Source organism: Schistocerca serialis, chromosome 5, assembly GCF_023864345.2.
Source record: "Schistocerca serialis cubense isolate TAMUIC-IGC-003099 chromosome 5, iqSchSeri2.2, whole genome shotgun sequence".
Taxonomy (NCBI): Eukaryota; Metazoa; Arthropoda; class Insecta; order Orthoptera; family Acrididae; genus Schistocerca; species Schistocerca serialis.
In genome coordinates, this window is record NC_064642.1 from 303,083,191 (window position 1) to 303,227,369 (window position 144,179).

Genomic DNA, 144,179 nt, shown 5'->3' on the forward strand with positions numbered 1-144,179 from the left:
CTAAAGCGCGGTGCTACAACTCTCAAATACTATAATACGCCCGAAATTTATGAATTAAACAATGCAAGTACCCAAAAACACGCAAAGAAATTAAGAATTAAACTATATAACAAATAAGTAAGCTAGAGGTATACGATTTGCTGCTGCAGCTGCCTATCCAACGGTGGCAGGGAGCACACTGGCTGTGACCAACCGACATGTACAATACAAAACGAGCTGCCCTTCATTGAAATTTTTAAATGTCCTCTGTCAGTCCTATCTGATGCGGATCCCATACCACGCAGAATTACTCCAGAAGAAAGTGGACAAGCGTGGTGTATGCAGTCTCTTGAGTTGACCTGTCAATACATTCCCTCTTTGGTTCGTTTTCCCCATAACATTCTCTGTGTGATTGTTCCCTTTTAAGTGATTAGTAATTTTAATCCCTAAGTACTAAGCTGAATTTACATCCTAAAGATTTATCGTGTACCCGAAACTTAGCGGATTCCTTTTAGTACTCATGTGGATGGCTTCACATTTTTCATTGTTTAGAGTTCAAAAATGGTTCAAATGGCTCTGAGCACTATGGGACTTAACATCTTAGGTCATCAGTCCCCTAGAACTTAGAACTACTTAAACCTAACTAACCTAAGGACGTCACACACATCCCTGCCCGAGGCAGGATTCGAACCTGCGACCGTAGCAGTCCCGTGGTTCCGAACTATTGTTTAGAGTCAACTGGCTCTTTCGCTCCATACAGATATCTTGTCTAAATCATGTTGCAACACGTTTTGATCATCTGATGACTTTACAAGACAGTAAATAACACCATCGTCTGGAAACAATCTGAGATGGCTGCTAAGATTGTTTCCTAAGTCGTTTATGTAGTTCAGGAACGGCAGAGGGCCTACAAAACTCTTTTGGGAATCGCCAGACATTACTTCCGTTTCACTCACTTTATCTTTCACTCACTTTATCAACTGCCGTCGATACTAATTCGTTGAATTTAAAGCACATCTCGTCTACGCTTACATAGTCAGATTGGAAGGAGTGGAGAGTGTCCGTTTTGAAAGCGCCAAGCGAATTTTTATCTGTTTTTATAAATATATCTTGGGCTCATTTTTAGTGTATTTCGATAGGCACTATTTCGAGACACAGTGTGGCACTGTCCTTGCCATGGGCTGTACTGACACAGATACTACACGGTATCTCCCTCTCGGCCGGCCGGGGTGGCCGAGCGGTTCTAGGCGCTTCAGTCTGGAACCGCGCGACCACTACGGTCACAGGTTCGATTCCTACCTCGGGCATGGATGTGTGTGATGTCCTTAGGTTAGTTACGTTTAAATAGTTCTAAGTTCTAGGGGACTGATGGCCTCAGAAGTTAAGTCCCATAGTGCTCAGAGCCATTTGAACCATTTATCTCCCTCTCCAACTTGTATCTGCGCGTGCAAACTTCCAAGACGCTAAACTCGTCATGTTGTGCCTTCGAACCTCTGTCCCACCCTGCCATATTGGATAGATAATCAAAACTGGTCACTGAATAAATGTCTGAGAGTCTCCATATTTCGATCACTCATCTGAACTGAGCTACTTGTGAGCGAAACGTATTAAAAGTTCGATTGAAAAATCAGTGCTACAAACAGAGTAATACGATATATCGGTTTCGCACATCTTGCAGAATTACTTTGGTGATGCGGAATCACGGTTTCTGACTCCAGATTTTATATTCTTTATAATTTTCGAACTTCAAACGTCTGTTTCAAATGCTTATTACTTACTGCAATTTACGATTTATCTGCGTTGCCGGACGCGTTTCTTCAGTGGATTTTTTTTCTGTAATAATACTGTTCTGTTTTCACTTATACTTTTGTCTGTTTATCAGAGCCTAAAAAACCTTAAAACACAATATAATTCTAAAACGACAATTTAATATTAATGACTGAGATGATTTCACACTTTGTATGCCCAATGTTCAGCTGTCAGAACGTCACTGTCATAGTCCATATCACAGGCTTCATTCACGTTAATGCGAACCAACAAGTGTTCAGAGTTCTGCCTAGCCCCATTTTTGCAAAGTTCTTTATCACTGCTACCTTACTTCTCCAGATTAATTTTGCACATTGTCAATGCTGTTCTCAATCTTTTGAGGGTCTTCCAAGTCCCGTAATTGAGATGGCACTCTGATGGTAGCTTCTCTTCTGCTCTACATAATCCTCCTGCGGTCTTCGTTCTGCATAGGGCATTTCGACAGGCTTCTAATGAAACTGGAATTGATGCTGTTGTAAGGAGGAAGCTTTTTCTGAATCTCACTCCTGATGGGTAAACATGACCTCAAAGCAGTGGGTGCCTTTGATCTGCTTCTTGCTTCTTCTTTTCAATATCTTCTGTTACCTGTCTTCTTACATCTGGAGGTGCTAGTCACATGAGTGGAAATATCTGAGTGGAGTTGGTCTTAGACACCAGGTGACCAAGGGATCTATCTCATGAAGCGCCACAGCAACTCGAGTAGCATGCGAAGACTTGCTCAAGACTGCAGAGGCGTATTCTGCAGCAGAGAAACACATAGCGAGAATGGATGTGCGGAGGATGCTGGGCTCCACGCGCTGTTTCTCAGTCTGCGGACGGTTTTGTTCCTGCCTTATACCTTCTGTCTGCTGTCTATACAGTGTTGTTTGTAAGTCCGAGCAAGTCAAGGCACGTAGCAATTTTAACCCTAGGCATTTGTGGTGAACACAGTGATTTAAATTGCGTTCTTACCAGGTGATGCTCAACTTTACTATACAATCGAAACAGATCAGACCATACGTTACTTGGCAGGTACTCGTTTGTCCTTTTAAAATCTCTCATCTAGTCACAGGTTAGAGTGCGCACTTCTGCAACACTTTTCAGAAATAGGCACGTATTCCCGTCGAGATTGGAAGTTTGCCTGTGGATGCGTGGGCAGAGTGAAGCTCTCATGCTTTCCACAGTCGTGAGGGTGAACATAAAATTTACGCAAGGAAAGACGTTGAATTCGTCTGGACCCAGTGCAACCTACCTTGAGCCGGATAAACTTCACACGAATGTAATTAAGAGATTGATTATTATTTTTCCTTCAAAACCATGATACTTAGGAATGCAGGGGAATTAAGTAGTTTAAAACAGAGATTCTGACATAGAGATTTATTGACTCAAACATGAGCATGAAATCTGAAACCTTGCGCCACTTTAGCGCCAGCAAAATCGGCTGCTAAGTGGAAGGACCGAACCCCAAAGTGCAAAGAGTAACATTCTCACACTTCGTTCACAGTACTTTATCATAATACTCTCTCTCCGTTCGAACAGGACTTGGAAGAACCAACAGTACTGTCCGACCGTCGTGCTATCCTCAGCTTATAGGCGTCACTGGATGCGGATACAAGCGTCAGATGGGGGGGGGGGATGTGTGGTCAGCATATTGGGCTGTTTTCGTGACCAGAGCCACTACTTCGCAGCCAAGTGGCTCTTCAATTTGCCTCACAATGGCTGGGTGCATTCCGCTTGCCAATAGTGCACGGCAGACCGGACGGTCACCCGCCCAAGTGCTAGCCAAGCCTGATTGCGCTTAACTTCGGTTATCTGACGGGAACAGGCGTTACCACTGCGGCAAGGCCGTTGGCATTTTATTACAGCACCAGTATAAAATAAAAGTCGTTCATGTCAACCATTAAAGGGCATTCATTAACTTACAATAGGTTTTTTTTTCCTTTAAAGTTAATTTAAAAATATACCAAGGCAGCAATGAAACCCAATCAAAGAAAATTTAAAATTAATCAATTACTAAGAGCAAGCACTATTGGGATACAGGGAAACTGCCACCTTAGGTAGCAATAAAAATTTCTTTTGTATACAAATAAATTTAGTAAGGCAGAATCCATGGCCAGTTAAAGAAAAATTTGAAATTAGTAAATCACATAGTCACTAATGTATGAGACAGCTATACAAATTAAACAGTTATACAAATTAAATCCATCAGGGTGGTCATGTATGACCAAATTAGCAATTCAGTACTTAAACAATAGCAAATACAATTAATTACTAAACGAATGCAGGCTAACAAGAACTTAGACGAATTCAACGGCTCGGATTAATCAGGCAATCCACTGATGATAAATGAAAGGAAAGACTATAGAGATCAGTTAATTGATTACAGTTTCCCACAAAAATTTAGTTAATATATAACTATTACACAGTTCTGGATTAATAAGTTACGGGCTACAAATCCATTACGGAAGAAACACGCACTTAGAATGACACCACAACTGATGGTAGATTCAATGGATTAGGTAACACAATTTCATTGAGACTCCTCAAAGGAATTGGTCCAATCACAGACTACCGGAACATACAGGGTACCCGGAAACCCGTTCAAGAACAAACTAAGTTCTTGGATGAGAACTCGTTTGGCACTGGTGTAACACAAGGATATAGGTAAGTATTATAAAATTTTTCAACCTCATACTACAATTACCTAAATAACAAAATATTACATAGTGCAGAATGACTAATACACAACAGCTTGAGTGAACACTGCGATAAAGGAGAGAGCCAGTACTCAAGACCAAGCTGCTTAAAGGGGTTGCTTAGAATCGGAAATTCTACGGCACGTAAGTGGTTAGAATGCACGCTAAATACAGATCCAGAGGAGCAGGCTATACGATTAGCTAAATGCAAGATAAGTACCTACAGCGAATAACTCAGTTCAAACAGTTGGCAGTCAGAAGACAGCAGCTAGCGAACCAAAACATACCGAGCGACCGGGGACTGGGTGTTTGCGTTGTCATCATCATTTCATCATCGTCATTCATGAAAGTGGCTAAATTGGACTGTGTAAAGTTTGGGACTTTGTACGGGCGCTGATGACGGCGGAGTTGAGCACCCTACAAACCAAACGTCATCATCAACATCATGCCGAGCGAGATGGCGCAGCGGTTATCACACAGGACTCGTATTCGGGAGGACGGCGGTTCAAACTCACGTCCGGCCATCCTTATTTAGATTTTTCTGTGATTTCCCTAATTCGCTTGAAGCAAATGCCGGGATGGTTCCTTTGAAAGGGTATGGCCGAGTTCCTTCCACGTCCTTCCCTAATCCGATGGGACAGAAGACCTCGCTGTTTGGTCCCCTGCCCAAAACCAACCAACCAAAACAAATTTCAACTGCACTTAGTGCATTCCAACCTGTCTTCGAATAGTATTATATCCCACTTCCCACAGCCCAACACACGGCTCACAACAAATAAAATACGGTATTTGAGGTGTCAGGTCAGAGGGGTGTTCTGAACACAATTTCAACACAAAGCAGCTCAATAGGCTGTGGAGTGGAAGGGGGTAGGCTAGCAATATAACAGTGCATCACCAATGACTAGACACATTTATTGAACACCTAAGTCAGGTATTACCCAAAAAGAACAATCAGTACAAAAACAAAATAATATTCCTTTCCTTTAAGTCACTCAAACAGTTAAACAGGCAAATAGCAATCATTTAACTGAAAGCCTTTTAAGAAAGCAAGACTAGAAAATTTGAATGCGTTAAAATGATATTTAAATAGGCTCTCACCGAGCACATATTTTAAAACGAAATACTTCCTTTAAGGAACCAGCAATCAAAATTACATAATCCTCAACAACCATATTACATCCAAGACATTTAAGATTAAACAGTAATATATAACATCAGAGAGCTTGTAACACTGCGCTTTGGGGCACAATACTCATTAATGCCTGTACTATGGTAAGTTGACGGGCTTCACCTTATGAGAAAGGATTTTGGTATAGAAATTGACCGCGTGTACCTGGATGGAGGCAAATCAGACTTACACCCACTCTGTAGTAACAATGATACGTCAAGCAAGTCCGAAATGCAACTACACGTCAGGACGGACAAGAAACAATACAGAAGATGCTACCAATTTGTTAATAATACGGTCGCCAGCCTAATTAGGCATTAACTGAGTTTCTTCCCTGTACAAGTTGATGTACGTTCAAGCAAAACAACACGTAGTAACACAGCATAATATGGTAAATTTTCGAACCAGAAAATCTATTGAACTGATAATTTCACTTTCTGTACTGATAGGGATAAACCATAAATACATAACACTACACTATAATGTTTACTACAAAACTTCGTACTGTCTATTGATCTGATTAAAATCGGGCATAGGTTACCCTAGAAATAGCACTTTCGAATCACACACACAATGTCAATTTTGATAAAGGTAAAACACTGATAAATTTTGGTTTTTTATATTGACTTTAACTTTGCTGATCAAATCAGTCTAGAACGCTTCAGAATTCAAATGAATAAAAAAGAGGGGGGGGGGCCTGAAACTGTTATGATCACTGTATTAAAAATTCGATTACTGAAATCATTATGTGCTCAAGATTTCCAATATATTAGTTACTACTCTTTTCATTTTATTTCCTGCTCATTTAAATACCTTTATATCTGTCTCGAAAAAAATTAAACTTCATTATTTAATCAGCATTAAAGTTATCTTCCAACTTTGTCAGACCTTTGTTATTCGTCTATTAGTTCATTAACAAAAAAGTTCTTTAAACATCATTCTAACATAGCTAGGTCAGCAGGTAATTATTATTAACATAAACTTTAATTCTTCATTTCGGGACACTCGGATAGCACAACATTTGGAAAGGACCCTGGCTAGGTTAGTTGTGAGGATAATTAAATGATAGGACAGTTCTGGTAAAATTTAAGTTGTTATTGAACAGTATGGAACAAAAGTAACACTGGTCCACACGAATACAGTACTAAAAGTTTCAACTTGTTCGTATCGATGCGGCGGTTGGCAGGCGGCGAGATGGCGAGGCACAGAGCACGTATACAATCACAGCAATGGCTCTTGATGTATCGGCACTTTACTTCTTCATAGCGTCGCAATACTTTTCCATTTAGTGCCTATGAAATTTTACCATGCTGTATAGGCGTCGGAACGGCATATCCGAGGCCCAATGAAACTACGTCTTCCAGGAGAGCCTCCTCGATCCAGAACGTGTTGCTCAGACCAATGCCCAACTCCGACTACTACTGCTGAGCCCGTTATGCCGTACAGCGCCCGCGTGCATTTTCCCGCGCTCGCCTGCCATCCACCTTTTACCGCTCCCTTACAGACAGGGTATTCACCAGAGGTTTTGCATCCTACATATCCTAATACATTGCCTACGTATGGACCAGACGCACAATTACAACTTTAACATCTTACAACAGTCTCGACATTTGTTACGCTTCAGTTCTATTACAATATTGCTTGAAATTTGACCTAAACATTAATATTCACATCGAAAATTGTTTACAGTTTCTTTAACATAATGGCATGAAACAAAAAAGAAATGAAATCAGAACATCGATTACACTAATTTGTCGAAAATCAGAAGAAAAAATTATTTATATGTACAATAGTATAACGTCGTTGTCGTTACACATGCCCCTGTTTCCAGTAAATTTCACTAAGTGCAAATTTGATGGGAACACTAAACTTTATATTTATGCAGGGGTTCTGAATCCTTGCATTAATGTGTCATCATAAAAATTTATACCACAAACTTCCTTTCACTCACATTATATAGGTCTATACTTTTTTAATATATCGAGAACATTTACCTATCATTTACTTAAGTGCCTTTGGCACAGTCCAACCTCCTATCACAACATGATTTAAATAGCAATTTACTCTCTATTATTAAATTTCTCAAAAAAAATCAAATTTTGGAACACAAACACTTAACTACAAAAGCAAATACAAATACCTATATACACTATAAGACAATTTGTTGCTGCTTGCATTGAATGGCAGTCCATTTCCTTATTTACTAATAAACACTTAATACTATTTAGAAAAATCACTACATCTATTTGCTGCCTATTATTCATATTTGGGCAGTCCATTTCGCATCATTTTATCACATCACCTGCACCACACTTACAATTTTCCTTTGACTATTTATCTGCCCTCTTTGATTTTTGGCAGTCCTTTATATTATGACTCAAATACTGCCCACTTTGGTTTATGGCAGTTCCATCTTTTATCTGGCTTGCAGCATTTGCTTTTTCTTTTCAACCCTTTTCTCCATATATCTTTACATTTATAGTACATTTGGTAATCTGAAACTCACATAAGTACATTAGCAAACTGATATTGGTATACATATATTTACAAAGATTTGTTACATTTGGAATAAATTAGTTTCAGCATAAGATACAGCACATTTACTGCAAATTGCTCTCTGAGTGTACTCGGGTCACTCACTCCTAGGAACATACAGTTTCAGGTCCACAACGTTTCTTACACCTAAAAGTCTCTTGGATTTTGGGTAGATCAGGTAGTAAGCATTATCGTGTGGAATACTCTGTATTATATATGGTCCATTATAAATATATTTAAATTTGGAAATTTCATGGTTCATTTCACTAGATTTTTCGTTGGTTTTTAAAAGAACATAATCTCCAATTTTAAATTTTGAAACTTTCAGATTTTTATCGTGTCTTTTAGATCTAGATTCAGCTTTTTGCTTTGCCCTTTTTCTGACTAATTCTTTCTTTTGACTCAACCCCAAGCTTGTACAAGGTGGAAACTCTAGTTTTTCCTCAATTAAACCTTTATTGCTGCTGCCTAAGAAAATTTCTTCCGGTGGGAACCCAGTAGATTCATGATGTACTGTGTTCATGACATTCTCAAAGTCGAATATAAATCTGCCCCAGGCTCTACATCATGCCCCTTCCTGTTTTTTTTTCCACAACGCACCTTGGTCGACTGTGACATCATCCCAAAATACGTTCCTGACCTGTGAATCATTTATATCTGGTGGCTTTCTCGGTTTCTAGAGTTCAAAGTCTTTGCTTACTTGAACGCTTTGCAAAATAAACACTGAGTCGTCAGGTGGTTCTTTCTTTCTTCGTTCAGTCTCAACATCTGGGTTTTGTTTTGAAACTTCGTCATTAGTAGGTACAATATCGCAATTAGCTGTATTCTCATTACTTTCACTAGTACCGAAATACTCGTCATCTGAACTATCGTCAGAGTCCGACCATTCTGGATCGCTTTCAGGTTCTAACATAAAAGCTTTTCTGAGACAGGCACTAGGTTCTTCCTCTGCATCTTATGGCAAAACGGCCTCATTATCAGCTTTACTCACATCCACTGTTACTTCATATTTAGTGTAATCCTCGTGGACTTCCGTTACTCGTAGGTAATTACCTACCTCTTCCCCACAGTGCCTTTCGGTAACAGCTTGTACTGTTGGCGGATCGTTAACAGAAGTTACTTCCTCGTCAATGCTTAGGATTTCATCATCCAATTCCTTTCTATTTTTAACCTTCGTTCTATCGGCAGCATGCGTACTTTGCGCGGCGCTATTTATTCCCTCCTCTTTAAATTCGGGCCACGTCACCTTATCGACGTCCCTACTATTTCCTTTTCCACTAATTAACCTCCTTGCCTCATACTCCTTCTTAAAATCCTCCCATTCACATTGCTTGAGGCCCTTGTACAGATCGTCGATCTGCACACGCCAATCAGTTACTTCTGATAATTCATTCTCGCCATTTACTTCATTGCTAACACTGCTAACCGCACCTCTCTGTGTATCCACAGTTTCATCTATTATTTCCTTCGCCACGGAATTACCACTCGTAATGTATTCACCAGCTCTTACGGCAATGTTCGTACCAAATGCTGCCGCATTGCTAGCGGCTTCTCTCTGAACAGCTGTTCTGCTAGGCTGGGCCGTTGCCCTCTGATGCTCCACTTGCCTGTTAACAAGTATTGCTCTGCGCGGCGAAGATGACTCACCAGCGCCCGCACCTGGCGCTTGTTCCGCAACTACACGTTGCGTCGTTCCACGCCTGTCTCTAACCTGTCTCATAATTTTACTGTCAGTCCGGTAACATTTCTTAAATCGGGGCCGGTATGTACTGTCCGCTTCCGTTTGGCCCGCAACGTTCGCGGAAATCAGTTTCCCGCGTCGTTATTATTTAGCGCGGTGTACCCTCTACCGCGACCTAGATAACTCCCTCTTCCTCTGCCTCTGCCTCTTCCTCTCTGTATCACGTTGACGCGAAACCCTTCGCCGTCATTTCTCTCGTCACTATTGCGAATATTTCTGTTACCAAAATTCTGATAATTGGCACGACTTTCGCGCCAATGGTCTTCGTCTTCGACCCTCTCGAGAACCGCTTGGAAGCTACGATGATTGCTTCCCACGTATCTCTTTGAATCTTCTAGAAGCTTTTTATATAGCTCCCATATGATTTCTCAATCGGATCTTCTCCCTCTTAAATGCATCAACTTTTGGTACCAATATTCGCAGAAATCTTTCAAAGAATTCCTGCCCCTGTTATCATGAAGCTTGGCCATGATAAACTCGCGTCACAAATGATCCTGTTTTTGTTCGGACCAATATTCTTCCGTAAACTTTTGTTTAAATTCTTCGAACGTCATTTGTTCGGTATTCAAGTTAATTCCCCAGCGCTTAGCGTCACCTGCTAAGGCGCTAGTTACTACTTTTATCTTATCCCGACCAGACAAGTGTTCAGGAAACATTCTCTCGCAATTTTTGATGAAATCTAACGGATGCCATCCGTTATATTTCTTGGCGGGATCGAAGCGTTCCTCAGCTTCCAATAGCTTCGTAAGTGGTGTGCCATTATAGACAACACCAGGCCTATCTTTAATTTTACTCTCAAGATCGAAAATTTTGCCTTGAATTATCGAAGTATTTTGTTCACACTTTTGTACACATCCGGTAACTTTCTCGCCTAAATCTCTTGCAGCGTCTGAAACTGCCTTTTTCAACTGTGAGATTCCGTGTTGACATTCGTTTACGATCTCAGTTTTAAGACCGAAAACTTTTTCGTCTACTTTTGTTTCAACCAGAGGCTCTACTTTCTCTTGGATGCTGAGAATTTCAACATCAAACCTACTGTTAATGTTGTCAATTTCCCCCTGCATAGTATCCATATTTTTTATTAATTGTGTCAATTTCAAACTTCATAGTATTTACCACAGAACTTAAATTACCCACTTTTTGTTCTACCTGTTCTATTTGTTTACTAATTTTAATTCCTTGCTCTTCGACCTGTGCTTTAACCTGACCAACTTGTGTTTTAAGCTGCTCGTCAACGTCTGTTTTAAGCTGACTAACCTGATTACTGACTTGTTTGTGAAGCTGATGATTCTGTCCTGCAATTTGTTTGGTTAATTGTTCAAATAAATGGTTCATGCTTAAAATTTTCACACTGCCTTGTTCTTCGAAATCGGTAGGTTCCGATGTCAGTGGATTCGTTCACGTACCCACTATCATCTACAAAGTCATCCTCTACCTCCTGTTTTATTCCTTGCTGTGTTCGAGGCAATCTCGACATTTCAATCTGTTCGTTAACATGTTCGTGATATTGTATGTACGCCAATTGTCTTCCGCTAACGCCATCTGTTATCTGGCCGCGTAAACTCCTGCTATTGCCAGCCGCATTTTCCGTTACGCTCGGCACATCTACTGTTTCTACGTTCTCGTCCATACTGAACGCAAATTACACCACACTACCGTACTTCACGTTCACTGCTATTTACTTTACTAAATATTATTGCAATTCGTGACACTAAACATCCACTGTTCGGTATTCACATTAATTTGTGACCGACAACAACTGGATGTCCTGTAACCGGGAGCCACTTGCAATACTGCGCTTTGGGGCACGATACTCATTAAAGCCTGTACTATGGTAAGTTGACGGGCTTCACCTTAAGAGAAAGGATTTTGGTATAGAAATTGACCGCGTGTACCTGAATGGAGGCAAATCAGACTTACACCCACTCTGTAGTAACAATGATACGTCAAGCAAGTCCGAAATGCAACTACACGTCAGGACGGACAAGAAACAATACAGAAGATGCTACCAATTTGTTAATAATACGGTCGCCAGCCTAATTAGGCATTAACTGAGTTTCTTCCCTGTACAAGTTGATGTACGTTCAAGCAAAACAACACGTAGTAACACAGCATAATATGGTAAATTTTCGAACCAGAAAATCTATTGAACTGATAATTTCACTTTCTGTACTGATAGGGATAAACCATAAATACATAACACTACACTATAATGTTTACTACAAAACTTCGTACTGTCTATTGATCTGATTAAAATCGGGCATAGGTTACCCTAGAAATAGCACTTTCGAATCACACACACAATGTCAATTTTGATAAAGGTAAAACACTGATAAATTTTGGTTTTTTATATTGACTAACTTTGCTGATCAAATCAGTCTAGAACACTTCAGAATTCAAATGAATAAAAAAGAGGGGGGGGGGGACCCTGAAACTGTTATGATCACTGTATTAAAAATTCGATTACTGAAATCATTATGTGCTCAAGATTTCCAGTATATTAGTTACAACTCTTTTCATTTTATTTCCTGCTCATTTAAATACTTTTATATCTGTCTCGAAATAATTAAACTTCATTATTTAATCAATATTAAAGTTATCTTCCAACTTTGTCAGACCTTTGTTATTCGTCTATTAGTTCATTAACAAAAAAGTTCTTTAAACATCATTCTAACATAGCTAGGTCAGCAGGTAATTATTATTAACATAAACTTTAATTCTTCATTTCGGGACACTCGGATAGCACAACATTTTGGAAAGGACCCTGGCTAGGTTAGTTGTGAGGATAATTAAATGATAGGGCAGTTCTGGTAAAATTTAAGTTGTTATTGAACAGTATGGAACAAAAGTAACACTGGTCCACACGAATACAGTACTAAAAGTTTCAACCTGTTCGTATCGATGCGGCGGTCGGCAGGCGGCGAGATGGCGAGGCACAGAGTACACATACAATCACAGCAATGGCTCTTGATGTATCGGCACTTTACTTCTTCATAGCGTCGCAATACTTTTCCATTTAGTGCCTATGAAATTTTGCCATGCTGTATAGGCGTCGGAACGGCATATCCGAGGCTCAATGAAGCTACATCTTCCAGGAGAGCCTCCTCGATCCAGAACTACTACTGCTGAACCCGTTATGCCGTACAGCGCCCGCGTGCATTTTCCCGCGCTCGCCTGCCATCCACCTTTTACCGCTCCCTTACAGACAGGGTATTCACCAGAGGTTTTGCATCCTACATATCCTAATACATTGCCTACGTATGGACCAGACGCACAATTACAACTTTAACATCTTACAACAGTCTCGACATTTGTTACACTTCAATTCTATTACAATATTGCTTTAAATTTGACCTAAACATTAATATTCACATCGAAAATTGTTTACAGTTTCTTTAACATAATGGCATGAAACAAAAAAGAAATGAAATCAGAACATCGATTACACTAATTTGTCGAAAATCAGAAGAAAAAATTATTTATATGTACAATAAGATAACGTCGTTGCCGTTACAAGCTGCAGTCCCAAATTTTAAGCAGCACGTTTCAGATGGACTGCACTGCAACCGTACAATACAAGTCCCTCAGAGGATCTCCCCACACAGGAATTTACTGCCGCAATCGACAAAATATCAACATCATTCCATGTACAGACCTAAAACAAACTAAAAGCTCTCTTAAGTTTCGTACAGTTAATTACCTTTCAACATAACATACATCACAAGTCTAGCCCTAGGACGGCACCGACACCCCGCAATTTAGCACGCGAAAACCTACAGCGATGCACTCATCAGGTATCCTTACACAATCCAAGAACAGAGAGCCGTCTCCCCAATAGCGGAACATTTAACCACGCGCAGCGTACGGGTTTGCGGGATGCTGATCTCGCCCTTAAGCTCAACACCAGTTCAAATACCAGTCTGCCTACAATCTTGAACCACCATACACATTCCTTCAGTTACTGCATAGAACGCCAATGTGATAGGCAAACAGACCAGCATACGATAAAAGCTTAAGCAATTTCCTTACTAGACAACCCTTATGAATAGTAGACGTAATTATTTTTTTAAAAAAGTGAGCACACCCTCAATCAAAAGACAAACAACGCCAATCATAAGGACAGTAGCACATAAGCAAGTAGCAATGGTAACTTCTGCTTAGATTGGCTCCAAATCAGCGCGTGATTTAACACACCAGAGAACAGTCTTTACAACATAACCATCAATACAATAGCAAATTACTCACACGTGTACTCCCCCATGATTTTGATTCGCAAAGCCATAGACAAAACGTGGAGAACGTATCACTTAGACCAACATAATTGTGCTCCATCAGTTACCCCAAATAACTGACTCCCTTAGTTGCACACCAAAGTTTCAGACCTAATGAAACCACCACAGTTTTCGCCTCTAAGTTGTCACAGTACAAGTGAGACTCAATCACAAATGTAATTTTACATCAGTTCCCGTATAGTCAATACAAGCGCCTGATTTTCACCCGTTTATAACGGCGGGCAGCAACATCGTACGGGAAAGAGCGTAGACACAAGCTCTTGCCAATTCTCTTCTCCGAAAGCAGCCACCGCAACTCTCGGGAACCACTGGGACATCCAGTGCAAAAATCGTTAGTCCTTCACATGAATTACAGGAAGCCCGGTTCCCGCTGCTTGCTACGGTGCCACCCGTTCAGAGCCAACTTGTATATCTCCATGCGACAGGTCCGGTCCCACACTCGCTGCGTCAACCCGACAACCGTCTTCCTCCACGTCCCGGAGCACACCCCCACAGGACCTCGCCTCGTTACTCCTCGCGTAGGCCCCAGTGGCTGCTGCTTACTGCCCTGACCGTGGCAGGAAAGATAAACCACCAGAGTGGCACCATCGATATGAGCCGCCACGGCTCAGTGTAATCTTTCCTCGAAATCACTTGAGAATTTACTACCCAATTTTGAAACAGCAGTCTTTGGGACCGCCAAATTTTAACGTGAATACGCCGGTCCATTTAAGTAACAGACAGTACTTCACGTACAACACTGGATACTTACACAAATATTTCAGTCATTATTCACCACAACCTCGAATAAGGTTCAAATGGTTCAAATGGGACTTAACATCTGAGATCATCAGTCCCCTAGAACTTAGAACTACCTAAACTTAAATAAACCAAGGACATCACACACAGCCATGCCCGAGGCACGATTCGAACCTGCGACCGTTGCGGTCGTGCGGCTCCAGACTGAAGCGCCTAGAACCGCTCGGCCACACCGGCCGGCTCGAATAAGGCATACGTTTTGAATAATATTGTCGCTTAATCAAGCGCACTAACGCGCAAAGTCATAAAGCGTACTCGAAGGCTTCTTACGATATATGTGAATACAGGAACCTCCTTCAGAAGGCTCACAATTTTCAATTAATTTCGTAATAGCTGCCACGACAAGGTAGATTCCACATTTCTTTTTTCAGTGACAGCTGTCGCAGAACTTGCAAAACAAATCACTATTTAGATTCTCAAAACTCAAAATACACTCCTGGAAATGGAAAAAAGAACACATTGACACCGGTGTGTCAGACCCACCATACTTGCTCCGGACACTGCGAGAGGGCTGTACAAGCAATGATCACACACACGGCACAGCGGACACACCAGGAACCGCGGTGTTGGCCGTCGAATGGCGCTAGCTGCGCAGCATTTGTGCACTGCCGCCGTCAGTGTCAGCCAGTTTGCCGTGGCATACGGAGCTCCATCACAGTCTTTAACACTGGTAGCATGCCGCGACAGCGTGGACGTGAACCGTATGTGCAGTTGACGGACTTTGAGCGAGGGCGTATAGTGGGCATGCGGGAGGCCGGGTGGACGTACCGCCGAATTGCTCAACACGTGGGGCGTGAGGTCTCCACAGTACATCGATGTTGTCGCCAGTGGTCGGCGGAAGGTGCACGTGCCCGTCGACCTGGGATCGGACCGCAGCGACGCACGGATGCACGCCAAGACCGTAGGATCCTACGCAGTGCCGTAGGGGACCGCACCGTCACTTCCCAGCAAATTAGGGACACTGTTGCTCCTGGGGCATCGGCGAGGACCATTCGCAACCGTCTCCGTGAAGCTGGGCTACGGTCCCGCACACCGTTAGGCCGTCTTCCGCTCACGCCCCAACATCGTGCAGCCCGCCTCCAGTGGTGTCGCGACAGGCGTGAATGGAGGGACGAATGGAGACGTGTCGTCTTCAGCGATGAGAGTCGCTTCTGCCTTGGTGCCAATGATGGTCGTATGCGTGTTTGGCGCCGTGCAGGTGAGCGCCACAATCAGGACTGCATACGACCGAGGCACACAGGGCCAACACCCGGCATCATGGTGTGGGGAGCGATCTCCTACACTGGCCGTACACCACTGGTGATCGTCGAGGGGACACTGAATAGTGCACGGTACATCCAAACCGTCATCGAACCCATCGTTCTACCATTCCTAGACCGGCAAGGGAACTTGCTGTTCCAACAGGACAATGCACGTCCGCATGTATCCCGTGCCACCCAACGTGCTCTAGAAGGTGTAAGTCAACTACCCTGGCCACCAAGATCTCCGGATCTGTCCCCCATTGAGCATGTTTGGGACTGGATGAAGCGTCGTCTCACGCGGTCTGCACGTCCAGCACGAACGCTGGTCCAACTGAGGCGCCAGGTGGAAATGGCATGGCAAGCCGTTCCACAGGACTACATCCAGCATCTCTACGATCGTCTCCATGGGAGAATAGCAGCCTGCATTGCTGCGAAAGGTGGATATACACTGTACTAGTGCCGACATTGTGCATGCTCTGTTGCCTGTGTCTATGTGCCTGTGGTTCTGTCAGTGTGATCATGTGATGTATCTGACCCCAGGAATGTGTCAATAAAGTTTCCCCTTCCTGGGACAATGAATTCACGGTGTTCTTATTTCAATTTCCAGGAGTGTAGAATCACAAGACTGTCTTAAGCAAGGCGGCAATTAAAAAGGGTTAAATCAACTGACTTCCAGTAACGTCACACTCACTTATGATAAACAGAAGCCATTTGGAACCTTACTCTGATCGAATAATGCCAAGAGCTATACTTTCATTTTTTCACACGAAAAGAATTTGCTTACAGCTTCCTTTTTCGCCATCCAGCAATTTAGACCAGCCAAGATGCACTTAGTTCCCGAAGCTGTTCCGTCCACCAGCAGTAGTAATTGCACAATCAGCCTCTGTCCCCGTGCAAGACATATCGACGTTCCATTTCTATCCTCTCGCTGGTAGATCGTACCCGTCGCGCAGTTCCACTCTGCGGAGCCGCTGCGCCAGAAGTGTCCCACTGTCGAACTGGCAACCGCGGTTTCGCGTCCGGTATTTTAAACCCAAAAATACACGACAGATTCGCCGTCAAAGATCCTCGCGGCGGACCGAGATGATCGATAGTGGGGTGGATGGGCTGCGGCATCAGTAACTCTTGCAAATCGGCATGACTCAAAATTCAAATTTGAGAATCATAACTGCCGTGAGTTATTGACAAATTTACGGACAAAAATAGAGGCACTGGCAAAATCTAACAAGGATCCTATCTGAACATATTGATGTGAGGCACGTACATGTGACTGCGGCCGCTATAAGATGTAAATTAATTACAATCGAAGCTAACGAGTCAGTGATCGAACATTTTAACACCCTGTTCCCAATAAAGGGAAAAATGGTGCAAAGTGCATCAGTTGTCCAGATAAGAGTATTCCATTGGGGCATGAAATCATTAATGGACTCCCTGTTAGCCGAAGTAGCGCATATTACCAGAAACAGCAAATTTCAGCGTGTAGTCGACGGCTGCGATTCGTGGTCGGGTGCGCTGCGACAAGGGTGATAGCGTCCGAGATAGAGAGACCCAAATTAGGATGCGAAGCTCTTATGAAACGTCCCCTTAGAAAAATTATGAATGACTGTGCTGGTAAACTTCTACGTTATTTGATTTTCAAACAGCTGAGAAAAACAACGTACTCAAACAGTTTTCTCTTTACTTATTCTGACACACAATATTTTTAGCGCAACGCAGTCTGACTTTCAATAATCCCTACAAAAGAATGGCCCTGACTAGCAATAACCTATACCTTTCACGAATTACTTACCTCACAAAAGTCTTGGTTACTCGAACTGCTGCAATACAGCGAGCGCCAATACAGCCAGCTAAATAAAAGATTCTAACTACTGAAGGCACTAACTACTCATAGGCATAGTTAGCAAATAAAAGATTTTGATAGACAACAAACAATGTATTTACCTTAATAGTGTTCAAAAGTCATCATATATATATCTATCAGTTCATGACATCCATCTTTACAAATTTCCTTTTTCTAGCGGACACACCTCCAGATCGTCCGCTTATAGTAACCTCTCAAAATTCTGGCATCTCTCTCTCCACATCCACCACTGCTGGCGGCTCACCTCCAACTGCGAAACACTACAATAGCGAATATTCCAACAGTGCCAACCAGCCACAGACTGCACACAGCACAGTCAGTGATTTTCATGCAGAGCGCTACATGGCGTTACCAACATAAAAACCTAAACAGCCTACTTACACTCTATTTGTCCGGGTGACCGGACAAGTAAGACTGTGGCAAGCTATTCTCCAACATAGTACAGGACAGTTAGTGGCGACTCGCTCCCACGAAGCCACAGCCGCGCCAGACCTTCTGCTTCGTTACGCTTGTGGCCAGCAAACGCGGACCAACAATTTCTTTGCCAATCATGGCTATTAAACAAAAACGACAAATCTCATACTGCTAAATTACGTCTCCATAACGATCTGTGATAGCTACTCCCGCGAACACCAGTCGTCCGGCCATCCAGATTTAGGTTTGCCGGGAATTCCCTAAATCACTTCTGGCAAATGCTGGAATGGTTCCTTTGAAAGCGTGCGGCCGAGTTCCTCCTACATCCTTCCCCAATGCAATGGAACCGATGACCTCACTGTTTGATCCCCTCCCCTAAACCAGCCAACAGCGGTCGTAATCATGAGCTGAAGTAAGAATCCACCCTCCAGTCACAGCCTTCGTGAGATGCTTGTGCGGGAAGCTCTCGGGCTTGGGACAACAATGGACTACGATAATTACACAGCCTACATGAGGCACTGCAGTTGCGCGGCCCCCGTCGGACGGACGTCCGCTTCCACAAAGCACCAGCAGACAATGCCATAGGCCGTAGCGACTGTTCTCCGTCCTCTCTCTCAAAACACGCCGTGCTGGACAACAGCGTTCGTCCTCGCAAAACGGCGTCCAGAGCGTCCGTTAGGAGCCAACTGCTAACATCAGAAGGCGAGCCGCGGGCGACGATCTAGGCGGTGTCCCGTAAAATGCAAGAAGTGACATCTGCACACAGTGCAACTGTCACTCAGCAAAGGTCGAGGAATTATACAGTTATCCCCACCGTCTCAACTCCACGACTTGCCCGGCAGGTAGAAGGTGGTGGTAGTGCTGGTAGTATGTATAGGGTGGTAAATAGCGAAGTTATCAGCGCCCCTACTCAATTAAAAGAGTACGGGTATGATCACGAGTTGTTAAAACCATGCAACGAAATGTAATTAAAAAGTGAAATTCTCAGCCATCCAGCAGGTAGAAGGGCCGAGGGCCCACGCTGACGCACCCTTATATGATGTCCTGATAAACGAGGACTGGAGATGTTCGAAAAGAACTGTAATGCCAAAATCTGTCGGAAGCGATTATAGCTTTTTCCCTGTCGTCCCCCAAAAGTTTTTTTTTTTTTTTTTTTTTTTGTTTTTTTTTTTTTTTACCTGCGAGACCTTCAAGAAACACAGTGGAAACCCGAATTACAAACACTAATTTTAGAGATTCTACCCGGCAAAGCTTACATTAAAATAAATATTATCTATTCCTGTGAATTAGCATATGGTACATGTAATGTGCATAATGGCCGAAGTGGCCGAGCGGTTCTAGGCTCTTCAGTCTGGAGCCTCGCGACCGCTACAGTCGCAAGTTCGAATCCTGCCTCGGGCATGGATGTGTGTGATGTCCTTAGGTTTGTTAGGTTTAAGTAGTTCTAAGTTCTAGGGGACTGACGACCTCATAAGTTAAGTCCCATAGTGCTCAGAGCCATTTGAACCATTTTTAATGCGCATAAGATGCTTTGTCAGTCTAATGAAAATGTCATTTTGCATGTGTACTAGGTGAACCAGAACTTCACCGACAATATATCGCAGGTTGTCCAGGGATATTTTCCGCATTTTCAGACTATTTTGGTGTGATGGTGGTCTCCAGTGGGTGGTTATAGTGTACTTACATTTCGCTTGTTTTCTTGCCGCTTGTACCGGTACTGCATTGAAAATATCTGCACAATAGTGACACTGCTGGCGATATGCGCTGTTTATCTTGTTTGGAGACAACATTATTCTATTCACCCATAGTACTTACTGTTGACAACAGTAAGGCCTACTTTACCCTTGATCCTCAAGCTTGCATTCAGTATTTCTCGGTGCAATCTCGGCTTGGTTTTTCCAGCAGAGTTAGTACGTTAACAGTAATACACAACGATATGGATAGATTCACCCTTGAAGAATCGGCCGATATGCATCTCGTCTTTGGGTTGACTGAACACAATGGAAAAACGACAACACGGTGACACGCACACCTGTTCCCGTAGCGAGGGCAACCCCTTAACAGCAGTTTTACATCTCTACGTAGGCACCCACGAATAACATCATCCTTGAGTGTTATTACGCCCTCGTGGTTGCATAATTTATCCTTTTTCACTCTTGTGAAGGTATTTTCTACATCTACATCTACATCTACATCCATACTCCGCAAGCCACCTGACGGTGTGTGGCGGAGGGTACCTTGAGTACCTCTATCGGTTCTCCCTTCTATTCCAGTCTCTTATTGTTCGTGGAAAGAAGGATTGTCTGTATGCCTCTGTGTGGGCTCTAATCTCTCTGATTTTATCCTCATGGTCTCTTCGCGAGATATACGTAGGAGGGAGCAATATACTGCTTGACTCTTCGGTGAAGGTATGTTCTCGAAACTTTGACAAAAGCCCGTACCGAGCTACTGAGCGTCTCTCCTGCAGAGTCTTCCACTGGAGTTTATCTATCATCTCCGTAACGCTTTCGCGATTACTAAATGATCCTGTAACGAAGCGCGCTGCTCTCCGTTGGATCTTCTCTATATCTTCTATCAACCCTATCTGGTACGGATCCCACACTGCTGAGCAGTATTCAAGCAGTGGGCGAACAAGCGTACTGTAACGTACTTCCTTTGTTTTCGGATTGCATTTCCTTAGGATTCTTCCAATGAATCTCAGTCTGGCATCTGCTTTACCGACGATCAACATTATATGATCATTCCATTTTAAATCACTCCTAATGCGTACTCCCAGATAATTTATGGTATTAACTGCTTCCAGTTGCTGACCTGCTATTTTGTAGCTAAATGATAAAGGATCTGTTTCGCAGAAACAGAGATGATTCTAGTAATAAAGCCTGTTAATTCAAAATTAAATTATTACTTCGTAACGTGCCATCGGAGACCACAGGCCTTTATACCAAAATTCTCAGAAAATATCCCTGAACAAGCTCTGCAATTTTTCTGGTTCATCCTGTATAGGTAATGTGATTTTTACTTTCTCTCTTCTCCCATTCCTAGCGCTAAGTGTTCGCGTCCTCTATATGTGACGCAGAACATGAAAACAGGTTTCTTTATAACAATAATTCTGCATCTACATCCATAGTGTGCAAAACACTGTGAATTGTATGACAGTGGAAGCTTCACAATGTACTAGTTATTAAGGTTTCTTCTTGTTCCATTCATGTGTGGAGTGGGAATGATTAATTGCGCTGTAATTGGTCTAAGCTGTCCTACAGGACCGATACTTAGCGTATTGTAGCATATTCGCAGGCTCGTAATTTAAAGCTGGTTCCTGAAATTTACTAATTAGGCTTTCTCCGGATAGTTTGCCTCCATCTTCAAGCGTCTGCCAGTTCAGTTTTATCAGCATCTCCGTCACAATCACCCACTGGTCTTGAACCGTGATTTATTTTCAAAGAATATTCGTAAGAATTTATTTTATTTACTAGCGATTCATCAAGAGCATTAACACATTTAATCACATTATGTGAGCGTGGAAGTAGTTGCCAGGGAGTAACTGGTGAAATCATATGCAAATTCCTTCTTAACAAATGGTAATTTTTTTCCTTTTTAACAAATGGTTTTTTTTTTTGCTCTAATCAAGTTAACCTAATCTGCAACGCAGCCACCTTTCGCTGCAACTCAACCACTTCCTCACGATCAGCCTCGTTTATTACAACAACTTGTTCTAGATCAGAGACCGGTTAAACACGTGCACCAAATGTGCGCGTAAGCTAGCTAACTGCTTGCGACTCGGTTGATCAATGCAAAATCAGTCTAAATGTTGTTGAAACTCACCGACCTCTCCTGCCATCACTGCCATGGCTGTCGGAAAGGAACCAATAACTTCCGGTGAAATTTGGACCGGTTTGACCAAGATATCTTTTAAGTCCGCAAGCAGCTCAGGAACGGTGCCTTGTTTGTTTATATTACGAATACGCAACACATATAAGAGTTGACTGCGGTGCAACAGGCCTAATCCTGGACATTCTCTGGCACCATGCAGCTAAACAGTCACTTGGCCAAAGCGAAATATTACAAAAATGGTTCAAATGCCTTTGAGCACTATGGAACTTAACTTCTGAGGTCATCACTCCCCTAGAACGTAGAACTGCTTAAACCTGACTAACCTAAGGACGTCACACAGATCCATGCCCGAGGCAGGATTCGAACCTACGACCGTCGCGGTCCCGCGTTTCCAGACTGTAGCGCCTAGAACCGCTCGGCCATTCTGGCCGGCAGTAACTGATGGAATTTTAGTTGAACTTATTTTATAATTTTGTAATATTTCGCTTTGGCCAAGTGCATGTTTCCGGTTGTCATGGCGCCAGAGAATGTCCAGGATTCGGCCTGTTGCGCAAAAATCAACTGTTATATGAGTTGCGTATTCGTAATATAAACAAACAAGGCACTGTTCCTGAGTTGCGTGCAGACTTAAAAGATGGGCCGGCCGCGGTGGCCGTGCGGTTCTGGCGCTGCAGTCCGGAACCGCGGGACCGCTACGGTCGCAGGTTCGAATCCTGCCTCGGGCATGGGTGTGTGTGATGTCCTTAGGTTAGTTAGGTTTAAGTAGTTCTAAGTTCTAGGGGACTTATGACCTAAGATGTTGAGTCCCATAGTGCTCAGAGCCATTTGAACCATTTTTAGAGTTAAAAGATGCCTCGCTCAATCCGGTCCAAATTTCACAGGGAGTTATTGGTTCCTTTCCGACAGCCATGGCAGTGGCGGCGTGAGAGGTCGGTGAGTTTCAACAACATTTAGACTGGTTTTGCATTGGTCAACCGAGTCGCAAGCAGTTAGCTAGCTTACGTGCACATTTGGTGCACGTGTTTAACCGGTCTCTGATCTAGAACAACTTTCTGTAAACGAGGCTGATCGTAAGGAAGTGGTTGAGTTGCAGCGAAAGATGGCTGCGTTGCAGATTAGGTTAACTGTGTTAGAGTCTAGCTCCGAAGAATCTAGTGGGCACTGGTAATCCGTTTAGACATTAGCTTCTGGTCTTGTCAGCTTCGAATAGTCCCTTCAACCTTGGTCATCTTGTGAGGCTTCGCTCGGTGCCTTCTACTGTGTAGGGATGTCGGATAGCCTGCGGCATGTTTCCTGTGCGTTGTTGAAGTCCGAGCGGGTATCTCGCTATTTTCGTTGCTTGCTTAGCAATGGCTGTCAATTGGTCGTCTTGCTGGACTCAGGTCGGTCTCTTCCCGGGGCAGGGATGTCGAGTAGCCAGAGGGCGTATTTCCTCTGCAGGGGTGGATCCGACCGAGTGTTTCGCTTGCGGATTCTCGGCCACTGTCTTGTCCCTTTTTGGAAGCTGCTAGTTAGTTTATTTCGGCATACCATCCCCGGGTTCTAGTTTGAGGGCCGGAGGTTGAGCCGTGGTAAAAATTGCTGTTTTGAAGAGCGCACCGCAGCGCGTAGTGTGAAGCAGTCGCCCTCCGTTTCTGGCGGTGGCGCCGCTGTGGCAGTCGCAGCTTTGGTGTCTCCCTCTGGTGGGAAAGGGGAAAGGTTGCCTGTTCACGTGCATTTAAGGGGCGCTATGAGTTCGCCAGTTGGTCAGTCGGAGACAGTCTGGGGTCAGTCTCTCGTCCCCAGCTAACTGGTCTGTCCCTCGTCCGCATTTGATAGGCAGTTAGTGTCTGTCTGTCGTTCGAAGCTGCCTCTGCCATGTTTGTCGGATTCGGTGTGCTAACGAATTTATTGCCTGGAGCGTAACGGCCTAATCCCTGAAATATGTTTTGATCTTGCCTATCACCTTGAGAGGCAGTATCTGTGTACTGCAGCGCATGTTAACCTGTTTGGCCAACCTTGTATTATTTTATATAAGATCGCATTACATGGGCTTTTATTTAAATAGTCATTTTTGTATATAGGGTTGCCACCCTTCACCGTAAGACTTTCTCAGAAGTTAAAATCAAGTTGCACCTTCGGTGGTAAAGTTAATACTTTAATTTTTAGTGTTTTGTATTATTTCCATCCCTCCTACGGGGGTGCATAGTTTGTGTGCTTGTGTAAATTGTTAAAGCTTTTAGTTTAAAGTAATCTGGTGTGTTGCAGATTTGCACCAGTGTAGTCTCTCAGAGGATGTTGTTAGCGGTCGTAACTACGGCCGTGTCAAAAGAGTGCGGCAAGGTATTCTGCCAGAAAGCTCATACAGTCAAAAACTTGAATGAGATTTTTTTTTTTTTCGCAGGAGAGCCTCTGTAAAGTTTGGAAGGTAGGAGACAAGATACTGGCAGAAGTAAAGCTGTGAGTACCGGGCGTGAATCGTGCTTCGGTAGCTCAGATGGTAGAGCGCTTGCCCGCGAAAGGCAAAGGTCCCGAGTTCGAGTCTCGGTCGGGCACACAGTTTTAATCTGCCAGGAAGTTTCATATCAGCGCACACTCCGCTGCAGAGTGAAAATCTCATTCTGGAAACATCCCCCAGGCTGTGGCTAAGCCATGTCTCCGCTATATCCTTTCTTTCAGGAGTGCTAGTTCTGCAAGGTTCGCAGGAGAGCTTCTGTAAAGTTTGGAAGGTAGGAGACAAGATACTGGCAGAAGTAAAGCTGTGAGTACCGGGCGTGAGTCGTGCTTCGGTAGCTCAGATGGTAGAGCGCTTGCCCGCGAAAGGCAAAGGTCCCGAGTTCGAGTCTCGGTCGGGCACACAGTTTTAATCTGCCAGGAAGTTTCATATCAGCGCACACTCCGCTGCAGAGTGAAAATCTCATTATGGAAACATCCCCCAGGCTGTGGCTAAGCCATGTCTCCGCTATATCCTTTCTTTCAGGATTGCTAGTTCTGTAAGGTTCGCAGGAGAGCTTCTGTAAAGTTTGGAAGGTAGGAGACAAGATACTGGCAGAATTAAAGCTGTGAGTACCGGGCGTGAGTCGTGCTTCGGTAGCTCAGATGGTAGAGCGCTTGCCCGCGAAAGGCAAAGGTCCCGAGTTCGAGTCTCGGTCGGGCACACAGTTTTAATCTGCCAGGAAGTTTCAGTCAAAAACTTGTTTGTTTCCTGTCTCTGAATAAATTGTAACTTGATATTTGGAGGGTACTTTCTGATTATAATTTTAAATGTGTTTCTTTTAAAAAATGCTTTTAGGCACCATTAAAGTGAATAAATTACCATTTGTTAAAAGCAATTTGGTTATGATTTCATCAGTTACCCCCTGGCAACTACTTCCACGCTTACATAGTGTGATTAAATGTGTTAATGTTCTTGATGAATCGCTAGGAAGTAAATTGAATTCTTAAGAATATTCTTTGAAAATAAATCACGGTTCATTACTGGTCCGCTGCCAGCCGCTTCAACGGACACAGGAAGGCGCGCCGATCTCCCGTCTTTCCCGGTCCGCACCAACCGACTAACTGCCCGCTGCTCCGTCCGCGACTGCTGCTCCGTCGCGACTGCACTGCTGGTGCGTCTCCCACTCACTTGCAGACAAACGACGGCGGAAATACTGGCTCGGACCCAACCATGCAGAGGAAACACGCCCACTGGCAAAACGACATTCCTGCACCAGGAAAGGACCGAGCCAAGCTCCACGAGATGGTAACTGAAGGGACCCAGAAGCGCTCGGAGAACCTGATTACACCACGGCGTCGCAGCTCGCACCGGCCAGACTGATGTCGTGGGTTGACTCCTGTTACTCTCCTGTCGACCGCGAAGTCACTACCCCTCGCTATACGGCGCGGCCCACTGGACTCACGTGGCGACTTCACACGCTCATGACGGACAAGTTATCTTGTGTCTCAGTGCGCGACCGACCAACCGATCGATGCAACCACCAATGACCATTGCCTGAGCAAACTCGAGCAGACTGGCGGCCTAACGCGCAGACTCAGATGCAGGAACTAAGCCCCGACCGGGCGACCACTCGCTGAGTTCTCATACTGACGGAGTGGAAAGACTCATTTTACCGGCTTTAAAGGTTGATTCGAACGACAGACATACTAGCACTCCGAACGACAGACAGACACTAAATGCCTAACAAATGCGGACGGAGACTGGCCCAGACTGACTCACTGGCGAACTCATAGCGCCCCTTAAATGCACGTGAACAGACAACCTTTCCCCTCTCCCACCAGAGGGAGACACCGAAGCTACGATTGCCACACCGGCGCCACCGCGCGACTGCTTCACACTACGCGCTGCGGCGCGTTCTTCAAAACAGCATTTTTTACCACGGCTCAAGAATAACAAACCTGTGTGTTACCTCTCTCTTCTTTGCTGAATATCCCCTGTTAGTCCTATTTGATATGGGTCCCACACACTTGGCCAATATTCAAAGATGAGTCGCACGAATGTTTTCTGTTCAGTCTCCTTCGTATACTGATTGCATTTCCTTATTATCCTAAAAATGAATCAAGTAGGCCTCTGCTTTACCTATGACTGATCCTACATCTACATCTACATATATACTCCGCTAGGCACCAGGCGGTGTGTGGCGGAGGACACAACTCGCGCCAAAGTCATATTTCCCCGCCTCTGTTCCACTCGCGGATCGCGCGAGGGAAAAACCACTGTCTGAACGCCTCAGTACGAGCTCTAATTTCCCTTATTTTTAAATGGTGATCATTGCGCGATTTGAAAGTTGGTGGTAATAATATATGCTCTACATCCTCGGTGAAGATCGGATTTCGGAATTTAGTGAGCAGCCCCTTCCGTTTAGCGCATCGTCTACCTGGAAGTGTGTCCCACTTCAAACTTTCTATGAGATTTGAGACGCTCTCGCGATGGCTAAATGTACGTCACGAATCTTGTCGCTCCTCTTTGTACCTTCTCAATCTCTTGAATAAGACGCGACTGGTAAGGGTCCCATACAGACGAACAATATTTCATATACCAGTCGTATGAGGTTGTATGAGTTGACCGATTCTAATTGCGACCCGTTGCTAGGTAAGTAGGTATCTAAAAACATGTCTGTGTTAGAATGTAAAGCTGTGTCAAAATTTCAAAGCATTCGGAGATACACGACCTTGAACAAACGAACATTTACATTTTTATTCATATAGATTGACTCTGAAACTATTTTCCTCGAATGGGATCTGCAATTTCGACGTCACTTTACTAAAATCTTCACGATAAATTTGGTTGTACGTCGAAAAGAATTTATGTAACTACAACCCAGCTGCGCACATATGACTAAGGGAGAGGCCGTATTTGGACATCTCGTTAATAACTGTGCTGTTAGGTATCAAAGGAAACACACTAGAAAAACTTTTGAACGCTGTAGACGCACAATGATCCCTTTAATTGTTATGCCTCCTTCTTACAGCTAGAGATCAACATGTTCAATTTGTCTAACGAAAATACAAATGTTATCACCTACAATTCGACAACAGTGCGGAACATCACTTACCGCCATTAAGCAGTCGTCGTCGCGGTGTCAGGTACGTTCTCGAAAAGGACTGCTTTGTCTGGGGAGATATAGTGTTGCCAGAGACGACAGATGATTGGTGATGGGTTACCGTAGTCAATGTCAGCTGCTATCATCCAGTCGCGTAGGTGCCACCTGCGCTCGCATCGACTCGCTTCATTGATGTTTCGATGTTACGAGAAGATGACTCTGCAATGGCGTAAGTGATAGTCGAACCAGCCATCACTGGTCACTAACATTGTAGGTTTCTTAATAGAAACGTCACAATCGACTATGAGAAACTCTGTGCGCTTATTAACACACAAACGCAGCAAACGAACGAGCAAGACAGAAACAGAAAATTGCAGTCGGTTAATCTTGTAAACTTTGCACGTTCACTAGGTTCTGCTATTCAACTGTGTCACACTCGAATCTGATGCTAAACATATTGAAGTTTTGCAAAATACTTCGGAGCTCTCGTTAGCCGTTGCCATTGTCATTACTAATCTTATTCTGTTGAAGTGTAGTGTTAAATGTAGGACTGATATATATATATATATATATATATATATATATATATATATATATATATATATATATACTGTGTTATAAGGAATACACTGCGGTGACAGAAGTCAAAAAGTCATGGGATAGTGATATGCGTACACAGCCCTACATGTGGCGGGGCTGTCATTAGCCGGCTGCTGTGGTCGAGCAGTTCTAGGTCCTTCAGTCCGGAACCGCGCTGCTGCTCCAGTCGCAGGTTCGAATCCTGTCTCGGGCATGGATGTGTGTGATGTCCTCCGGTTAGTTAGGTTTAAATACACTCCTGGAAATTGAAATAAGAACACCGTGAATTCATTGTCCCAGGAAGGGGAAACTTTATTGACACATTCCTGGGGTCAGATACATCAGATGATCACACTGACAGAACCACAGGCACATAGACACAGGCAACAGAGCATGCACAATGTCGGCACTAGTACAGTGTATATCCACCTTTCGCAGCAATGCAGGCTGCTATTCTCCCATGGAGACGATCGTAGAGATGCTGGATATAGTCCTGTGGAACGGCTTGCCATGCCATTTCCACCTGGCGCCTCAGTTGGACCAGCGTTCGTGCTGGACGTGCAGACCGCGTGAGACGACGCTTCATCCAGTCCCAAACATGCTCAATGGGGGACAGATCCGGAGATCTTGCTGGCCAGGGTAGTTGACTTACACCTTCTAGAGCACGTTGGGTGGCACGGGATACATGCGGACGCGCATTGTCCTGTTGGAACAGCAAGTTCCCTTGCCGGTCTAGGAATGGTACAACGATGGGTTCGATGACGGTTTGGATGTACCGTGCACTATTCAGTGTCCCCTCGACCATCACCAGTGGTGTACGGCCAGTGTAGGAGATCGCTCCCCACACCATGATGCCGGGTGTTGGCCCTGTGTGCCTCGGTCGTATGCAGTGCTGATTATGGCGCTCACTTGCACGGCGCCAAACACGCATACGACCATCATTGGCACCAAGGCAGAAGCGACTCTCATCGCTGAAGACGACACGTCTCCATTCGTCCCTCCATTCACGCCTGTCGCGACACCACTGGAGGTGGGCTGCACGATGTTGGGGCGTGAGCGGAAGACGGCCTAACGGTGTGCGGGACCGTAGCCCAGCTTCATGGAGACGGTTGCGAATGGTCCTCGCCGATACCCCAGGAGCAACAGTGTCCCTAATTTGCTGGGAAGTGGCGGTGCGGTCCCCTACGGCACTGCGTAGGGTCCTACGGTCTTGGCGTGCATCCGTGCGTCGCTGCGGTCCGGTCCCAGGTCGACGGGCACGTGCACCTTCCGCCGACCACTGGCGACAACATCGATGTACTGTGGAGACCTCACGCCCCACGTATTGAGCAATTCGGCGGTACGTCCACCCGGCCTCCCGCATGCCCACTATACGCCCTCGCTCAAAGTCCGTCAACTGCACATACGGTTCACGTCCACGCTATCGCGGCATGCTACCAGTGTTAAAGACTGCGATGGAGCTCCGTATGCCACGGCAAACTGGCTGATACTGACGGCGGCGGTGCACAAATGCTGCGCAGCTAGCGCCATTCGACGGCCAACACCGCGGATCCTGGTGTGTCCGCTGTGCCGTGCGTGTGATCATTGCTTGTACAGCCCTCTCGCAGTGTCCGGAGCTAGTATGGTGGGTCTGACACACCGGTGTCAATGTGTTCTTTTTTCCATTTCCAGGAGTGTAGTTCTAAGTCTAGGGGACTGATGACCTCAGATGTTAAGTCCCATAGTGCTTAGAGCCATTTGATCCATTTTTTGAGCTGTCATTTGTACTCAGGTAATTTATGTGAAAAGCTTCCCGACGTGGTTATTGACGCACGATGGGATATACAATGGGAATTAAGACCTGTTAACGCGGAATTGTACTTGGAGCCAGAAGCATGGCACAGGGAATTCCATATTCCGAGATCCACAGTCTCCAGAATGTGCCGAGAATACCAAATTTTTGGCAATACCTCTCACCACGGGCAACGCAGTGGTCGATGACCTTCACTTAACGACCTAGAGGGTTTTGCGTGGAATTATCAGTGCTAACAGACAAGCAACACTGCGTGTAATGACAGCAGATATCAATGTGGGGCGTAAGGCGAACGTATCGGTTAGGAGAGCGCGGCAAAATCTGGCGTTAATGGGATATGGCAACAGACGACCGACGCGAGTGAGTTTGCTAACAGCATGACACAGCCTGCAGCGCCTTTCCTGGGCTGGTGACTGCTTTGGTGGACCCAAGACGACTAGAAAACCGTAGACTCGTCAGATATGTCCCGATTTCTTTTGGTAATAGCTGATGGTAGGATCGAGTGTGGCTCAGACCCCCCGAGGCCATGGACCCAAGTTGTTAAAGGCACTGCGCCAACTGGTGGTGTTTCCATAAAGGTGTAGGCTGTGTTTATATGCAATATACTGGATCCTCTGAACCAACTGCACCGATCATTAACTGGAAATGGTTATGTTCGGCTACTTGGAGACCATGTGTAGCTATTCTTGGGCTTCATATTCCCAAACAATGCACCGTGTCACAATTGTATATGAAGATAGTAACTGTCTTCGAAAGAACAGATACCATTGATGACCGTGCAACTTCTCTGGAATAAATGATAATGAATTGAAAACCTCAGCTGCAGACAGGTGTTGTTGATATATCTCGGTCGGGGCACACATTTTCAGCAGTCCCCATTGAGGTATATCAACAACACCTGTCTGCAGCTGAGGGTTTCAGTTAATTATCATTTATTCTAGAGAAGTTGCACGGTCATCAGTGGTATCTGTTCTTTCGAGTACAGTTACTATTTTCATGTATACTTAAAGGCTACCCGGCCATTGACCTTCGTCTGTGCGAATGCGCACAGGTTGCCCGAACTCTTACGGGAATCGTCACCGTAGTTGGCGCGAGTAATGAGTGGATGGGGAAATATCTATTAGGAACATTACGTATGTAGATTGTGGACAGTTGGGCATGTGGGTCTCACGGGAGGCGTGCAAGGTTTAAGTCCCTGCAGTCGCGCTTCATCTGTGTCCTCGGTGACTCAGATGGATAGAGCGTCTGCCATGTAAGCAGGAGATCCCGGGTTCGCGTCCTGGTCGGCGCACACATTTTCAGCTGTCCCCATTGAGGTATATCAACAACACCTGTCTGCAACTGAGGGTTTCAATTAATTATCATTTAGGTCACAATTGCTCGCTATTGATTTGCAGAACATTCTCGACAGTTCGAGCGAATGATTTGGCCACTCAACGAACATCTATGGAACGTGATCGAAAGTTCAGTTCATACACAAAACCCTGCACTGGCAACCCTTTCGCAATTATGGACGGCTATAGAGGCAGCGTGGCTCCATATTTCTGCAACGGACTTCCAACGATTTATTTAGTCCATGTCCGCCCCAATAGCTGAGTGATCAACGTGACGGATTGCCGTCCTACGGGCCCAGGTTCGATTTCTGGATGGGTCGGAGTTTTCTCCGCTCAGGGACTGGGAGTTGTGTTGTCTTCATCATCATATCATCCCCATCCGGCGCCCATGTCGCCCAATGTGGCGTCGAATGTTATAAGACCTGCACCAAGGCGGCCGGACCTGCCCCGTAAGGGGCCTCCCGGCCAACGACGCCAAACGCTCATTTCCATTGTGTCCATGTCACGCCTAGTTGCTGCACTACGCCGGAAAAAAGAGTTCCGACACGGTGTTAGGAGGTATTCTACGACTTTTGTCACCACAAGGTATAACAGGCAACAGAGATCGACTCACAGGATACCAACGTTTTCACTTGCTAAAGAAATTAGCTTTAACACTTTTTATGGCACCAACTTATGTTTACCTCTTACGTGAAGTTTCTCTGTTGCAGGCATGGCGAACAAGGTGGTGTTCAAAGTGGCGACGGAGGAGGAGATAGCAGTTGTCCGACAGCGAATTGGGACGACAGAGGACGACATCCGGCAAGCGATGTCGAATTTACGCAGCTGGCTCGAGGCGCAACCGCACCTGCCGCACGTCATGGGTCAGTCAAGGACGACAACGTCTTACCATATCTGGTTCCGATCGAAGAATCCCCTTTTTGTGGGTCTTGTATTTAACTGATCTTTGCATGGTTTCATAAACTATGCCTTAGTTTATACGACAGATTTCCATTACTTTATTTTAATACTCCAATGATTGCATCCTGCATTTTAGTACAACAAAAAGGAAGTACCGTTTGCGTTTCTTCCCGCAATGGCTCTACAATAGCAGTTCGGCGGATGTGCTTTAGTTGCTTTGAGTGAATTGTATTGCTTCCTATAGATCTACTCTCTCTGTCTGTATAATAGGCCCTGCGTGTAATATATATATTTTTTTAAGTTTTTACATGCTTTGATTGATTACATAGTTGTGCCCTAGCATAGTAATAGTATTATTATTATTATTATAGTAATAGTAGAAATGTAAAAAAATAGTCATACTGAACGGTTCAAAATCAAAAACAAGAACAGAGTCACAGTAGAAAACGTCTGGGAAAAATCTGGAAAACGGGCTGTTGAAAGTCACAAGAACAACATAATTATCATGGTGGGGGATTTCAGTCGCCAAAAAGTCATTCCATCTTAAAACAATGACAACACCCTTCAAAAACTACCTAGAAAGCAAAAAAAACATGGATATCATCTAACTCCAATTAGGAAGAGTTTCAAATCGTTTATTTCGCCATCTCCAGATACAATTTTCAATAAATCAACATCGTCAGAGCTAAGTAAGGAATGGATGTTGATTCAGCTCACTATCCAGCTGAGATACACATCAAATTTTTTTCCAAAATACAAAATCATTAAATAATCAGGCATGGCTAAGAAATTTAATTACGAAACTTTGAAGGCAAATGAGTAAATTTTCAAAGGAAGTGCATATTGTCTCCAACAACTTTACAGAGGCAATTAAGGACATTGCATTTGGAACAGCTCAACTGAACAAGCAAAGAAAGCTCAGATGGTGAAACAGTAAGTGTGAAAAAGTATTTAGACAAAAAAGAAAGCTTGGAACAACTGACATAGAAGGAAAACATGAAACAGTTGGAAAGTGTATCGGTTTGAGAAGAAGCGAGCAACCTACGTTTCTTCCTTGTCCTTTTTTGTCTCTTCCAATCAACTTTCGTTATCTGTCTTTGTTTTTTCGAAGAATGTGTGGATCTTCTTTGTTAACCTGTCGTCATTGTTACTAGGTGTCCATAGAGTGGGCATGTCTTTTCCTGATGTCACCTATTACTTTAGAAAAGAATCAGTATAGTGTCCTATTTGGTTTCGAACTCCAGTTTGCCGTCTTTGATCTAGCTTTGCCTTACCTAAAAATTTCCGCAGTATTCTTCTTTCTGTTTTCTCAGATCTTCTAATACCGCTTTGCAGCCAGATAAAAGTAGTGTTTCCGAACTACAGAGGACTTCTGGCTTTACAACTGCGTTCAGCAGAGACTCACTCGCCAGACGCAATAGACAGAACAACTCTGGAAATAGCTAAACAAACTCTTATAAATGCAGTATCTGAAATTAAACTTCTTGCAACAACGTCTAGTCCGTTCCACATTGTATCCGGAATCACCCAGGGAGATGGTCTGTCTCCAAGCTTATTATACAACTTTTGTTAGTGAGCAATACTTTGAAGAGAAGAAATTTAACTATAGAAGAACACTTAAAATATACTAGAAGAGACTATTACAAAGCATTCAAAATGTTGTGTTCTGTGAAGCTACGGTTTTCGTCCAGTTGGATCCCAAGGTATCATGTGACTGCTTGTCTGGTGATGGAGGTGTTTCCCAATTTAACTGCAGAGTTACTAGATAATGAAAACTGATCTTCAAGGAATACGTAAGTGATTTCCAGTTGGGCTATGGTGAACGTGTTGTTTACACACCATCGCTGCATGTGGGAAGCGACCCCATTCGCCATTTCTTCCAGTTCGGCTCTAGAGCACCTCGAAACCACAGTCAAAACACCATCAGCCTGCGCCACCACATTGACTTGGTCATCTTGTTCCAACTGGCACAGCAAGAGATCGATTGCTAATTCCCAAAATCGACTCCTGTTGGCAGCCTTTAGTAGATTTTTTTATTTGTTCTGTGTGCCGGCTGACCATTCCACAGATCTACAGTAATCGATGAAGCCGGCAGGTCGCGACTCCGGGCAAACAACGCGGGACACTGTATTATCAAATGTTCTCACGAACTCAATAAATATTTCATTTGTGTATTTTTTGTTCCCTGCATCTATTATTTCTGTCACCTTGTTAAATGCATCTTCAATACTTCTCCTTTCCTAAAGCCAAACTGGCACAGATTAAGTACGTGAAGATCCCTATACGAGTGTAACCTGTCAGAGGACCCCTTCCGCGCGCCTTAGCAATTTTTTAATCAAATAGATTTGTCTACTGCTTCTATGATTAGATGGATCTTTGTCCGCAAACTTTTTTATTGTACAGCTTTTGCTAATTTCTAGATGGCAGGCATCCTACCCAATGTTAAAAAATCGTTCAGAAGTTTGGTTAAGAATAGAAAAATTAGTACTATTATTTGCGAGAACTTCAGCGTAATATTACCTGGTCCTGGAGATTTAAAGTTTTAATTTCTTTGTGGCTAGGGCTATCTTTTCCTCAGCGAACGGTTTAGTTATGAAAGTACGAGGGTGTTCTGAAAAGTAATACCTCCAAATTTCGTACCTGAAAACTCTTAAAGCTTTTTAAATAAAACAAACGTCATTAATGTTCTACATCTTTATTCTCCATAAGTACAAATGTGTAGACCTTTTCCGCTATGACAGTGCTTGATAAACAGCGTGCTGTAGTCAATTTCGAATTCGAACAGTTCGTCCACACGTGGAGCACCCCCTCCTCCACCACGACAACGCCAGACCACACAAGACATCTGCATAACCAAACACCTTGGGTTCAGTGTCATCGATAATCCTGATACCGTACCGAACTGGACCCATCCGATTTTCTTGTTTCCGAACCTTAAAGAATGCCTTCGAGGACTTCACTTTGATACTGATGAAGGATGCAGGAAGAGGTGAGGTTGTGGCTCCGTCAACAGAGTCAAACATCCGCAGTGACGGTATCAACAAACTGGTCTCTCTTTTGGAGAAATGTGTCCGTCGCCAGGGGGTTGGGAAATAATTGTGTAGACTTGAAGAATGAAGATTCATAAAGTAATAACATTTGTTGTATTTTTAAAAAAGTGTAAGGGTGTTCATATAAAGACTTCTAAGACATTACTTATCATCACGCCCTGATATTAGGGTACTGATTGTGGAGCGCATATCTATGTTGCCTGCGGAGTCGGTTGTATCTTGATCGTCGTCTCAGAGGAGTTGGCCAAGCAGTTAGTCTGTTGTCTCGATTCATGGGTCGTCTATCCATCTCCAGTTCAGTTTGCATTGTGGGTAGAATGACAGGAGGTTTGGTTTGCTGCCAGTATTTTGTACGGTTTACCCCATACATCGGTCTTTGGCTGGTTTCTCAGTTAGCTTTATCACTCGGACAATTTGTGCCGATCAAGTAGTTCTTTGTTTTGGGACTTAAAATTTCTGTATAGTCGAAGTCGGGCTGCTTTGATGGCTGCAGTGGGGGACCTCTGATGGTCCCTTCGTCTAGCACACCGTGTAATGCCCGTCATCTCGGGTGACCGCGGCATCTTCTTTAATAACGTGATGGCAGTTTTGGGGGAACACGGTGCAACAAAACCTAAATTTCATTGACATCAGCATTGTGCCAGGCCTAGAAATTTTCTCCTTTCCTTCTGTTGTTCGCATCATTTTATAAACAAGAAAGTGGCAGTCGTTGACCGCCCATGGATATTTGCCTTAAAGTAGGCAAATCTAAATGATCGGAAGGCCAACCAAACTGACGGTTGCCCAAATTTGTGGCCACCCTGAAGGTGCAGAAGGCTTTTCACCCATTCGAAGCGAACCAGCAATGCGCTCAACAGAATGTACGCCGAGCTGTAGATCATCTATTTTCTTCTTGTAGAGAGTGAAGATACCGCTTCAGATGTGTTTTTGTTTTTCAGTGCTTAGAACAAGATCAGGTTCGGGCTATTACATACCCATCGTTAGATGCGATACTGAAAGTAAACAACAGATCGAAGTTAATAGTAATTTTAACATGCACGACTACACATGAGAAAACAAAAAGAAGTGGCACGTAACATTTTAGGAAACGGCTGTGGGGATAGGTGTGGTAAAACATAAGTTAGTGCCAAAGCGACACATGACGATACAACGGGCGACTATCTGGGTAAAGAAGTATCGAACTAACAAAAGGACACATCGTGCTGTGACCCGAGCGCCGCGTTGGAGAGCATAGGGTGCGGAGTACCATCAGCTAGCGCAGAGCGTGGAATAACATACAGGAAGGCCGAAGCAAACTGGTAAGTGGAATGGAAAAGTACTGCCATCTGTTAACAGGAAGAATTACGTGGGATCATCTAGTCTGGCCGTTCACAATTTGAATGCAAAAGGGAAAAACCATTGCAAAAGAGTTGCAAAGTAAAGGAACATACTGATACAGGGGCAGTACAGAACCATAGTAGAAGAGCTCCTAACTGGGAGCCGGGAAATTAAAACTTTTACATAAAACAGTAAAACTAAATGAAATTTTTCCCCTTCCCAAATATTAATTTAGTGCGGTCCTATAAGCTGACATGGAATAACGTGCCATAGTCATTAGCTAAAAGAACATACACGGAAGCCAGTTATCAAAATAAAACGTCATACTACTAAACAAAAAGGATGGCAGCTAAACATTAAAGTCCTGACCATCAAAAATCCCTATACCCATTAACAGCTGGTAGTAGTAGGAATAAAGGGACACATTCAAAATAGGAGCAATACAGCAAACTGCTTTCCAGAAGCTGGCAACTCTACATGGCTTACTTGCGATAAGACATGGGACAATTAAATTTTACATCACGTATGAAAGGCAAATTTTAATTTGGTGAGGACAAACATAATGATGCACAACAACAAGCCGTAGTCACACGTTAAAAAACTGGAAACATGTACACTTCTATTAAAAGAAGACATTTTACCCCTATACAAGACAGAAACTTGGTGGACCTTGAAGTTCTCACTATGAAAAATAGGCTGCTGCTTAAGCGAAATTCATTCATTCAAAATGCACGACGGATTATTATCTCTAAAATATTTAAGACAGGGCCCTTATGTAGAATACGTAAAATGATACAGTCGTTGTTTGTATATGGGATGGAACGATAATGGCCTTTCAGATGAATGGCGAGGGAAGATTTAGAACTGCCAATGTCTTGATGCTCTGTGAACCATATGCTAAAGAAACGGCCAGTTTGGCCTACGTATTCTTTTTAACTCGGTCAGTCGTTTCACCATTGGTTTGGTGGCCCTTAATTGGTTGCCGGCTCTGTTAGTTCTACTACAGTTCTGTATTACCCTTGTCTCAGTACGTTCCTTTATCACTTACAATGTACTCTGTTTTGTTCCTAAGTGATCTTTATTTCCGTACTCCTGAATTTTTCTGAACATTTTTGCACTTCTTCCTTTCGTCGATCAACAGAAGAATTTCTTCTGTTGCTCATAGTTTATTCGCAGCTGCCTTCCTTGTACCTATGTTTTTCTTTCCGACTTCCAGTGACTGCCCTTTTTAGATATGTCCCTTCCTCTTTAGCTGAACTGCCTATTGAGCTATTCATTACCTCAATATATATATAGGGTGAGTCACCTAATATTACCGCTGGATGTATTTCGTAAACCACATCAAATACTGACGAATCGATTCCACAGACCGAACGTGAGGAGAGGGCCTAGTGTAATTGGTTAATACAAACCATAAAAAAATGCACGGAAGTACGTTTTTTAACACAAACCTACGTTTTTTTAAATGGAACCCCGTTAGTTTTGTTAGCAGATCTGAACATATAAACAAATACGTAATCAGTTCCATTTGTTGCATTGTAAAATGTTAATTACATCCATAGCTTTTTTTTTTTTTTTTTTTTTGTCAACAGTCTACTGACTGGTTTGATGCGGCCCGCCACGATTTCCTTTCCTGTGCTAACCTCTTCATCTGAGAGTAGCACTTGCAACCTACGTCCTCAATTATTTGCTTGACGTATTCCAATCTCTGTCTTCCTCTACAGTTTTTGCCCTCTACAGCTCCCTATAGTACCATGGAAGTCATTCCCTCATGTCTTAGCAGATGTCCTATCATCTTGTCCTTTCTCCTTATCAGTGTTTTCCACATGTTCCTTTCCTCTCCGATTCTGCGTAGAACCTCCTCATTCCTTACCTTATCAGTCCACATAATTTTCAAAATGGTTCAAATGGCTCTGAGGACTATGGGACTTAACTTCTGAGGTCATTAGTCCCCTAGAACTTAGAACTAATTAAACCTAACTAACCTAAGGACATCACAAACATCCATGCCCGAGGCAGGATTCGAACCTGCGACCGTAGCGGTCTTGCAGTTCCAGACTGCAGCGCCTTTAACCGCACGGCCACTTCGGCCGGCCATAATTTTCAACATTCGTCTATAGCACCACATCTCAAATGCTTCGATTCTCTTCTGTTCCGGTTTTCCCACAGTCCATGTTTCACTACCATACAATGCTGTATCCCAGACGTACATCCTCAGAAATTTCTTCCTCAAATTAAGGCCGGTATTTGATATTAGTAGACTTCTCTTGGCCAGAAATGCCTTTTTTGCCATAGCGAGTCTGCTTTTGATGTCCTCCTTGCTCCGTCCGTCATTGGTTATTTTACTGCCTAGGTAGCAGAATTCCTTAACTTCGTTGACTTCGTGACCATCAATCCTGATGTTAAGTTTCTCGCTGTTCTCATTTCTACTACTTCTCATTACCTTCGTCTTTCTCCGATTTACTCTCAAACCATATTGTGTACTCATTAGACTGTTCATTCCGTTCAGCAGATCATTTAATTCTTCTTCACTTTCACTCAGGATAGCAATGTCATCAGCGAATTTTATTTCCATCATTGCTTCCTCGATGTACAGATTGAAGAGTAGGGGCGAAAGGCTACAGCCTTGTCTTACACCCTTCTTAATACGAGCACTTCGTTCTTGATCGTCCACTCTTATTATTCCCTCTTGGTTGTTGTACATATTGTATATGACCCGTCTCTCCCTATAGCTTACCCCAACTTTTTTCAGAATCTCGAACAGCTTGCACCGTTTTAAATTGTCGAACGCTTTTTCCAGGTCGACAAATCCTATGAAAGTGTCTTGATTTTTCTTTAGCCTTGCTTCCATTATTAGCCGTAACGTCAGAATTCCCTCTCTCGTCCGTTTACTTTTCCTAAAGCCAAACTGATCGTCACCTAGCCACCTAGCGCATTCTCAATTTTCTTTCCCATTCTTCTGTACATTATTCTTGTAAGCAGCTTCGATGCATGAGCTGTTAAGCTGGTTGTGCGATAATTCTCGCACTTGTCAGCTCTTGCCGTCTTCGGAATTGCGTGGATGATGCTTTTCCGAAAGTCAGATGGTATATCGCCAGACTCATATATTCTACACACCAAAGTGAATAGTCGTTTTGTTGCCACTTCCCCCAATGATTTTAGAAATTCTGATGGAATGTTATCTATCCCTTCTGCCTTATTTGACCGTAAGTCCTCCAAAGCTCTTTTAAATTCCGATTCTAATATTGGATCCCCTACCTCTTCTAAATCGACTCCTGTTTCTTCTTCTATCACATCAGACAAATCTTCACCCTCATAGAGGCTTTCAATGTATTCTTTCCACCTATCTGCTCTCTCCTCTGCAGAGAGATATTGTAACCTAAAGTTGACGCTTGAGTACCACTCCTCCGCTATTCGATCGTGTGTACCGGAGAGCACCGAATTACGTAGGGATCCAAAGGGAACGGTGATGGACCTTAGGTACAGAAGAGACTGGAGCAGCACATTACGTCCACATGCTAACACCTTTTTATTGGTCTTTTTCACTGACGCACATGTACATTACCATGGGGGGTGAGGTACACGTACACACTTGGTTTCCGTTTTCAATTACGGAGTGGAATAGAGTGTGTCCCGACATGTCAGGCCAATAGATGTTCAATGTGGTGGCCATCATTTGCAATCTATAGCGTAATGAATGTCGTACACGCCGCAGTACATCTGGTGTAATGTCGCCGCAGGCTGCCACAATACGCTGTTTCATATGCTCTGGGGTTGTAGGCACATCACGGTACACATTCTCCTTTAACGTACCCCACAGAAAGAAGTCCAGAGGTGTAAGATCAGGAGAACGGGCTGGCCAATTTATGCGTCCTCCACGTCCTATGAAACGCCCGTCGAACATCCTGTCAAGGGTCAGCCTAGTGTTAATTGCGGAATGTGCAGGTGTACCGTCATGCTGATACCACATACGTCGACGCGTTTCCAGTGGAACATTTTCGAGCAACTTTGGCAGATCATTCTGTAGAAACGCGATGTGTGTTGCAGCTGTTTGGGCCCATGCAATGAAGTGAGGACCAATGAGGTGGTCGCCAATGATTCCGCACCGTACATTTACAGTCCACGGTCGCTGTCGTTCTACCTGTCTGAGCCAGCGAGGATTGTCCACGGACCAGTAATGCATGTTCCGTAGATTCACTGCCCCGTGGTTTGTGAAACCCGCTTCATCGGTAAACAGGTAGTACTGCAACGCATTCTCTGTTAATGCCCATTGACAGAATTGCACTCGATGATTAAAGTCATCACCATGTAATTGCTGATGTAGCGACACATGAAACTGGTGAAAGCGGTGACGATGCAGTATGCGCATGACACTACTTAGTCCACCGGCTCTCGCAATGTCCAGTGTACTCATGTGTGGGTTCATGGCAACAGCAGCTAACACACGAACTGCACCCGCTTCTCCTGTGACGGGCCTGCTACGGACCCGTTTGCGTGCTACGACCATACCTGTTGCATACAGTTGGCGGTAGATGTTTTGCAATGTACGGCACGTTGGATGCTCTCTGTCCGGGTAACGTTCTGCATACACCCTTCAGGCTTCAGCTGCATTTCGTCGACACTCGCCATAGATGAGTATCATCTCCGCCTTTTCAGAGTTCGAATACACCATGGTCACAGTTCCTACAACACTACACTATCAAAATGGTTCAAATGGCTCTGAGCACTATGGGACTCAACTTCTGAGGTCATTAGTCCCCTAGAACTTAGAACTAGTTAAACCTAAGGACATCACAAACATCCATGCCCGAGGCAGGATTCGAACCTGCGACCGTAGCGGTCCTGCGGTTCCAGACTGCTGCGCCTTTAACCGCACGGCCACTTCGGCCGGCCTACACTATCACAGACGTCTGGAAACACGGTGTACTACAGTTGGTCTGCGTGCGGAGACGAATGCAGATTAACAATAGCAGCAAGCGCTACATGCGGACACTGCGACAGCTAGACCAAACCACAACAGTGCACTACAGCCACACTCGTAAACACGGTCGTCATCGTAAACATGTCCCTGCAGATGCTGCTCACCGAGCGTGGCCCGTGTTTGTTACAACACGCAACTGAACGTCGGAGGTTTCAGGCGTCAACTTTAGGTTACAGTATCTCCGGATGTAATTAACATTTTACAATGCAGCAAACGGCACTGATCACGTATTTGTTTATATGTTCAGATGTGCTAACAAAACTAACGGGGTTCCATTTAAAAAAACGTAGGTTTGTGTTAAAAAACATACTTCCGTGCATTTTTGTATGGTTTGTATTAAACAATTACACTAGCTCCTCTCCTCACGTTCGGTCTGTGAAATCGGTTCGTCAGTATTTGATGTGGTTTACGAAATATATCCAGCGGTAACGTTAGGTGACTCACCCTGTATATAACCTCAGAGAACTTCAAACAAATCTCTTCATATCTTAGTACTTCCGTATCTCATTTCTTTACCTATTGATGTTTCCTGACAAGTATCTTAAACTTCAACCTACTCTTAATCGCTACTATGTTGTGATCCGAGTGTATCTGCTCCTATGTATGCCTCACAACCAAACGTGTGATTTCAGAATCCCTGTCTGACCATCATGTAATCTGACTGACATCTGCCTGTATCTCCCACCCTTACCCGAGTATACCTCCTCCTCTATGATTTTTGAGCAGAATATTGTCTATTACTAGCTGAACATTTATTGTAGAACTCAATTATTCCCTCTCGCCTCTCAGTCCTAGTGTCAAGCTCATATTCTCTTGTAAAGTTTCTTCTGCTTCTTCCCCTACAACTGCATTCCATTGCGCCATAATGATCAGATTTTTTTATGTTCCCTCTTACGTACTTTACCACCAGTTCAGCATCCTCATGTACTCTTCCTGTCTCTTCATCTTCTGCTTTAGACATGGATATGTATACATGAACGTTGTTGTTGTTGTTGGTTTTCGGATGAGAATAATCCTATCACTGAACAGTTCTAAGTAACCTTTCACCTGCCTTTGTATTAATGACGAATGCTACTCCTATTATACTACTCTCCGCTGTTTTTGATGTCACCCTCTACTCGACTGACCAGAAATCCTTTCTCCTTTCCACTTCATTTCACTGACCCCCACTATATCTAGACTGAGCCTATGCATTTCATTTTCAGTTTTTGTACCTTTTTTTCGGGGGGGGGGGGGGGGGGGGAGGGAGGTAATCAGTCTTCTGACTCGTTTGATGCGGCTCACCACGAATTTCTCTCCTGTGTCAACCTCTTCATCTCAGAGTAGCACTTGCAATTTGCGTCCTCAATTATTTGCAGGATGTATTCCAACCTCTGTCCTCCTCTTCAGTTTTTGCTCTCTACAGCTCCCTCTAGTAACATGGAAGTCATTCCCCTCAAATCTTAACAGACGTCCTATCATCGTTTCCCTTCTCCTTGTCAGTGTTTTCCACATAATCCTTTCCTCTTCGATTCTGCGCAGAGCCTCCTCATCCCTTACCTTATCAGTCAACGTAATTTTCGACATTCGCCTGTAGCACCACATCTCAAATGCTTCGATTCTCTTCTGTCCCGGTTTTCCCACATTCCATGTTTCACTACCATACAATGCTGTACTCCAGACGCAGATTCTTAGAAATTTCTTCCTCAAATTAAGGCCTATGTTTGACACTAGTAGACTTCTATTTGCCAGTAATGCCCTTTTTTCCAGTGCTAATCTCCTTTTGATGTCTTCCTATCTCCGTCCGTCATTTGTTATTTTGCTGCCTATGTAGCAGAATTCCTTAACTTCATCTACTTTGTGACCATCAGTCCTGATGTTAAGTTTCTCGCTGTTCACATTTCCGGTACTTCTCATTACTCTTGTCTTTCTTCGATTTACTCTCAGTCAATATTCTGTACCCATTAGACTGTTCATTCCACTCAGCGGCCCCTCGGGATAGCCGCGCCGTCTAGGGCGCCTTGCCATGGCTCGCGCGGCTCCACCGCCGTCGGAGGTTCGAGGCCTCTCTCGGGCATGGGTGTGTTTGTTGTCCTTAGCGTAAACTAGTTTAAGTTAGATTAAGTAGTGCGTAAGCCTAGGGACCGATGATCTCAGGAGTTTGGTCCCATGGGAACGTACCACAAATTTCCAAATTTTCCATTCAGCTAATCATGTAATTCTTCTTCACTTTCACTCAGGATAGCAATGTTATCAACGAATCGTATCATTGATATCATTTCACTCTGAATTTTAATTCCACTCTTGGACCTTTTTTTTATTTCCATCATTGCTCCTTCCATGTACAGATTGAACACTAGGGGCGAAAGACTACATCCGTGTCTTGCACCTTTTTTAATCAGGGCACTTCATTCTTGATCGTCTACTCCTATTATTCCCTCTTAACTCTTGTACATATTGCTTATTACCCGTCTCTCCTTATAGCTTACCCCTACTTTTCTCAGAATTTCGAACCTCTTACACCATTCTACGTTGTCTAACGCTTTTTCCAGGTCGACAAATCCTATGGATGTGCCTTGATATTTCTTTAGTCTGGCTTCCATTATCAACTGCGACGTCAGAATTGCCTCTCGGGCGCCTTTACCTTTTCTAAAGCCAAACTGATCGTCATTTAGAACATCTTCAATTTTCTTTTCCATTCTTTTGTATATTATCCTTGTTAGCAACTTGGATGCATGAGCTTTTAAGCTGATTGTGCGATAGTTCTCACACATGTCAGCTCTTGCAATCTTGGGAACTGTGTGGATAATATTTTTTTCGAAAGTCAGAGTCATACATTCTACACACCAACGTGAGGAGTCGGTTCGTTGCCACTTCCCCCAATGATTTTAGAAATTCTGATGGAATGTTATCTACCTGTTCTGCCTTATTTGATCTTAAGTCCTCCAAAGATGTCTTAAATTCTGATTCTAATACTGGATTCCCTATCTCTTCTGTATCAACTTCTGTTTCTTCTTCTATTACATCAGACAAATCTTCCCCGCTCATACAGGCCTTCGGCGTACTCTTTCCACCTGCCCGTCCTCTCCTCTGCAATTAACAATGGCGTTCCCATAGCACTCTTTATGCTACCATCCCTGCTTTTAATGTTACCGAAGGTTGTTTTGACTTTCCTGTATGCTGAATCAGTCTTTTCGACAATCATTTCTTTTTAGATTTCTTTACATTTTTCATGCAGCCATTTCGTCTTAGCTTTCCCGCACTTTCTACTTATTTCATTCCTCAGCGACTTGTAATTCTGTATTCCTGAGTTTCCCGGAACATTTTTCTGTTTCCTCCTTTCATCGATCAACTGAAGTATTTCTTCTGTTACCCATGGTTCCTTCGCAGTTACCTTTTTTGTATCTATATTTTTCTTTCCAACTTGTGTGATGGCGCTCTTTAGAAATTTCAATTCCTCTTCAATTGAGCCTACTTATTACTGTTGCTATAGCCTTAGATAACATCAAGCGTGTCTCGTCATCCCTTAGTACTTCCGCATCCCACTTTTTTGCATATTGATTCTTCTTTACTAATCTCTTGAACTGCAGCCTACTCTTCGTCACTATTGTATTGCGATCTGAGTCTGTACCCGCTTCTGGGTACGTCTTACAATCCAGTATCTGATTTCGGAATCTTTTTCTGACCGTGATGTAATCTAGTTGAAATCTTCCCGTATCACTCGGTCTTTTCCAAGGATAACGGCTCCTCTTTTGGTTCTTGAACAGAGTATTCGCTATTACTAGCTGACATTTACTACAGAACTCAATTACTCTTTTCGCTCTCTCATTCCTTGTCACAATCCCATGACTATTAGATTTTCATCTCCCATTATGTACAGTATTAGCCTTTCAGTATCCTAATATACTTTCTCTATGTCTTCAGCTTGCGATGTCGGCATGTATACCTGAACTGTTGGTGTCGGTGTTGGTTTGCTATCGATTCTGATAAGAGCAACCCTATCACTGATCTGTTCTCTTTGCTCTACCTATTTATTTGCAATGAATTTTACTCCCGTTATACCATTTTTGCTGCTGCTGTTGATATTACTCTATACTCATCTGACCAGAAATCCTTGTCTACTTTTCATTTCAATTTGCTGATTCCTACTATCTAGATTGAGCCTTTATATTTCCCTTTTCACATTTTCTAGCTTCCCTACCACATTCAAACTTGTAATATTCCACGCCCGAATCATAGAACGATAGCCTTCCGTTCACTGATCAATCTTTTACTCAATGTCGCCTCATCCTTAGCAGTTGCCACCCAGAGATCCGAATGGCGACTAATCTGTAATCTTTAGCCAATGGAGAGATCATCATGACACTTTTTTCAATTACAGGCCATATTTCATGTGGATATACATTATTTGTCTTTAATGCAGTGATCTCCATTGCCTTCTGCAGTCTCATGGCAGTGGTCATACCTGAATCTACCGCGTTTTATAAGCATTTCCCCACCCTAAGGGCAAGAGAGTGCTCTGAACCTTTGTCCGCTCCTCCGCCTTCTTTGACATGGCTGTTGGTAGGAGGAGGGTGACTTCTTTTCCGGAAGTCTTTGTCCGCCATTGCTGATGATTTTTATTCCAAATGTAATCTGTGGTATGATTAGAACCTGGTACCCAGGACAGTTTGATTAGTAGTCAGAGACGCTGGCCCTAGAGGACAGCCACGTTACCATACAAGGAGCTTATTTGCCAGAAATTCAATGTCTAGCCGTATTATTTGTGCAGCACCATCAGTATAAACCTTTAGATCACAACTGTTTACATTTACGTCGTAAAATGGAATGTAGAATCAAATGCATCTTATGTTAATAGAAAAAACAGGATCACTTTATTTTTGTCGATTACAGTGCCATCTACCACGAATGGAAAGCAATGGTTTGAGTAAGCCGTACGTACCTTTTGGCGTAGAATATGGATAACCAATAAAAGGAGAGGAGGGGGGTTCCCATCTGAAAATACGAAGCTGAACACGCCGACCTGGAGGTATGGTTAGGAAGAGCCAGTTGTAACACGAACGGACGTTCCCTTTGCTAATAATGAGCTTTCACGTAGAATATTTTCTTCGTACGATGCGCCGTTTTCGAGATATTTAGTTGTCTCAAGTTAAAACAAACAATATCTATATTAAATAAATGACTTCTGCAATAAGTTAAATACGTGTCAAATGACATGTGGCACTATATGTGGAAATTTAGCTAAAGGACAAAATCCTACAAAGTAATGGCAACTCCTGTTCTCACATACGTAAGTGAGACTTGGACAATAACTAAGAAAGACCAAAGTCAGTGCAAATGAAATTTTTGAGATGTACTCTGAGAGATCAAATAAAGAATTCTGAAATAAGATAAGAATTATATATAATGAAAGATGAGAAAACGGGATAGGAAAATGAAAGAAGCGTAATTGAAAGAATGGGGCCAGAAAAATAGTACGACACAGTGGACTATAAACCTGTAGGAAAAAAAGAGATACATGAAGACCAAGGGAAAGGTGGCTTTTGTGAAGACGGAACGGGCTATAAACCTACTCCTTGAAATGCAGTGAAACTGTATTTACACAGATCTGTAAACACGACGCTAAAAAGCAATAAGAAATATAATCTAGAAGAAAAAATAGTTACTATATTGTTAGTTTTGCAGAAATATCACGAGCAGTGTCACAGATTTATACACTCATTTTCATAAGTTTAAAGCACTCCGCTGTCTTATGATCTGTAAATGAGTAGTATATAACCGTACACACAAACAATGTGTACGCAGCCAGCAAAATGATATATTCCATATCTTTTGCATCCAAATCGTGTAAACGACGGATGGAAAACGTTTTAAGTCCACTTAAGAGATATCGAAGTTATATTTTGTAGACATTTTTGGACACTGCACACTTGAAACATTCTGCGCAACATGTGATAAAAGGAACAGCCAACTACGAGGACATGCTGAAAAGTAATGCCTCTGAATTTTTTATGTGTAGACCCTTAAATTTTTTAAATAAAACCAACGTTATTAACTCCGAATTGTAGAGTGCAACATGGCGGTGTGTAACGTAACTATATCGGTGTGTGGGCAACAGCATGCTATAGTCGACTTTCTGAAAGCACGCGTTCGCCCTCACTAGTAGCACCTTCTCCCTCAGCACAACAATGCCAGACCACACACGAGCGCTCAACGTCTGCAACAATCTGATACCTTTGGTTCACTGTAATCGATCATCTTCCTTACAGTCCAACTTGGCCCCCTCCGATTTTCATCTGTTTCCAAGACTTAAATAACACCTTCGACGACTTCACTTTGGTAGTGATGAAGCGGTGAAAGCAGGGGTGTGGTTGTGCCCCCGCAATAAACATTCTACAGGTATCAGCAAACTGGTATCTCGTTGGGATGTTTTAACATAAAAACTTACGATGCATTAGTTTTTAGCACTCCCTCGTATATCTAAAGGGAAGTGTTAACTTTATTATTTCAATTATGCAGTCGCTCTGTGGCAGCACGAGATCCTTCCATCATGTCTTCGTAGCTCATAGCTGCATGTGTTTGTACCGTCTTGGAAGGATTGTAATGTGACCGCAGTAGTTTGCTTTTAATCACAACAGATGTAGGACATCAACTCTCCTTTTAAATATCATGGATTTCTGAATAATAACAGACTAACATATTTTTCCCTTCTGCCCTCATGCTTTGCTTCTTCCATCAGCTGACGGTCGTCTGGAGCGCTTGTACGTTAGCTGCAAGTGCAGCATTGAGAAGACGAAGAAGACGTTGGACGCCTACTACACTCTCAAGAAGAAATTCCCGGATATTATGATGAATAGGGATCCTACCTCACCAGAAATAACACAGCTCCACAAACAACTGTAAGAAAATTCTTTACCACTGTTCTTAATTTAAACGGGTAAAAAACAGTGTGATGAAAGGTGATCTGACATTTGAAAGATTTCCCTCACCTATAATTAGTTATTTAAATCTCTATTACATAACACTGCAATCCTGATTCACAATGACGCATTATTGGTAGATACAATTATTATATCTAGCTATGTTCGAAAACACAGTTCAAGGATCAGCTACAAGCCAAGACGGCGGTGAAAGAAAATGGAAACTGGAAGATGGCACTGGAGGGAAAATAAAAAATGCAAGATGGTGGCAGTGGCAGAAAATTAAAAGAAAAAAAAAGCGAGATGGCAGAACTAGCTCAGTGGTCCTTTCTATCCCCTCCACTCCTTTCCCTCCCTATCCCCTTCCCCCTCAGCTCGCCACTCTGTCTCAGCGTAGTATTTTAATAGCTACTAAACTGAAGCATGGACCTTGCCGTTGGTGGGGAGACTTGCGTGCCTCAGCGATACTGATTGCCGTACCGTAGGTGCAACCACAACGGAGGGGTATCTATTGAGAGACCAAACAAACGTGTGGTTCCTGAAGAGGGGCAGCAGACTTTTCAGTAGTTGCAGGGGCAACAGTCTGGATGATTGACTGATCTGGCCTAGTAACACTAACCAAAACGGTCTTGCTGTGCTGGTACTGCGAACGGCTGAAAGCAAGGGGAAACTAGAGCCGTAATTTTTCCCGAGGGCATGCAGCTTTACTGTATGGTTAAATGATGATGGCGTCCTCTTGGGTAAAATAGTCCCCCATTCGGATCTCCGGGCAGAGACTACTCAAGAGGACGTCGTTATCAGGAGAAAGAAAAGTGGCATTCTACGGATCGGAACATGGATGTCAGATCCCTTAATCGGGCAGGTAGATTAGAAAATTTGAAAAGGGACGTGGATAGGATAAAGTTAGATATAGTGGAAATTAGTGAAGTTCGGTGGCAGGAGGAACAAAAATTTTGGGTAGCTGAATACAGGGTTTAAATACAAAATCAAATAGGGGTAATACAGGAGTAGGTTTAATAATGAATATAAAAATAGGAGTGCGGGTAAGTTGCTACAAACAGCATAGTGAACGCATTATTGTGGCCAAGATAGACACGAAGCCCACGCCTACTGCAGTAGTACAAGCTTATATGCCAACTAGCTCTGCAGATGATGAAGAAATTGATGAAATGTGTGATGAGATAAAAGAAATTATTAAGGTAGTGAAGGGAGACGAAAATTTAATAGTCATGGGTAACTGGAATTCGAGAGTAGGAAAAGGGAGAGAGGGAAACATGATAGGTGAACATGAATTGGGGTAAGAAATGAAAGAGGAAGCCGTCTGGTAGAATTCTGCACAGTGCATAACTTAATCATAGCTAACACTTGGTTCAAGAATCATAAAAGAAGGTTGTATACATGGAAGAATCCTGGAGATACTAGAAGGTATCAGATAGATTATATAACGGTAAGACTGAGATTTACGAACCAGGTTTTAAATTGTAAGATATTTCCAGGGGCATATGTGGACTCTGACCACAATCTACTGGTTATGAACTGTAGATTAAAACTGAAGAAACTGCAAAAAGTTGGGAATTTAAGGAGATGGGACCTGGATAAACTGACTAAACCAGAGGTTGTACGGAGTTTCAGGGAGAGCATGAGGGAACAATAGACAGGAATGGGGGAAAGAAATACAGAAGAAGAAGAATGTGTAGCTCTGAGGGATGAAGTAGTGAAGGCAGCAGACGATAAAGTAGGTAAAAAGACGAAGGCTAATAGAAATCCTTGGGTAACAGAAGAGATATTGAATTTAATTGATGAAAGGAGAAAATATAAAAATGCAATAAATGAAGCAGGCAAAAAGGAATACAAACGTCTCAAAAATGAGATCGACAGGACGTGCAAAACGGCTAAGCAGGGATGGCTAGAGGACAAATGTAAGGATGTAGAGGCTTATCTCACTAGGGGTAAGATAGGTACTGCCTACAGGAAAATTAAAGGGACCTTTGGAGAGAAGAGAACCACTTGAATGAATATCAAGAGCTCAGACGGAAAACCAGTTCTAAGCAAAGAAGGGAAGGCAGAAAGGTGGAAGGAGTATATAGAGGGTCTATACAAGGGCGATGTACTTGAAGACAATATTATGGAAGTGAAAGAGGAGGTAGATGAAGATGTAATGGGAGATACGATACTGCGTGAAGGGTTTGACAGAGCACTGAAAGACCTGAGTCGAAACAAGGCCCCGGGAGTAGACAACATTCCATTAGAACTACTGACGGCCTTGGGAGAGCCAGTCATGACAAAACTCTACCATCTGGTGAGCAAGATGTATGAGACAGGCAAAATACCCTCAGATTTCAAGAAGAATATAATTATTCAAATTCCAAAGAAAACACGTGTTGACAGATGTAAAAATTACCGAACTATTAGTTTAATAAGTCACAGCTGCAAAATACTAATGCGATTTCTTTACAGACGAATGGAAAAACTAGTAGAAGCCGACCCCGGGGAAGATCAGTTTGGATTCCGTAGAAATATTGGAACACGTGAGGCAATACTGACCTTACGGCTTATCTTGGAAAATAGATTAAGGAAAGGCAAACCTACGTTTCTAGCATTTGTAGACTTAGTGAAAGCTTTTCACAATGTTGACTGGAATACTCTTTTTCAAATTCTAAAGGTGGCAGGGGTAAAATTCAGGGAGCGAAAGGCTATTTACAGTTTGTACAGAAACCAGATGGCAGTTATAAGAGTCGAGGGGCATGAAAGGGAAGCAGTGGTTGGGATAGAAGTGAGAAAGGGTTATAGCCTCTCCCCGATGCTATTCAATCTGTATATTGAGCAAGCAGTAAAGGAAACAAAAGAAAAATTCGGAGTACGTATTGAAATCCATGGAGAAGAAATAAAAACTTTGAGGTTCGCCGATGACATTATAATTCTGTCAGAGACAGTAAAGGACTTGGAAGAGCAGTTGAACGGAATGGACAGCGTCTTGAAAGGAGGATATGAACATCAACAAAAGCAAAACGAGGATAATGGAACGTAGTCGAACTAAGTCGGGTGATGCTGAGGGAATTAGATCAGGAAATGAGACACTTAAAGTAGTAAAGGAGTTTTGCTATTTGGGGAGAAAAAAACTGATGATGGTCGAAGTAGAGAGGATATAAAATGTAGACTGGCAATGGGAAGGAAAGCGTTTCTGAAGAAGAGAAATTTGTTAACATCGAGTATACATTTAAGTGTCAGGAAGTCATTTCTGAAAGTATTTGTATGAAGTGTAGCCATGTATGGAAGTGAAACATGGACGATAAATAGTTTGGACAAGAAGAGAATAGAAGCTTTCGAAATGTGGTGCTACAGAAGAATGCTGAAGATTAGATGGGTAGATCACATAACTAATGAGGAAGTATTGAATAGGATTGGGGAGAAGAGGAGTTTGTGGCACAACTTGACTAGAAGAAGGGATCGGTTGGTAGGACACGTTCTGAGGCATCAAGGGATGACCAATTTAGCATTGGAGGGGAACGTGGAGGGTAAAAATCGTAGAGGGAGACCAAGAGATGAATACACTAAGCAGATTCAGAAGGATGTAGGCTTCAGTAGGTACTGGGAGATGAAGAGGTTTGCACAGGATAGAGTAGCACGGAGAGCTGCATCAAACAAGTCTCAGGACTGAAGACAACAACAAACAACAACAATCTTGAGTTCATCTGATTTCAGGTATGCTGCACACTTTACGACTGAGCACATTAAAAAAAAAAAATTTAGTTGATAAATTGCATCTTTACGTTGTAGTACCACTCTTAGAGAAATACTTCAGTACTTTTGGCAAACGATTTACTTTTGCCATATAAGGCGGTAGCAGAGAAACGAGACTTGGATTCAACGGAACTTTTTATCGCCACATTTTGTTCACTTATGTTAGCATGAATAAATGACCCTCGTAATTGATTAGATTGTGGAATACGATGGAGACTGTATATGAGGCCTGCAGTTCACATTGCAACTACTGGCATGTGCTGAATCTCGACGAGCACTGATGAAATGGCGATGTTCCTGTGTTTAACATCGCCGTCCTCAAACGGTTGCCTGCAAATATGGCAGACCTCTGCAGAGCGAAAAACTAATTTTCCTGCAGGACATATTTCCATCTTTTTATTTTCCAGTAACAACTCGTTCACACTCTCAGCAACTGGGTACAGTTGTTTTGTGAACACTTCATACAATCGCCACAATGCATATAGTAGGCTGTGCTGAACGGTTCATGAAGTTGTTCTAGATCGGAATATTAACCAGTCACTACTATAACTGCAAATAGCAACTGATTCCAACACTCACTCCGCATCAGCATAATTTACAAATGACGGCTTCAGTTTGTTGCTAAACTTGGTATAATTCTTGATGCTAAGCGTGGCTCTGTTGCCACGCGTAAATTGTGCGCAGTCAACCAAACGTGTATCTAATTCTTCTTTGCATGGAAAATACGAGGGTTGCCCAGAAAGTAATGCATTGCATTTTTGTTCTTCAACAATTCTTTACTGATCATAATGAGAATCACACACACGAAAGAATTGTGTTTAATCTACACACCCTATTTTTCCACGTAATCTCCATCCCGTTCTATGGCCTTCCTCCAGCGCGACACAAGGGCGTGCATGCCCTGTCGGCACCAATCCTTCTGCTGGTGGTGGAGCCAGGGCTTCACTGTGTGAATCACTTCCTCATCGTTCTCAAAATGTTTTCCACGAATGGAATCCTTTAACGGCTCAAGCGAGTGGAAGTCCAAGTGGGCTAGGTCATGATCGAGTAACACTGTCCAACCCTGTTTTGCGATGTGTCCAGCAGTCCTCAGACATATGTGGGGCCGAGTGTTATCGCATTGCAGCAAAACATCTCCTGAGTTGCTGTGGCGCCGTAGTCGCCGGAAGTGCGTCTTGAGTTTTGTTAAGGTGTCGACACATTCTTCTGAATTAATGTTACCGCCTCTTGGCACCACATTAATGAGAATCTCACCTTCACAGTCCCAGAACAGGGGGACCATGACCTTACCGGCGGAAGCAGTTGTTTTGAATTTTTTCTTCCGTGGGGAGTGGGAATGGCGCCATTCCGTCGACTGTCGTTTTGTTTCGGACTCAAAATGGTGAACCCAGGTTTCTTTACCTGTCACAATCCGGGACAAAAAGGCCTCCCTCTCTGCTTCAAAACTTTGCATAATTCAAGACAAATGTTTCTTCTATGCACTATGTGATCCACCGTTAGACACCGTGGGACCCATATTTCACACATTTTGGAATATCCGAGAGTGCGGATAATTGCATCCGTACTTCCTTTGCTGATTGACAGATGCAGCGCCAGTTGCTTAGTCGTAAAGCTTCTGTTCTCGCAAATGACATCACCTCGCTGCAACAAGTCAGGTGTGACGGCCGTGGATGGTCTCCCCGACCACTGCAAATCATGAAGCTCCGCCGAACCGCCTTCTGATGATCTCACCCTCCAAGCTCAGCGAACAACTGTGCTTCTGTCGACAGCAAACGCTCCATAGACTTTGCGCAAACGTTTGTGAGTATTCCCCACAGTTTCTTTCTCTGCAGCGAGAAATTAAATGACAGCACGTTGCTTGTAACGTTGTATGGGTGGGGTTTTGTTTCTGTTTATTCTTGAATTGAGAACAACTGAGTGAGGTGAAATGACAAGTTTAATGTCGCAATATTTCTCACCAAATTACAGCTTTTCACACGGTTTTCAACTCGCCAAAACAAAGACAGCGCAATGGATAACGCATCTTGCCAACATAAAAAAGTGATATAATTTTATACACAACAATGTTAAATATTAACTCTCTGAAAGCACATTAGTCCTAAGAACAATATTATGAAAGTTTAATGGGAAGTATTTTTACATTAATCCTAAGCACAATAATATGAACGTTTAATTGGACTTTTCTTTACAAAATTGCTCCTATGAAAGGACAGTACTAAGAAAATCGTCCGATTCCGGTTCAAAGTTCGGTACTATTTAGGATGACAATCAGGTCTACGGACAATCAAGTCTACAGTGGATGGTTAGTCAAGTGACAAATTTGAGCGCAAGATTACCCAAGGCCGCTCGAGTTTACAGTGGACACAAGCTGGTGAACCAACAAAGTTTATGCCTCTGCACGCGATATTTACCTTAAGGTGCGACGTGCTGCTGTCTGCAAGGCCGCTCTCAGCCACTGAAATTCCTACAAAACTCATCTGGCCTTTGCTGAACTTTCCGGTAGAAACTTTTTCTACATTTCTCGGTATGTGAGGAAACATGTACTCAGCCCTAGTCATATTATGTGGCGATATACACGCTCATGGTTGGAGCACCATGCATATTATAGTGCCCTTTCAATTCTTGCAAGAAAAATTAACTAATTTGTCTAGTTCGTTTCTCCACAGTTGGAGCTAAACGTTGCTACAGCTAAATTTTTAGCTGGAGTGCAGCCGCTGTGAACGCAATGTCCATACAAATTTCTTCTCTGTGTTGTACAGAGCATTAAGCGCTCCGTTCTGCACTTGACACCAGTTCAGAGAATACTCCTCAAAAATTTCTCTCTTGTCCTACTCCTGGCAGAACTGCATCCCTCCCCTTGGGTTCCTTCATCATGGCTTTTTTCGACGAATAGGAGCGTTCCTCATATTTTGTAGAAACGCACTCTACCAATCGCGACGTCTCTTCTATTAAACTGTGTTGAAACTTCAGTATTTTTCTCCTTCATAGTGCGTTTCCGCCAATCGGACGTTTTGTGCCCATTCTAGACGCCTAAAGAACATTGACCTTTCTATGTGTCACACTCGCTGGACGGAAATGCGTAACTCTTGTTTCATATCCTGTTGGAATTCCGAAACACAGTTTTGTAAAGCTTCTTCTCTGCCCTTGTGGAGATGCCCTGCTACAGGTGGCCCTCCAGCTTGAATCACCTGTCCCGGGGTCGCTGTCCTTCTTCTTACCACCCCTTTAAGTTGTTTCCAGCGAAACTCCCACAGCGCAGCTTTGCTGCGCCATTGTGGAGTTGGTTTTTGAAAACTAAAAGTGACTCAACTCGCTTCCCCTGTACTACCTTCCACTCAAAGACTTACATTGAATAGTAATGGTGTCTTAATTACCATTGATTGACTGTCATCCCATTTTGCGTTACATATAGATAGGCAAATTTTGTCATAACTGCTAATTTACGTTAAGTGTCTTCTTCACCTTCTCATTGCGATTTGTAAAGGTCTCATGTAAGGTGTGAATCTGACCATTTATTCTGCCACCTTACAACGTACATCACCTACAGATGCCATTTTGAAACAGTTCTGCAGCTACGTTATCTGTTGGAAGCTATGGAAACTTGGTATGTCCACTCAGGAGACTTTAGATAATACATACATAACGTTTCACATTCGTAGCATTGCTTTCGGCTGAAAAAAACAATGTGCTGCATTACTTTCTGGGCAACCCTCGTACCACAAACAACACTGAATTACAGCAAATAATTGGTGATGACCAGTAGTCCCACTAAATGCTACCCTTGAAAACTTTTTCATGCAACAGATATTGTATGTATCTCAACTTTAATAGATTTATGTGTGTCTCATGATGCTTTGTGATATATAGCAGAGCAACAGCTCCACTGTGCATGCAGCAGTCCAATTTCCTTGCTGGCCGGAGTGGCCGAGTGGTTTTAGGCGCTACAGTCTGGAACCGTGCGACCACTACGGTCGCAGGCTCGAATCCTGCCTCAGGCATGTACGTGTGTGATGTCCTTAGATTAGTTAGGTTTAAGTAGTTCTAAGTTCTGGGGGGCTGATGACCTCAGAAGTTAAGTCCCATAGTGCTCAGAGCCATTTGAACCATTTGAACCAATTTCCTTCAGATAACGTTCAGAGATTGGATCGTCGCCCTGGATGTCTTAGAGTTCACTGGAAACAGTACGGAATGATCCCTATCATCCCAATCTCAACCATATGATTATTTCTTATGGAGCTATCTAAAGGATAGAGTGTTCAAAGATGTACATTCATCACTACTAGATCTCTGTCATGCAACTCCCAGAGAAACTCATGCCACCAAAAGTGATGATCTCCGAAAAATCGTCCCGGAATTCATTTCAATGTGCCAAACAATGGATGCTGGAGAAGGAAACCACTCTGAAAACCTTCAGTATTAAATTTCAGGTTGTCTGCTATACGATAACACGAACCTATTACCTATATTGCGTCATAGAAGACATATAGCTAGACATATGATATTCATTCTAATTTACTGGATATAAAGCTCCCAGAATTGACCACTACAAGCAGGCATTGTTGTACAGGGGTTGGGCAAAAATACAGAAACACAAAAAGCGCTACATGCCACTATGCTTAATATGTTTTGCAAAACCTGTTGGCATTCAAAACAGCTTCCGTTCGTCTCAAAATTGATGAATAACAGGTCCCATATGATTTTTAAAGGAGTCTTATACCATTCTTCTTGCCATATAGTGAAAAGCCCAGGTAACAGTGATAGAGGTGGTTAGTGCTCACGTATCTTTCTCTCCAAAGCAGACCGCATTGGCTCAACAACAGTGGGCTGCACCTCATTCTCATGCTCACAAAACCAGGGTTCCGTGGGCAATGCGAGTTGTGTGAATACGGACCCTGTCGTCTTGGAACACAGCACCGCCACTGGGGAACAAACATGGGATCGACCTGATCGACTAAAATGATCACACAACCCTCAGGACTAAAGCGACTATGGAACACATGGCTGCCCAAATCATCACCGACCACCCCTCCCTTCCTCCCTTTTTCATGTTTCACTCTTGGGACCCAACTTCGGGTGGAACTTGGAAACAGTATGAAACAAGACTCGTCCGACCAAATGACTTTCTTACATTGCTCAAGGGTCCAAGTTTTTAGCATCATGCTTTCGTGTTACGACCATTTGTGTCACTGATAAATAGCTTTGGAATTACATCCCGCCCTTCGACTTCCTGCTTATACAACACTCACTGTGTTGTTTTCATACTGACAGTGATTGCGAGTGCGACATTCGGTTCTGCACTGACTTTTGCAACTGTTATACTTTTACTTCTTTGTCACAATTCTCTTCAATGACCTTCTGTCACGATCACTCAATACACACTTTCGTCCCCATTCTGACCTACCGAATGATAGTTTTCCACTTTCACAGTATGTGGTACAAATATTCGATATGGCGTCTTTTGAAGAGCCAAGCATGTCTGCTACCTTTGTTATTGAAGCGCCCATCATGCAAGCACCAGCTGCTTGCTCACGTTCGAGTCCACTTACACCCAAACCTCCAAATGTCAAGCACTCAGATTGGTACCAAACGTTGTGTGTCGATACGTTATCAACCAAAACACTGATTTAGTTTGTCCTGCATGCTGACGTTCAGTATAACATGTGTAAACGGTAATTAAAAGTAGCAGAACTATGGAGAATAGGCAAACCATATCAATAAGCTCTGAATGCGAAGCTCTCTCGTAGGTGAGCTGGTAGAGAATCAGTCTGTCATGCTAGAGGCCCCGATTTCGAAATCAGTTGACTCTCAGCCGTGGTAGCCTGCGGAACTGTCCAGCGCACAGGCCAACTGCTCTGCTCTCGGCGTTGTTTACTTCCGCGCCACGGTACTTTTGTTTGTAGAGTCCACCACTACCATACCGCATCGCACACTCTTACTGCCATGCAGCGATCAAAGTAACGTTTCAGGCCGAGCATCCACGACCAAGACCGTTTGAAGTTGAAAAGTTCATATGAGAGAATCTGCGTTTCAACCCCTGGATGTGATCGGAATATATTTTTCCATCACAGAAAGCGTTGTCGTGAGGGGTACCCATGCGGTCTAAGGCTCCTTGCCATGGTTCGCATGGCTACCGCCGTCAGAGGTTCGAGTCCTCCCTCGGGTATGGGTGTGTGTGTTGTCCTTAGCGTAAGTTAGTTTCAGATAAGCAGTGTGTAAGCCTAGGGCCTCATGATCTTAGCAGTTTGGCCCCATAGGAACTTACAACAAATTTCCAAATTTCTAGAAAGTATTGTATACATCAAGGTATCGACGGAGGGGCTATGTGCTGAAGTTTTCCAACGATACGCCACCACACTAAAATTTAAACACTCTGATGGACATGTAGGCGCGGTGACAGTGGACCACACGGGATTCAGTCTCCAAACATTGTGTGTGTTTGAGCTGCCATTCGAGATGCCTCAGTAGGCAGTCATTGCCGCTTTCCAGCCATATAGAAACGTTTTGGGTCATCTCGCGGCGAAGTGGCAAAGATTTACGACCTACCCAGTGTTAAATGGCGTCCAACAGATCAAAATTGAGCTGACGAAACACGTTCCTTCGTACAATGGCCTGCCACGTACATGCTCCGGATGTGGACAGGAAGGACATGATCGATCCCATGTTTACGCCAACGTTTGGTACAGACACCGCTGGGTGAAGTGATCCCGGCATCGACGTTCATGTCCCTACCTGTCACCTATGTGACGGTAGTACCTAGCCCTGCCACGTCACTTCAGGATACACCTGAAGCCTTGTCAACGCCACCCAACGCACCACAACACGTCGACGAAAGCTGCAGGGCGTCACCCCCAGTTCCCGCACCAGAAACATTCACTCTCAGGACCCTGGCGGACGACCCTGCTTGAACCATGAATGTCGAACTAGATGTTGTGCCGACTGTAGCCTTTACCCAGACGGATATACCGTCGGATGATGGGCGACCACATTCTGATTCGGAACAAGACATTTGGAAACAGCGGTCGCCCAGGAAGCGCAAGAAACGCTGACGAACACCCCTCCGATGACGCTCTCCTTCAGATGACCTCGCCAAATGACGAACCGATGTCTAATGGTAACCCTCCATATTGCGTCCAGTCGTATGGTAAGACCACTCTTGACGCCCCCCCCCCCCCTCTCTCTCTCTCTCTCTCGGTTCTGCACACGAATTCAGTGTTGCCAGTACATGAGGACAACAAATCCCTTGCAGCTATTGTCACCATTCCTGCTTCCCCCACTCTGAAAGTAAACGACTGTCATATGTCTTCAGCTTCAGCATCCTGGGCCAATGACGTTGAAGAAGGAGTGGATCAGACCACCAGCTTGTCGTAGCAAGAGCATCCCACAGAGGTGACTGAGCCGGTGCCCTGCCTGTAATCGTGACCAGTGTGAGGGATCTGGTGGGTCTACACCTGCAGGATGCTTCCACCATGCATTCTGCATCAACTACAAGGGATCGTACGAAGCAATATCGACTCGCCGCAATGAATCTTGCCAACATGCGAGCCCCTCAAAAACTGGCCATGTTCTGAGGTACCATCTACTCTCAGATACTGAACTCCTACATGAGTTGTTCTTCGCTGACTTCAAAGTGCCCCCCAGGTGCACCATCTACGTTACTCACTCCTCCGACATTGGTAGTGGTGTCGCCATCCTCCTAAGCGATGGGCTCCCTGCAGAGGATGTTGCATACCTCCAAGCACCATTAACATCTACACATTGTCCGGTTCTAGCCGCCGTCATGACCAACATATATTCCTCCTCACAGGGCCAAAAGACGATCTTGTGCTCAGTGGAGACTTTAACTCAACACTAGGATCCGCTGACCAAATCCCACAGCATTCATATTGTGTGGCTCTCTCGATGATCATCGATAGCCTGCGACTCACTGACACCTGGACAAAGTTCCACAGAACCCGAGCAGGTTACACATTTTACAATGCTCATTCATCACGGTGCATAGGCCACATCGACCTCACCCACCCGCTTGCTGAAGGCACCCAACATGCAGAAGTCTGGCCCATGGTCTTTTTAGACCATGAAGTGTACATCTGCGGCGCCACTCTCGTCGACAGCATTTGTGGCATACTCGTGGTCTGTGGAAATTCAATGTCAATCACCTGATCTCCCCAGACTGTCGCCATATGGTCCAAGAAGCATGGGCATGACGCTGGTGTCGTCATGATGCCTATGACTCTACCTCATCTTGGTGGCTCTCTTGCGAAAAGCCGACCATCCATAAAACATTGATGAGCTACGGCAAGGTAGCCAAGGCATGGTACTAATACATAGCACTTTTATTCAACTCTTTGTGACTGTTTGACGATGCCTTTTTCGCCAGCCAGGCAGGTGGTGGTACACCATACAAAGGTGCAGATATCCTTGATCATGCACCATCACCTACAAAGCACTGTAGTCTGCTCTCAGACCTCTAATCATATACCTCAAGAACATCCATTGATGTATCACCTCCTCTGGGAAAACACAGGGCTCTGATCCACATCATCATTGATGTGGAAGACCACCTTCATGAGACCCAACAAACCATTGGCCATGCTCTCCACAATCACTTCGCTGGATTGTATTCAGCTGTACCGCATTCCATGGAACTGATCACAGAGATCGCACAACTTACTACAAGCACTCTCACGGTGGAGGTAGCACATGAACTCCAAGAAGACATGACCGCAGGTGAAGTACTCGATGCTATAAAGGCGGGATCTGATAATAGATCTCCAGGGCCCGATGGTACCCCCATCAAATTTTACAAAAGTTTTAATTCTTTGTTGGCTTCCACATGGACGACCAACGCGCATGAGCTGATGTCCCCAACGACAGTGGTCCCTAACATCTTTCTCAAAGGCATCATTATAACCATTCACAAACAGCATGGGCAATCGAGTGTCCATGATTATCGACGAATGACGTTGCTGAACAGCGATATGAAAATATTTACGCTGCTGCCGGCGTCACGATTCAAGAAGGTCGCACCTTACATCAGCGACTAGAGTTCCTTAGGAGGCAAGAATAATATCTGTACGACCCTTTTCCATTATAGAGACGTGATAGCTTTTGCTCGTCATTAACGTCTCCTTGGTGGCTTGGCATCGATGTACTTTTGCCAGGCCTTCGACTATGTAGACCACTCCTATTTGTGGGCAGTTCCTCAACATATGGGTTTCCCTGGCCGGTCCTTGTGTCGAGTTGAAGTCTCAACTGAGCACCAGATCATCCAGTGGCTCTGTGAAGAGCAGTGTGACCTCCTCGGCGAAGAATGTATGTCGGTCACGACGGCGGCTAGATCCGGGCGATGCGTCGATGTTAATGACACCCACGCCAAATAGGGTGAAGCCTCATACCCTGTATAGTTGGGAGGTATGCAACATCCTCAGCAGGGAGCCCATCGCTTAGGAGGATGGCTCCACACTACCAGTGTCGGAGGCGTGAGAAACGTAGGTGGTATACCCGGGGGGCACTTGGAAGTCAGCGACGAACACCTCCTGTAGGAGTGCAATATCAACATCTGTAGAGTAGATGGTGCCAGTTTGTGAGGGACTCAGATGTTGGAAAGTTTCACTGGGGCGCCACGATATTGCTATACTCGTCTGGGTGACGGCAGCAGTCGGCGCGACAACTAGTTCGACGTCCATGGTTCAAGTAGGGTCGTCCGACACGGTCCTGAGAGTGAATGTTTCTGGTGGGAGCACTGGGGGTGACACCATGCAGGTTTCGTCGACGTGTTGTGGTGCGTTGGGTGGCGTTGACGAAGCTTCCGTTGTATTCTGAAGTGACGTTGTTGCAGCCTCTGTGTTACCGTCGCGCAGCTGAAGATCGATGCCGGGGTTACATCACCCAGCGGTGTGTGTATTATACGTCGGCAAAAACATTCCGACCAGACATGTGCTTCCTGGTCGCATGTGAAGCACGTTCATAGCTGGCCATCGTACATGACAATGGCCCGCATATGGCCAATCAGCAGGTACGACGAAATGTGTTTCGTCAGCCCAGTTTTGATCTGTTGGACGCCATTTAACACTGGGTAAGTCGTAAATCTTTGCCAACTCTCCGCTAGGTGACCCAAGACGTTTCCACACGGCTGGAAAGCGGCAATGACCGTCTACTGAGGCACCTCGAATGGAAGATCAGACACACCATGTGGTCCACTGTCACTGCACATAAGTGTCCATCAGAGTGTTTAAATTTTAGAGTGGCGGCGTATCGTTGGACAACTTCAGCGCATAGCGCCTCCGTCGACATCTTGATATATACAACAGTTTCTGTGATGGATAAATGTATTCCGATCACATCCAGGTGGTTCAAACGCAGATCCTCCCGTTTGAAGTTTTCAACTTCAAAAGGTCTTGGTCGTGGATGTTCGACCTGAAATGTCTACTTTGATCGTTGCAGGTCGTAAGAGTGCGCCATGAGGTATCGCAGTAGTGAACTCTTTAAACACGAGTACCGCAGCGCGGAAGTAAACAACGCCGAGAGCGGAACGCTTGGCCTGCGGGTGGGGCAGTTCTGCAGGCTACCACGGCTGAGAACCGACTGATATCGAAATCGGGACCTCTAGCACGACAATCTGACGTCCTACCAACTAACCTACCAGGGGTCTTCGCATTCAGAGCTTACAGATATGGTTTGCCTATTCTTCGTAGTTCTGGCGTTACTTTTAATTACCTTTAAACATGTTCTACTGGACGACAGCACACAGCGCAAACTAAATCGGTGTTTTGGTTGATAATGTATCGACACACAACGTTTGGTACCGATCTGAGGGTCTGACATCTGTCCGCAGCTCGTGGTCGTGCGATAGCGTTCTCGCTTCCCGCGCCCGGGATCCCGGGTTCGATTCCCGGCGGGGTTAGGGATTTTCTCTGCCTCGTGATGACTGGGTGTTGTGTGCTGTCCTTAGGCTAGTTACGTTTTAGTTCTAAGCTCTAGGGGACTGATGACCATAGATGTTAAGTCCCATAGTGCTTAGAGCCATTTGAACCATTTTTGTCTGACATCTGGAGGTTTGGGTGTAAGTTGACTCTAACGTGAGCAAGCTGTTGGTGCTCGCATGACGGGTGCTTCGGTAACCAAGGTAGCCGAAGTGTTTGGTGTTTCAAAAGGCACCGTATCGGAGATTTGTACCACATACCGTGAAAGTGGAAAACTATCATTCGCTAGGTGAGAACGGGGACGAAAGTGCCTGTTGAGTGATCGTGACAGACGGTCACTGAACAGGATGAGGCAATGATTTGTGAAAGGACTACCCTGCTCAGACTCCTGACCTGAACCTGGTGAAACTCCTTTGGGGTGCATTAGAACGTTGACTTTGCTCCAGATCCCAGTGTCCTACCTTACTTGCCTCTCCGGTTTCTTGCCTTGAGAAAGAACGGGCTTCTCTTTCTCCACAGACTATAGACACTCTCATTCATTCTCCATCAGACTTCAAGCTCTCATAATGACTAAGGATGGACACACACCACACTGATGTCAAATATTACGGTTTTGCTGCCACATTGAGAGTAATTTGTTATAGTTTTGCTGTAGCTTTCGCCAGTCATTAATGGCAGGCAAGAATTCCTTTGATAATAAAGTGAAAGACTTAAACGCATAATGGGAAACTGTGTGCAAAAGCATTCCATCAGCTGAAACGTGTCCACAGAATGTGCACTGCATAGATTTGGAAACATTTCATGTAATAATTGTCTGAGATTGGATCATGGGAACAGGTGGCAAAGAATCGTACTCAGTTCCAGAGTGAAACTGAAGGCGCAGTCCGAATTATAGAGCCATTATTATGTGCTCGGTTGTCATTCAATCTATTGGTTTAAACAACCAGCCCACAGCCGGTCACACGTTTCAAGACCATTATTACATTGGCGGTTGTGAGACAGGCCGGGCGGTTACCACTTGTTCTTAGTGTTTCTTCTTCTCGGTTGACAGATGGAAGCTGAGAAATCGATCTGTGTAGCATTCTGTAACACACACGATTTGGTTCGACATTTTGCGCGTTATAATCAATCGATTTCAGGTTCTGTTAGATTTATCTACTACCCCCCCCCTCTCCCATTCCCGAATTCCATCAAGAAAACACCCTCCAGAAGTTGTGTAGTGTGCAAATATAGGAAAAAGAAAAGTTATAGACGGTATGAGTGTGAGAAACGTCTAGTTTCGTTCTACTTACCCGTATTTTTTGGGTATACCACACCAACATAAAATTGTAAAACATTATTATCTTCACTCCCCATCACTTCAGTAGATATTAAGGATAGTTTTATAAAGAATTCCTATTAAAAATTATTATAATTTTGAAACAAAGTGCTTAAGGAAAATTTTCTGATCCTCGTAAATTTAAATAGTAAAGAAAGGATCGACTGTGAGGAAAAATATTAGTAGGATTAGTAGGTCAATGAGTTACAAAGTGGGCATATAAGGCACCACTCTGCCGAACGCCTATCTTATCTCACTTTTTGGCAGAGGACAGTGACAGTGCAGTTGTTTTGAAATCTGAGACGAGACAGCTTGATTTATCATTTGCGAATTAAACAGTGTTAGTTAAATTATAATACTATATAAAATATCTGTATAACCATCTGTTTTCGTTTTAGAAGGATGGTTTCACACATGTGGCTTCCATGTCAGTGAACTGTTTCACTTTTCATTTGCAGGACTGTGGTCACAGTTCCACGCATGACGGAAGACTGCAACCGTGTTAACTGCCTCTTGAACATAACCCCCGATGCTTCAATCCTGAACTTGCCGCAGGCAATAAAGGCCATGTTGATGGCGATGGAGTTCATGCTCTCGTTTGACTACTCTGTTGGTTACATATTTTTAGTTGATTTGAAGAACGTGACCGCTGCACATGTCACCAAGGCAAGTGTGCGTGACATCTGGAGCCTGGAAACTATCTCCAGGGTACGTTTCTCATGGTGATCACAAAGTTTCTTTTAATTTGCTTTCCATTACCCTTTAAAATAAGTTACTTATAGGTGGATACTTAGATTAATTTATTTAACTAAGTTTTAAGAACAAAACACAAATTTGGATTAGGTTTTCTTTACGGTAACCAGTTTCGGCCCAATTAAGCCACCTTAAGATTAAAATATAAGAGAGTTTTTTACTATAGTCGGTGTGCATCGTTCCAATTGCAGTTGCGTACTGCACATAATTTGCAATGAAGATATCGCAGTACAGTCTCAAGTTGGATTGTAACGGAAAAAACAATTAGTAGAGAACTTTGATAAGAAAGGAGGACACAAAATTATTTCCAAATTATGTTTCAGCAGAAGAAGCAACACAGCGTTTTTACCAAACGAAGTAAAAATGATAATGCACCAATTAAAGTTTATTTTGTGATAGATAATAAACTGCAAAAGACAAAATAGCATTTTTAGACAAAGAGTTCTTCACGATAAGTGTTATTAATGCGACAATCGTCTGCCCAGACAACAAAAAAGTTCTTGAAGAGATCAGGGTAAAGGATGAAACTAACTCTTTAATTATTTTTATTAAACACCGACCTACCGAATTTTCCCTGAGAAAGACAACTCAGACTTAACCTATTCATTTATTACCCACAGTATACAATTCCAATGCAATCTTACTGCTATACATTGAAAACATGCCTTCCATTAATTAACCCAAAAGAATTGCAAGAAATCCTAACAATAATACAAATCCAAGATATTATGAAATTAAAGAAATATGAAATTACCTCCAACTCTGTTAATTGCCTAAACTCATTTCAATCACGAATCCCAAAATTGCAAACCCCATTCTTTTTCATAAGTCGCTTACCTCACAGAAAATCTTCCTAACACGAACTACAGCAATTACAGCAAGTAGCAACTACACCCAGCTAAATAAAAAGATTGTTACCACTGTAGACTCTAACTACTAGGAGGCATGTGGTTAGCAATTGAAAGATTTTGTTGAAGAGCAAACAATGTATTTTGAAAATTTTGCGTTATTCTTGTGACATCCAGTTTCAAAAATTATATAATAGTCAATAATTCCAGTGCCCAAACATTACCAAATAAACATCCATCATCATACATTTCCTTGCGTATTTCCTTATAAACACATCATTTCATCTCACTTTACAATACATGTCCTACAAACACAGAATCTCCACTAAGAATAGCATGTCCATACTCTTCCCTATCCAATCACCAACGGCTAGTCTGCCCAACCAAAGAATCTCTTGCCGAAGGCGTAGAGCGCTGTCAGCGATTTTAACACAGTCTACAGCGCTGTCAACGTTCAAACAGGCTACTTACATAGTCCCTGTGCTACCCTCAAAAAATTTTACAACTTGTTATGGGCAGTGGCCATACCATCTTGTTAAAAATTTTATGTTAACAATTTCAAATCAAGCAGATGCACACAAAGGTTAAGCAATATGCTGCTGGGCAATAAAGTAAAAATTCTCCTCACAGTCCCTAAAGACAGTCCCAGTAATTCGTCAGAAGAGAAGTCTACGCCAATTTTACGCACAATGGCCGAGCAGTATACGAAAATGCGAAAGTAAGCAGAGCACAAGCATGCAGTCTTAAAGAAGCAGTTTTGTCCTCCCCACTGAAACACAGTGCTGATTCTTGACATGTAGTTTTGAAATGGTATCACAAGATTGGTAATGGGTCACAACAGAGCAGACCCAAAGCAGTATCAGTCAAAGTCTTGAAGAATCTTGGTAGAATTGGTGGGTAACCACAAAACAGACCTACTATAGTCTTAGTAGAGATTAGGATAGTAGCGGGCCACCAAAGGTAGTCCTTGTAGAGATGGCCAGCAACCATTCATTGCGACTGTGTGGGTGCACAATCACAATTGAAGAGTCTTGAGGATAATATAGCAAGGCCATGAGCCACCACTGTGTAGTCAGTATTGATGCATTTTACAAGTCCATAAGCCACCACTTGTGCACTCACTATTTTGGTTTTTATTTTTTTATTTATTTATTAGTTTTTTTTTTTTTTTTTTTGCAATATTCTTACAACTAGCAAGGCTGCGAACTAGACTCTTGCTGAGTTATCAACACACGTGCAAGCACTAACACAGTAATATAATCTCTGAGATTTGATACATATAATATGACCAATAGACAAATGTATGCAGTAAAAGGAATCCCTACCATTTACCTAACTTGGCGAAGTGGTGTCTATACAATTACAATTTTACAGCATAAGAATACAATTACAAATGTAAAGAAAATTTCATTATAGTAGAGAACATGGTAATACAAATAACATTTGTACTAAAACAGGCTTTACAAAAAGAATAGAAATAAGCAGATACGTGAGTATTACAGGAATTATGTCATAAGTAAATAAATGAAAAATGAGAATATCACTAGACACGTCAATATTAAATGAAATCCTAACAGAATAAATAACATCCGAACATCTTCCTAAAGTAAAGAACATAGTACGAAAACAGACATTAGGCTTGAGGATAACAGTATTCCTCATCATAGTGAATGCAATCTAGTATTAGAGAGAAAAAAATTCTACCAAATGTATCTTATCTATAAACGCAAAGAGATAGGAAGAACACGGAGACACAAGGGTACACATAAACATATCGGAATAACACATAAGAAAGGACAGGATCTGTTTTCAAGTGTAAATGTGTCAAAGTGTAAGTGTAAGTATAACACTTGATACTGCAGCACTTGTGGTGAGCATTTTATACCTTTCATTCATTTTTGTCTTTTCAATAATATCCTACATGCTCATACCTCCTTACTTCCAACCAAAACTACTTCATTTCCACCCAAAACTTCATTTAATTCTCGAAAACCTTACTTCGACATTTGTTTCCACAAAACTAACTTACCTAAACACACTATCTGTATTTATACTTTCAACCAGTGCTTATATTTCATTATTTTTCTTACCTCATCATTCGTTCCCAAGAAAATCCTACCTAAACCTGCTGTCACTAACCCCTATTTATATCTGTTCATTTTCTCTTTCAAAATGATTGTTCCTCATTATACAATACTCTTTTGCCAGACCTTTTCCTTATAGTTTCTCAGTGCATTTCTTTCCAACTCATCACAACCCATTTTCTTATATAGCATACCCCCTCTTAAGCTGACGTAAGTCTGCTGAGCTGAGATACATAAACAAGAGAACAAGGCAATGCAGCAGTAAAGAAAACGCCCTCGTCAAGTATAAATTGTATTTCTGTTCTAACACTGTTCCTATAATGTGCATATGATCTGACGAAAAATTTTGTGTGCTCACGAACACGAAATTTGTCCTGAAATCCTTTAATTGTTCCTGTTTTGTGAGCAAAAACTGTGGAAAGTGATTGTAAGATGTCAATAATGTCCAGCCTATCAGTGTCGTTACAGTTCTGGATTGTTTGAATTTTTCCTGAATTAAAACCTTAGTATCTAATACGTCATCCAATCATCCCTGTCAGTACTTGCAAAGTGATCATTGGTGTCAAATTCCATCAAAAGTTCCAAACTGTGATCTTACAAAAGGTAAAACCGATTGATTTCCTCATCATGGTTTGAAAGTCAGTCTCCAGATTTCAAAGCTATTGACTTATCTTCTTTCTCTAAACTTATTTCAGCGACGTGAAAGTTTAAAATTGCTTTATACTCATTAAAAAAATTCTACACCTAATATAACCTCTGTCGCCAATAATGGAACAATAAGAAAATTCATAATAATAATTCATAATAATAATTCATAATAATCTGTGGCTTTGAAAAAAGAATTCTAAGTTAGTTTGTTGGCGTACATCTACACTTTTTCTGAAAATTGTCCCTTGTAATTTAATTTTACGTAAAGGAAGTGTGGGGCATTTACTGAAAGCTGTTTCACTAATTACCGATATAGGACTGCCGGAGTCAAATATTGCCGTAAATTTTATGTCAGTCGTTGTGATGTGAATTACGGGATATGCGGTTTTGTTCTGTTTCATGTCATGTTCCTGGATTAAAATGTCCTTGTCTTCCATTTTCAGGTAATTGATAGTCATACTGGCTAAGTCGCCTGCCTCATAAGTAGGTTTTGTAGCTGCCTGCGGTGCGAGTCATTGTATATTATCTCTATGTTGTCGCGTATCGTTACTGGGATTTGGAGGTCTCATTTCTACAATTTCAACTTGTCGATAGGGCCCTGCCCTATATCAGTCACGCCAGTTCTAATGAAATTCAGGGCTGTCTCATGAGTACAGCGTCTGTCGTCTTATCGGTAATTCCTGCAGTTTCTTTCTTGTCGATTAGGTGGCGGAGAATTTCTCCCGGAATCGTAATTACGGGGTGGATTGTTGCGTCTGAAGTCATTTTGTCTCCCTTGATAATAATTGTTGTGGTTACCATATTGTCTCTTTCTACGGTTGTCTCAGTCTTTACCACGGAAATGTCTCTGTAATTATTGTTATTCTGCCAAAAGTTGTCATACGAGTGGTGTCTGTTTTGGTCACGATTTGCGTTATAACGGTAGACTTGTCGTGTATGGTTATTGTTTCTGTCGTCACGAACTTGTCATGGATGTGATTTGCAATTGCTGTTGTTTTCTTGTTTTCACATCATGTGATTGCCCGTGCCGATTTCCAGTTCTTGCAAAAGTCCCTGAAAAACTTGGATTCGTCTTTACAACGTTCAGCCAAAATAATGTATCCTAAGTGTTCAAGCAATTTAACTAAGCAAATGCGAATGAGTTCCGAGGGGCTGTACAGGTTTGACAAATACTGATTCTTGTGAAACATATCTTCAAAACATTTTACAAATCTGGAAAATTCAGATTGTTCGAAATGTTTCATTATAATACTGTATTTTACTCCATCTTGTGTGGCTTGAGACCAATATGTATAAAGGAAGCCATGATAAAAATGTCATTCACTGTGACAGTCGCGAATAACGGATCTCATTCTTACAGCTGATTCATTTTCTAAATAGCCACACACAAATTCTAATCTACGCTCTAAGGACAAATTAATAGGAAAACAAAGAGAAAACTGATGAATCCATGCTTGCGGATGTATGTCATTATTAGAATTCTTAAATGTTTTAAATTTACGCGTTGTGGTGAAGAGCTTATCGTCAAAGTCATCGTGTCGGTGAGTCGCAAATCGGTCATTGTTACGTCGTGTCGGCGGTTCCATCTCAGTGCTCGGTGCATCCTGCCGACTCCTTTCATTATCTCCGAAATACCACGTATTATTTACCGGTGACATTTCCGTATTTCTAAACCCTCTTCCCGTGCCGGAGCGCGAGTGTCCTCTGAAATCTGTAATTCTTGTATCACCTGTGCCAACTGATCTTGTACTTCCCGTATTTCTCTTCTGTGTTGCGTATTAATTTGTTTCTGACTATGTTTAAATTTCCTAATTTCCACGTACTCCTCTGTGTCAGTAAACGCTACCAGTCTTGTATCATTCAAAACGTCATCTACCCTCGTAGATAAATTTATTAACTGATCTGAAAGTTAGGCTACTGTTTCCAATAACGTGCCGATTTCCTCCGTGTGTTTTTCTGAACCAAGTTTTCGAGTGTCCATTTGTGTCGTAATCGTATCTTCTGTGTCCTTCAAGTTTTCCGGATTTTTTACAAGTTGGACAACCGTATCGGCAGAAGCGACAGAGTAAATTTTCGGGCTACAAGGTGTCGTGATTTTCGTGAGCAATGGTCTGCAGTTCTTTTATTGCTGCTTCAAGATTCTGTAATATGTCTTCAAGTTGCTAAAGATAGCTGAAAATGCTCACAAATTTGTGTTTTTGCGTCTGCAGAAATATTTTGATATTTCGATTCAAAAAAAATGGCTCTGAGCACTATGGGACTCAACTGCTGAGGTCATTAGTCCCCTAGAACTTAGAACTAGTTAAACCTAACAAACATCCATGCCCGAGGCAGGATTCGAACCTGCGACCGTAGCGGTCCTGCGGTTCCAGACTGCAGCGCCTTTAACCGCACGGCCACTTCGGCCGGCTATTTCGATTCGATGTTGTGTATCTCAGCGGTTAAAATTTTACGTGATTGTTCAAATGTTTGTTTAATTTAGTCAATTGTGTCGAACTTCTGAAGTTGTTTTGTGTTTGTTTCTGATTTTGTTCTATTGTGTCTAACTTTTGAAGCGTTTGGTCTGTCTGATCAAGTTTTTGAATTAATTGCAATAAAAATGCATTAGTGACTGAAACCTGTTCCTTTGTGTTCTTCGTCAGTGTATTTGCACCAGCAGTATTCGTATTTTGAAAAGCAGAGGGTGTGTCTTGATTTAATTGAGACAAGTGCATTGATGCAAAACCTGGATATACGGCATTTGCAATACTTTTTTTTCCGTTATTTCGCAATTGTGAGGCAAACTGTTACCGACCGATCGATGGTCAACAGTTCCCTGTTCAATGATTGTTTCAATTTCTACGCCGTTATTTACTGTCTGGTCCATGTCTCTATACACTATTACTAAATTACTGCTTTGAACATTTGTCAGTTCCTAGCTAGGTGGTGTTAAGAAGCTACGCTCGTCATCGCTGTCATTTCTCAATTTGCTTTGCAGTCTAGTGTTACACTTTTCACTCGCCACGATTATCACACAGTTTTACACAATTATATCAATCGCAATTTGAAAAGCAAAATTAACAAGAAACACCAAAATAGCACTGACAATAATAAATATCTAATTATTTGCAAAAGCGACTGCGGAATACTTAATGCAACCCACATGCATGCCACAACTACTTCGCTCATGGCAATACAGTACAAAAATAAGAAACTACAACTACAAAGGAAATTCCGTACATTCAATTACGTGCTACCAATAAACAATAACTAATTTCTAATGTGCACTAATTAATCAAACTACAAGGAAATCAGAATATTACAGCGAAGTTTCCTGCAGGGTCACCAGGTGAAACTACCTCTTCAGTTATTTTTATTGAACACTGATCTACCGAATTTTCCTTGACAAAGACAACCCAGAATTAACCTATCATTTATTACCCGCAGTATACAAGCCCAACGCAGTCTGACTGCTATACAGTGACAACATGACTTCCAATAAGTACCACAAAAGAATGGCCCTGAATTGTAAGAAATCCTAACAATAATACACTACTGGCCATTAAAATTGCTACACCACGAAGATGACGTTCTACAGATGCGAAATTTAACCGAAAGGAAGAAGATGCTGTGATACGCAAATGACTAGCTTTTCAGAGCATTCACACAAAGTTGGCGCCGGTGGCGACACCTACAACGTGCTGAAATGAGGAATGTTTCCAACCGATTTCTCATACACAAACAGCAGTTGACCGGCGTTGCCTGGTGAAACGTTGTTGTAACGCTTCGTATAAGGAGGAGCAATGCGTACCATCACGTTTCCCACTTCGATAAAGGTCGGATTGTAGCCTATCGCGATTGCGGTTTATCGTATCGCGACATTGCTGCTCACGTTGGTCGAGATCCAATGACTGTTAGCAGAATATGGAGTCGGTGGGTTCAGGAAGGTAGTACGGAACGCCGTGCTGGATCCCAATGGCCTCGTATCACGAGCAGTCGAGATGACAGGCATTTTATCCGCATGGCTGTAACGCATCGTGCAGCCACGTCTCGATCCCTGAGCCAACAGATGGGGACGTTTGCAGGACAACAACCATCTGCACGAACAATTCGACGACGTTTGCAGCAGCATGGACTATCAGCTCGGAGACCATGGCTGCGGTTACCCTTGACGCTGCATCACAGACAGGAGCGCCTGCGATGGTGTACTCAACGATGAACCTGGGTGCACGAATGGCAAAACGTCATTTTTTTGGATGAATCCAGGTTCTGTTTACAGCATCATGATGGTCGCATCCGTGTTTAGCGACATCGCGGTGAACGCACATTGGAAATGTGTATTCGTCATCGCCATACTAGCGTATCACTCGGCGTGATGGTATGGAGTGCCATTGGTTACACGTCTCGGTCACTTCTTGTTCACATTGACGGCACTTTGAATATTGGGCGTTACATTTGAGATGTGTTACGACCCGTGGCTCTACCTTAATTCGATCCCTGCGAAAACCTACATTTCAGCAGGATAATGCACGACCGCATGTTGCAGGTCCTGTACGAGCCTTTCGGGATACAGAAAATGTTCGACTGCTGCCCTGGCCAGCACATTCTCCAGATCTCTCGCCAACTTAAAACGTCTGGTCAATGGTGGCCGAGCAACTGGCTCGTCACAATACGCCAATCACTCTTGATGAACTGCGGTATCGTGTTGAAGCTGCATGGGCAACTGTACCTGTACACGCCATCCAAGCTCTGTTTGACTCAATGCCCAGCCGTATCAAGGCCGTTATTACGGCCAGAGGTGGTTGTTCTGGGTACTGAATCTCAGAATCTATGCACCAAAATTGTGCGAAAATTTAATCACATGTCAGTTCTAGTATAATATATTTGTCCAATGAATACCCGTTTATCATCTGCATTTCTTCTTGGTGTAGCAGTGTTAATGGCCAGTAGTGTATATCTGAGGTCCAAATGGGCATATTCATTGACTTTCAGGCCGAAACGGTTAAGTATGTAAAGTTTTAGCATGCTGCCGTTGGAAAGCATACCGTGCATGACAGAATTGTCCTGTCCAAAATCGGTGCCGAGAGGGGGGGGGGGGGGGGGGAGGGGCTGTGGTGCACAACACGTCGTAGATGACATATGTGAACGACAGCTGCGGAGATGTGTATGGGCGAAAAGACGTGCAACTGATTGGCAGTTGACCACCTAGACGAACCAAAGAGCTACCTTCAGTGTCTCCTCAACGACCTTTCAGTGAACGTTGCTGCGGACGGGCCTCTGCAGCATATGCCTGGATGATGCACCCTTACTGACTGCTGTTGATCAGCGACAAAGGCTGGAATTTGCATGCCAGTACCGCAACTAGACGTCCACTGAGTGGCGACAGGTGACCTTTCCAGACGAATCACTTTTTATGCTTCGTCGGACAGAGCGCGTTTGGCGAACACTGCACGAAACATCTGATAGCAAACACCTTGCAACCAGGATGGAGCGTTATAGCGTTATGGTATGCAGAATGTTTTCTGAATGGCACAATTGGCCGACACAAGTAAGCATCTATCCTTGAGAGTCATCATGATTCTACATCCATTTCGCTACCTTCCTGCACGTCCTTGCTGCAGAAGGTGGTTATTGAGGCTTTTGACAAGTTGTCGCATAACGTGACTGGACCATGTACTATGACATAGACTGCCTTTAGACATATCTGGAATTGGTTAGCGGTATACTGTCGTAGGCATTCTCCAGGCCTACAAAAACCAGGCAGGAATCTATAATTCGCTGTAATTGTTTCCCGACTAGTTGTTTTAAGGCGATTTCCAGGGGTGACCTGTCTACTCGGAAACCGGTTTGTTCTTTAATGTCTTACATTTGTCTTTCACTTTCGTTTTCAGAGTTCTGTCACATAATGAGAGTAGTAGGGTAGTGGCGGCGTCACTCCACTTTTGATATCAAATTGATATGCAAAATAACTGAATTAATCACCCCCGCCCACCAACGCCTCTGGCCAGGCCCACCCCCACTCCCGGATGACGTCATCTGTTTTTCTCAGCCTGCACGTGTGCCCCAGCCCCTCCCCCTCCCCTCCCCTCCGGGTTTCAAAGGCGCCGACTCCAATGCACGTTCCTCAAAGTCTTGTTTCTGTAGATATGTTGACCATACCTTTGTTTTTTGGTCCCATGGTAGGGAGAATTTGAACATATGAACATATGAACTCGATACACCCGAACATTCACGTTACAATGGAGGTGAAAGAGGCTGGTTACCTTCCCTTTCTTGACGTGTTGGTTAGGAGGAAGGAAAATGGTTCACTTGGACATGCAGTCTACAGGAAACGTACTCACACCGACTTGTACTTACAGGCTAATAGTTGTCACCATCCGGCTCAGCGTGAATGGGTACTTTGTACCTTGGTACACAGGGCACATGTCGTTCCGACGCTGAGACTTTGCCAGCTGAGCTGTCCCATCTTGAAGTTACGTTTCATCACAATGGTTATAGTGATAGATAGATTGAACGTGAGTTGCGCTATCGACCAACTGTACATCTGGTGATTGATGATAATTCTGAGTCGACACCTAAGTCTATTGCCTTTTCGCCTTACGTAGGAAACACTTCCAATAAGATCGATCGTATTTAACGGAAATACGATGTGAAATGTGTTTTCCGACATCCATCTAAAATTAGAGTGATTTTGAGTTTTGTTAAGGATGATCTTGGTCTGTGTAAGGCGGGTGTATATCGCATTCCTTGTAGCTGCGGCATGGCATATATTGGTCAAACTATCAGGACCGTGGAGGACTGATGTACTGAGCATAAACGGCACACACGATTACAGCAGCCAAGTACATCTGCTATTGTAGAACATTGCTTGGATTCTGGTCACCCCGTGTTATATAATAACACTGAGATATTGGCATGCACGTCCAGCTATTGGGACAGTGTTATTAAGGAGGCAGTTGAGAATAAATTAGCGAGCAACCTCGTTAACAGGGATGGAGGTTTCTGTTTAAACTCTGTTTGGAATCCGGCTCTCTCCCTTGTCAAAAAACAGAGGGACAGAGTCAATACTACCTCACCTGCGAGTTCGTAGTCTGTCGATATCTCTGACTTTGGTCATATTTGGTGGCACTGGTGTTCAGTGTGTGTGTTATCTTTCCTGCATCAGTGTGAGAACTGAGGTTTTAAATTTGCATGTACGTCGCCTGTCCGTTGTAGTTTGCCTTGGAAATGGCGGGGTGTTCTCCGCCGAGATATCGGCGGGCGCTAAAAGTGTTACCTGGCTGAATTCCCGGAAGTTACATGAAAGTTGTGTACGCCAGGAGAAACTCAGGTCTCGTAATTACATAATTAATCACAAAGATCGGGCATAATTATACAACCATATGCATAGTGCTACACAAGGATGCCATAAAATCGCAATACAACTAAAAAACTGACGATACCATACAACTAGTGTTATCCTGCTGGGAAAAAATTTCGCAGTACCATTCGAAACTAGTGACAGACACACTCAAATTTTACCCTATGCCTACAAGATGGCGGGAAAAAGGCAAGGGTGTAAGGTACTATCTTTATTTCTTTTTTTTGTGGGAAATATGTTCAACTGGCAAGATGCTGGTGTTGGACAGAGAGGAGTTATAAAGCGTATTACCTGTAAGTATACAGTATCTATCGGGTAATCGAAACCAATACATGCTATCACAATTGATGGAAAAAAAATGCTTCACAGATCTAATTACACATCGAAATTGTAGTGAAAAAAACAGCTGTGTTTATGAAGTGGTCATAATCCAGCACATGTACTGGGGAAAATCGTCGTCCTAAAAGACTTCAGAGGGGGTGGTAGTTGAACATGCGTTCTTCTCGATTTACAATCACAAGCTGCCAAACCAAGGCCTTCTCACATCTCCTCACGCCTCCCCCCCCCCTCACTCCCTCCATTCATCCATCTACGGGGAGGACACATGCTTCCTCAAACGGCCAGATGCCCCGCAGAGCTTCTCCCGCCCCCACTCCCACTGTCAGCCCTTTGTTGTTTTTCTGCCGACCCGCGTATGGCTGCAGGACCCACCAGGCCTACCGCGGTCACTCGCGATATGCGACATGCCTTTTAGAGCCTCTGTATCTGTGCATGTGTAGCTGATAGCCTCCAGGTCCGACAGTAGACCGGAGCTAGTGTTCGCGTGTGGATCCGCCGAGCGTTATATGAGGAGCGCTGTTGGGATGTGGATCCAGAACACGTCATATGTGGAATAGGGCTTGAAGGTGGATCAATCACGCGTTACGTCAGGAGATGTGTTCTATGTTCTATGAAGTTGGATCCACCAGCGGGATGAGCACATCATGGGAGCCTTCTGTGACACGTGCACAGATACGGACATACAGAAAACAGAGCAAACGTGCTGCAACTGTAGGATATGTGACTGACTGCATTTGAGTACAGTGCTATACTATGCCGCCCAACCAGAAAAATAGCGCATTTGCGCTAAGCGTTGGCAGCTGTACTGCATTTACAAGCAATTTTAGAACACGAAACGATAAGTGATGTGTTCGCATGGACAAAAGTGACATAGAATAGATAAAATGACGGAAAATACGTATAAACTGAGGGAAAATACGCCGAAATGCGGGGAAACTGAGGGAGGACTACATGTCTTCTGACTGGTCCAGAACAATTCCTGCCGCGCAGGATTAGCCGATCGGTCTAAGGCGCTGCAGTCATGGACTGTGCGGCTGGTCCCGGCGGAGGTTCGAGTCCTCCCTCGGGCATGGGTGTGTGTGTTTGTCCTTAGAATAATTTAGGTTAAGTAGTGTGTAAGCTTAGGGACTGATGACCTTAGCAGTTAAGTCCCATAAGATTAAAAAAAAATTTCCTGTACATGGGAACGAGTATACAACAGCAAGAGGAATACGAGAAAACGTTGAGATTGAAGCACCGGGAACCGGGTAAACAATCTTTTATTTTTCACCGAGGCAGCATTCTACTGCATGTCTATTGAGGTAATAGTGGCACGCACGAGTTGACTGTTGTCTTTGATGCTTTCCTTGAAAGGGGAGAACTATCTGCCTTACTTGCATAAGCGTTAAAGGAAGACAGAGTGTGGATGGAGTGATCGATTGAGATGGAGTTGTAACGAGGTAGGCTTCAATGGTAGGCTGATGATGTATTCTAGAGAGAGAGGGACCTGTTGCTGCAGGTCATTTGACCATTTTTTCTGTTGCGCTGTCGGGATGCGTCATTTGTGTGACATAACCTGAATCCAACTCACATACAACTGCATGTTCTGCGTGTGACTTAGAGCACTGTCGGTCATCAGAGGACTTCCATCCTGGTTCGAGCATTCCTCTAGACGAACGAAGATTTATGCGATGTACTCCATTCCCTTGCCGCATCTTGGGCATAAAATCGAGTCTTTAGTTTAATAACTACGGTGATTCTAAGTTAGCGACAGGTGCTTGTGAGGTATTACAATCCCCGTGTGTACATCTGCTTGACAGATGTCCTATTTATGGAGTTTGTGGCAGAATGAAATGTATTTTCACATGTCAAATGGTTCAAATGGCTCCAAGCACTATGGGACTTAACTTCTGAGGTCATCAGTCCCCTAGAACTTAGAACTTCTTAAACCTAACTAACCTAAGGACATCACACACATCCATGCCCAAGGCAGGATTCGAACCTGCGACCGTAGCGGTCGCGCGGTTCCAGACTGTAGCGCCTAGAACCGCTCGACCACTCCGGCCTGCTTCACATGTCAAACACCGCTGCTATGCTTTTGTCCCTTTCTTTGTAAGAGGCATTCTCCGATACTAACGACCATTGTATATAGGACTGATGCTAGCATAGTATGATTTCTGAACCTACATCGGATGTGGATAGTGGGAGCTATACATCTCTGAAAAACTATATTGTATCACAAGGAATCGATGTTTTAACGAAGTAGCTTTTCATTTTACAGTATATCATCATAGTTTATCGTTGACAAACCGGCAACGAGAATGTATGTCACACGCTGGAAATATATTTCTTACACTGTGATAGTAAGAGCGTTGCATTCCATATAACTAATAGGTTGGAAACCGCAACGATCTAACGTTATAGACTGATTTAAGCGCAGAAGATTTTAGCCTTAGGAGTGCCTGTGTTTATGTTTTCTCTTACCAATACCTTCTTGGTAATGACTCCAGACACTATAATAATACTTTAGAATTGCAAGCGCAGTAGATTTACGTAAAACGCAGCAAAGTCCGTCCGTCCGGAGCTCCATCATCCATAAAAACCACCCGTTTCTTGCTCTTTACCGTCTTTTATATCGTCACAACAGTTTCGAAGCTACTGTACACCGATAAGGGGTGCTACCTTGAGAGGTGGCATGAGCCCCCTCTCATATTTCTCTGAGTAATTCGATCTTCCTCTCTAATTGCATGTGGTGAAAAGTCGCTATTCCATCACATGCGGACTTCCCACGCAGCGTCTCTCGTCACCTGGGTGGTCCGGTGACAGGTGGGCTCTGCTGCTCTTGAAAGGGTTAAGCCGATGTGTGTGAGGGAGTCGAGTGAATGCTTTCCAGACGCCGACATTGTCATAAGAGCGGCGGCGACACGCCCACAGGGGCCTGACGGAGCGGCTGGGCTAGAGATTCTGTTACTTCGCAGAACTTAGTGAAAACCGTTTCTGGCAGGCTACCAGCGAGGCATGGGAAAGACTTGTGTTCCCAGGCAGTCATGGCGGGCAAATTTCCGCGTTTTCTGCAAAATCGTAACTGTGATTGGATTGCTCAGGGCATAGCTCGGTGACGTAGCAAAATCGACGCAGAAATTGGCGCCAAGAATCTCCGTTGGTGGAAAGGTAGTGCTTCGGCAATAGAGTGGAATTTTCCGCCGGTATTTCGAGCTGCTGATTGGAACGTTTAACCACGGCCACCGTCGTGGGGGCGGGAATGTTCTGTGTTCGGTTTGTATGGGTGCTCTTGTGAGAGTCAGCTCTCGCCTTTCAGTCGGAGTAGGTTACAAGACTGAGCTCTCGCTGCTCTGGACAGCCTGCCTTCCGTTGGCTGTCTAATATACTTTTATTTGATTGTAACTGTCTGACAAAGTTGCTGAAGTTTCGACTTCAACATAACTTTCCGAGTACAGTTGGCAATTGAGCGTTCTGCGTACAAACGGCCTATGTTGTCTGTCTTGGGCAGTTTTGGCTTAAGTTGACTGTATCGGAGTTACTGTGTGACTTCACTTGTTAAAATCAATCACTGTACTGTCAGTGATTGTATGGCGGGCCTTCTTTGTCACCCTCAGAGGCGTATTTGTGTTGCTAGGAAGTCTGTAGTCTGGAACAACCAGACCAGGAGAATTTGTTTCGGGCTATACTCACGACATTATCATCACCACAAAGGGACGTCGAAGCAACCAGCCATTGCCTCTGGTATGCCAGATCGTGTCCTTGCAGTTAAGAAGACAGCTTGGTAATGAACGTCCGCAGCACCGGCAAAGCAGGCAATTTTGCTAGGCGATAATCAAAGCTCAGCAGAGTGCGTCTATTCGTCTTTTCTAACTTTATTCTGTCTGGGGTGTTCATTGCCTGAGTTATCACTACTGTAGCAGCAATTAATGTTGGGTTGGCTAGGTGTTTCTCTTAAGATTTGAGTTGCAAGGAATTGGCTCCACATACCATTTGGTCATAAATGTCAAAATCTAGTTTATGGACAACTTCACCTTCACAGCCTTTATTTGAGTATCCAGTATGATGTATTGTAAATGTTTCATGTGTTTTGTTTATTATTTTGAGTTTAGTCATAATAAATCAAATTGTTATTTTGGACAGAAGTTTCATTCTGTTAATCGGTAGAGCAACCCTTTCATTTCTCACTACGTTAATGAAACTTTCCTTAATTTCTATTCAATTAAATTATTGCAGGTGCCAAACTCTTTTCTACTCCACTTGCAGGGTCTATTACAGTCAGTTCGCGTTTCTTCTTAATCCATGTGCAACAGCAAAAGTAGGAGTTAAAAAAGGGGGGGCTTAGAGCATCATTTCCATATGAAAATTCGAAAAGAATTTAGTGTTAAATACACTGCTAGCCCCGGCACCTCGCAACCTCATCCTCATTCGCACATCTGGAGAAATCTTGTGTTCTTGGATGAGTGTGGGACAGCAGTTACAGCCTCGATTCGCACTGTCCCTACACGAAACATGGAATGTAGCAGTCTACTTCTTGTCAGCTGCAGGGAGCGTTGGTGAAAGACAATGCGAGGAGATCTATAGGTCTCACTTCATCCTAAGAACGCGTGACTGTCCTGTGACTCCCAGCCACACAGAGAAAGATCGTATATTACGCACTAAAATCGAAGTCCTAGAGACATGTAGGTTGCTGTCTGGTATACTTTGATGACATAGATGTTTGAGAATAAACAATGAATGGACGTACTGTACAGTCATCTATTTACATTCGCGATGGTACTCGCAAAGTAGTGGAGGGGCTATTTAGCGATGATACAGAAATTGCTAAGCATGCATCCGCGTCATTGGTCGGTGTTAAAATCATGATAAAATTGCTAAAATTGATCGCAATATCAACTATGATGCTTATTATTACAGTACATCGACGGTGTCATTTCCATCCCAACCATCCACTGGTATGCTGTTGATTACCACATAATGACTGACTGACATCGCTTGTTTGAGATGGAGAAAGACTCTTGGTGGTAGGGCAACAACTTCTGGGGATGGTTAACATTGAAGCAGTGATCGCATGCATGGCAGCAAATGAGGACTCAATCAAACAAAATACAGCGTCATCAGCTATCCCATCACTGAGAATGATGAGTTTAAATGTAGAGGTCGTCAATCACATTTGGACAGCTGTTTGGAAACGCTCCACAATGCCTCAAGTCTCTTCCAGTTCTCTTATATTGTGACTGTCTTTTATTTCAATCACCCAGTGTGTGGGTGTGTTGTGGCGTCAGCAGCACCAACATGATTTACATTGTCTGATGTCTAGTTTTCTGGGGGAGCCAATGGACCAAAACGTTTAGAACCTGACACAGGCGTCGAAGTCGTGGCGGGAAAAAAAATGTATGGCAGTGCACAAAGCATGTTATAGCAGAAAACGCCATGCATCAAACAGCGGAACAGGGACCCTCTCCTGCGGCTGAAAATGTGTGGGAGATGGTCCTCGTACAGTACAGGCGATGAAACTTTACACAAATCTGTGCAAGCAACGTCGATCACAGGCCGCCTGCTCCAATGACTCAACACCTGTATATTTAATAGGATCGCCACATCTGCTTGATGCCGGCATGTAGACGGTATTTGCTTTTGATATATCAGAAGAGAGATGTGATAAAAATCTATTGGATGAAATTAGCGGAGCTTTTATAGTTGGTAATTTTCCTCTGCCGGATGGTACAGAATAACGATGATAGAATGTATGGGTGATAGGCGTGAATGGATCCTGAGGGATGCGAATCTGCTTTGATGTTGAGTCTTCCTAATTTTCCCGATAAGAAACACCACCGTAACTGTTTGCACTGATATACTACGTTGTACTGCAGGAGCAGGCTTCACTTGGCACTGACCTTACACATCGTACACAGGTGACAGAGCTACGACAAAATGTTCCCACTTCCACCGAGTGGTCAAAACACGCTCCTATAGCATTAACTCAGCTCACTTTGTTTCTACACAGGTTGCAGAATGTAGCATATATTGCTCTCTCCGCCTTCTGGGTAAAATTGCTAAAATTGGTCTCGCTATCAACTGCAGTGTGTATTACAGTACATCGCTCCATATCAATGGTGTCTTTCACATCCCGACCATCCACTGGGTATGCTTTTGATTACCGCATAATGATTGACTGGCGCTAGTCCATTGAGAAAGAAGGAACCTTGGTGGAACACTGGATATCTGATACTTGTCGCTGTGGAACATGGGATTGAGTGTAGAGGCCATCACCTGAATACAGTTCTTTGGAAGTGTTCTTAATTGCTACATACTCGTTCAATTTCCAAATGCTGCAATGCCCTCCACGTGGTTTTACTTTTTATTTATTTTTTCACCAATAAGATAACAGTACCTCTTTTTATTTGCGCTACCTCACGCATGTTGTGAACAGCACCTTCCAGTGATGGTCAGCACCAGAACAGTAATTATGTATATGACTGCCAAATGAAGGAACAACGCTTTTTTAAATGGAGCACCGAGACATCCGCTACTGTGTCGATGGAAAGATGACATTAACTGTACAGGTCATCACCTTCGAATAGCTGTTGGAAGTACTCTACATTACCGCAGACTCTTCCAGTTTCCATATGTTGTGACGTCTTCCACATTTTTGTCTATGAGAAACATTGACTCTGTGTTTTATTTCTAGCAGCCTGTGTTGTGGTCGCTGTATAGTTTATGCCATGTGATGTTCAGTTTTCTGTGAGAACCTGAGGATCGAAACATGTTAATGTTGGTTTAGCAGCAGTTGACACGGATCTCTAAGTCATGGTAGAAAAACAAAGTGTATGGCGGTGTACACTGATTGGGAGTGTTACAACCGAAAAAAAAACAATCTATTGAACTGTTTATGATGGAACAATACAGGAACCCTCTCGTGTGATCGATAGTCTGTTGGATATGGTCATCCTACAGCCCAGGTGATGAAACCTTACACCGGTCTGTGGAAGCAACTTTGATAACGAACCACCTGTTCCAATGAACCAATACCTGTATATTTAATAGGACTGCCACATATGTTTGGATGATAGACATGAATGCAGCCTGAGAGACACAATTCTCCTTTGGACTTCAGTACCTGTAAGCAGTTTGGAGATGCGCTGCAATGCAGTAGCAAAATCTTTGTCCTTCCTCCATGCCATGTATGATGTGTAGTCTTCCTAATTTTACCAACAAGAAACACCACCATAACTGCTTGTACTATCTCTTCTACAACCTCGTGTTGCAGCGGAAAGCTTCTTTTGGCGCTGGCCTTACACACTGTACACAGTTGACGGAGCTAGGACACCATGTTCCCATTTCTACCAAATGGTCAAAACGCGCTCCTGTTGCATTAACTCAGCTCGTCCTGTTTTCCCACAGGATGCAGAAGGTCTTAGATATAGTGCTCTCTGACTTCCGTATAGGCCAGACTTAAATTGGGATGATCACATAGACTAAGCTGCAGGTCGGGCAGGGCAGAGACTTAGGAGCAGTTACAAGATGCAGAGGTTCAAATGGTTCAAATGGCTCTGAGCACTATGGGACTCAACTGCTGAGGTCATTAGTCCCTTAGAACTTAGAACTAGTTAAACCTAACTAACCTAAGGACATCACAAACATCCATGCCCGAGGCAGGATTCGAACCTGCGACCGTAGCGGTCTTGCGGTTCCAGACTGCAGCGTCTTTAACCGCACGGCCACTTCGGCTGGCTAGATGCAGAGGGACCGTCTAAAAACAGTGCTGGAGTTCTTGCTGTATGGGACGCTTAGCAGATAGGTTCTAAAAAAGGTGACTCGTTTCGAGGTACGAGAGTGGCACAAATATCATTCACCAGTGGCTGTAATAATTAAAAGGCGCCTCTACAGGATCCAACACAAATATGTCGTTGAATGGATAGACTTGATTCCAAATTGCGGACAGCATTTCGGGCAGCATTTCTGCCTGAAAGCGTAACACTATCAGGGACCATGTGTGCCTGTAGACTCAAGACCGCTTTTTATACAGGGTGATGGTAACAGGCATTCTGATCATGTTTTTAATAGTGTGGTCCTTACACGAAATTCTATGTTGTGGATTGTAGAGTCTCTCTGTGGTCAGTTTCAGATGTCATTTCTCAACAGTGTTCCTCGAAAAGAACATCGTGTTCCCTCCATGGATTCCCAGTTGTCCTACTTGGCGTGAATAATCCGACAGCTAAAAAAAATAATTATTCGCCATACAAAGTGACTCTCATTATCAATTTAATTAATTAGGATATCAAACTGATATCAATGACGTACAACCTGGAGGGTGGAATAGATGGCTAGGGCGCCACAGAATGATTCTTGACAAGTGTTTCTTTTTTTTTTCGTTGGGCGATATCTTTTAACGAAATTTCAATCTCCCACCTACACAGGGCGAGACACTCCCATGATTTGTTTCGTAAACGCTAGTATGATATAGCATTTCACCGGTGAAAGGGGACCTGTCATAGTGTACAAAATATAAATAGTGAATTAGTAACCTATTCACCATGCAACAATCAAAAAGAGAGTAAATAAAATTATAATATTATTAATGATAAATAAAAACTGTTGTAGGTAACGTCTATACCTCCAATATACAAGCTTAAACTATAGGCACTCAAACTGGTTAACAAGTAAGAAGGAAAAATACCCACTCATTCATATATTGTAAACCATCATCAGTGAACGATAAAAGTAACAAGTACACAATGTAGGATCACACCATAAGTGATGGTCATCTAAGGTCAGAAGCCCTAACTGGAAGGACGAAATTTCAGATAGTTATTCATAATGCAGTAGCGTGAATCGTAAGTTACAATGATACATATAGTCAATATTAAGATTACGATTTACAATAGTACAACGTAGATCTCAGGAGACAGGTCATAACGATACAAACCCGTGAACAACAGTTAAACACAAAATAGTCCAACAATGGAAGAAATACAAATCTAAACAGTCTATTTCAGTTGCTACAGAACAATGTTTTCTTAGAGACACAAAGTACAGATACTAAGGTATGGAGAAATAAAGCGTAGACATCGGGATGCTTATCAGTCATCGCAGAAATTTCATAGGTGAACAGATGTACGGATAGTTAGTCGTGGATATTTGGATATTTACTAATAAGTTGCCTTATTTTAAGAAAGGGAAGCGCGGCCAACATTCAGCATTATATCCAATAAGAAGCAAGAAGAAAATACAATACAATAAAATTAGTAACCACAGGAATTATATAACAGCGGCTACACTGCACAGTTCTTGCCTCTGTGGTTCCTTGTCTTTTTGTACGTCATTACGTTAACTATTCTTATGTTGAGGACATATCCATTAGATATTGGTGGAGCATGTTGTGTTCTTTTCTTATATTTATTATGACGTTTTGGATTTTCTATCAGCCAGAAACGCAAATGATTTATGTATTCATTTCATCTGTTCACGCCTTGTAAGCACTTATAAACAGATTATGCTTATATACCTGTTACGAATTCTGGGTTTTATATTTTTTCGCGTACTTGTTCCATTTTGTACTTTTGGTAGGTATCCTTTGTAGGTGGTTCACGACCGAAACCGATAGATATTAAAGTATAAATGAAAATGGCTGATAGTTAAAACGAGTTTTTTCAGTTACTTAATGGCTGTTGAATGTCACCTAACCAAAACATTAATTTGTAGACCTTCGTTTCATGAATTGCAACATTATCTTGTATTTTCTCTTCAGCACTTTTTTATGTGCACGTAAAGTCAGTGTTTCCTTTATTAAAACGTTATGTTATTTTTTAAGATCTTTTCAGTACCTTGTTTGCCAAAATTTATATTTCTTATTAATACTGTTTTTTTTGTTCTGTGCGTATGATCTTTTCTATCATTATATATTATGTTCCATGATCGCATCACGATGTCGTAGTCGTGTGGAATAAACACTAAACTAAAATAAGTGGAAATGTATTACACAAAACTGAACACTAGTGCTAATAGTAGCTGCATTCTGCTTTGTAAGGAACATATTATTTGCATTCCGTCAGTCATGTTTGTCAGATATTTCAATTAGGATCATATTGACGTGGGTTTGGGAGTCAGTAACCACACGCCGTTAGTCATGAGTCTTCCTACCAGAAAGCAGCCAGTTTTAGCTCGGTGAACTCTGGATTCGTCGTTTTGGAAGATAGGATAACTATGTTGTGAAAATTGTTAAGAAGGCAATGCAGAAGCTAATTTCGTCGAGGACATATTTTCGGTAGAAAATGTACATCAAAGATTGTCAATTTGACAACAATGTAATCACAGGATTCGATTCTGGAATTAGATGTGATATTTTTGTTTGCCAACTTCAAACTACGTGGTTTGGTGTCTGGCTTCTTAGTCATTTTATAGCTATGACATTATACCTTATACCAAACAAATGCAGTTACTTAATATTAAAACAGAAATGAGAGTACAGTCGCTATTACCACTTCACTTTGAATGGCATATTTTGTCTTTAAACAATCATTCTGTTGTCTTACCTCGCACTTGACCCCTCAATGCTTTCTGGTCAATTGTCAGCATTTCTTCTCCCTGTTTCAGTCATCCTCTTACCCCAATTAAAAAATAAATAAAACATTACCAATCTCCTTTTTGGTCTCTGTTTCTCTTACTACATTCGAACCCAGTCCTCTCCTGCCATTTTTTCAGTGCATTAGTGCCAACTATCAAGCTTGCTACTTTAACATCAGTTACATTTCTACAAGACATTATGCCACCATTAGGACTATAAACCCACTTCACAGATAATTATCAATTTTTTTAGTGTTTTCATCACCATCACAACACAACAACTAATTCAAGACTTCGGTTGTAAAAACTGTAAGTGACATTTCGACTGGTTTGAGAAATCGCGTATCAAAGTTTCAGAAAGTTTCAATAAATAAGATATTGCATGCACTTCCGATGTGATTCTTTTATATCCAGATTTTCACATGTCTCCACCGTAACGACAAAATTTTGGAAATGGCTAATTCTACCCACAGTTCTATTCTTACAATTTCCTCGATGGTAATTAACATTGTTTACTCGCAAACCAAGAGTACTTAATATCAGTTACCATTGATTAACCACTGTTTACTTGCAGCGAGAGTTAACGAAACAGTGCTGCAAAACCTCTCCAAAATGTAAATTTAAAAGGCCCTTCTATGGATGGCACTTTTTTATAGTAAACAACGTTGTAGGTGCACATTTTGTGTCAGGTATTCCTGAATATGCGTTGCTTGTCTTGTTCACTTACGTGCTCGAAACACTTTTTAGAGTATCTACATGGAGGCCCTTGATTTTCGTACAGTAACATCCCTATTGTCCCTGTATGTTCTATATACTTTCCTTCATTTCTCTTTTTCCTTATTTATCCCTGCATACCTCCATCTCTGTCAGCTCCGCTGACCATTTGCATAAACTGTAGCTGCCTGCAGTGTGTCAGGTCTTGGTGCATCTTCCTACAAAAATTCAGAGTCATAAGTTTAACATCGTCCACATATCTCACAATAATTTCACGCATAAAAGCAAAATACATCCCTCGATAATTTGTACTTTTTTGACACACTCATTCATACGCCAATATACATAAAGCAAAGACTTAATAGGCTACATAAATGCAGTAATAATTTACCTAAACTGGTAAATACATAAATTTTGTTAGTATGGTTTTCGAGGTATGGATACAGCTGTAGAAAAAGCCTTATAAGAAACGAATGTGGTGCCTTACTGCAGCACGTCAACAACTTTAAGGATGGCGTTTAACATGCCGGCGATCGCACTGTCATATAAATGTACGTGAACTATGGTAAGCGACGTTACTCAACATTGTTTACTTGCTTAAAAACATGCATATTTACCTCATCTGTAACACGTTTTGATGGGCATTTCCGTTCCGGAACGTGTGCAGGATCCTTATCGAAGTCATATGTACCCACATCATCCTCCGACTTGTACAGCTCGTTCGTGGAAACCATCTTTTTGTCAAAACTAATGCAAACGTTACGACTCCATGCAGATATGTATCTTGCACTTATCGTTGTTTATATGGGCACGGCCTGCCAAAGTCGCAACTACTTACAATTTGAACTGGGAGATAGAGATACTATCAGTTGGATTATCATGAAGCTTTCAACTAACTGGACTAAAGCATGTCACTATGTTTTGCATGCAATAACTCAGTTTATCAGAGTGTCGCTCACTATCGCTTACATCCGAGGTCTTCAATTATGTCTTTCACCTGCGTAGGGAGAAATGATCATCATAATGAAATAAGAGAAATCAGAGCTCGAACGGAAAGATCTAGGTGTCCTTTTTCCCACGCGCCATTCGAGAGTAGAATGGTAGAGGAGTAGTATGAAAATGGTTCGATGAACCCTCTGCCAGGCACTTAAGTGTGAATTACAGAGTAACCATGTTTTTGTAGGTAGATGTAAACCCTGACAGGTGACACGTGCGTCAGCATCCTGTCTGATCACCTACTCTCATTCGTGTCCATTGTGCGTTCAGACGAACTTGGGCAATTCCAGCAGGACAATGTGACACCCCACATGTCCATAACCGCAACAGAGTGACTCCAGGAACGCCATTCTCAGTTTAAATACTTCCACTGGCCACCAACTCCCAAGACATGAACATTATTGAGCTTATCTGGGACGCCTTGCAACGTGCTGTTCAGAAGAGATCTCTACCTCCTTGTACTCTTACGGATTTACGGACAGCCCTGCAGCATTCATGGTGTCAGTTCCCTCCAACACTACTTTAGACATCAGTTGAGTCCATAACACGTCGTATTGCGGCACTTCTGCGATCTCGTGGGAGCCCTACACGATATTAGTCAGGTGTACCAATTTCTTTGGCTCTTCAGTGTACGATTACAACTTTGCCAAATTACATTTTTTTTCACTCACATTTTCTGCTGAAAATATGAACGGGGCGAAATTTTGTTATAGCTATTTTTGTGTTAATGTTACTTTTATTTCTCTAGATCGCGAGTATATAAAATTATGTTACCGGTTTTGAATGTGTTATCATTCGTCTTCAGATCACATTCAAAACGTGTAATATCATCTTATAAATTCGCGATCTAAACAAATAAAAATTATATTAAAAATTAAGATCGCTCTCCCTTATTCTTGACCACGTCAAGCATAACATTCAAATCTCCAGATGTCGATAGAATATGAACCAAAACACCGATTTAGTTTGTGTTGTGTGCTGACGTCCAGTACAACAGGCGTAAACGGTAATTATAAGTATCACCAGAGCTACAGAGGACAGGAAAAGCGTATCTGAGAGTGCTTGCAATGTTTTTCTCGCTTGTGTGAGGAGGTAGAGCGTTCAAACGCTGTTTACGCTTGAAACTGTTGTATTGGAGAATATTTTCCTGACATGTAAAAGGACTTTTCAGAGTTTGTAGCAATGTTCTTTCCGCAGTTTGCTTTAGCTTCGTTAGTTGAGCATTATGTACTTATTATTGACCTTATTGTTTTGTTTATTACTAATTACTGTTATTTTATTACTTCCACACGTGTGGTGCAGTTATTTTTTGTTCTTTTCTGATTGTGTATGCTGTGAAACTACAAATGTACTCTGTAGGTCTACAAGTTTCAAAGAAACGCAACGAAGCAGACAACATTGCTGTTATCTCCAAACAGCCGTTTTACATGCCATATACATCTTGTTCCACATAACACTTTAACCCATAGTACAGTAAAAAAATTGTTGTCATTGGATTTGGATCGAGGACCCTGGGTATGAGGATCTGACGATCTACCATCTTCGCCGCTGAAGCAACGTACAGCAGTTACAGTTATGCTTTTGCTGTCCTCCGTAGTTCTGTGTTACTCTTAATTGACATTTATGCGCGTTCTGCTACACGACAGCACATAGTACGAACTAAATCGGAGTTTTGGTTGATACTTTATCGGCAAACAACGTCTGGTACCTATCTGAGAGTCTGACATCTGGAGGTTTGGGTGTAAGAGGCAAGGAATTGTACCATAAAATCCGAGTGCTTTCGTGTTCCTTCAACCTGTATAACTGAGTAATCTGGTTTTATCTTTCTTGTGATTTTTACAGAAAGCGTATTCAAAACGAATTGTAGCCTTGCATTTCACTAACGCAACAAAGATAATAGGCATGGTGCTCTCAGTCGTCTATCCAGCGCTTCCTCCGAAACTACGAAAGCGGGTAAGTGAATCAATTCCATTTTGTTTGCTCAGCTTCCTGCTTTTAATAAAACTAACTGGTAACGATGCTGTTTCATCAATATTGAAATGTTGTGGCCTTGATCTCTCAGCCTAAATGTAAATGTAATATCCCAACGAATAGAATCTTAATTTTCTTAGCCTAAGGTCTGAATACGTGAAAGAAGAACCGTAACAACGTCTGGGATTTCGTGTTACTGAAACCATTCAACTTAAAACAGTGATTTAAAATTTCAGAAATACGATGTGATTACTCACTGAAGTAACGAAATCCATATATAAGCAATATTCGGTACTTTCAGTAACGTTTATATTAAACTGTGAGACCCCTTCTTCGTCGTTATACATCCCGAAGCACACAACTTACGGAAGATATTTTGTGAGCGAAGTTTTTATCGCGATGTATTGCACAGTCGTGTGTGTACAGACATGTACAGGAGGTGGACAAAAACGTTGAAACACAACACATTATACCATGCAAAATACGACATAGGAAACCCGTTGACATTCAAACAGCTTCTAGTCGTCTCGGATTGGATAAATAAGCGTCCTGTACGACTTTTAAAGCAAACGTATACCATTCTCCCTTCAAAACTGTGACAAGTGTAGGTAACAATGATGGAGGTCTGAAGAGTGTGGTGGCCAGGCGTGCTGCGACAATTCATCCTCGTGCTCGCAAAACCAGTCTTGGACGGTGCGAGCTGCTTCAATAATGGCACTGTCGCCCTGGAATATAACATCAACAATGGGAGACAAACATGGTACCAAGATATGGACCTGATCAGCGACAATGGTCACATAATCTTTGGCAGTAATGTGAACTCGTAGTGGAATCATGGGAGCCATGGACTACCACGACGTGGCTACCCAAATCAGGATCGATTCCCTCCCTCCCCTAAGTTTCACTGTTGGGACGTAAACTCAGCCAGAAGTTGGAACCGGTGTGAAATAATATTCATTCGACCATATGAATTTCTTCCAAAGTCCCGGTTTCGCGGCTTCGGCACACGTTTTCCTGTTACGATCATTTGCATCACCGCAGAATGGTTTTAGAATTACAGCTCAACCTGCAACTCCCAGGTTATGGAGCTCCCTTCGTGTTGCTTTGTTTCTCACAGTGTTTGCGAGTGTCACATTCAGTTCTACAGTGACTTTTGCAGCTACCGTCCCACTACTTTTGGTCACAATCTTCCTCAGTGACAGTCTGTCACGCTTACACGATACACAATCTCGTCAGCGTTGTGACTTATCGAATAAAGTTTTTTTCCGCATTTACCTGTACGTGATATAAATCTTCGATACGATGTCTCCTGAAATACCAAACAGTTTGACTAAGGCAGCTTTCTACCATTCAGCGACACTACCACCGAAGCGTGTCAAAGACGGTCGAAGCATACTAAAGACGGTCGGAAAAAATCCAAAGTCTATTTTCTCGAGAGTTTTTGAGAGTTGTATCGAAATGCTTTTGCACAAATATATGTTGTTGTTGTTGTTGTTGTCTTCAGTCCTGAGACTGGTTTGATGCAGCTCTCCATGCTACTCTATCCTGTGCAAGCTTCTTCATCTCCCAGTACTTACTGCAACCTACATCCTTCTGAATCTGCTTAGTGTATTCATCTCTTGGTCTCCCTCTACGATTTTTACCCTCCAAGCTGCCCTCCAACGCTAAATTTGTGATCCCTTGATGCCTCAGAACATGTCCTACAAACCGGTCCCTTCTTCTTGCCAAGTTGTGCCACAAGCTCCTCTTCTCCCTAATTCTATTCAATACCTCCTCATTAGTCATGTGATCTACCCATATAATCTTCAGCATTCTTCTGTAGCACCACATTTCGAAAGCTTCTATTCTCTTCTCGTCCAAACTATTTATCGTCCATGTTTCACATCCATACATGGCTACACTCCATACAAATACTTTCAGAAACGACTTCCTGACACTTAAATCTATGCTCGATGTTAACAAATTTCTCTTCTTCAGAAACGCTTTCCTTGCCATTGCCAGTCTACATTTTATGTCCTCTCTACTTCGACCATCATCAGTTATTTTGCTCCCCAAATAGCGAAACTCCTTTACTACTTTATGTGTATCATTTCCTAGTCTAATTCCCTCAGCATCACCCGACTTAATTCGACTACATTCCATTATCCTCGTTTTGCTTTTGTTGATGTTCATCTTATATCCTCCTTCCATCTTACATCCTCCATTCCGTTCAACTGCTCTTCCAAGTCCTTTGCTGTCTCTGACAGAATTACAATGCCATCGGGGAACCTCAACGTTTTTATTTCTTCTCCATGGACTTTTATACCTACTCCGAATTTTTCTTTTGTTTCCTTTACTGCTTGCCCAATATACACATTGAATAACATTGGGAACCGGCTACAACCCTGTCTCACTCCCTTCCCAACCACTGCTTCCCTTTCATGTCCCTCGACTCTTATAACTGCCATCTGGTTTCTACACAAATTGTAAATAGCCTTTCGCTCCCTGTATTTTACCCCTGCCACCTTCAGAATTTGAAACAGAGTATTCCAGTCAACATTGTCAAAAGCTTTCTCTAAGTCTACAAATGCTAGAAACGTAGGTTTGCCTTTCCTTAATCTATTTTCTAAGATAAGTTGTAGGGTCAGTATTGCCTCACGTGTTCCAACATTTCTGCGGATCCAAACTGATCTTCGCCGAGGTCGGCTTCTACCAGTTTTTCCATTCGTCTGTAAAGAATTCGCGTTAGCATTTTGCAGGTGTGACTTATTAAACTGATAGTTCGGTAATTTTCACATCTGTCAACACCTGCTTTCTTTGGGATTGGAATTATTATATTCTTCTTGAAGTCTGAGGGTATTTCGCCTGTCTCATACATCTTGCTCACCAGATGGTAGAGTTTTGTCAGGACTGGCTCTCCCAAGGCCGTCAGTAGTTCCAATGGAATGTTGTCTACTCCCGGGGCCTTGTTTCGACTTACAGTCTTACAGTGCTCTGTCAAACTCTTCACGCAGTAACGTGTCTCCCATTTCATCTTCATCTACATCCTCTTCCATTTCCATAATATTGTCCTCAAGTACATCGCCCTTGTATAGACCCTCTATATACTCCTTCCACCTTTCTGCTTTCCCTTCTTTGCTTAGAACTGGGTTTCCATCTGAGCTCTTGATATTCATACAAGTGGCTCTCTTTTCTCCAAAGGTCTCTTTAATTTTCCTGTAGGCAGTATCTATCTTACCCCTAGTGAGATAAGCCTCTACATCCTTACATTTGTCCTCTAGCCATGCCTGCTTAGCCATTTTGCACTTCCTATAAATCTCATTTTTGAGACGTTTGTATTCCTTTTTGCCTGCTTCATTTACTGCATTATTATATTTTCTCCTTTCATCAATTAAATTCAATATCTCTTCTGTTACCCAAGGATTTCTACTAGCCCTCGTCTTTTTACCTACTTGATTCTCTGCTGCCTTCACTACTTCATCCCTCAGAGCTACCCATTCTTCTTCTTCTGTATTTCTTTCCCCCATTCCTGTCTATTGTTCCCTTATGCTCTCCCTGAAACTCTGTACAACCTCTGGTTTAGTCAGTTTATCCAGGTCCCATCTCCTTAAATTCCCACCTTGTTGCAGTTTCTTCAGTTTTAATCTACAGTTCATAACCAATAGATTGTGGTCAGAGTCCACATCTGCCCCTGGAAATGTCTTACAATTTAAAACCTGGTTCCTAAATCTCTGTCTTGCCATTATATAATCTATCTGATACCTTCTAGTATCTGCAGGATTCTTCCATGTATATAATCTTCTTTTATGATTCTTGAACCAAGTTTTAGCTATGATAAGTTATGTTCTGTGCAAAATTCTACCAGACGGCTTCCTCTTTCATTTCTCTCCCCCAATCCATATTCACCCACTATGTTTCCTTCTCTTCCTTTTCCTACTCTTGAATTCCAGTCACCCATTACTATTAAATTTTCGTCTCCCTTCACTAGCTGAATAAATTCTTTTATCTCATCACACATTTCATCAATTTCTTCATCATCTGCAAAGCTATTTTTTTTTATTCATTATTAAACCTACTCCTACGTTACCCCTATTTGATTTTGTATTTATAACCCTGTATTCACCTGACGAAAAGTCTTGTTCCTCCTGCCACCGAACTTTACTAATTCCCACTATATCTAACTTCAACCTATCCATTTCCCTTTTTAAGTTTTCTAACCTACCTGCCCGATTAAGGGATCTGACATTCCATGCTCCGATCCTTAGAACGTCAGTTTTCTTTCTCCTGATAACGACGTCCTCTTGAGTAGTCCCCGCCCGGAGATCCGAATGGGGGATTATTTTACCTCCGGAATATTTTACCCAAGAGGACGCCATCATCATTTAACCATACTGTAAAGCTGCATGTCCTCGGGAAAAATTACGGCTGTAGTTTCCCCTTGCTTTCAGCCTTTCGCAGTACCAGCACAGCAAGGCCGTTTTGGTTAGTGTTGCAAGGCCAGATCAGTCAATCATCCAGACTGTTGCCCTTGCAACTACTGAAAAGGCTGCTGCCCCTCTTCAGGAACCACACGTTTGTCTGGCCTCTCAACAGATACCCCTCCGTTGTGGTTGCACCTACGGTACGGCATCTGTATCGCTGAGGCACGCAAGCCTCCCCACCAACGGCAGGGTCCATGGTTCATCAAAACTCCGATTGCCGTGTGGTCAGCTTGTCAGTGGAATCTGCCTGTATGCACAGGCACCCCGCAGCCTGCATTCGGATCACTGATTCTGATTTCTGATTGTTGGGACAGAAACATCGAGACTGGACACCGAATGAATGAAAGGCTGGTAGAATCACAACAAAGTCGAGGCAAGAAATCATTTTGGATGAGAGACAGGAAATAAAGGTTGATTGCACGTTTGGCGCTTTACATCTTCGATGGTGGTCGGAATCAGTGATACATGAGGTACTACAAGCACATGTAAGAAAACTTTCCTTCAGGCAGGTACCACACTAGTCCAAAATTACTGCCATCACGTCATTTCCCATGGTCAACTTCGGCTGTGTTTATTAATTACTATTATAATTCTGCTTAGTTATGAGAGTGAATGAAGACGTGAATCTGAAATAATGTTTTATGTGAAGTTTTTATACCATACATTAAAGTAACTGGTCTCATGAGGAATGTTCGAGAATGGCGTGTGTGTTAGTCATTCGTACTGGGGAATTTGCTATAAACTATTTCGTTGGTTTGCGGTACTGGGGAAATGAGATTATGTTAAAAGGGAGTTACTTTTACATTCCTGGGTTTCATTTATGTTAATTTATTGTTATGATTCAGTAACAAATTTTGATTCGTTCTGTATATATGCGCTGGATTGAATGGGTTTGATGCTTCATTCCGGTTCGCTGTTATGTTTATCTGGCAATCAGAAATTAGCATATTCGCGCGTATTTTGGAAACTGGAACTTTCTTTTGTGTAAAGAGATGAGTAGAGTTGGTGCTTGGATCTCATAGCGATCAGACCTGTTGATAGGAACTCCGATGAAAATAATTAATATTGTGATATTTCGATACCCAAATGTTTGGAAGGTACCGTAAAATGTGGAAGAGAGTTCGATTTAATGCTCGATGTGAAATTCAGAACTTGTGGTAACGTTTTAAATAACTAAATTCCGCGTGGCGTGTTGCTTACTCGCGAACGTGAACATTTTGTTACGTGACACTGATTACAGCAATATTTGAGCGAGCTATTCTAAAGTAAATAATCCGTTTGTAAACTTGTGGTGAAAGATACTTAATAATTACCATAAACTGGCTACAGTTATTAATGTTGCGGACTTTTCAGACTTGATAGAAATTGGTTTATGGAAGATTACAGTAACAGAGTGAAATTTTGCGCTCATAAATACATTCATTTAATTACTATTAACCTTCCACCGACAAAAGAATTTGCAGAGCGACTTTTGGTTATTACGTATACAGTTGTTTTTTCGATTTTCCGGCTGAGAACTGCGTTTCAGTAACTTCAAGGATGCATGCGTTTGAGAAATGATTCGCCACAAGGTGAGTGGAACGTTGTACGCAGCAATTTCCTGTTAAAGGGTAGACTACGGTATACGTTGGTGGATGACCTTGAAACCATTATCAGTAAATCTGATATTTTCCAGGTCGCATATGCCGTCATCGGATCAAAATCGACGTCATCTTTCCGAGTGTACTAATTTTCTTCCCGGCAGTGTATTTAACTTCAAACAGCTGTATTTAATGCTTTCGCTTTAATTTTATTGGTTATCGAAGCTACGGGCTCCATGCAGAGACATATAATGCTCTAATCTACGAATATCACATCCTCAAGTTTACCATCTGAACATGTGTTCTCTCGTTCATCCTTCAACACGTATGAAAATACCTTGCCTCTCGATTGTTCTACTCTTACATACATGAGTGTATACAGGGTGTACCTAAATTCACTTTACAGACTATGAGGGCTCGTTTCTTACTACAAAACAAGGAAAAAAAATCTCTGTAAACATGTGCTCTGAAACACATACTTTAAGAGCTATGCCGACCGGTGTGGCCACTTGGTTCTAGGCGCGTCAGTCAGGAACCATGCACCACTACGGTCGCAGGTTCGAATCCTGCCTCGGGCATGGAGGTGTGTGATGTCCTTAGGTTAGTTAGGTTTAAGTAGTTCTAAGTTCTAGGAGACTGATGACCTTAGATGTTAAGTCCCGTAGTGCTCAGAGCCATTTTTTTAACAGCTATGAGCACTTGATCTTCTTCACTACTGTGAAACAAATCTCTTCTGTTGAACAAGTGCTATTAGCTCTTAAGGTGTGCATTTTAGAGTCAGTGTTTCCTGCACACTTTTTTCTTGTTTTAGTGTAAGGAACGAGTCCTCAATGTTTATAAAGGTAATTTGGTTACACACGGTATTACATTCTAGTGTTTAAGATCTTGAGATATGTTGAGAAAATTATTGAAGTAACTTTTTATTGTACCTTTGATTCTTCCTTTCTCTTATTAAATTGTTTACTTACAGGTGCACATCCACCTTCCTGGGTCGGAGACGCTATTCGAGCATGTGCCCAAATCTTGCCTGCCTAATGAGATGGGTGGCACAGCTGGCCCTGCTCAAGAAATGATGGGTGAGTCGTCTAAAATCAGCCTAACGTCGTAAATTGGACGATAGAACAATACTTTAACATGATGTTCACATGACCTAACTTGTATTGCGCAATAACCAAATAGCAACACAGAACTACATATCAACGAATAGCAACAAGTCAGATATATACCTCCGAAGAATAAACAATTAGTTTCTCACTCGTAGAAGTATCTCATTCCGCAACACATGGTCTGAAATTATGCTATGGAAGTTACTGGTTGACTGGTGGTTAAAGATGAACAATGTAGCTTGTAGGTCTATGTTGCATATTCCATGATTACGCAAGGTTCATAGGTACATATAACTGAAACACATTCATGCGTCTTTGGATGAACTGTGTTATCTGTGAATACATCTGTAAATGTATGTTTGGAAGAACAGTGTTATCTGTGAATACAAGATATAAACAATATTCCTAGAGTACGAAAATATGACATCGTTCCGAAAAGAATATCGTACATTATATACTGGTTTCAATGAGCAACACCCCTACATCACTGCGGCGTAGAACAATTATAACTGTGACAGAACGCAACCATCTGTCCACTCTTACTATAAAGCGGGTCTATGTGCCATACATAAACATGATACACTAAATTACGAAAGTTCATCATTAATAAATTACGTGTTGTAACCAATATGTTGTAGACGATATATAACACACAAAATATAGGATTTTAAATCCACAGTTCATTTAATTATGGGATTTCATAAATATGGAAGAGGGGCGGTGGGGTTGGATCGGGTATAAAGCGTGTGAGTATGGTGGGGAAGAGGGGAGAGGGAGTTGTTAATGAGATAAACGTACAGCTTACACAAGGGGAGAATGGGAGATGTTGGGCAGAGGGGAGGGAGTAATGACGTAGGGGGGGGGGGATGAAGACATAATGATGTTAAATTTTGGTCCTGCTGTCTTTCTGTGCATTTGTACAAATAGTGTTTTCAGTGTTGACCTGATAATGGCCGAAATCATAATAGTAATACAAAATGGTTTGTACAGTCAAGTGGCAGGAACATTCAGACATCTGAGAAAGAGCTTAAAATATGAGTGCCAGTTCCACCACGACTTTATGGCCTGCGAAAGACACTTGTACATAAAGAAAAAAATGGTTCAAATGGCTCTGAGCACTATGAGACTTAACAGCTGTGGTCATCAGTCCCCTAGAACTTAGAACTACTTAAACCTAACTAACCTAAGGACATCACACACATCCATGCCCGAGGCAGGATTCGAACCTGCGACCGTAGCAGTCGCGCGGTTCCGGACTGCGCGCCTAGAACCCCGAGACCACCGCGGCCGGCGTACATAAAGAAAGAGTTCCGTTCCATCCCACTACAAGCTTTATAAGGGCCACAACATAGCACCTGGTAGAAATCCTCTTTTGCACCCTTTGTTAGTAGGAAAACGTGAAATTCAGAATATTTTATATGACAACAGAAGAACTTAGGTTTCTAACCAACCGACGTACGAGTATTAGTGAGTTTCGATGTGGTCCCCTTGTTTACGCGACTGCCTTCGATGGATTCGCTTATAGGAGCTTAGTTGGATAGGACATCTTACATCTTTTCAAACATGTACTTCCCTCGACATACTTTTTATTTAACGAACGATATTTTGAGGAAACAGACTGTGTTGCTATGGGTAGCCCTCTATCTGTCATAGTATCTTTATTTTTATGAAAGACTTCGAGGATAAGGCCCTGCGGTGGGTGGGTTTCAAATCTGAATGTACCTGCAGAAATGTAGACGACGCTTTCGTGGTATTGCCATATGTAACAGCAACGTCTCCATCATTTTTGTAACATCTTAACTTCTTCCATCCGAGTGTCTGCTTCACCATAAACGTGGAGAAAAATGTACCTCTCCCGTTTCTGTATGTCAGGATTGGTAGAAAAGAAGAAGGCCAACACACGCCGACCTGTATCTACGATATGAACTGCCATCACCGATCACAAAGCTGTGGTGTATGATGGACTTTTGTTCAGAGGGCTACAGCTATCTTAGATCCAGAGGGCATATTAACAGATGTTAGTCATCTCTGCTCTATGTTTTTCCAGAACGGGTACTCCAATAAGTACATTCAAAATGCATTTTGACGACCACACACTAAATTTCGAGAGCAGTCAGGAGAAACAGGGGATTCCCCGAGGATAATTGTTCTAGCTTATATTGATGGCGTGTTCCTTAAGATCGGCAGACTATTCAACAAATTTCAAATAATGTGTGTCTCCCGCCCTCCAATTCGAATGCAGTCGATGCTGGGTTGCGTTAAGGATGGCCTAGGTCTAAGGAGGCCATCAAAATGTAGGGAGTTCGTAAATTCCCGTTACTTCTAGGATCTGTAGAGGTGAGTCAGTATGTAATACAACGTTGATAAGTGTGTGATTGTAGCAACAGCTGCTCCAATCCGATTTCTTAATTCAGGGAGGTCTGCTGGTAGCAGAGGCACGTACACACGATCCTTGATGAATCCCCAAAGGAAAAAATCGCATGACGTTAGATCGGGTTAACGTGGAGACCATGTAAAGAAAGCTGTCATTGGTCCCTTTGCGGCTTATCAAGGTCTGGGAAGAACTCGGCTACAGACTTGGTGAGTGCCGTGTGACAAATGGTGCTCACAATGAACATTTATAAGGTGCTTGGTAAAACTGTTTGAGTTGCTCTTTCATTTCACAAATCATTTATAACTCTAAGTTTAATATAATAAATATTATAAAACTTTAAAACCCCGATATTCATTTATAAACACCCTGTATTATGAATAGGAACCCGTGTCTGGAAACCCACCGTTTCCATTCTTCGACGGTTACAATTCAGATGTTTAGCTCATCAACTTCTGACTGAAAAACTGAAATAGGCGTGGCACAGTACAAGACTTAAACGACGATTCTATAGGAAACATACCTCAACATCCGTTTATCACTTAAGCACAGTTGTTTGTATTAACACTTAAACATTATATGTTTATATTATTCCAAAACAAAGCATACGTTACAACATCAGCTGAGCGTCTGGCGTAGTACACGTCAAGCTGTCTATCCTACTGCATACCAGGACAAGCAACAAGGAGCCTTTCCTCTTTCGCTCGGCAGATGGGCGTGTTACACGTCAGAATTGAAACTGTCATAGAGCGGAAACGGTACGTTTCCTGACATTGATTCCTATTCAGACTATTATGTACTCACTGCCCTCTACTAGTCCTAGAAGTCTACAATGAGAATTTCCGAGCACCTTGTACAAAAACTCGTGCTAGTATGAGAAATGATACAGTGCCCAGTCGTGCTGCACTGTTAGAGAGAGAAGCAATGAACGTAGACGTCATCCCAGATTAGGTCAACCCGAAAAATCTGCCCTTGCTGAACACTATCTTGACACGGGACATTGCATGAAGTATGGAGAGAAAACGATCCTCTCGTCCGTCTCTTCGTACGGAGATTCCATTAAAAGAACAGTCGAGGAAAATGTAACTGACGACTTCATTAGCAGAGACACGGGATCTTAACTCAACAAAGCATGGGAACCATCATATGTCGCATTGGCCTCGTCGGCCTACCCTCCTCAACTTATGAAAGAGAAGAATAAGAAACCTAAGTCCCTGGATTAATCCCCCCCGCTTGGTGCCATGAGAGGTGCCATCTTCCCATCTTCCCCCTCACAGCCTGAGTCTGACCTCTTATTCATGGATGTCACCCCGTCCTCATTGGTGACTGGCTCCAGCGTGTTCACCTCCAAGTTGGATACCCAGTCTGTGCTTATTCAATGGAACTGTAATGGATGCTACCATCACCTACCAGAGTTATAATTCCTTATTGCCTTTTGGTCAGCAGCTTGTGTTATTCTCCAGGAATCTGATTTTACTTATGCTCCCTCACCAACCCTTCATAGGTTTCATGCATTCTGTCAGAACTGGATCAGCCCTTTGAGGGTTTCTGATGGTCTTTACACATTTATCCGTACAGATTTTGTTAGTACATAGATTCCACTTCCTACCACTTTGGAAGAATTGTCATCTGGGCCCTCTTGGACTCTGCAGTCATTGTTTGCAATCTTTATCTCCCTCCTGACAAGCCACCTGTATCTGATACCCCAACTGCCCTCCTTCAGCAACTCCCCCCTCCCTGCCTCGTCCTTGGGGATTTTAAGACCCATCACCCTTGTCGGGCAGTGCTCTTTCGTCTAGTCAGGGGCTCCTCATTGACCAATTTCTTGCAGGCCACTACCTGTGCCTTTCTAATGACGGTTCCCACACTCATTTTAGTGCTGCATATGGCACTTACTCTGCCATTGATCTTTCACTATCTTCCCCTCCCCTTACTCCTGCCTTACGCTGGTGATCGCATGTTGATCTCTGTGACAGCGGCCACTTCCCATTGATTCTCTCATTTCCTTTTCCACCTCTCGATGACCAAGTTACCCCACTGGTCTTTCCATCATGCTGATTGGCCTCTGCCTCCCAGAACATGTTTACACCATTTTTGTCATGTTGTACTGAAGAAGCCGTCCAAGTTAGGCAGGGGCAGTCTTCCATTCTGGGCCATGCCCTTCCAGGTGGCCCTAGCATACATCCAGCACTTCTTGTGGAACATCTCGCGAGCCATTTTGCGATGGCATCAACGTCAGGCTCCTATCCAACTGAATTCCTCTATCCTACAGTGAATATGTTACTGAGTGGGAACTTCTTCTGGCCCTCTCTTCTTCCCATGATGCAGCTCCTAGCCCTGATTCTATCCCTATTCAATTATTTCAACACCTCAAACGCCCCATCGACAATAACCCCTCTATGGGTTTAACTCTGGGGGTTACCTTCAGGGGTTTAACTGTATATGGCTCCAAGGTATTTTCCCCTCTCAATGGAGAGATAGTATTGTGGTTCCTGTATTTAAGCCTGGCAAGGATCCGTCATCCCTTAATAGTTAGCGACCAACCAGCCTGACCAATGCCCCTGCAAGTTACTAGAATGGATGGTGGCTCTTTGGCTCAATTGAGTCCTTGAAGGTCTGAACCTTTTATCTCCTTATGAGTGCGTCTTTTACAAAAGATGGTCTCCAACCGATCCTTCGTTTGTGAACCACAGTTTGACAGGCCTTTTCTCAGCGCTGCCACCCTGTCGCAGTTTTCTTCTATGTTTGTGAGGCCTATGACAAAGCTTGGCGCCATCACACCCTCTTTAGAGCCCCTACCGATTTTTATTCGCCACTCCCTGCCCTGCTGGATGCTGAGAGTCTGGATTGGCACTGTTCTCGGCTTTACATTAACCAAGGAGAATGGCATTCCACAGGTCACCATATTAAGCGCCCCTGTTTTTCTCATTGCTATTAACGGACTTGTTGCCTCTGCCAGACCATTCGTCACCCCTGCTCTGTATGTGGATGATTTCTAATATTTGGGCAAGCCCCCACGGTAGTCTCTGTGGAATGACAGCTCCAGTTTGCCATGTTGCACACGTCCACGTGGACATTCTTGCATGGTTTTCAATTCTCTCCCCTTTAGTCGAGGGTGGCGCATTTCTGTCACTGTACTGCCATCCATCCTAATAGAGAGCTCTGCCTCGACACCCAGCACCTGACCATAGTCCCCCATTTCCGTCCCTTGGGTCTTCTTTTTGACAACAAGCTTACTTGGTTGCCCCATACCCATCATCTGAAGTAAACTGTTTTCTTGCCCACACCTCTGGAGCCATTAGTTCTCTGTCACATGGCTATGGCTGTCAAGTGTATAGATCACCTGCTCCTTCCACGCTGCTCCTCTTGGATCCAGTTCACCATCATGATATCCGTTTAGCCACTGGTGCCTTTCATACTAGCTTCACACCTACATGCTGCCCACCCTGGGGTGGTTTTACCAGTTGGGCTCCATATCACTTCTCTCCATCATGACATCCATCTCCCCTCTTTATTCCTTTCCCCACATTCTCTCCTGTCAACACCCCATTGGTCAGTTCCTTGGTCCAGATTAAGATGGACCTCTTTCAGGGTCCAAAAGTCTCCTTCATTCCAATGGTGTTCCACTGTTTGTTCCAAATGCTCTTATGGGAGTTTCAGGATGCCTCTGGTTTTATACACAGATGGCTCTACATCCACCAACCATGTGGTATATGCCTTCACGTCTTCCGTTGGCATGGAACACCATCTCTTCCCTGCCACATGTGGGGTGTTTACTGTGGAATTGATAGCCATCTACTGGATCCTCTACTTCACTACACAGTGCTCACTCATCTAAGTTTTGTTATGTATGGAGTCAGTGAGTGGCCTTCAGGCTATCACTCGGAATTTTTCCTGTCACCCCTTGGTCCCTGACATCAATGACCTTTTCGCTGAACTTGGTGATGCTGCTCATTCAGTTCATTTCCTCTGAGTTCCTGCCCATGTAGATACCCTGGTTAATGAACTTGTCAATCGTCTGGTTGGGAGGGCAGACACCTGTACCCCATTCTCCACATTTACTCTGGTGGTGGATTTTTGTCTTTACATCAAATCACTTTTTACTCAATTGTGGGCCAACTCGTGGGAGGCTACCTCACTTTCTAATAACTTCACGCAATCAAGGAGAAATCCACTTGATGCTATTTCCTTTGCCTCTTCCAGCATGAATCTACCATCCTCTACCGTCTTCATATTGGCTGGTTTTTTACTCTGCAATGGACTGCCCCCCCTTTGGAGTTGTGAGGCTCCTCCCACAATGATCCATGTCTTTCTGGACTGCTCCTGACTTTTGGCTGTTCACATTAAAAATACCCTCCATGTTCTTTTTCTTGAGTGTTAGGGGACGACCCTTTTTATGTCTGTCCTCAGTTTTTTGTGAAAGTGTTTTGTCCTCTTTAGGTTTAAGTCCTTGAATTTTCCTTTGGAGGTATGGTACTTGCCTCCACACTGGCCAGTTTCTGGCCGCCTTTTCCCTCCATTTTGTCTGTTCTGTTGTGCAGTTTTGTTTCCCATTTTCTTGTGTCCTCTTCCCCTGGTGTTGTCCCCATTGTACCATGATAATGGTATGGTGTGGATATCGGAACAGGTGAGCGGCAGTGCTTGTGCCCCATTGCACGTGGCTTTTCTGGGGCGCCCCCACTCTACCCATTTCTAAGCACTCCACTTCTGTTCATTAATCTTCCTGCTGCCCTGACATTCCTTTTCCCCTCTTTGTTTGCCTCTTATGCCTTTCACTTGAGTGGACTGTGCTGTTTGTGCTGTTCCTCACTTGATTTCTGCCACCTTAGATTTTGGAACCGATGACCTAGCTGTTTGCCCCCTCCTCAAACAACCAACCAACCATCCATCAATACACTGCCATTCCCAACAACCGTCATCTGGTCCAAGGAGGCTATAAGGGTTGGATCTATGGTGTCATTTAGACAGGTTAGGTTTCATTTATGCTTAATCTTAAAGGGAAGGTCTGGAAAGCAAAGTAGTGACTATATGACGTTAGGTCTGTGGTTCCAGAGACGGTGCAGGTAACCAGAAATATCGAAACTGTCGCCACTGATAGATCATTGTAATAATAATCCCTGAGAGCTGTCTAACAACATTTGTTGTAATACGTACAATCGTTGACTATGGAACCTGCTACTCAAAAAGAGCCAATACAACACCACTTTTTGGAAGAATTCTTTTTAGTTGCAATTACCTCCATACGATATTCAAATACAGGTTTCTCAGCGTGAAATACGTAGAGCCCAAATTACCCCAGTAACATACACTACTGGCCATTAAAATTGCTACACCAAGAAGAAATGCAGATGATAAACGAGCATTCATTGGACAAACATATTATACTAAAACTGACATGTGATTATATTTTCACGCAATTTGGGTGCATAGATCCTGAGAAACCAGTACCCAGAACAACCACCTCTGGCTGTAATAACGGCCTTGATACGCCTGGGCATTGAGTCAAACAGAGCTTGGATGGGGTGTACAGGTACAGCTGCCCATGCAGCTTCAATACGATACCACAGTTCATCAAGAGTAGTGACTGGCGTATTGTGACGAGCCAGTTGCTCGGCCACCATTGACCAGACGTTTTCAGCTGATGCTAGATCTGGATAATGTGCTGGCCAGGGCAGTAGTCGAACATTTTCTGTATCCAAAAAGGCCCGTACAGGACCCGCAACATGCGGTTGTGCATTATCCTGCTGAAATGTAGGGTGTAACCAATGGCACCTCATACCATCGCACATGGTGATACGCCTGTATGGCGATGATGAATACACGCTTCCAATGTGCGTTCAGCGCGATGTCGCCAAACACGGATGCGACCATCATGATCCTGTAAACAGAACGTGGATTGATCGGAAAAAAATTATGTTTTGCCATTCCTGCACCTAGGTTCGTCGTTGAGTACACCATTGCAGGCGCTCCTGTCTGTGCTGCAGCGTCAAGGGTAACCGCAGCAATGGTCTCCGTGCTGATAGTCCATGCTGCTGCAAACGTCGTCGAATTGTTCGTGCAGATGGTTGTTGTCTTGCAAACGTCCCCAACTGTTGACACAGGGATCGAGACGTAGCTGCACTATCCGTTACAGCCATGCGGATAAGACGCCTGTCATCTCCACTGCTAGTTATACCAGACCGTTGGGATCCAGCACAGCGTTCCGTATCACTCTCCTGAACCCACCGATTCCATATTCTGCTAACAGTCATTGAATCTCGACCAATGCGAGCAGCAATGTCGCGATACGATAAACCGCAATCGCGATAGGCTACAATCTGACATTTATCAAAGTCGGAAACGTGATGGTACGCATTTCTCCTCCTTACACAAGGCATCACAACAACGTTTGTGTATGAGAAATCGGTTGGAAACTTTCCTCATGTCAGCGCGTTGTAGGTGTCGCCACCGGCGCCAACCTTGTGTGAATGCTCTGAAAAGCTAATCATTTGCATATCACAGCATCTTCTTCCCGTCAGTTAAATTTCACGTCTGTAGCACGTCGTCTTCGTGGTGCAGCAATTTTAATGGCCAGTAGTGTATGTATATTAGCTTTGTGGAACTGATAACAACTAGCTTGGCTTGGTGTTGCAGCGACTCAGGAGAGGAAAGCAGTGCACTGTACTGCCATAAGTACCTTGTGTGCCTTCCGTTAGCTTTCTAACCCACTCCTTGAGAGGTCAAGGATATTTCGGAGTAACAAAGGGTGTATCTTGTTTCTTTCAGCTAACTTTACCTTCTCCGTTTCAAAGGAGCTGCTGGCAACTGAGGTAGTGCTTCAGGGACGACCTTCAACGCACAGACTTTCACTACGTGTACAACCATGGTATGAATGGGGAGTTACAGTTCTACATTAAAGAGAGTTGTTAACTCAACTTAAGTCTCTTGGCTGTCTTTTTTTCTTCATTTTTTTTTTTTTTTTTTTGAAATATCTGTCTTCTCACTTCTTTGATGTAGCCTGCTATGAACCTCTCTCATCTGCTAACCTCTCAATATCAGAGTAGCACTTGCAACCTGCATCCTCAATTATTTGCTGGATGTATTCCAAACTCTTTCTTTAGAGTTTTTACCCTCTACAGCGCCCTCTAGTACCATGGAAGTTATTCTCTGACGTATTAATTGATGTCCTACCAACCCGTCCCTTCTTCTTGTCAGTGTTACCCATATATTCCTTTCCTGTCCGATTCTATGGAAAAACTACTCATTCGTTGCCTTATCAGTCCACCTGATTTTCAACATACACTCCTGGAAATTGAAATAAGAACACTGTGAATTCATTGTCCCAGGAAGGGGAAACTTTATTGACACATTCCTGGGGTCAGATACATCACATGATCACACTGACAGAACCACAGGCACATAGACACAGGCAACAGAGCATGCACAATGTCGGCACTAGTACAGTGTATATCCACCTCTCGCAGCAATGCAGGCTGCTATTCTCCCATGGAGACGATCGTAGAGATGCTGGATGTAGTCCTGTGGAACGGCTTGCCATGCCATTTCCACCTGGCGCCTCAGTTGGACCAGCGTTCGTGCTGGACGTGCAGACCGCGTGAGACGACGCTTCATCCAGTCCCAAACATGCTCAATGGGGGACAGAATCGGAGATCTTGCTGGCCAGGGTAGTTGACTTACACCTTCTAGTGCACGTTGGGTGGCACGGGATACATGCGGACGTGCATTGTCCTGTTGGAACAGCAAGTTCCCTTGCCGGTCTAGGAATGGTAGAACGATGGGTTCGATGACGGTTTGGATGAACCGTGCACTATTCAGTGTCCCCTCGACGATCACCAGTGGTGTACGGCCAGTGTAGGAGATCGCTCCCCACACCATGATGCCGGGTGTTGGCCCTGTGTGCCTCGGTCGTATGCAGTCCTGATTGTGGCGCTCACCTGCACGGCGCCAAACACGCATACGACCATCATTGGCACCAAGGCAGAAGCGACTCTCATCGCTGAAGACGACACGTCTCCATTCGTCCCTCCATTCACGCCTGTCGCGACACCACTGGAGGCGGGCTGCACGATGTTGGGGCGTGAGCGGAAGACGGCCTAACGGTGTGCGGGACCGTAGCCCAGCTTCATGGAGACGGTTGTGAATGGTCCTCGCTGATACCCCAGGAGCAACAGTGTCCCTAATTTGCTGGTAAGTGGCGGTGCGGTCCCCTACGGCACTGCGTAGGATCCTACGGTCTTGGCGTGCATCCGTGCGTCGCTGCGGTCCGGTCCCAGGTCGACGGGCACGTGCACCTTCCGCCGACCACTGGCGACAACATCAATGTACTGTGGAGACCTCACGCACCACGTGTTGAGCAATTCGGCGGTACGTCCACCCGGCCTCCCGCATGCCCACTATACGCCCTCGCTCAAAGTCCGTCAACTGCACGTACGGTTCACGTCCACGCTGTCGCGGCATGCTACCAGTGTTAAAGACTGCGATGGAGCTCCGTATGCCACGGCAAACTGGCTGACACTGACGGCGGCGGTGCACAAATGCTGCGCAGCTAGCGCCATTCGACGGCCAACACCGCGGTTCCTGGTGTGTCCGTTGTGCCGTGCGTGTGATCATTGCTTGTACAGCCCTCTCGCAGTGTCCGGAGCAAGTATGGTGGGTCTGACACTCCGGTGTCAATGTGTTCTTTTTTCCATTTCCAGGAGTGTATTTTGTAGCACCACATATCAAACGCTTAGAGTCCCTTCTTTTACGGTTTTTCCACAGTCCATGTTTCACTACCATACACTGCTGTGTTCCAAACGTACATTCTCATGAATTTCTTTCTCAAATTCAGGTCTGTGTTTGAAAGCAGTAGACTTCTCTTGGCCAGGAATGCCCTTTTTGATACTGCTGGTCTGTCATTTATATCCTCCTTGTTCCGTCCATCATGGGTTATTTTGCTGCATAGATAGCAGAATTCCTTAACTCCTCCTAAAACATGATACCAATCCCAATGTTTAGTTTCTCACTGCGCACATTGTATATTGTGCACATTGTATACTGCCTGTCTTTCCTTATAGCTTACAACTATTTTTCTCAGAATTCTAACATCTTGGACCATTTTACAATGTTGAACGCTTTTCCAGGTCGACAGATCCTATGAATGTCTCTTGATTTTTCTTTAGTCTTGCTTCCACTATCAACCGCAACGTCAGAACTGCCTCTCTGGTGCCTTTTCCTTTCCTAAAGCCAAACTGACTGTCATCTAACACATCTTCAATTCTCTTTTCAGTTTTTCTGCATATTACTCTTGTCAGCAACTTGGATGCATGAGCTATTAAGCCGATTGAGCGATAATTCTCCACTTGTCCTCTCTTGCACTCTTCGGAATTGTGTGGAAGATATTTTTCCGAAAGTCAGATGGCATATCGCCAAACTCATACATTCTGCACACCAATGTGAATAGTTGTTTTGTTGCCACTTCCCCCAATGACTTTAGAAATCGCAGTCGAATGTTGTCTACCACTTCTGCCTTATTCGATTTTAAGTCATCAGAGCTGTTTTAAATTCTGATTCTGATCCTGGATCCACTATCTCTTCTATATCGACTACTGTTTCTTACCCCGTCATAGAAGCCTTCGATGTATTCTTCCCACCTATCCACTCTGTCCTCTTCATTTAACAGTGGTTTCCTCATTGCACTCTTAATGTTACCACCATTGCTTTTAGTTTCAGCGAAGGTTGTTTGACTTTCCTACATGCTGAGTCAGTCCTTTCAGCAGTCATTTCTTTTTCAATTTCTTCACATTTTTCTTGCAACCATTTCGCCTCAGTTTCTCTGCACTTCCGATTTATTTCATCCCTAAATGACTTGTATTTCTGGATTCCTGAATTTCCTTGAACATTTTTGTACTTCCTTCTTTCATCGATCAACCGAAGTACTTCTTCTATCATCCATGGTTTATTCCCAGCTACCTCTTTGTACCTATGTTTTTCCTTCCAACTTCCCCAATGGCCCATTTTAGAGATGCCCATCCCTCTCCAACCGAACTACCTACTGAGTTACTCCTTACTGCAGTATCTATAGCCAGATAGAACTTCAAGTGTATCTCTTCTTTCCTTAGAATTTGCGTATCCCACTTCTATGTGCATGATTCATCCTGACTGATTTCTTAAGCTGCAGCTTGCTCTTCATCATTACTAAACTGTGATCTGAGATTGTATCTGCTCCCGGATATGCCTTACAATCCAATAATCTGACTTTGGAATCTCTGCCTGACCACGGCGTAATCTAATCGAACTCTTCCCTTATCTACAGGCCTTTTTCAAGGTCCTCTTGTGATTCTTGAACAAATTATTCGCTATTACCAGTTGAAATTTATTGCAGAACTCAATTAATTTTTCTCCTATCTTTCTCCATATTCTCCTGTAATCCATTCTTCTATTCATTCCCCTACAACCGTATTCCAGTCCCCCATGGCTATTAGATTTTCATTCCCCTTCACATACTGAATTACCCGTTCAGTATCGCCGTATACTTTCTCTGTCTCTTCAGTCCGCAGCTCGTACTCTAGTGGCTAGCGTTACTGCCTCTGGATCACGGGGTCCCGGGTTCGATTCCCGGCAGGGTTGGGGATTTTCTCTATCCGGGGATTGGGTGTTTACGTTGTCCTCATCATTTCATCATCATCATTCGTGACAGTGGCAAAATTGGACTGTGTGAAAAACTGGGACTTTGTATGGGGGCTGATGACCGCGCAGTTGAGCGCCCAACAAACTCAAACATCATCATCTATCTCTTCACCTTCGGCTTGAGACGTCGGCATGTATAACTGAACTACCGTTGTCGGTGTTGGTTTGCTGTCGATTCTGATGAGAACCACGTAATCACTGAACTGTTCACAGTAACTCACTCTCTGCCCTACTTTCCTATTCATAACGAATCCTACTCCCATTACACGATGCAGCTGTTGATATTGCCCTGTACTCATCGGACTAGAAATTCCTGTCTTCTTTCCACTTCTCTGCACTGATCCAGATTGAGCCTCAGCACTTCCCTTTCCAGATTTTCTAGTATTCCTGCCACATTCAAACTTCTGACATTACGCGCCCCGACTCGTAGAACTTTATCCTTTTGTCGGTTATTCAGTCTTTTTCTCATGGTCACTTCCCCCTTGCCAGTCCCCTCCCGGAGATCGAATGGGCGCCTAGTACGACATATTTTGCCAATGGAGAGATCGTCATGACACTTTTCAATTACAGACTACGTATCCTGCAGATACACATTAAGTGTATTTAATGTAGTTGTTTCCATAACCTTCTGCATCTGCAAGCTGTTGATCGTTGCTGATTCTTCAAACTACAGGGGCAGTTTCGCATCCCAAGGGCAAGAGAATGCCCTGAACCTATGTCCTGTCTTCCGCCTTCTTTGACTAGGCTGTTGGCTGACTTCTTATGCTGAAAGTTTTCGGCCGCCATTGGTGTTTTTTTTATTAAAAATTTAAGCAGCAGCGGTGTTCGAACCCGAGACCGTGGTTATTACTAATCGGGGATACTACCTCTATACCTCGGGTGTTGCTGTTGGTACAAGCTAACAAACTTCTTTTTCCCTTACTGCATATAGATTCATTAGTCACTGTCTGATGTGATCATTGGGTAACTTTACTTTTCCATTTTTGTGTACTCTCTTGCCACTCCAGGGCTTCCACATTCATCTTCTGAATCTGGCCGCATATACCCTTCAATCTCTTTTCAAAATTGCAAGCAGAGACTACGTATTGCCCAAAGGATGGATTAAGCAATTCAAAAGGGGATGACACGCTTTGCCCATAAACAGCCTCATGGTGTGATAAGCCTGTACTCTCACGTACCTTTCAATTGTTGGCTCCTATTATGTACGGTAGCACAGCATCACAGTCAGTATAGTGACTTTTTACACAATAATATGTTTCTACTACTGTTCTGGTAATTCTCCCTGTGCTCCCATTGGCTTGAAGACTAGTCTGTAACTCCATCATCGGTAAAAGTAGACGCAACAGCTTCATTAATTTGGACATAGAACCAGTGCCCTGATCTGCTATTATGCTCACTTGCACCCGCAACTTTAATAACAAGGATTAATCATTGCCTGAGCTACTGTTTCCACTTGCTGATTCAGCACACCAATCACGGATGCAGATCATGAAAAAAATTAAGTACTGTTAACAGTCACTGATTCAATACCAGTGTTTATACAAAGGAACCAAGAACGTCCATACTGATCATCTGTTGGTCTCAAATAACTTACGTAATGGAATCTGTTGGCGAGTAAGCTAAGCTGACTGTATGCACAGTAAGCAGTTCTTTACGTGCTGTACCACATCCTGCTTCCGCATTCTCTACCAATACTTTTCTGCAAGGCTCCATTCTGTAGTTCACCGACCCCACCACGCCCTACCAAGATACGTAGAATGAGTAGCCCAACTCATCGATGTATTATGTACCCTTGACGGCGTGACTATTCGTCTACCACATCTTGTTTGTTTGTATAACACCCCATGGTCAGCACTGAACCTAACCTGTGTCGTGAATTGCTTAGAGAGTGGTTACTTGAAGAGGTCAGATACATAGTCTTAGTTCAATTAATTATCAACCAAGAGAGTATCCGGTACCTCACGTAGGTCTAGTTCGAATGCAGGTAAAAAGCGGTATTATATTCTTTCAGTGTAAATCAAAAAGTGTTATCTTCTTCTCCTCTAAAATAGTGCTGACTAAGATGAAACATTACTGGAAAGCTTTTAAAAACTTCAGCTAATGCCAGTTTGTTCTATGAATCACCACTAGCATGTTCTCAGATCTAAATGCCAACATCCTATATGTCTTTTAGACGTGGCGATACCATTGTAACACTTGACATGTATTTATGTGTCGCTCACACAGTTTTTTTTCTTTGCACAAGATGAAGAAATAATACTGACACAAACATTGTGTTGGTGCAGTATTTTTACAGACAATTTAGTCGTTGAATTAACATTGTGACACTTGACAAGCATCGTAGATCAATTTAGATGTGGGACGTATTTAAGTTTCCGTTGTGCTTTACACCAAGAATGGTACAGAGATCGATCTTTGGACGTTTAGATGTTCTTTCTAAGCTGGTGTTTAGCTAACAGTGAACACCAGAAAATCCTGAAGAAGATCCCAACTGCGAGGTAGCAACGTCGCTCGTGTAGAAGAAGTTGAACATGACGTGGCCTAATATCCTCGGAGGTTTTACCTGCAGTGGTCATAACGTTCTGGCTCATCAGAGTATGTCCTAAACTTTAGGGAATGCAATTTTGTACTTACATATAATATAAGTGGTTAGCTGGACACCATCACATGTCTTCTTCGATCCTAAAACCTGTTCAAGTTTTAGCCAGTGCATGAGAAAAAAATCTTAATCTGTGTTTCAGATGCGGTCATAAATTCCATGGTGGATCTTAGAGAGTGGTTCCTTGAAGAGGACAGATACATAGCAGATGAGAGCAAAAGATCTCCAGACAACAGCTACAAAAATGACTATGACTTGTTTGGTATGGACGGATCTTTTAAGAAGCTGCAACTGGACTAATCATCTAAGCTTAATAATTCCTCACCTCAACTTGCTCTTTAACATTTTTTTATGTTATTGATTTTCATTATATTTGGTCATCACTTGAGGTTTTATTAACAAAGTGAAGAGTAAATCTCCTTGCATATTTTCTGCAAGCATATTTCCCCAAGTAAATTACAAATTACCTGTACAAACGTAAATAACTTTTTACAATAGGTTACATTCTCTCAATGCCTCACACTTTAGATTGTCGTACATTAATTTAGTTTGATAAAGGCGCACTATTGGATTTGTTACACGTATGCACTATAAACCACTATTATCATATCTTATATGGAGGTTTTTTTCACTTTCAACATTTCTATCCAGCTAGGGACGAATCACAGCTTTTATGCCTCTTTGTGAGCTGCTGTTAGTCTGTTTTCACAGATTTTCTTCAACTGAAAAGTAAAATTTAGTTCTGAAAACCCGTTCTTTGTATGTTTGAATGGGGATACTTGCAATTTTAGAGTTCCTTCGTCTAGTATCTGCTGATTCATATTCCTTGGTAGTTGTATTGCACTGTGCCGCTGGTCAATTAACACTCTATTGCATGTATTGCCACTTGAGAAAAAACCGTAAATTTACAAGTAATGTTGAAGAAACCGCCGGTGCATTCAAAACGTTGACATCTGGCAACACACACAGTTTGGCTGTATCGAGTTAGGCCGTGTTTAGCTTCATTATGCTGGAAGAAACGGTTCAAAATTCATCATCTCTGCTGAAGGTCATGTCTACGTAAATACGCATGAAAGCAGCAGAAAGATTAAGTTGTTTCTGCCACTTGTAATTATATCTTCAACGTATGTAAAATGATGCTCAGTGATAGCACAGATAATGTTTCCATGACTCTGCAACTAAACGATTAGTAACTAATGTTTCCCATTTGTTACCATATGGCAAAAAACTTAAAATATTGAATAAATCAAAATTAAATCAAAGTTAATATGTTCAGCATGTTAAAAACTACTTCGTGTGTCAGACCCTACCCCCAGATACTTTTTTTCGCTGAAACTGATCTCCTAAAAAAAGTGTCATGCAATAAAGCGTTAAGTTTGTGAATGTTAATGCTGTACTTCTTTGTAAATACTCTTTGTCCCTTTTTAGTCTGACTTGGTGTTGTGGTGTTGATCATACGCACTTAAGCAGTATTACAATCCCAAAACCCAACAATAAAATTGGTGCTTGACATTTAACTGGAACGTTAACTTATAGTGGTTCCCAAGTGTGTGCTTGACTTGACTGTTCACGCATGTGGCTTACCAGTATTGTAGCAAAAGTAGTGTTCCTAGATCCAAATTGCAGAAATTGGAATTTAGGGACTGGTGGTTTAAGAACTGGGCAAGACAAGGACGTAAAAGACAGTACATGCCCAAAAAAGAAAAAAAAAGACATTTACAATCATTAGACAAACATTTCCTTATAACATATTATGAACAAAGTTGGTTCTCTGGTACAATTGTATTCAAAAGTGCTATTTTGTTCATCAAAAGTATTAACTTTAGGTAGGTAATAAAAAGTTTACAATAAACCTCAGAATTTGTCAACCAGGTAATTAAAATTTAATAAACAACTTTATACATGCATAGCCAATAGAGTTACGTGTGGTTGGGACCTAAGAATGAAAGGGGTGCAATCAGTTCATTGAGTTTAGTTTGACTCTATAATATCTGTTATTCTATACGCTTATTGAAAACATCAACCAGTAGCACCTTAAAAATTTGACTTGGTCACAAAAACCAAATACAGTCACTGTATTCATAAACGAAATTCTTCAAAACCATCATCTTAACAACAGCAACAAAACATTAATAAAAGACCTAGATTAAATGACATTTATATGAATCAATCATCATAATCAAAAACAGAAGCAGCACAAGATAATAAGCTGGTGCAAAGGAACTTCAGAAACATATTGAGTTCAAATTTGTACCGTGAATACTGCGACAATTAAAAACAACAGCTTCCCTTTTAAAGGCCCATCGATTTCCAAACGTTTGAATACACTGCTATAAACATGCATCTACATACATGAACTTCATTCGATGTCTGCACGGAAAAGGGAAGAGAAAAGCTGACCTGAAACAGTTCAGTATCAGAAACAAATAACAACCAAGTTTATTCTGTCACCAGCATGAGCTATTCATCGTAGGCACAATCAGAATAAGAGCCTCTTTAACCACCGAGCGTGTCGGCTCGTGCTATGTCTTTACATCTTTGCCAACTGGCGCGATCCGGCTCTGTCTAGCCGCCGGGTGGCGTTTCGGTCGCCTGTCAGTTGAGACTTAGGCTGAAGTTCCTTGGAGCAGCTTGTTGACCACATTGGCAGTGAGTCGGTCGCACTCAGGGTGACAGATAGATGAGAGGCACATGTGACGTAAAGTGAGCTGTTGACGGAACTTACGGGCGCTTGATTGACTAAGTGGACGGTAGTCGGTAGGGATGTGTTGGTCAGCAATGCTTGGGCCACATGTCGACACAGCCGGTTTACTCTGGTTTAACCAGGCATAGTTGCTAATGTGGGTGTTAGAGTTCCGTTTATTTCTGGTACGTTTTGTACTGCCCTTTGGGGGTAAGGTACTTGTTACTTGGTTGAAACATATGCTCCCATGTTGAAGTTGCTCCCACTATGCTGGATTGCCTGTGGTTCGCCGTCATTCTGTCTCATGTGTTATACTCACTCTTTAGTCCTTCTGTTTGAAATTATCTGAGTGCGATATTGGTGTGTTTTAAAGTTTCTTTTAATTACAATTTGTTCAATGTCTGCTTGTTTTGGCAGTTGCGCCTGAAATTGTCATGAGTTCTATGCCGCCACGTATGTTAATGACCACGGAGGTCGTAATTGAGTTTTATTTGTGTTGGAAGTTGTTGCTTTCCTGAATGATGTAGTGGTAAGCAAACGCTAGAGGCCCAATGAATCTTTAACTCTGGTGAGATTAGGCCCCTTTCAAGGAAATTAATATTTATTCTTTTAAATATAATTACTATTGTCGTTGTTTGGCTATTAGCTCTCAAGATTTGCGTGTTACCTTTTAAGCCACGTAAGTTAATGTGTCTGTGTACCGTTTGATTTCCTTGTTATTACATTAACTTGTCATGCTTTATTGTAAGAGTAACCGGTTAATCATTCTAGTAATTCTCATTGTAAAATTCTCGTTGTTATACGTAAGGTTTGGCTGGGGCTTCGGACCACGCTCACATTGAGCTTCATATCTTGGTCTGAGCATTTTCGTATGTTCTGTGATTAGTAAGCGTGAATTATAAGTTTGCTTGTTTGCTCTCGGCCTTCCGAGCTGTTCGCAGCGTTTGAAGGCGGTGCTCCGGCGTGTTATTTGTAACCCGCCGTTTCATCGGGCTTTTCTGATCGATGAAAAATTGGATTCTGTGCTGATACCTGACTTGAGTAAATTTACGTTACCGCAGGTTTGTAAGTTATGTTCATTAATTTCAAGCACCCTTTTGACCACCCAAATATTGGAATTGTAATCTTCAGCATCATTGCTGTTAATGTTAGCCTAGCGCTAAGTGTATGTTTGAGACATACTTGATTGTACGATTTGTTTGTTAGTCTTTCTTAATTTTGTGCATTTAATTAATTCAAATTACCTGATTAATCATCTATAGGTTCAACTGAGGTAATTTTGGAATAATTATCTGTATCATTTGTATTTTATTAGTGTTTTTGTAAATTGTGCAATAAAAGATTGTTGCCTTGTGAGTAACAAATGATTTTTGGTAAATGACCTGCACCTTTCCCACGCCCGTTTAGTTAGTTTCTCACCCAACAGCGTCCACTGACATTTCAATCAGAACATACACATACTAAAAACATCTAGCAAACCTTACGTCTAACCGATGGCATACATTCGGTACAAGATTTGTCTCCTATATAACAAACATAATACGCACTGTGTAGACACCTCAATATTACTGATATTAACACAATAACAATACAGTACCTGTTAAGTGTATCAAGCTGCTTGGCACAGATCGCTGTATACCTATCATGTAATTCCGCGTGCCTAATATACAAGGCTAAACCAACACACTACGACCAATATCCATGAGCCACAAATCCCGGTATCTCGAGTCTGTTCAGCGCAACAGATACACAAAAGTACCTTGCTTGCGGGCGACCTCGCATCACAAGACTACTCTCGTCTTGCAGTAAGAATTCTACAGGTGGCCGACCAGCACCGTCAGCACTCGTAAGTCTGCTCACAGTTCCCTCTCTCAGCCCTCAGCGTCAACAGATAAACACCACACAACCCAGTGACAAGCTGCGGAAGATGGTGCCATTTTAGGAAAAACACAGGGGTGTTTTTCACACTGCCCAAGCCTCAGACGTTTTACAATCACTTTACCTAATATCTCACACTCAATGTAAATACAATTAAGAAATGATTTTCGAACTTCGATTACCGTTTTGCGACAGCTGTGGAATATTTCAGAAGAAATGAAACTTTGTGCCGCGCCAAGGCTCGTACCTGCATTTCTCGCTTTTCGATAGACGTTACCTTAACCATTCGAACACAGTTCAAGCTCCAGGAAGATACCAGGACAAGCTGAAGTTAGGGTCCCTCCTGGAAGCGTGATCGAATAGCCAAAATTGTTAAGGCGACCGCTAGCAACAAGCTAGAAATCCAGGTTCGAGTCCCAGTCCGTTCATTTGTTCTGAAATATTCCACAGCTGAAGCGGGACGATAATCTAAATTTGTGACTCATTTCTTAAGTGAAATACGGCTCTTGATCGTCACTGCGGTAAATGCTCCTTTGTACATGCATGTATGTCCTAAGATACATTACTTAGAATTACATAGTACAACACAGATACTCCATTGCACTGTAATGTAAACACGACTAGCGCACACGAGCAGCGAGAAAAACGGTTTTTGTTGCACTGTAACAGAGAAGTGGCTGACATATTCTGACGCTGATCATGGTCTATCAGACAATAATGGAATAGCCGGTCTCTGGCTGCCCAGTGGTGTAATGCGTCGTGTGTCACAATGCTGTACCGGAAGCCACAGATTCGAATCCTGCCTCGAACAAGGACTTTTACATTCATTCTTCTATTTCTGTCCTTGGGTGTAACTTAGCTTGCACAATGAGTTACTATCGTTGCCGTAACGAATTTGCAGAAAATGGAGCTGGTGGTTTTAAAAAAATCCGTACAAAGTTGTTCTATTTAGGACAACAAAAAAAGTTAATTTTTAATCTTTAAATAAAAAATTTGCTCCTGATGTATTTAAAAAGTTGATAGATTAATATTACTGTGTTGTTGTTGTTGTTGTGGTCTTCAGTCCAAAGACTGGTTTGATGCAGCTCTCCATGCTATTCTATCCTCTGCAAGCCTTTTCATCTCCGAGTAACTACCACAACCTACAACCTTCGGAGTCTGCTTAGTGTATTCATCTCTTGGTCCCCCTCTACGATTTTTATCGCCTATGCTTCCCTCCAGTACTAAATTGGTGATCCCTTGATGCCTACCAACCGACCCCTTCTTCTAATCAGGTTGTATCACAAATTTCTCTTCTCGCCAGTTCTGTTCAGTACCTCTTCACTAGTTACATGATCTACCCATCTAACCTTCAGCATTCTTCTTTAGCATCACATCTCAAAAGCTTCTATTCTCTTCTTGTCCAAACTAGTTATCGTCCATGTTTCACTTCCATACATGGCTACAGTCCATACAAATTCTTTCAGAAAGTTACAAAGAAGTAATGTACTATTCATCTCAAGTATGTAACAAATTTAGATTGGTAACGCTGTTCTAAAAAGTTCTAACATGTTTAAAATAAGGTTTCGAAATATTAATAATCGTCTTTTGAAACGAATAATCCACTGCCAGTATTACAATCTTAACTCTGTACTAAAATAATGCTGAATTTCTTCATTTTTAGGCCTACAGCCTCAGTGCATCTTCTAAATGATGAAACCATTGTGAAAATTTCCGCAGGAGGTCAGTTTCACTATGCAAGATGTCTTTATTACACCATTTATACATATCACATTACTGGGCAGTTTCGACCTTTGACCATTTCATATGCATGCGTTGGTGATGTGAGCGTCCCCTAGCGTCACGTTCAAAACTATTAAATATGTATGGCTTTGCACAGCATAACCTGCTTCCAAGCGTACGTTATACAACACGTCATGTAAGGAAAAACATTAATAGCAGCTCCGTTCCTCTTCCCTGAAAATTCATTTAATGGCACGTGTTCTTATTCTTCTTCAGACATAAACATAGCCTCCTTATGTATATTTGTGAGGAACCAAAAGAACACACACAGTTTCAAATTAGTCTTTGAAATATAAATTGTTGCAACAAATAAAAACATGTCGTTGCACCGTTATTTGAAACATTTGTTCAAATATCATACAATAGCACCATTTAAATACGCTGCTCTGATTCTTGAACAGAACCACCATCGACGAGTCCACAAATTCGTTTTTGAGCTTTCGTGTATTATACCGTTTTCCAAGTGAACGTACATTATGTTTTGTGTTGTTGGCAGTGCCCAAAAGTCGGTCGTTTGATGTCCAGCGTAGCTCTTTTGCCGGATGGTTTATAACATCCCAAAAAATTGGAACATTCCGCGAAAATCAGGGCATCTGGCAACACTCATAATATTTTTGCAAAGTTTACCATTTACATTTATTTACATTAAGAGCTAACAGGCTGTCGTCGCCTAAGGCCGATATTTAAACAATTCCAGTCCAGTAATAAATAGGATGAAACGGAACTCCACTGATAAAATTTTTGAGGTTCTTGAGGGATATTTTCAGAGAAATTTAGTATATCGGTCCCGCCGTCTCTGATAGCTCGGTTCAGAGTAATAACTTAATTATTATTTATTCTGTTTGTTATCCCAGTTTCCTTTGTTTCTTTGAAAATACCTATGTAACCGAAAAGTCGGTGGTGGTGGCCGACTACCAAAGCGCTTACCAGGAAATGGCAAGCTCGCGGGGTCGATTCTTGGTCAGGCTACTGACTTTTCAGTCAGTCCTTTAACCTAGCATTCACCTCTTGATGAAGTGGACATACGCCAGGAATTACCTTTCGTTTGGATTCCGCATTAAATTGTAGGTCTTCTTTCCCTGTATGGATAACTTGGGTAGGTTAGGGACACGTAAGTTGCCTAAATAGTGTCCAATTGAAAGAATTGCATCATGCCATTTTTTTATTATTATTATTATTACTAGCTGTTACCTGCAGCTGCACTCGCATATCAGTAGTTTTGTAATAATGAGTGAGGGTGAGTATGTAATCTACTGTATGTGCAATACTGTACATACAACGTGTACTTTATGCAACAAATAGTGTGGAAGTACGTATTCAACACATTGAAGGTTGCATAAGCATTGTATGCATTACTTTGAAGTGAATCACTTAGCACATACCAACCAAAAGCAGCATTTTCGCAAATATGGTAAAATTCAGAAGTCAAAGAGTAGATAGCTTTTTCAGTGAGTAAATAGTTTCCCCTAATTTGCGTTATTATCTTCAAATTAATAAGTATCTTGTACTACATACTAAACCAGCTTATGTTCTTCCTCAGGGTTCAAGCTGTCTCCTTGCCAAATTTCATCGAAATGGGTTCAGTGGGTTAGCATTAATAAATTTAAGAGTAATGTTTTATGAAGCACTTTTCAACGCATCTCAATGTTTATGACGTCATGTTCCCTAAACTATGTGTCGTGCAATGATATAATTCTACAGGTGCGTTCCATGTTATATGCGAACACTGTCTGGAAAATGTTAGCGAAATTAATACGTCAGGCAGTTTTACTGCTAGAATAGGGAAATGTAGCGATAAACTTCTTTTCCTTCGCCATTTTGTAGGGTTTTAAGCGAGAAAAAGTTTCGTAATGGTTCGAAATTACGTGTAAAGCTTGTTACAAATCACCAAATTCTCTTTCTTATATACGGTATGAATAAAATCTGGGCATTAGCACGTCGTAGCCTACACTTTTTTTTCTCAACCCCGCCTCTTTGATAAGTAGGTAGCTTTACCCCCACAGTCATCTTTTCCTGACAGTAAGTGATATGTGAACTAAGTTCGGTCCAATGACTTTGGAGGAGATGTGGAACATACGAAATGGACACCAGGTCGGTACGGCCCGACTAACGTTTGGAGCAAATTTTGGAGGTCCCAATTGTGAAAAATTTTAGGAAAGCTAGAATCCGTTTATTCAAACATCTTTATAATAAAATTTGCAAATGAAGATGTAAAATAATATTTTTCGTTTGTTATATCAATAAACTAATTAAGTGTGTTTAAGTCCGTTCCGCCCCGTGCACAGGGCGAAATGCACTCAGGCTATTTTATTACGACACATCTTACAAGTAAGCTAGGATTCATCCTCCTTAGTATGTAAGTCAACACAAACTATGAGCCCATTGCTCCCAGTGCTTCCTGAAAGTCAGAGTTGTGAGCCAACAAGGAGGATCCAGTTTCTTTAGCCATTTTCGTTTCGTTGTGAAGTGGGCGCGGGCATCCGTTTCGTTCTGCGAGCTGACAGCCTAATCCGCGCAGTTCTTTGATATGTAAGTTAACCCTTGGGGCTGACTGTATAAAATGATTGAGAATGTATGCAAAATTTAGTTTACTGACAACATTTATTTTCCCAAAACAAAGACAGACATAAATTATGCTAAATAAGTTATGATTGAATATCGTAAACGAGTAACAGGTGGTTTAAGACCACAATGGACAAGGATCCTGGGTGGCAGAAGTGAGTCAAGTACTCTGGCCCTAAAAATGTGAATAACGAAATCTGAATTGATCTGACGCTGAGCAGACTCTGATTGTTCAAATATACAGACGTTTACATAGGTGCAGCTGACAGCAAGTGGCGATTCAGATCTGTACGCCCGGACAAGGTCCGAGCAGCAGTACGTTACCCTGTTTGCTTCGTGTGGCGATGTAACTTGCAGCTGGTAAAATGTGTGCGGTGGAGGCGAGACGTCAGGCGGCACCTGTGAATCGAATGTGGCCATGAAAGAAATGCAAAATCTCACGGTCTAGCGATCAGGCAGACGGATCGCAATTTGCTCTCTACCAGAGCCCTGAAATCACGGTAGATTTCAGTGTGTGGCACACCCGTTCGCTGGTCGTACCAAGGACCAATCTGGCTCGCTTATACGGCAGAGCACATAAGGATACCAAACGCCAAGACTAGTAAAACAAATCAGCGTGCCCTCGGCAAACGAGTAGTCCGAGACGTTTGAAATCACACTGTCGGTACAGTAAGAACTTCACCACAGGCTCCCCAGTCCAAACTACCTACAAGTGAAATCAGTCTCAGGACAGGTCCCAAGCACCAACCACACATGCCAGAGTATCGGCCAGAAGACTTTTTACCAGATCAAAATCCAGCACCCGAGTGCTTCGCACCTCTTCAGAAAAAATATCCGTTTTCCCGCAAACTGCACAAACGACACTGCCTTCACACAATCTTGAGCAAATCGTAGGGCTCTTGACGCGCTATATCTCCCCTGCCACACGACAGCACAAACTCATGTCAAACCAGGGCAAGAGTTACGAAACCTTTGTCCCTGGAAAAAAAAGGAAACCACCAACTACTGGCATTTTTAAGTTTTCGCGGAGAGGCAAGATGTCTTTTCCGAGGTCGCATCGCTCCACACGGCAAGAAGCGAACAGATACAACCTTTCATATCTTTATCTAAATCGCCTGTGCCGTGGAGCTTGTTAGTCCTGAGGTGTAATAAAGATTCAGTCTCTAAATGTTTCTCAGACGCCAGAGTTTCTTATACAACTGAGGCGGCCGATGGAAGTGGGTCACAGGCCTATTTGCCATATCAGCGAACGCGAAAACTTGTGAGTTTTTACTATGTGTGGCTCTGCACACATTGCCTGGTTTACAGCTCCACTGTGTAGACGCATCCTTTCAGTCAGTCGCACCAAGCCCAGCCTTTGGCTGGCGCCAGTGCAGGTATAGCAGCATTGTTTGGCTGAAGATCTGTCTCAACAAGGGGCTGCTCTGTCTGCCCTCTATGGCTGTGGGCCTGTCTGGCAAGATTCACTCAGGGATGGGTTCGCCGCCAATTGTTTTCCACTCCCAACATGCGGTTTCTACGAGCTAAGGACCATAAAAATACCTCATGCTTTTAGCGCCCTACCAGGCTCCATCAACATCTGCTCAAGGTGTTCACTTTATAGAATCTCACTCAAGGTGCGTATTGCTCATTGATTTACCCTGCTCTATCATTCATTTGGCCTCAATCATCAAACACATACATTCTCAAATTCTCAATGAACAAAGAAATCACATGTGTAATCTGTTTGTCTTATTACCTAAGTTGTGTAAATTTGTGTATTATTTTCTACAACATGAAAACAAATACGAGCACATAATCAGAGCATTAATAAATGTGCAGAACATATATATGTCACAATCAAGACAGTTCAATTGATACTACTACTATGTGATCAGGCCCAGTGGACCGCACGCATCTACAAGTTTTCTCCTCCATATCTTTTTTTCCGTGAGCCGATTTTGATTAAACAAAGCCTATACGGTGCCCCAAGTTATACTCAAGTTACCTACGAAAGCCCCCTGAGAATTCGTCTAGTAATTTTGGAGATTGGCATGTTGAAAGGCAGACAAATACTGCGGTTTTACGGATTTATTATTAGTGTAGATTATTGTTAAAAGTCTATTATGTGATACCACCAAACCTTCCAACACGAAACATGGGGCAATGCAGCCACAGCTGCAGGAGGTTGAACATAATATCGTTGTGCCGCTCTTCCATTGCATTCAATGAACCCAATACACGAAATGCATATCGGCCAACTCTTCATCAATAAAACTACTCATAGTACTGCTGTGTATCACTGTTAACAAAGGATGCTGAGGAAACAATTTTACAAAAGCAGCCTTTCTCAACACAAAGTTAACTGGCCCAGCATGCAAACACAATCAGAGCATTACAACAGTGAATGGTCCGCCAGCACACTGTAGTTTAAGATTCCGTTTTAAAGACGTCAAAGCTGCACTCACTTGGGAGGAGTTTACGTAATCGTTAGTGATGAAGAAAGAAAAATTACTCTCTCTCGTATTCCTCACAGAAACGCATTAAAAACATGCATTTCTACTAATTATCGTTCACTACTATGAAACACTGTTGACAGAGTGGGGAGTAACACAGCCTAATGCGAAACTGAAAGCCTGCGAAGATTTTATTAAATCCAAAAACCACAGGGATACAAAATAACAACACAAAATACTTCCCTAACATCACTGAGCTAAAATAAACGTAAGCGAACACGAAAGAAATCCCAAATCTAACGAAGGCCAGTATGTTCCTCCCAAGAGCAAGCATAAAGTTCCTGGCGAGCACGTGTGCGCAGTTGCCGATTCCTTAGCCCTTAAGATTGCAGAGCGTGGAGGTTGGGGGGGGGGGGCGCTGGAGCGAGGGCGGTGGGGGGGGGGGGGGTGGAAGGGGATATTCTTGAAGGTCTAAGTGCCCAACCAAAATCTCTCGCTCCCGTCGTAACTTTTTCATCCTTGTCTGAGTTTGCTTTATCCTCTCTCGTGCGCACCCCCACGCTACCCAGAGAACGCCTCTGTTCAAGAAATAGATGGGACAGATCCGTTGGATTTGAAATATCCAGCCACGCCCTCGTTCCAGGCTTTGTATTTTTCTATCCTTCTCAGGCCCTGTACCTTTACGTGTCGTGTCTACTTATCATTGAAGAAACGGTTCCTCTTTTAAAGAAGTATTGAGGAAAGAGATTCGTTAGCTTTAAAAAATCACAACCAACAACCTAGCTTCGTGCCGGTAATGGCTTGTTCCCATCTCTCCCTTGAAATGAATCAAGCAAGTGATTTGTTAATGACAAAATAGATATGACAAAATAGATATAAATAAAATAATCATGCACCACAACTCCAGGCTATGCACATTCCCAGATCATAGGATGTGCCCTTGTAATGTGAAATACTGACACTGTGAAAGTAAACATCCAGCCAGACACACATTGTCCAATTTTTTGGCGCTATTGCGTCATTTCACTGTAAGCTCCTCCACTGTTCTTTAAAACAGCCGCTCATTAGGCCTTCATATGATTTCTAGGGTTCCATACCTCAAACAACGGAACCCTTATATGATGGCTTTGTTGTCCATCTGTCTATCTGTCCGACTATTAAGAATCCTTTTTCTCAGGAACAAGTAAACGTAACAAGTTCAATTTATGTCACATATTAAGGTTTATAGTCTCTTAGCGGTATAAAACTCTCAATCTACAGAGTCACTTCAATAATTTATGCCACATATTTTGATGGAATCACATTGGTCCGCTCCGATAGCTGAATGGTCAGCGTGACGGACTGCCGCCCTAAGGGGCCCGGGTTCGATTCCAGGCTGGGTCGGGGATTTTCTCCGCTCAGGGACTGGTGTCTTCATCATCCTATCCCCATCCGGCGCGCAGGTCGCCCAGCGTGGCGTCGAATGTAATAAGACCTGCAGCAAGGCGGCAGGACCTGCCCCGTAAGGGGCATTTCCATTTCCATGGAATCTCATTTTCCTTGAGATGTATGAGTCCCAACTTAATCTAAAATAGTGACAGAAGCTGAAGAGAGGAATCAGAATTTGTGCCACTACCACTGCTTGATCCTGGATTTTCTGCTTACGAGGCAGATGTGCTAGAAATTACACCACTGTAGCAGTATAGCTAACACCACTGGAAGGACTACCCCAGCCCAGTACCCTCCCTGCTACAAAATTCAATTCACACCTTCAACCTATTTTCCTCTTCTGAAATCGTCAGCGCTGCCGAGGCTCTCCGTACTGGAACAGCACACCAGCTTTGTACATGAAGGGGAAATCCACGGCACTGGACTAGTGCAGCGCTTGCAGCGCTGTTAGCTACGCCGCTGTGGTGGTGTGATGGCTAGCACATCTGCTTGTTAAGCAGTCCCAGTCATAGCTCAAATTTTAATTCATTTCTCCAGCTCCTTTCATCAGCGCAATTATTTTGATACTCGAAAACTCACTCATCAAAACCTACAAGATGCCTTCCGTAGACCTAGAATCATGAAGTTTGGCAAGAAGCATTGTTTCACAGTCCAAGTAAAGGAAAAAAATTCGAAAATTGCTAGTCTGTAATCATATTAAACAAAAAAATCTGTCTGGCTGGTTCAAATGGCTCTGAGCACTATGGGACTTAACATCGATGGTCATCAGTCCCCTAGAACTTAGAACTACTTAAACCTAACTAATCTAAGGACAGCACACAACACCCAACATCACGAGGCAGAGAAAATCCCTGACCCCGCCGGGAATCGAACCCGGGAACCCGGGCGTGGGAAGCGAGAACGCTACCGCACGACCACGAGCTGCGGACAAGGCTGTTGGTTTGTTAAGTCTCTATTTCTCTGGGACAGTTTGGCGCATCAGGTTCAAATTTATGTCACACACTCAGGTCTGTGGTCCTTGACGGAGTGAAAACTGTTAAGTTTCTAAGTCAGTGCAATCAAAAGGTACAGTCATACGAGTATATGTTTTGATACTCGAAAACTCACTCATCAAAACATGTAGGGTACTTCCCATTGACCTAGAATCATGAGATTCAGCAAGAAGCAAGGTTTCACAATATAAGTAAACAATTCGAAACTTGTTAAATTGTAATTATTTCACGCATAAGTATCGTTTGCCATATGAACAAACATTGCAGTCATCATCCGTCAAAAGCATGACAGACGAACATTACTGTATGCAGACATAAAATGTAAGTTGTAGTCATGTTTTAGTAAGTAAATAACAATATTTTATTACGTCTTCTCTAGTAAGTAAATAACAATATTTTATTACGTCTTCTCTCTCTGCACGTATAAAACGTTTTTGCATGTCTGGGAAAGTCTGAGGAACTGCCAAAGAGTTTTTAATACAGTCTTGGAATTATGGGGACCAATATGTTGCCAGTATCGATATCGGTAACAGGCAAAAATCGTTGGATTCTCCACTTCCAGGACAGATTGTACAGAACTCTCACTGCGTGAGTCTTGCTCGCCCAACAACTTGGATCCCTACATCCTGATGATTCTAATTCATTGATGTATCGCCATTTAACTTTTTATTAGTTTAGTCTGGCAGCGAATGACGGTTAGGTACCAATTTGCGCACTACTTAGCTCTTGTGATTTAGAAAACGAATGTTAACATTGCCGCATAGAATTTCACACGTTTATTCACACCGGTTTCGGTTTTCAGCTATCATCCAGAGAAAACCCACTGTCGCCTAAGAAATGTTTGAATCTTATGGTTCAGTTTCATGAGGACAATTTTCCCGTTTTTCATGTTATTAAAACTTCTATATTTTTCCATATATTAAGGGTCTGTTACTCATTCGTGATTCATTGTTATGTATATTTCACCTGAGGATGTGGTTTTTTGGTGCCACGAAACCAGTTGGTATCTGGCAATAAAAAGAGTAAATACAGGTGAGGCGTCTTCTTAATCCCCAAGACTCTTGAAGTGGATTCATGGGCTTACCTAGTTTGATATCGGATGAGAGGAAGGGTAAGCTATGGGGAAAGACGGGCTATATGTCTACAAGAACCAATAGGAAATGATAAGAGGGAGACTAAGAATGAAGTGCTCGGATGAAAAAGGGTGTAAGAGTGGGATGCAGTCTTTCGCCCCTACTGTTCGACCTCGACATCGAAGAAGCAATGACGGAAATAGAAGAAAGGTTCAAGAGTGGGGTTAACATTCAAACAGAAGGGTTATCAATGATGAGATTCAGTTATGATAGTGGCATCTTCAATGAAATTGAAGCAGAATTACAGGATCTGTTGAATGGAATGAAGAGTCTAATGAGAACAGAATATGGATAGAGAGTAAATCGAAGAAAGACGAAAATAATGACGAATAGTAGAAATGAGAATACCTAGAAACTTAATATCAGAGTTTGTGATCACAACCTAGAGGGAGTTAATGAATTCTGCAACCTAGGCAGCAAAATAACGCATGACGGAGGGAACAAGGAGGACACAAAAAGCAATTAGTGGCTAAAAGGGCATTCCTGCCCAAGAGAAGTCCATTAGTACCAAACGTAGGTGTTAATTTGACGAAGAAATTTGTGAGAATGAACTTTCGGAGCACGGCATTACATGGACTGTAGAGAAACCGGAAAAGAAGAGAGTAGAAGCATTTGACATGTGGTGCTACAGAAGAATTTTGAAAATAAGGTGGACTGACACACTAAGGAATGAGGAGATTCTCCGCAGAATCGACGAGAAAAGTAATATCTTGAAGACACTGACAAGACGAAGGAACAGGACGATAGGACACCTGTTAAGACATCACTGAGTAACTTCCATTATACTTAGAGGATAAAAACTGTAGGAGAAGACAGAGATTGTAATACATTCAGCAGATAATTGACGACATAGGTTGCAAGTTCTACTCAGAGAGGAAAGGTCGACACAGGAGAGAAATTTGTGGCGTGCTGCATCAAACCAATCAGAAAACTGGTGACTCAAAGAAGAAAAGAGAGCTTGTTGAAGATCTTCGCACCAGAATACAGAACCTTCTCTGAACCTGAGTAAAACTGTGAGGGACGGGAAAGACCCACCCTGGTTCAACAACAAAGTTAGGAAACTACTGCGAAAGCAAAGAGAGCTTCACTGCAAATTTAAACGCAGCCAAAACCTCTCAGACAACAAACAGAAGCTAAACGATGTAAAGTTAGCGTAAGGAGAGCTATGCGTGAAGCGTTCAGTGAATTCTAAAGAAAAATCTATGTACCGACTTGACAGAAAATCCTAGGAAGTTCTGGTCTTACGTTAAATCAGTAAGTGGATCGAAACAGCATATCCAGACACTCTGGGATGATGATGGCATTGAAAAAGAGAATGACACGCGTAAAGCTCAAATACTAAACACCTTTTTCCGAAGCTGTTTCACAGAGGAAGACCGGACTGCAGTTCCTTCTCTAAATCCTCGCACGAACGAAAAAATGGTTGACATCGAAATAAGTGTCCATGGAATAGAAAAGCAACTAAAATCACTCAACAGAGGAAAGTCCACTGGACCTCACGGGATACCAATTCTATTCTACACAGAGTACGGGAAAGAACTTGCCCCCCTTCTAACAGCCGTGTACCGCAAGTCTCTAGAGGAACGGAAGGTCCCAAATAATTGGAAAAGAGCACAGGTAGTTCCAGTTTTCAAGAAGAGTCGTCAAGCAGATGTGCAAAACTATAGGCCTATATCTCTGACATCGATCTGTTGTAGAATTGTAGAACATGTTTTTTGCTCGCGTATCATGTCATTTCTGGAAACCCTGAATCTACTCTGTAGGAATCAACATGGATTCCGGAAACAGCGATCGTGTGAGACCCAACTCGCTTTATTTGTTCATGAGACCCAGAAAATATTAGATACAGGCTCCCATGTAGATGCCATTTTCCTTGACTTCCGGAAGGCGTTCGATACAGTTCCGCACTGTCGCCTGATGCGGAATATCAGACCAGCTGTGTGGCTGGATTGAAGAGTTTTTAGCAAACAGAACACAGCATGTTGTTCTCAATGGGGAGACGTCTACACTTCCCTCTGGCGTGCCACAGGGCAGTGTTATGGGACCATTGCTTTTCACAATATATATAAAAGACCTAGTAGATAGTGTCGGAAGTTCCATGCGCCTTTTCGCGGATGATGCTGTAGTATACAGAGAAGTTGCAGCATTAGAAAATTGCAGCGAAATGCAGGAAGATCTGCAGTGGATAGCACTTGGTGCAGGGAGTGGCAACTGATCCTTAACATAGACAAATGTAATGTATTGCAAATACATAGAAAGAAGGATCCTTTATTGTATGATTATATGATAGCGGAACAAACACTGGTAGCAGTTACTTCTGTAAAATACCAGGGAGTGTGCGTACGGAACAATTTGAAGTGGAATGATCATATAAAATTAATTGTTGGTAAGGCGGGTGCCAGGTTGAGATTTATTGGGAGAGTCCTTAGAAAATGTAGTCCATCAACGAAGGAGGTGGTTTACAAAACACTCGTTCGGCCTATACTTGAGTATTACTCATCAGTGTGGGATCCGTACCAGGTCGGGTTGACAAAGGAGATAGAGAAGATCTAAAGAAGAGCGGCGCGTTTCGTCACAGGGTTATTTGGTAAGCGTGATAGCGTTACGGAGATGTTTAGCAAACTCAATTGGCAGCCTCTGCAAGAGAGGCGCTCTGCATCGCGGTGTAGCTTGCTGTCCAGGTTTCGAGAGGGTGCGTTTCTGGATTAGGTATCGAATATATTGCTTCGCCCTACTTATGCCTCCCGAGGAGATCACGAACGTAAAATTAGAGAGATTCGAGCGCGCACGGATCCTTTCCGGCAGTCGTTCTTCCCGGGAACCATACGCGACTGGAACGGGAAAGGGAGGTAATGACAGTGGCACGTAAAGTGCCCTCCGCCACACACCGTTGGGTGGCTTGCGGAGTATAGATGTAGATGTAGGACCACGTATGTAGACTACGTTTATATGTAAATAATTGTCTTGCGACTCCGCAGACTGGTAGATCGTCCGACGAGTAAACATTTCCAATACTGGAACAAACCCACGGGTCTGATGCAGTCGGGCAGAGCCGCCCCCCTAGCATTTGCGCTGTGCCGAACGCCTGATTTGCCACCCCACCGCCGAGATTTCGACGGTCACTGAATTACGTACGGCGCACGCACAGTTTGGCGCGGCCGCACGTAAGCTCAAACGGAATCACAAATGATGGCATGGCTGAGTGCGGGCACATGCGGTACACCGGAGACCGGAGAGCGGCACACGCGCTGATCGCAGTGGCGCGCCGATGAGGCTGCGCCATCAGCAGCGACCGAGGGGGTCGCCTTTGTCTCCGGCAGGGGCGCAACAACAGACACCGTGTCCCAGGGTTTGTTGCTGCCGAAACGGCATAGCTGAGTACGTGTGTTGCCGTCGGACGCTATTCGTCACAAAGGGAATCCCAGACGTCTCTCAGATAGCTAGGATGCAGTATCGATCTTCAAGACGTGTCTTCTGAACATAACAGGCGACTTAAGCTCTCCTTAAAAGTATCTTGTGTAAAGGCAAAAAGTTCACATTCTACTGCCTTTCGACGTAAAATGGGGTGCCTGACCTTGAATTTAACTGATTCGAAGAAAGAGTCACCGAGTGAGGTGGCGCAGTGGTTAGTACACTGGATTCGCATTCGGGAGGACGGCAGTTCATACTCGCGTCCGGCCATCCTGGTTTAGGTTTTCCGTGATTTCCCTAAATCGCTTCAGGCAAATGTCGTAACGGTTTTCTTGAAAGGGCACGACCGACTTCCTGTCCTTCCACGTGCGCCATTCCACACAGGAACAATAACTAACCTCATATTTGACATAATTAATTATATCTGTTAATCAACAATACCACAGTGAGAGCGGCTATAACACTCCTGGCTCCATAGCTCAATAGTAACGTGACTACGTGGGAAAGGGGAATACTGTGTTAAACTCTCGATTCTAATCTCGCAAGAGGCCTGCACACTTTGTCTGCTTCATGCGTCTTCTAGTACCTACCTGTAAGCTTTCATTTAAAACCATTACGAAAATCTCAATTTTACCATTTTAATACTCATCGCAGCCAAGCTCCTGAATTCCTCTGTGAAATCAGCAGAGTGTAGACGGGCGTTCTCATACAGTAGCAACACTAATTGCTGTATCCTAGGTCGCTTTTCATATGTTGCGACTGCTCGGTGCCTCAGTTGTTGAAACAGGTGCCAACTGCGATGGAGACACCTCTGGGATGCAGTTATCAACACAAAACATCTTTTATGTGCCACTACATGCAAAGAGCTACACTTTGAGGAGTCACACTGATATATGCTTCCACGTTTTTTTGTTTTTGTTTTTCTTTTTAGGGCCAACGTTTGTTTTCTGTTTACGAAGTTAATACACAGCGGATCAAATCCCCGTCCGACCACCCTGATGATTATGTGGGTTTTCCGTTATTTCCTTAAATCGACTTTTTTTGACAGTTTGTCTCTTTTTCCGTCTGTTAACACATGTTTTTCCCAGCAACGGATAGAGGTATCGAGTTGAAATTTATTTTAAACACTAATGTCTAACTTCCCTTGGCGGTGTAAAAAATTTAAGTTTCTAGTTCACTGCAGTCAAAAGATACGGGTCTCTGGAAAGACCCTTTTTCTCAAAATCTAGTCAAATTATCAAGTTGAAATTAACGCCAGACACTAAGGACTACGGTCCGTTTGGGGTGTAAAGAATTTAAGCTTCTAAGTCAACGCAATCAAAAGGTACGATGGTATATGTCACATATTTTGAAACTAGCAAACTCAATGAAAAATTTAGAGCCACGTTGGTAGTGGTAAAGGACGTGTCTGGAAGCTCGAAAGTCGTGGGATCGATTCTCGGTTGGATTACCGATTTGTAAGACTTTGTTTTAACCTAGCCTAATCCTCTCAACCGATATGAGTCCACTTTAAACTGTAGATACTCTTTGCCCGGCTAGATAACTGGGTTGGGTTGGACACAGGCACGTCGCTCAAGTGACGCCCAATAGAGAGACTTACACCAGGGCACTGACTCACATGAAATTATTATATTATTGTTCTTATTATTGTTCTTATTATTATTATTATTATTATTATTATTATCTAAAAAAAACAGTTAGGTTCGAATGGCATCCTTAGAGAACGAGTCCTATTCGCACTTGTCTGTTTTTTTTTTTAGATAAACTTTGCGCTGGTTGACTACATACATTAATAGACTTCACATAATATGCTGCATGAGAAAAGGTCACTATGCCCTTACCTACGTAATTGTATCACACGAAATGCTGTTTAAAAACGTAAAGATGAGAGTGTGATCGATATCTGGTCTTCAGTTTATAGTGCGCTATATTTATGAGCAGACTACAAATACATACAATATAGTTAACGCTTTCGTGGCCACCTGTTGACAAACTGCGTGTTGGCTTCTGTCTCGGGTCCTTCGGCCGACGTTCGTCTGACAATTTTCCCGACGTTTCGCCAGCACGAGTGGCTGGCATTATCAAAGTTTGGTTCAAATGGTTCAAATGGCTCTGAGCACTATGCGACTTAAGTTCTGAGGTCATCAGTCGCCTAGAACTTAGAACTAATCAAACCTAACCAACCTAAGGACATCACACACATCCATGCCCGAGGCAGGATTCGAACCTGCGACCGTAGAGGTCACGCGGTTCCAGACTGAAGCGCCTAGAACCACACAGTCACACCGGCCGGCTTATCAAAGTTGCACCCTCCACCACCAGCAATGGAGGAACGTCAGAAAAATCGTGAGACGAACGTCGGCCGATGAAGCCGAGACAGAAGCTATAAATAGAAATATCAGCACAGAATCAAAAGTGAAAAGTAAAACTTCCAGCAGAAATTTCCACATCCTACTATGTTGCCAATACGAGCAGTTGGTTGTTATGTGGTTTCATTTCAGTGATTTAAAAAAAAAGTCAAAAACATGCATTTGTAGACAGCTAGTGAATATCGATGTGGAAGAACAAGGAAATGAATGAATCGAATAGGTTGTAGTCAACAGCCAAAGAGTGTGGAACACTCTTCTTACGAAACAATCATAAATCAATCCTCTTTGTAGGGTGGTGGTTTATTGGAATGATTCTAGCTGCGTATGGATAAGGTCTGGGTTCGTTTCACACATCAGGCAACCATTTATGACAAATGCAAAAAGACCCTTTTCACCTCTGGTAACGCAAGTTTAACACTGTAGAGTATGCACCGTGGTTTCAAATCTACACCAAACATTACTACCCTTTGCTACCTGTTTTAGAAGGGTAGTGTGGGTTGGGGCATTACAGAGACGGTAGATACTATATCAAGAGTCTGTTTTATTGCGTGTTTTTATTATTATTTTTATTATTAATGAGTGAATCTTCATGTGAACTCAAAGGGCACTTATTTCTTATTGTATCTGAACTTGAGATGTTGAAAATATTGATGCGGGACGCGGATTCGAACACAGATCTCTCATTTCGCTGGGTCTGACGCTTTTGAGACGATGCAGTTGCATCGTTTCGTTGTTTCCCTAAGATTCCGAACTTCTCAAGGTCTCCATAACGCGCCTGTCTAGGTTAGAATCCTGATCTAGCACAAAATTTTCCATTGTGTCATTTCAACTTGTAACATACGCACACCAAACTACAGGTGACAAATAGTTATGATTTTTAACCCCTCTCCGCGCGTTTTTAACAATAGCGCTTGGTACCGGTTTCGACTCCAAGTCAGACACAGAGCGTTTCGTCATTTCATTTCAGATTCATACATGCTACTCTTAATTACTGGTGAAAAAAAGCTCGGTAGTCAACGTCTCTTCGTATATAGTCAACAACTATGGTAAGTCCAGGGTTCGACTCCCAGTCAGCACAGAGCTTTAAGTCGTGTTATTTCCAGTTCAGGCATGTGCACATCTCGCTACTGGTGAAGTAAACCGATTTTTTACGTCGCTTCGTGATTAGAAGTCAAAGGCAAAAGGTACTGGGCTCGAATCCCGGAAGGTGAAAAAATTACAATTTCTAACATTTGATAGTGCTTATTTAAACGTCCGATAAGATGCTGGGTTCAAATCTCCATCCAACCCAAAACGTTGTGCCTTGTCACTTCAAGTTTGAACCTGCGCACACCGTCACTTGTGATCGAAACGATATTTAAGATCTTTCGTAGTTAGTTAACAGGAAAAATAGTTAATGGCTTTGACTTACGAATCCCAGTCCAGTACAAAAATTTTCGTAATGTAATTTCAGGTTAAAAATTGCTTTTTGAAATGTCAATTACGGTAATAATTTGAGTTTACAAACGTAATGACTGTGTAATCTCTAAAATAACGAGTTTTGTGATATTTGCTTCATCGTGATATTAATTTGTATCTGGATTGATAGACATGCAGAGCAGTTATAGCTTGTGGCCTCTTTAAGTAACCACTTTGTATAGTAAACGATTGTGTCGAAAAGAGAGCAGAGGATCTACAAGACAGTTACGTTATGTGAGTTGGACATAAGCAGGCGAAACGAAATTCAGGTCGTTCAGATACTTCAGAAACTTTTTCCTCAAATTAACACCAACAATCGATACTAAACTTCTTTTGGTCAGGAATGCCCTCTTTGTGCTAGTCTGCTTTTTATGTCCTCCATGATGTGTTATTTTCCCTCTGAGGTAGCACAGATCATTCACTCTATTTCATGCTCACCAGTTTTAACGTTAAGTTTATTATTAATCACATTTCTGCTACTCCTCATTGCTTTCGCCTATCTTCGGTTTACTCTCAATCCATATTCTCTACTCAGTAGACTCATCATTCCATTCAACAGGTAACATTCCATTCATTGACAGAAATGTCACCAGTGAACCTTATCACTGATATCCTTTCACCTACGATTTTAATCTCACTGTTGCCTTTCTTTTCGTTGTACAGATTGAACAGTTGTTTCCTGCTGTGGTCTACAGTTCGCAGACTCCATTCTACTTTCCTTCCAATGATGATTCCTTGTCTCAGTATGTGTTCTATCAACTGATCCCGTCTTTCAGTCAAGTTGTGCCACAGGTTTCTTTTCATCCCAGTTCTATTCAATACCTCCGCATTAGTTACGCAAGCTATCCATCTAATCTTCAGCATTCGTTTGTAGCACCTTTGAAATATGTGAATTGAATATCGGCCACGTTTCACTTCTCCTCAACGTTACACTATAGGTAAATACTTTCAGAATAGACTTCGTGACATTTAAATTTGTATCACATGTTAACAAATTCCCTTTTTCAGAAATTCTGCATTTTATATCCTCTCTACTTCGGCCGTCATCAGTTATTTTGCTGGCAAAAGGGAAAACACAGTTGCTACTTTCAGTTTCAGATTTCCTAATCTGATTCCCTTTGCATCGCCTGATTTAATTCGTCTACGTTCCATTGCCTTTGTTTTGTTTCCATTGATACTTATCTTAATTCCTCCTTTCAAAACGCTGTCCATTCAATTCAGATGCCGTTCCAGCTCCTTTTCCATTTCTGACGGAATACGACCTCTTTGGCAAATCTCAAATTTTCTATTTCCTCTCCAAAATTTAAATTCCTTCTCCAAATTTCTGTTTCGTTCCTTTACTGACTGCACAAAGTACAGACTGAATAACATTCGTGACAGGCTACAAACCTGTCTCACTCCCTTCCCAACTACTGCTTCCTTTTCTTGCCCTTTGACTCTTACAACGCCGTCAAGTTTCTGTACGAGTTGTAAATAACCCATCGTTCTCTCTATTTTACCCTGCTACCATAAAATTTCAAAGACTGCATTCCTTCAGTATTGACGAAAGTTTTCTCCAAGTCTACATATGATATAACCGTAGGTTTACCCTATGTTTTAAGGTAAGTCATAAGGTCAGTATTGCCTTTCTTGTTCCTGCATTTCTGTGGCACCCAAAATTATTTTCCCCGAGGTCATCTTCTACCAGCTCTCTCATTCTTCTGTAAATAATTAGTGCTCGTACTTTGCAACCATGATTTATTAGACTAAAAGTTCTGTAATATTCACATCTTTCAGCGTCTGATTTCTTTGGGATTGCAATTGCTACAGTCTTCTTGAAATCTGAAGATACATCATCTGTCTCATACACCTTGCGTTCAGGTAGAATAGTTTCGCCATGGCTGGCTCTCCCAAAGATATTAATACTTCTTAGGGAATCTCGTCTACACCAGGATGCTTGCTTCGTCTTAGGTCTTTCAGTATTCTGTCAAATTCTGCAAGCCGAATACGAGTATCTCCATCTCATCTTCACCTACTTTCCTTTCTGTAATGTTACCTTCAAGCTCATTTCCCTTGTATAGCCCCTCAATATATTCCTACCACCTTTCAGGTTTCCCTCCTTTGCTTAATACTGGTTTTCCATTTGATCACTTCGCATTCTCTTTTCTCCAAAGATTTCTCTCATCTCCCTGCAGGTGGTATCTACCTTTTCCCTAGTAACATGTGCTTCTGTAGCTTTTAATTTCTTCTCTAGTCATTCTTGGTTAGTCATTTTGCAGTTTCTGTGAATCTCATTTTTTAGACGTCTATATTCCCTTTATCCTCCTTCATTTGCTACATTTTTGTATTTTCACCTTTCATCGACTCAGTATCTCCTCTGATATCCAAGGATCCTACTAGGTCTTGGTGTTTTACCTATTTGATCTTCTTCTGCCTTCATTATTTCATGTCTCAAAGCTATTCCTTCGTCTATTTTTTTGATTTCTTTCGCCATTTTCAGTCAATCATTTCTTAGTGCTCCCTTCAACATCCTCAATAACTTCAGGTTCTTTCAATTTACCTCGGTCTCAACTGCATAATTTCTACCTTTTTACAGCTTCTTCAGTTTTATTCTACAGTTCATAACCAATAAGTTATGGTCAGAGGTTACATCTTTCCTTGGAAATACCTTACAGTCTAAAATCTGGTGCCGAAATCACTGTTTTACCATTATATCTACAATCAATCTGAAACATTCAAAGGTCTCCATGTCTTTTTAGACCACGTACACAAGCTTCTTTCATGATTCTTGAACCAAGTGTTAGCGATTATGTATGTTCTGTACAAAACTCTACCAGGCGACTCCCTCTTACTCTCCTCCCCCCCCCCACCCCCCACCGGTCCATATTCTCCTACTATTTTACCTTCTCTTATTTTTCATACTCTGGAATTCTCCAGTCGCCTATCACAGTTAAATTTATCTCTACATTAATTATTTGAGTAATTTCTTTTATCTCATCACACATTCTTTCAAACTCTTCATCATCTGTGGGTCTCGTTCGCATGTAAACCTGTACTGCTGTGGTGGGTTTTGGCTTAGTGTCAGTCTTATCTACGATAATATGTTCACTACGCAGTTCATAGTAGCTTAAGCGTGTTTCTATTTTCTTATTCATTAACAGATCTTCTCTTTCATTACTACTATTTGTTTTATATTTATAACCCTGTATTCACCTAAACAGAAATCCTGTTCATCCTGCCACTGAGCTTCATTAATTCCCACTATATCTAACTTCCACCTATCCATTTACCTTGTTTAAGCCCTCTCACGTACGCGTGTAGGAGATCTAACGTTCCCCTCTTCGACCCGCAAAATGTTAGTTTTTTTTTTTTTTTGAGGACGGCAACATGCTGAATAGCGACCACCCTGACATCCGAATGGGGGACTTTTACCTCCGGAAGACTATTTCACGCCATCATCATTTAACGATTCAAAACAGCTGTATTCCAAGGGGAAAGATAGCTATAGTTTCTCCTGGCTTCCAGACGTTCACTGTACCAGCACAGAAAGATCACGTTGGCTAATGTTACAAGACCAAATCAGTCATCAAGACTGCAATTACCGAGAAAGCTTTTCTGCACCTCTTCAGGATCGCCATGCCTTTCTGGGCTCTCCATAGACACCCCCCCCCCCCTTCTCGATGTGGTTAGACCTTCAGTGTTTGTATTACTGAGGCACGAAACCCACTCCACCTGGTTCATGCGGGCAGAGTGTGGAAACTGAACAGTGATAGCGAATAACTGCATCCTTGTCTTACACCCTGTCCAGCACCTGTGCTTCAATGTTCGATATTAAATAGCCAAGAGACTTCGAAGTGACTTAAGGAATGAGAGCAAGTGACTACTGATGGTGAGCCGTGCCTCGGATGAGGACGTTAATATCGTCGCTTCATTTATGCTGTTCATAAGGAGAACTACACCCTAAAAGCACTCAGCCACCTCTAATAAAATGCTAGTGTTGTTTAACCCTTTTCGCTGGTGGAAGCAGCGCTGTGAGGTTTCACATGATACGGAATTGTCCGCACGAGCGAGCTCCATCGTTTCTCACGGGATGCCGTGTCAGTGAAAGGATGCATGACACTAGGCTAGGTACGGCAAAATAAAGCACGCTTTCCCACCCTTCCCTTGGATCAGGCGGCTTTGAATGAACACTTACTTAGCTTTAAGTACGCATTTCTCTTTATTGTGGCTTAGTTTGACTCAATTGCTTTGGCCCCTATTGGGGCATAGGGCATACAGGAGAACTCTCCATTCATCTCTATTTTGGCCATTTCCCTTAATTCTGTTCAAGTCTTGGCACCTCCTTGCTTCCCCTTCCACCGTACTCTTCCATACACACCTAGGCTTGCCTCTCCTCCTTGTTCCTAGGGGATTCCATTCCAATGCCCTATCTCAATTGCTCCATCTTGATCTCTCTATGTGAGCCCTAGCTATCTCCAATTTCTCTCACGCATCTGTTCTTCTACAAGTATCTGGTTTGTTTTTCTCCAGAGATCCTCATTACTCTTTTTCTCTGGCCATCAGACATTCATTGGCGTCGGAGACACCTGTTCATGAAGCTCCGTAGCTGTGACGTCCACTTTCCAACCTTCACTGGACACCCTTCACATTTGTATTAAAAATACCAGTTTTATTTTCACATGTATTGTTTCAGTTTCTCCTTATTGGACACCGTTGTATGAAGGCAGCATTTGGGTTCTTTGCACGGTTCTTCACATCTTCTCCGGATCCACCATCTTCTGGCACCATACTACACAGATACAGGAAAACTGGCAATCTCCACTTCCTGCTCCCCTGTAAACAGCAGCACTTCCATGTTCACAGAATTTATTCCCATTCCCTCTGCTTTACCTATATTTATCTTATGACCACCAGTCTCTGCAGTTTAAATTAGTTTTCACATCTGTCAGCCTTTGAGCTAATAAAACTATGTCGTCTCTGATATCCAAAACCTCCAGAGGTTCATGAATGACTCATTGGATTCCACGTTTTCTGCCTGCTGTGAATCTTCTCATAACTGAGTGAAGGACAAATAGGAAAAACGTTGGTAACAAAATACAACGCCGCCGGGCTCCGGTTATTACCTCTATTGGCCCTGTAAAATCTCGCATGTGAAAGCCACAACATCTTTTACGATACTTAAAATCTTCTCTAGTGTACCATTCTGCCGCAACACCCCTCGTACCACTTAATGTTTCACAAAATTGAAGGCCATTTCAAACTCAACGAATGTTAATTACACGGTTGCCTGGAATTCCTTAGTTTGCTCTAATATGATCGCCAGATTATTAAGAGGGTTGACACAACTGCGTTGTGCCAAAACACCGACATGTTCTTCATGCAGTCGATTTTCAAGTGAATTTTTAATCCTGTTTAAAATAAGTCGCCCATCGCAAAGCCCCAAGCGACCGAAAAAAAAGCGCAAGTGGCTCCGGTACACAAGAAGGGTAAAAGAACGGACTCGCAAAATTACAGACCAATATACTTAACATCAGTTTGTTGCAAAATTCTTGAACATATTCTGCGTTCGATTATAATAAATTTCCTTGATATCGAAATGCTGCAGTCCACGAATCAGCGGGGTTTTAGAAAGCATCACGCTTGAGAAAGCTTGCCCTTTTTTTAACGTGGTATGCTGCGAACTGTGGATGAAGGGCAACAGGCAGATTCCATTCCTCTAGATTTCCGAAAAGCATACGGCACGGTGTCCAACTACAGACTGTTAACGAAGCTACAAGTATATGGAAAAGTTTCCCAGATACGATATGTGAGTGGCTCGTTCTGAAACAATTTAACCTAACACGTTGTCCTCGACGGCGAATGTTTATTACAGACAAGGGCATAGTCGGGAGTGCGACAGGGAAGTACGAAAGGACCGTTGTTACTTTCTATATACGTAAGTTATGTGGTCGGCAGCAGTTTGCTGACGATGTGGTGGTGTGCAGGAAGGTGTCGACGTTGAGTGACTGTAGAGGATGCAAGACGACTTAGATAGAATTTCTGGTTGGTATGATGAATGGTAACGATCTGCTCCTGAGTAATTCTCGAGTGTTTGGGATGCCCACCACGTCGGAGTAAAGGAATACATCGAAGAAGTTTAGAGACGTGCTGGTAGATTTGTTACCGGTAGTTCGAACAACACTTAAATATTAAGGAAATACTTCACAAACTCAAATGTGAATTCCTGGAGGGAACGCTACGTCCTTTTCAATTAATACTGTTGAGAAAATTAAGAGAATCCGTATTTGAAGCTGACTGCAGAACGATTCTACTGCCACCAACAAACATTTCACGTAAGGACCACGAAGATAAGAGAAATTACGGCTCTTACGGTGGCTAAAGACAGTCGTTCTTCGCTTGCTCCATTTGCGAGTGGAACAGGAAAGGGCAGGACAGGACAGGGTACTCTCCGCCAAGCACCGTACGGTGGTTTGCAGATTATGTATGTAGGTGTAGGACCTTACTAGCCACTGACAGCAATGTAATGTCTAATATCGCGCCAGTTTTTACGATACGACAGATTTCCTTTTTTCTTTCTTTTTTTTGTAGGGGAGAGGAGCTTTTTTCAAAAATCCATTTTTCACTCCTTTGAGGTCTTCTTCGAGTCAAATATGCTTCAGCAACGATTGGAGCATTTTAACAGTAATTTGTCTTTTTATTGTAATAGCTTATATGTTGTTCCATGTTATTACTTTTCACATGAGGTATAGAATTAATTTTACGTAACAAAAGCAAGTACAGTACATGGTACTTAATGCATTTCCATTCTGAAAAGAAAAATCTGGCTATGTTCATAAACAAAAATTATGAGGGACGAAGTGAGTCACTGATTTTGCTGGGTTATCACTGGTATTCAGTACTATTACATAGAACTTTCCGTTCATATTAATACAGGAGGTAAAGGAACAGAAAAAGAAATATATTTAGCTACGGTACGTATGGTCACTGATGGAAATTTCTGGTGATAGGAACAATTTACTCAGAAGGTAGTTAAAAAAGCGCGCTAATTACAGCAGTGCCAGTAACAGTAATTGTTAGAATGCGCGACCAACGGCCTTTATGCACGTAGTACATAGTCGGACAATTGATCGTCTGTGGTGTCCATTCGATGGTTCCTGGCGTGTCCGCAGTGGTATCAGCAGTGACGCCAATTCCAGCGACGACGTCTTCTTCTGTTGCCGCAGAGGAAGAAATGCAGACACGTGAGATCAAGTGACCATAGTGGCCAGGCCATTTGGCCACCTCGGCCCATCCATCGATTCCCAAAGGTGATCTCAGATGACTCCCCACAGTAGTGCCGAAATCGGCTGGCACCCCATCGCGCATGAAGTACATCCTTGGTCTTTCGGAAGTACGTCCTCCGGCAGTTTTGGCAACACATGTTCCACAAAGATGCGCCGTTTCCATTCCTTGTGGCGGAATGTAGGAATGCATGGTCCAATCAACCTATAACCGAGAATGCCGGCCACACATTAACACCTAATCGCTGTTGATGAATTCTGGGTCGAATACCTCGCGGAATAACATGTGCCAAAACGTATGGATTGTGAGTATTGGAATGGCAGTACACATTCAAGTCCGACACAACAATACATATAGGGTGGCGCGAAAAGAATGCATGGATTTAACTTGCGTAGTATCAGTGGTGGGAATGGTATGGCGGGCTGAGGGACCTGTTGTTGTGTTCGTTAGAGTGTTCTGTTTCAGTCACAATGCCACAGTGGATCGCGCACCATCGCATTTTTGCTGTTGAACGTTTCTTCAAAAGTAATGACTCTGTGATCGCTTTCCAACGGCTTTCCGTACACATTTCAATGTTCCGCGAAACGGTTCGATACCTGATGGCAACATAGTATTGCACTGGCTTGCCTCTTATCGTACAGTTGGGTCAGTTGAAAAATGGCTCTGAGCACTATGGGACTTAACATCTGACGTCATCAGTCCCCAAGAACTTAGAACTCCTTAAACCTAACTAACTAACCTCAGGACATCACACAGATACATGCCCGAGACAGGATTCGAACCTGCGACGGTAGCGGTCGCGCGGTTCCGGTCTGAAGCGCCTAGAACCGCTCGACCACACCGGCCGGAGGCTGGGTCAGTCATGAACCAGATATCGCCTGGTCGTCTTCGCAGGGTGCGAACGCAGGAAAATGTCGACAGACTAAGAGCATCTGTTCTTCAAAGTTCTCGCCGATCCATTAGGCAGTGTGCTCCAACTCTGGTCTTGTCTCGTCGCTCGCTGCAGCGCATCCTGAAGGATGAGTTAAATTTTCGTCCTTACAGAATTATGAACATACACAAGATTCACGATAC

General features: G+C 42.9%; 1 protein-coding gene across 1 annotated transcript; it reads left to right on the top strand.

The window, feature by feature from the left end:
• The first annotated feature begins 32,277 nt into the window (after positions 1-32,277).
• On the top strand, positions 32,278-114,014 carry LOC126481913 (retinol-binding protein pinta-like). The gene is made up of 6 exons (XM_050105872.1): positions 32,278-32,428; positions 48,532-48,691; positions 65,152-65,401; positions 90,802-90,912; positions 97,941-98,046; positions 113,857-114,014. The coding sequence occupies exons 1-6, from the start codon at positions 32,278-32,280 to the stop codon at positions 114,012-114,014; spliced, it is 936 nt and encodes a 311-aa protein (XP_049961829.1).
• The last annotated feature ends 30,165 nt before the right edge of the window (positions 114,015-144,179 follow it).

Excerpts from the sequence above, each read along its gene's own strand:
- LOC126481913 (XM_050105872.1), top strand. The coding sequence starts at position 32,278 with ATGGCGAACAAGGTGGTGTTCAAAGTGGCGACGGAGGAGGAGATAGCA. Across the intron at positions 65,402-90,801 it reads GCCTGGAAACTATCTCCAGG|AAAGCGTATTCAAAACGAAT; the intron begins GTACGTTTCTCA and ends TGATTTTTACAG. Across the intron at positions 90,913-97,940 it reads CTCCGAAACTACGAAAGCGG|GTGCACATCCACCTTCCTGG; the intron begins GTAAGTGAATCA and ends GTTTACTTACAG.